At 41.3% G+C, this 144,179-nt stretch overlaps 5 protein-coding genes across 8 annotated transcripts; 1 reads left to right on the top strand and 4 right to left on the bottom strand.

Annotated features, from left to right (window-relative positions):
* Positions 1 to 27,393: 27,393 nt before the first annotated feature.
* LOC311601474 (uncharacterized protein) lies at positions 27,394 to 47,649 on the bottom strand. The gene is made up of 5 exons (XM_084788938.1): positions 47,325 to 47,649; positions 46,749 to 46,832; positions 39,760 to 39,894; positions 38,690 to 38,803; positions 27,394 to 33,368 (listed from the first exon to the last, which is right to left on the bottom strand). The coding sequence occupies exons 1-5, from the start codon at positions 47,337 to 47,339 to the stop codon at positions 33,324 to 33,326; spliced, it is 393 nt and encodes a 130-aa protein (XP_084645064.1). The 5' UTR covers positions 47,340 to 47,649; the 3' UTR covers positions 27,394 to 33,323.
* Positions 47,650 to 52,731: 5,082 nt separating this feature from the next.
* On the bottom strand, positions 52,732 to 92,034 carry LOC311601475 (uncharacterized protein). Of its 4 annotated transcripts, none has more exons than XR_014780582.1 (7): positions 79,132 to 79,239; positions 76,859 to 76,933; positions 66,519 to 66,657; positions 62,615 to 62,698; positions 60,335 to 60,473; positions 54,674 to 54,716; positions 52,732 to 53,271 (listed from the first exon to the last, which is right to left on the bottom strand). XR_014780582.1 is itself a non-coding variant. In XM_084788939.1 (5 exons), exons 1-4 carry the CDS (start codon positions 79,190 to 79,192, stop codon positions 62,656 to 62,658), a joined length of 318 nt encoding a protein of 105 aa, XP_084645065.1. In that variant the 5' UTR covers positions 79,193 to 79,239; the 3' UTR covers positions 60,483 to 61,277; positions 62,615 to 62,655. The 4 variants fall into 4 exon arrangements, 2 of the variants coding, with proteins under 2 accessions (XP_084645066.1, XP_084645065.1); XR_014780581.1 differs by lacking the exons at positions 52,732 to 53,271; positions 54,674 to 54,716; positions 60,335 to 60,473; positions 62,615 to 62,698; positions 66,519 to 66,657 and adding exons at positions 75,137 to 75,769; positions 78,126 to 78,191; positions 83,505 to 83,690; positions 86,074 to 86,238; positions 91,578 to 92,034 and having other exon boundaries at positions 79,132 to 79,286; XM_084788939.1 differs by lacking the exons at positions 52,732 to 53,271; positions 54,674 to 54,716; positions 60,335 to 60,473 and adding an exon at positions 60,483 to 61,277.
* Positions 92,035 to 112,701: 20,667 nt separating this feature from the next.
* Positions 112,702 to 135,262, bottom strand: LOC311601472 (uncharacterized protein). Its single transcript, XM_084788936.1, has 16 exons — positions 135,198 to 135,262; positions 131,425 to 131,480; positions 130,883 to 131,043; positions 129,034 to 129,119; positions 125,963 to 126,052; positions 125,443 to 125,542; positions 124,411 to 124,560; positions 123,156 to 123,286; positions 122,116 to 122,189; positions 120,343 to 120,430; positions 119,985 to 120,108; positions 117,865 to 118,043; positions 115,964 to 116,086; positions 115,784 to 115,872; positions 115,157 to 115,346; positions 112,702 to 113,254 (listed from the first exon to the last, which is right to left on the bottom strand). Exons 2-16 carry the CDS (start codon positions 131,454 to 131,456, stop codon positions 113,156 to 113,158), a joined length of 1,716 nt encoding a protein of 571 aa, XP_084645062.1. The 5' UTR covers positions 131,457 to 131,480; positions 135,198 to 135,262; the 3' UTR covers positions 112,702 to 113,155.
* On the bottom strand, positions 134,054 to 134,715 carry LOC311601786 (large ribosomal subunit protein uL13-like). The gene has a single exon (XM_084789524.1). It carries the CDS (start codon positions 134,516 to 134,518, stop codon positions 134,090 to 134,092), a length of 429 nt encoding a protein of 142 aa, XP_084645650.1. The 5' UTR covers positions 134,519 to 134,715; the 3' UTR covers positions 134,054 to 134,089.
* A 4,868-nt stretch (positions 135,263 to 140,130) lies between the features above and the next one.
* Positions 140,131 to 141,613, top strand: LOC311601724 (zinc finger CCCH domain-containing protein 8-like). The gene is given in 3 exon segments (XM_084789415.1): positions 140,131 to 140,247; positions 140,249 to 140,746; positions 140,750 to 141,613. Coding segments are annotated over 3 exon segments (903 nt in total). The 5' UTR covers positions 140,131 to 140,160; the 3' UTR covers positions 141,068 to 141,613.
* The last annotated feature ends 2,566 nt before the right edge of the window (positions 141,614 to 144,179 follow it).

Below are 144,179 nucleotides of genomic sequence, written 5' to 3'. Positions count from 1 at the left end.
ATTTATGAGTGTTAGCATTTCTACTCTTCCCAAAAGTCTTCATGGGCAGAACTACAATTATTTTTTTTCCTTTTATCCACATTTAATAAGATGCAATATGCATTGTTCAATTGTTCACAACCAACATTTATTAAACACTTTTTATCATTAAAAACTCGTACTTTTTGTCTTAACTTTGAACAACTAACTCCCGAATTCTTTTTGTCACAACATATTCAAGAGGTAGATCGGTCTTGCTTCTAAAATTTCCTCTCCTGCATGCTTTTGGGGTAGAAGGCTCTTTGGTCTCAACACTTTCTTAGTTTTTTACTTTCCAAAAATAGATGGCTCCTGAGATTAAGATAACAATGTCATGAAAAGACATGAAACTTATATTCCTAATCCTTGGGAGTCTAAGCCACTATGAGCTGAAATCCAGTCTGGCCTATGTAGCTATGTTCAGTTCATATTCAGCTACAAAGTAAGAGTCTGTCTCAAGGAACCAAGGGCAGTGGTTAGATGGAGGTTGTAGTACCTTGTATGAGAACTTTTGCCACCACCTTGGGCAAATGGGTTGTGTGATATCTACTCTCTGAATGATTGCTGCCCCAAAATGATGAGACAAAACCACTAGAAAGTGAGCTGTTGATCCAACTGGACACACTTTTAGTATTAATCTTCCTTTGAACCAATACTAAGTGGTCAGTAAAATGTCCCTGACATGTTTAAATTGTACATTGTTCGAAGTACCACATATTAAACCAATGCTATTGGAAGATTGATAGTGAAGTCAGAAGAGTTGGGTTCAAACTCATACACTTCATTTATTTGCTATGGTATCTTTCGCAAATTAGTTCATTGCTCTGTATGGTGCTTTCCCCACTAGTAAAACAATGGCAACAATGACACTTTTCTCATGGTAGAACTTGTCTCATTAAATTGACAGTCTATGTGAATTTCTTTAATAGTTCTGACACATAGTAAGTTTTAATCAATAAGTACTGTTACTATTTTTCTGAAGGCCTCCAAATACTCCTAGTCTTCATTTCCTAGTCTATTTTCTTTAGACATCTTCCAGTCCAGACTGTACAATGAGAAGACTCACTGGCCCCTTCTCTAATTTTAGAACACAGTATTATCATATTTCCTCTTGGCTCTCAATTTTATGGCTTTGCTCTTAATCTGTTTGACTCCTATTCCAGTACCTCTGACCTATGCTTGATGTATTTTAAGTAGAGGCAGCCTCAAACTTAGGAATGAGTTATGTCCAAAAGCTAACTCATAAGTCATCAGCATGGAACTCAGAGAACGTTTTCCCACTGAGATGAGGCAGTTACATTCCAAGGGTAGTTCACCCACACTTACTAAAGTCGTCAACCTTTCACTAACACTACTAAGACCCTAAAATAATTCCTTAAAGTATATTTATTGCAAAATAGATTTTATGTTTGTTCCTAATTAAGATGGTAATACGCAAAAATAAATAAAAAAATTAAAAGATGCTAATAAGCAAACTTAGATGAGATTACTTCTCCAAAAATGTAATAATAATATTCAGTGTTGAGCATGGTGGCTCAAGACTATAATCCAAGTCCTTGGGAGGCTGAGGCAAGACCTGAAATCCGGGGCCAGCCAATTTTACATAGTGAATTTCATGATAGGCATGGCAACACAGCAAGATACTGGTTTTTTAATAATGTCAGTTATACAGAGCAATGGCTTATGTAAAGTCAACTTCATACAAATATATCATGTACTTTGGCCATATTCACCCTCCACTTTCTTCTATTCCCCCCCCTCCTAATATAGCCGTACATTCTCCCAGATAATCTTGCTCCTGCTCCTCACATCCTTCATCCTGATAAGATTTAATGAGCCTGTATAAAATCTAATATACTAAAATGACAGAAAACATGTGATATTTACCTTCCTGAGTCTGATGTATTTTACTTACTATAAAAATGTCTCATTTGCAAGTGATAAAATCATCCAGTGTCATAAAGCTAGCTAAACATAGAGTCATAATGAGTATCTGTGTTTGCAGTTTCAACTGAACAGATCTTTCAAATAATCCTCATCGAGTATGCTAGGCTGCCTTGAGGGTCTGTTCCACTCCTTATACGCTCTGGTGAGCTTATACAGAAAAAAATCTCAACGTATCAGGGTGAAAGCCAGAGAACTTCTTTACAGACTAAGATAATAACTTGCTTGTGAAGTATCGGTCAGAGAAACTGAAATTTTGATACAAACCTAGGCTCCATACCAGTTTCAAAGTCAGCCTGAGTTACCAAGTAACATCTTGTCACAAAACCTCAGGAACAGTTATAGGGGAGGGGAATAAGGGGAAAATGGGAGGGAGGGAAGAATGGGAGGATACAAGGGATGGGATAACCATTGAGATGTAACAAGAATAAATTAATAAAGGAGAAAATAAATAAATAAATAAACCGGAAGACGAAAAAAAAAACACAGGCAAAATCTTCCTTCTGAGCACCAGTTACTTGCAATGGCAACTCAAAAGACTGCAGACCATTATTTCTTTTCTTTTTCTTTTATTGCTGATGTTGAAGGATTTGATGACACTATTTTTTTTTATCTGAAACTCTCTCTGCATACCATGATGGTCTTGAACTCACAGAGATCCACCTGTCTATGTCTCCTGAGTGCTTGAATTAAAAGCATGTGTCAATATGTCCAGTACAATTTGATAACTCTATATCTGAGATTATTTATGTCTTAAGATTTTGCTCAACAGCTACTGTATGTTAAGAATTCAATTATAAATAAAATATCTTGAGAGAGACAGAGAGGAGGGTGGAAATAAACCCAGGAAAATAGTCTAATACAAAGAGCCACATTTGAGAGACCAATTCTAACTGAGGCAGTTAGAAAACCTTTAATAGAAGAGATGATAGTTGTAGTAGACGCTTTGAGAGTTTTCCAGTAGACTAAAGAAGATAGTTTCAGTGATGTGTTGTAAAAAAAGTAAAAGTACAAAAAATTTATTTGGTGTTCTTCTAGATACTTCCCATCAATTCATCACAACTGTAGAAAAGGGTGTGGGGAATTACTGTGGTAATTTTAAAGTTTTGAAAAGCACCACAAGTCTCGAGACTGTTGCACTGTAGTAAGGAACTTGCATTTGTTTATTCTCTAGGTCAGCAAGCTATAACCTGAAACACCAAATCCAGCCCTTAGCATGTACAGGCCACAAGCTACAAAAGCCTTTCAAAAATTTTATTATCTCTGATCCCATTTCTTTTTTATATATACATTTATATTATTGCACATATATACAATAAGCTACCTACAGCGAGAAGAGCCACAAAACAATCAGGAATTATATAAATGTTACATTAATAGTGCTTTGGCTATTTGTATTTAGCAACCTTGAAGAAAACATCTTTTCTATCTTGGTGCATCTAAAATTCTGTATGTAAATCAATATCTCTCAACTTTGAACATCTATCTAGACCTAAAACATCTTAGCCCCTAAACACTAAGCTTAACTGTAAAACTAAACAATCTGGTCTTCAACCCCATCAGAGACTTGAGAAGGAAGAAAATTAATTATTTGAGTAGACAGGAAGTACAGGTTAGCAACTTCCAAAATGAGAAAATGACAGTGACAGTTTGCTACGTGAACAGTCACAGAAAACTCTCTATAACATTGGAGCATTGTCTTCAGCCTTCTGACCCAATATATCGGTCACACATAGTTGTGAGGCAGGAACTATTGGAGACTTGCTTACCCTGTCTTGGCAGACTTTGGCTGTCAACTCTGCCAAGCTTGCCAATTTTTAGGCAGAATTTTGTCTGTGGCAGAAGCGAGGACATTTTGGCCAGTGGCTTGTTTGCCACATTTGAAGCCATCTCCATAAGGAGGTTCTTTGATGCTCATCATCTTCTTTGAGGTAGGCTAAGTGTTGCCAGGAATTAACCTGTCTTGTTGTCAAAGAATCTTAATAATAAAAAACATCTTTAAATGCCATATTCTGTAGGTCTCTGAGGTTTTTGAAGACCTTATCTAACTATTGTACCTTTAAGCAGTAAATAAAAAGAGCCAAGAAACAGTTTATACCAATTTAATATATCTTAAAGTGTCTAAGCTATTTACTATCTGGCCTTTATAGAAAAAAAGTTAACTCCTCCTATAGGTTACCTCTAAAGGTTTGCACAAGATGATTATCATTTTTTAGAAAGATCATGTTTACAAACAAATGTGAAGAACTAGTTGAGAGTGCCTAAGGTTTGACACCTTACCCATTAGGAAGCCCGTTCCCTAATCTAACAGCACTGCTTAGCACTACAGCAGGAAGGATTTGGCAAAGACCGAACTGCAGCATTCTGGGTCTGTCCTTTCTTTCTCTCTTTCTCTCTCCTTATTTCTTTCTTCTTCTTGATTTTTTTTTTACAATGCAGTTTCACTCACATTTAACATGTAGGTTCTCAGATGCAGCATCTCTGTTACAGATATAAATATGGGCTCCAAACGATAAAAATATCTTGCACTCAACATCATTCATCTCTTTCTAACATTGAATGAACAAAGACAGCCACAGACAAGAACATATTCAAGGGCTCATTGTTGTCCTCCACTCATATACCACAGGCGCATCTCTGACCAGAATAGAATTTGGTGGTACGTGACATTGCATTTTGTTCAAATAAAATGCTTTTATTTAAAGACGCTAAGTATCCTCTGCCTTCTTGCGTGGTCTCTGAGGTTCACTGATCACCTGTCACTCCTTTCGACAGCCTTTAGATGTGTCTCATGCATCATGAATCATGCTATCATGAGACCTAACAGGAAGACTGTGAAAAACATTGCTCAGAAATATCAGTGACATCAGTTTCTATATTAGAACAAATAAAGAGCAGATAAGCGTTCGCTCAGCTCTTCCCAAAAACACCCTAGAATAATAATATCTATGTTTTGTTCAAGACACTTCATGAATGTATTCTTATTTGAGCCTCACAGAAATGTAAAGGCCACAGAAATGTAAAGATGAAAATTACAAGGATGCAGAGTCTGAAATGGTCAGCCCACAGTTTCATAGCTGGCTAGATGGTAATGAGAGGACTAAATCCTAGCTGGACCCTAAAGCTGAGAGATTTACCACTGTAATGTGTCCACTAAGAAACCAGATCCAGGTTTGCTCATCAACACCTTGCTCTTGGCTTTCACTCTCTTTCTGAGCTGTGAAGTCTGTTGCTGAGTCACTCTCAGTTTTCTGCTTGGTTTGATGTAGCGTGTATTCGCCTGAATCTTTCCCTGTCTTCTAGCTTCATGGAGAACTCTCCTAACTGACTTGACTTGAGGTGACTACAGCCTACGTGCCTATACTCTCTCAAGCACATAGCAACCCTCCTCTCTTCCTGTGTAGGAGACGGTGGCATTTGCCTTTGCCGCTTTCTCATATTACCCTGACTCAAGCAATTAGAGACATTTGTCATTTGCTCTTTGATTGTTTCTCTATTTCTAGTCTAATTTCTTTATTCTTTTTCTGTGCTCCCCATTAATTGGTTCTAAAATGGAAGATATCTATTTTTCTCATCAAAGCATTTGGCTTCATTTCTTTTCTTGAGAGCTTTCTTTAAATTATTTTTTCATCTGTACCAATACTCTCTGACAGTTTAAAATAAAAGCTGGACTTCTCCTTGCTTGACCATTTCTCATTGTTTTCAGTCTCTTCACTTATAAGAATTTGCTCATCCTCTGGTTACTTCTGCCAAATTTCCAAGCTTTTAAGAAATTAATTTCAGCTATTACCATTTCATGGCCAGAGTAAGTGCTAGCTTTAATTTTATATGCTGGGCCTCTACTGTCTCTTGCACATAAATCCTGTCAGTTCCACTGGATCACTTCTTTTTATGTAAGGATATTGCAAAGTGTCAGCAAAAGCATACAAATATTCTTCATTCTAGTGTATATTTGTGCACAGAATTTTCTAAATGTTCAGCTCTGCTGGTCACTTTCCAGTGATCTCTGCCTCTGCTCCCTTTCCTGAAATGTAATTGAAATGTCCCTTTACTCCAAGCCTACTTTTTTATGAAGAGTGTAGAACAGGCATCACATTTTATTTCACATAGCCAAGCTATTGTCTTCCCTATCCAGCATCCTTGAGTGTGTCTTCCATTTGATATCTCCTACCTTTCATGTACTGGCATGATAACATTAGTGCTCAGATTCCACCCCTCTTTTGAAGTGTCACCCACCTCTTTAGTAATAAGAACCTGAACCCCAATTACTAAATAAATGACAAGTGTTATAAGCAAGCAACATTGTCTATTGATATAGAAGAAATAGATGGAGTTCCCATTGGTAAAGAATATGTAGAATGTTTCTTTAAGATAGGTATGGTGAGGATATATTGTAAAGTACATTGCTAATTAAAGAAGTTAGACCATTGGAAGTTTTGAAAGCAAGAACAACATCACAGCTGTCTAGATCTTCACTGACAGACCGGATGAGAGGGTCAAGGATAAACCCATAAAGAGTCGTTACTATCATGGAAGGAATGAAGAAAAAGGAAGAAGGGAGGAAAAGAAAGAGGGAAGAGAGAATAATGGCTTTGGTCAAAAGCAATAGATTCAGTTTTAGATATAACCGAATATAAGGTGTGTGAAAAGCATTTTGTAGAGACTGTAGTAGAGCACAAAGGCTAAAATAGTGTTGAAGCCAAAGGAAGAGATAGTTTAAAGGATATGTCAGATAAATGGAAGACTTCAGTTTCTGAGAAGCATTTAGTTTGCTCAATAGAAACCTCCAAACAAGATGTTACAGCAAATTGTAGCCACAGAAGCTAGAGAGTAGCAAGTGAGAAAGAAAAGGCAACAGCATACACTATGTTTTAGTGAAGTTTCCTGATGACAGAGGGAAAGGCAAAGAGACGGTTCATGAATTCACCAGGACTGAGGAACAGTAGCTTTAAGGATTAAAGTCTATTCTGTGGTTGTAAGCACAGGGACAAGTAGGAAACATATATTTCCATTAGAAATGGAATGTAGTGAGGCAGGAAAGGAAAAAAGGGAATACCAGAGGGACTGGAAAGTGAGTACCAAGGAAAATTGGAAGCATGGAATGTTCTATTAAGTGAACTCCTGACAAATCAGGAAGAGGTAGCCACGCTCTTGCAGCTGTCAATTTTGGAACAAAAGAAGGGAGGTACTTCTTCCTCAGAGATAAGAAAAAGCAGAGGTCCAGATACAGAAAAGAATTACAGTTGAGAAGGAGAGAAAACAAATAAGAGAGCCTTATCCCTCTCTGATCAGAATAAATTTCCCTTATCAGGGTCTCAATTCCTCCTAATTCTGTGACTAGGGCGCCATCTGCAGGACACCTTGGTACTGCTGTCTTATGTGTTATCTCATTCCCTTCCCTTCTTGCTTTGCAGATGTTCTTTTGTTTTCTTTTCTCTTTCATTAAACACTACCTTTGCACCACAGCTGTTTCCTGTGGGTCTTACACTTTTTTCCCATCAGTCTTTTCTCCTTACCAAACAGGTATTTTTAATTCTTCCTCTCAGTACAAGCCCGTCTTTCCCACATTCTTTCTGAATCTTCACCTGCTTTTTGTACAAACTTCTCATGATTAATGGAGACTATACCCAACTATAATAAGAAATGAGAGTCAAAGAAGGGAGCGCTTCCTAGAAGGGGCAACATCTAAAGTGAATTTTGAAAGGTGAATGGAATGGTCCTGACAGTTAGGTTGTAACTGGAATTGCACGTGGACAGAAACATAGCCTGACCAGGTGTGGAGGTACCAGAGAGAGAGAGAGAGAGAGAGAGAGAGAGAGAGAGAGAGAGAGAGAGAGAGAGAGAGAGAAGTACATGCAAAATATCTCTGTTGGCTGAGTTGTGGTCTAAAGGAGTGGCGAGGAACAGCTAAGGAGGAGAGGGAGAGGGACAGTAAACAGAAAGCACACTGGGAACGGCCCTCTGTGATGCTATCTTACATACTCTGACCCTAGTAGCTAAGTTCCACGAAAGCATAGAATATATATATGCTCCGTTTATAGGTTCATCCCCAGGTTCTCTAAAGTGGTCCATAACACAGACGTAGATACCCTGACGGGAGAATAAATAAATTCCATAATGTGTTATTTGAACATCATTCTGAAAGCTAAGAAATCCCTTTAAAAGTTTCACACACAAAAAAAGTAACAAATTTAGCTAGAATCTGGGAAATGAATGCGAGAACTCAGCATTGGACATAAAAAAGATATCTCTTAGGGTTAGTACAGGAATCTAAGCTAGACAAGGTGGTGGCCAGGGGTGAGCACTTGTTTTTAATTGGGTAACTTTGGGAGATATTTGGGAAACAGAACAAATAGGGCAGTGTAATTCCATAACTTGATGAGAAAGAAAATAAAAGTAAGAAGGTCGTGTCAAAGATGGTTCCGCTAGTTTGATGACTTGAACACGGAGAAATTCTTTACTGAGATGAGAAATGCTCAAAAATGAGTAATCTGTTCTACAGAGAAGGTATATCATCAGAGGAGTTGTGCCATGGAATGAACTTGGGAAGAATATGTATGGAAAGGAATGAAAGAAAAATATTGGGGATTTTATTTATTCTTTCACAATTTCACACAGACACATGTAATTTTACTTTGTTCACTTTATCCCCCATTATTTTCTTCTACCTTTACTTCGCTCCATTGAATCCCCTTTACTTCCCATGAGGACTCCCTCTGGCTTTCACGTCTTTTTAAAAAGAAATATTAGTTCTTTTAAAAAAGAAAGAACGAAAGAAAAGAAAAGAAAACCTCGTTTCACTTGGATATTCAACAAATAGCCAGCTGGATATGCACATGAATATCAGAAGAAAATGTAGAAATTTTGATTTTCGGAGTCTGCATACAGATGGTACCTGAGAAAAACCTCTGTGCTGCTTGTTGCTTTAGTAGCTCCTCTTATAGTTATGGTTCAGTGCCCTCTGCTAGGCCACTATAGGCTGAATTCATACTGAGTTGTCTTCTTCTCCATGTTCTCTATCACATCCCAGACACCAGAAGAGAAACCTGATGAATCCCTCCAGAAACTCAGCAAAATTATCTGTATTTTATTATTACTTTGGTTTGTACTTTCATTTAAGAAAAAAAATCAACTTCTAATGGTATGAGGGTGCCATCTGGTGTCCATAGGGGGAAAATTCAGATACTCCTACACTGATAAAGATATAACCATATATGTAAAAACTCATACATATAATTGTATATGTTGCATAAAGGATGTATGCGTACATTCATATATAACTTTTAATAACCAGGCCAGTTATGTGGCAGCCTGTGATGCCATTTGTTGAATAGAAAAACAAAGCCCTGTGGTCTAAGTTCTCAGAAGCTTCATAGAGACGTGACAAGATAATTTATTAAATTCTTATTGTTGTACAAGTAACAACCTCTAAGCTATGAATGCAGTGCGTGTGTAAAATTAGAGAAACAGAGTCAGAATAGCTATGATGCCAACATCACTGAAAACCACTTTGCTTTCAAATAATGAACTATTCAAAGAGACGTGTATGCCCTGTTATTATCCAAAATTCCTACTCAAACTTTAAGACTTTTTCTCTGTAGTATTTCCTTTACTTCTGAGATTATATAAATCAGATCATGTCTTCCTTCCCTCCTTCCAAACTCTCCAACATACCCTCTGTGTTCTCTTTCAAATTCATGGCTTCTATTTTCATTAACTGTTATTACACTCATATATGTATGTGTATATCCATATATATTTCTACATATAGCCTGTTCAATCTGAATGATGTTATTCAAGTGTATGTTTTCTGAGCTGACCATTTGGATTAGACAATTAATGAATATGCTCTTCCCTGGAGGAGACTATTTGTCCCCAGTGTTTTGTTTTTGTTTTTGAGACAGGGTTTCTCTGTGTAACAGCCCTCAGACTGGCCTCAAACTCACAGATCTGCCTGCCTCTATCTCCTGAGTGCTGGGATTAAAGGCGTGCTGCACCACCCTGGCTCCCCAGTGGTTATTATTGTAGGCTTGAGGCCTCCTGGGCTTTCCCCTGGCCACGTTGGCATGTCTCCTGATGATGTCCTTATTCCACTTTAATAAAAGAACTATGTGTTTCCGTGGTCTTTGATGTTTCTGATATGATATGAACCTTGAGAAATAATTAATATTCAAGGCCATCTACCACCGTGCTTAGTGTTCATTGGTAAGCAGAGTGCAAGCAATATTTTGAGGAATACCTTCTGATGGTCTCTGCCTTCTCACAACTCAATAATACTTCAACCCATTTCGTGGAAATGGTTCTGACAAAAAAAATTCTTTCACATAAGAGAAGTCAAGATGATATTTGAAAACTTGTATTCTGTGAAATAGTAATAGAAGAAAACTTCTTTAGCTTGATAAATAGTATCATGACAACAATAACAAATATTATTATAAAAGTTGAAAGATGTGATACTTTGCTCCTAAGAGTGGGAACAAAGCAAGGCTATCCATTCTTACGATATTGGTTCAACATAATCTTACAAATTTTAGTTTTTCACCATAAGTCAAGATTTGAAAAGAAATATATATGTAATATTATAAAGAAATAAGTTAAACACAATATTTTCAGATAATATCATCGTCTACATCCTATAAGAAAACATAGGTACAGGTGGTTGCAAAAAAAATCAACATACAAAAACAAAATAAATCTTTTTATATACTTGCAAGAATGAGTGCAAGCAAAAATTGAATAATACCATAAAATTTATAATTGCTTTAAAAATGAAGGTCTTGGGCTGGTAACGTGGCTCATCTAGTAAAGGATCTTGTCACAAAACCTGAGCACCTTTGCTCAATCCCCAAACCTATATGATGTATGGAAGAAGAGCATGACACCTGCAGTTTGAGTTCATACACACACAAGCACACTTTTTGGATGTTAAAAAAAAAATTCTGGGAAGGATTTAAATATAAGCCTAACAAAATACTTAAAACTGCATAATGTTGATGACAGAAATAAAGAGCATCTAAATAAATGCAGTGACATAGGATGTTTGTGAACGTGTTAAGTGATACATCTGTAAAATTTAGAATTCCCAATAATAAAGACGTTAAACCTGCTTGAATAAATATACACATTTAATACAATGTCTATACAATAAAAACAACATATTACATAATATACACAATATTATACGGAGTATATAATATATGTGCCATATATCTGTACCACTAAATATATGTAAGATTGGTAGATTTTTTTTAAAGATATAAGTATGATATAGAAAAATTGTGCTCAGACTTTGATAGATTATTACTGAAATTTTATGTGAAAAGTCTAAGGAAATAGAAGGCCTACAAACAGTTTGGAAAAGTATAATGTGAGAAGAAGAAATCTACCTAATTTTAAGCCTTATTATGTACCTACAGTCTGGTAATCAAAAGTGTGTGATACCGGCAGAATAATAGACGTATGGATCAATAAAGCATAACAAAAAAGCAGAAATAGACACATACAAACCCACCCATTGTCTTGGGGGTGAGGGTGGGGAGGAGACGTGCAAAAACAACTTAGTGTAGAGAAATTATCATTTTCAAAAAATAAAAGAATTGGAAATTCTTAAAACAAAAAATGAACTTTGACCAATAATTGACACTTTGATACACACATGCACTCAAAGTGCATCAAAAACACGTCCATAAAATGTTATAGCTTTTAGAAAGAAACATATAAGAAAAAATATTCAGGATATAGGGTTACTCAAAGATTTTTCAGATTTACTTGATACAAAACCATTAAAAAACTGATAAATTACATTTCATCAATTAACATATTTTGCTTTGTGAAAGAGTCAACAAAAGAGTGGAAATACAGTTAGATCACAGAGGAAGAAAAATATCTGTAAGTGAGGTATCTGACCAAAACTTAGCATCTGTAATATACTTCTGTCAAAAAAAGAAAAAAGAAAAGAAAAGAAAGAAAAAGAAAAAAGAAAAAAAGATGGCCATTTTTACAATATTAATTCTTTTGAACAAGAGCTAGATGCTGAGACCCTATTGCCGAAGGCATGGCATACTTCAAATGCAGGGCACAGATAAATCAAGCTGGAACTGATCTGCATCATTTCTGTTTGCTTACACTATTCATAATAGAAGAAAGTATTACATAACCGAGAACATCAGTGTTCACACACAGCTGTAGACCCTGTGTGCTACAATTTTGAGCTGCCTGGAAACACACACCCATTGGTACAACAGAAACATGAATGTTTTGGGGTACCCAACCATAACCCATTGAATTTGAGGTGCTCGCCTTGGAAGGGAATACATGTCTGGAACCGTAGACTTGGCCGAAAGTCTATATCTACGAAAGACACAGGCCATTTACAGAACTGAAAATGGCTTATGTTCTGATAAATAAACATGTGCTCAAACCACCTTCCAAAGACTAACGCTTATGGCTATAGAACAGTGCAGCTCTCAGCCTTGGTAAGAACGGTCCCTTTAAAAAACAAAAAAGAATAAGGAAAAATGATCCTGGTGGCGGTGGTGGGGGCACACACATTTAATCCCAGCACCCAGGAGGCAGAGGTAGGTGGACCGCTGTGAGTTTTAGGCCAGCCTGGTTTACAGAGTGAGCTCTAGGACAGCCAGGGCTACACAAAGAAACCCTGTCTCAAAAAAAAAAAACAGGAAAGAAAGAAAGAAAGAAAGAAAGAAAGAAAGAAGAGAAGAGAAGAGAAGAGAAGAGAAGAGAAGAGAAGAGAAAATGTCTCTTTTGGCACTGGGAGACAGCCAAAGCAGGAGCTCATAACTACTCAAGTCGTTGGGGATATGTGACCACTGCATGCTCTGCTCTAAACAGAGGATTTGTTTTACTCTGTCTGAGTCCCAAGGAATGCAGTGGAAGATAGGGAGGAAGGACAGAGGGGATCTTGGGAAGTAACACACTGTCCTCTAGGTGCTTTAATCCAATGCCTTCATGAACACACGGCAGCTGTGACCACCTGCATAAGAAATGCACACACACAAGGAGAGAGAGAGAGAGAGAGAGAGAGAGAGAGAGAGAGAGAGAGAGAGAGAGAGAGAGAGAGAGAGATGAAGGAAGGATGGAACGAAGGGAAGGAGGCAGGAGTGGAATTAGGTTGACAGGGCACTAAGGGTGAATGAGATCACAATGTAGTGTATATGAGTATTAAATTATCCAAAATTAACAAATTAGAAAAATAACCAAGTCCACTAATTGCTCTTCAGGGCATTTATTTCAGAGAAATTAAGGTTTATTGTACCATTGATTATTTCTAATAAGTGAATAAAACTTTTTCTTCAGATAGGGCACCAATGACAGTCCAAAGAAACAATTGTCACTAAATCCAGCTCGGGGGGACCAATGAGTTACCCAAGGTTATTCGCAAGAGTGTGCTTAAGGGGCCATCTGCAAGGTTGCACCACAGAAACTTCCCCGTCATACATACAGCAACACTTAATCACTTAAACATTAAGGAAAGGGCATAGCACACATCTTGTGCTAACTGCTGAACCCCCTGTGCACCTCATGATCCCTTTTTAGGGGGGAACGTTAGTTTTCCCAATCTTGTGATGGTCTTTTGTATACAATAAGGCTGTTCTAATTTCAAGACATCGTTGACCATATCGTACCCAGAGACTAGCACTCTACAACCCTCTCTCTCCTCTCTCCAAATATTTGTAGCAACTTTATTCATATAGATAAGAACTAGGAACAACTCAAATGTCCATGAGTGGCTCAATGTAACAGGCAATGTAGTGGCTTATGAGCCATGATATACTAGGGAACATATGTAAGTAATAAAGTAAAGCAAGCTATGAATACTGTTCATTGAACCTGAATGAGTCTCCAGACAACTGTGCTGTATAAAATAACTATTGCCTAAATGTTAACATGCAATATGATTCGATGTATGTAACATTTTTTAAATTATATAAAATGGAAAACAGACTAGTGATTGGCAGCGGTTAAAGTGACGTGGAGAACCAGAGCCTGGTGGTGTATTCCTTAATACCAGCACAATTTTTACAGACCTTGAAAGAACAATTCTAATTTTCATATGGAAAAAAACAGAATAGCTAAAACTATCCTACACAATAAAGGAACTTCTGGAGTTATCTCCACCCCTGACTTCAAGCTATACTACAGAGCAATAGCAATAAAATTGATCAATGGAATCAAATAGAAGATGCAGAAATAAATCCACATACCTACCGACACTTGGTTACTAAGAAAGGAGCCAAATCCATACAATTAAAAGAGACACGATCTTCAACAAATGGTGCTGGTCTAATTGGATGGCTACTTGCAGAAAATGTACATAGATCCATATTTATCACCCTGCACAAAACTAAAGTACAAGTGGATCACAGACTTCAACATAACACCAGATACACTAAATCTATTAGAAGAGAGGGTAGTGAAGAGCTTTGAACTAGTTGGCACAGGAGACACTTCCTGAACAGAATATCAGGCTCTAAGATCAACAATTAATGAATAGCACCTCATGAAACGGAAAAGCTTCTGTAAGGCAAAGGAGACTGTCAACAGTACAAAATGGCAGCCTCCAGATTGGGAAAAGGTCTTCACCTACAGCTGACAAAGCGCTAATTCCAAAATATGTAAACAACTCAAATCATTAAACACCAACAAACAAAATAGCCTCTTGGGGGGATAGGGACAGTCCCTGGGCATCTTGGGAAGAAGTAGAAGATCCCAGCGCTCCTTGGTTAGATAGGGAATGCCTTAGGCACCCTTGAATATGTGGGGAAATTACCAATCCACATTGGTCTGGTAAGAGTTAGCAGAAAATGGAGCAGGCACTGTTTCATCTTGGAAATTTACACTGGCGTCCCCAGAACTGTGTTTTGAAGGTGTTGTGGGGACTCTGGTGCTCACCTGGTGAAAGTCCATGGGTTCTTCAAACACAATAGGCATAGGCCAGCTTCTTTTCACCCTCTCAGGTACGGGCACAAAAAAAATGAGTCCACTTTTTTCTTTTTCCGGTGGCAGGCCCTAAGGCAGATGGCCTGGTTTCCCTGCAGTCCAGAACCTTGAAAGGAAGTGGAACATTCATTTCCTTGATCTTTTTCAGTTCCTTCATGGGGTCTGGAGCCTTCTTACTGGCTGCAGTCTTTATAGGAGCTTTGAGTCTTCACAGGGTGTCTGCAGTAAGAGTCAGACCTTTGGAATCTCTGGTCTTCATAGGGCTTTGAGCACCTGAACTTGGGCCAAGTCAGTGTAAGGAACCCTGGAGGTGCTGGTCAAGTACTTCCTCCATTAAAGTGGAGTGCCAGACTCTGGTTGGGGGACCCTGAAGAGAGAGTCCCAGGCTGTGGAGGCTGGAAATACTGTGGTCTAAGGTCAGAGGGTAACATCCAGTCTAAGGCTCGCTGGCCTCTCTCTACACATCAGGCCATTTATTCAATAAAGTAATTGAGCAAGAAATAGGATAATGGCCTCCTACCCCTCACAAGGAGCAGGCAATGTACTTGCCAATAGTGACTCTCAGCAAGCAGTAGGGAAATGGGCTAGTACCCTTTTCCAGGGGCAGCGAATGCATTTGCCAATAGTGACACACAGCAAGCAAGCAGCAGTTAAGCTGTAGTAGCTGAGAGCAGCTCTCCTTCAGGAGATCAATGGACACTTCCAGAGGACAAAGTGTACAGAACTGGAGTGATGGTTGGCCTCAGGAATCAAGCAAAGCTCAAGAAGGGAAGTTGGCATGGTTGTCCTTGGTTCTGCATGGGCCAGTCCCAAACTGCCTCATCTGGTGGTTCTGTATGCAGTAGCTGGGCAAACATCCAAGCTTTCTGAATGAGGAGAGGTGTTGAGGTTGAGGACGCACTTCTTTAGGGTCAAGAGTGCTAGCTATTCTGACTCCCACTCTCAGAGACCACCACAAGGGCTTGAAGGAGCACCATGACTGGGAATGACAGGGGTTGCTTAGGAAACTGCTCTCAAGTCCTTCTTGCACCAGGTCAGGACCCACTGTCACGAGGCCGTCATCAGTGTTGCAGTGATGACTGCTGGTGGAGCCTCTATTTTTTCTTTTTTAAAAATATTTTTATTAATTTATTCTTGTTACATCTCAATGGTTATCCCATCCCTTGTATCCTCCCATTCCTCCCTCCCTCCCATTTTCCCCTTACTCCCCTCCCCTATGACTGTTCCTGAGGGGGATTACCTCCCCCTGTATATGCTCATAGGGTATCAAGTCTCTTCTTGGTAACCTGCTGTCCTTCCTCTGAGTGTCACCAGGTCTCCCCATCCAGGGGACATGGTCAGATATGGGGCTCAGAACTAAACAGAGAATTCTCAACAGAGGAATATCAAATGGCTGAGAAACACTTAAAGAAATGCTCAACCTCCTTAATCATCAGGGAAATGCAAATCAAAACAACTCTGAGATTCCATCTTACACCCATCAGAATGGCTAAGATCAAAAATTCAAGCGACACCACATGCTGGCGAGGATGTGGGGAGAGAGGAACACTCCTTCATGGCTGGTGGGAATGCAAACTAGTACAGCCACTTTGGAAATCTGTGTGGCGCTATCTCAGAAAATTGGGAATAGGGCTTCCTCAAGACCCAGCTATTCCACTCCTTGGAATATACCCAGAAAATGCTCCAGCACACAACAAGAACATTTGCTCAACCATGTTCATAGCAGCCTTATTCATAACAGCCAGAACCTGGAAACAGCCTAAGTGTCCCTCAGTAGAAGAATGGATAAAGAAACTGTGGTACATTTACACTATGGAATACTACTCAGCTATTAAAAACAAGGAATTCCCGAAATTTGTGTTGGAGCCTCTTAACTGAATGAGAAAGGTTGATTGAGACCTGCAATTCTTGGGCAATCCTTGCTTATTGTGCTAGGGAAAGAATAAGTAGTAGTGTTTGAATAGAGCATAGAATGCATAGGATTTATATTATAAATATTATTCTATCTTCTACAGATGACCTAGAATTTCCTCCGTAAGTTTGTGACAACTTCTGTGAATGGCTTACATCTTCCTGAATGATGAAAGACATCTTTAGATTACTTAATAGTACTTACTGCAATCTTATCATCATGTAAATACTTATTATATGTATTGTTCAGAAAGTAAAAACAAAAATCTCCTTATAGTACAGATGCAAGTTGTTTTTCAAGTACTTTTATCTGCATTTGGTTAAGTTCACAGATTGAGAACACAGACATGGTTGACTCCTGAATGGTGATCTTATGGCCTTAAACAGTTGCTTTGTCTACCATGGTTTACATGTTAGGTCCCTATAGCATTTACATATTTGGATTGCTTTTAGATGGTCATATAATTCTCCTGAAGGCACAATATGGCTAATAGCTCATATTACTGGCTCTGCATGGGCCATTTACTTTCATTCCAAATGACACAGCTGTAGCATAGTTGTACAGAATGATTTTTGAAACCCTTAGTCAAGTTGATTCTTTGAAAGGTCATGTTTATAGAGCAGTTGATAAACCAAGAAAGTGTAAAATTGAGGATACGAATGAAGATGTTATCTTACTGACAGAGAAACTTGGTTCACTTGTTGAACACTTTGCTAGTTTTCTGTGAGCTGTTTTAGTTCTCGCTGGGAAAAAAAGGTGTTTGTTTGTTTGTTTCGGTGCTATATTAAGTTTCTGTTCCGGATTTCTGTTTGCTTTGGCTACACAGACCATAAAACCTTGCATCATTCAGAGCCATAGGGGTACTTTTCTTTCGCTTAGTTATTTTCCTGTGCCATTGCCTTAGTAATTGAGCACATACTCTTTCTCCTTGGAGTTCCTGAATTCTTCATCAACCCCTTTCTTTGTTTAACCCCAGTTTATCCCACTAATTTCCATGTTAAAGGTATCTGCCTCTAGGAAACCAAGTCTTTCCCTACAACCTGGGAGAAATTATCGTCTTCGCTAATTTTATAGATCACTATGCTTACCCCCATACTAACACATATTGTAACTCCCATATACCCTTCGGCTTAGTCATCGGAATTTCCTGTCTGTCTTTAGAGATCCTTGAAAAACATTGGATCTACACACCAAAATAATTCTGCTAAGTCTGAAGAACTTACTGTAAGCCCAAATGAACAAAAGATCATGAATATCAGTTAGATAATATACACCTTTTGAAAATTAGCTTGGCAATTCTAATGAGAACAGAATAGCTTTCTCAATTTTGGTTACAATTAATATGTTTATCTCAGATAATCTATTAAAGGCAAATTGAGTAGCAGTTTGTATATACACAAACGACTGCTTTAAACATTGTAATATTTAAAAGAATTTTCAATTTTTCACTTTAACATTAAATGTCTGAATATAATTACTTGATATATGATTAGCTAAGATATCTGTATGCTCTTCTACATGCTTAAGAATATTTCATAAATAATATCTACATTATAAAGTTGTTAAAATATAATATTTTTATGAATAGTAAATTTTATAATGAAAATAACTGAATAGTATACTTTTGTAGCATTTAACTAAGTAATTCATATTATTTTCTCTACATTTTAAAATTTATTCATTTTCGTGCTCACTTCAGCAGCACATATACTAAAATTGGACCGATACAGAGAAGATTAGCATGGCCCCTGGGCAAGGATGACACGCAAATTCATGAAGCGTTCCATATTTTTTTATACATTTGAAGCAGGGGTAGCTGTGATTTTTTTCCAGGAAGATGTAATAGAAACGTGATTAAGAGACAAGCACAGCTAGGTCTAGAGGAATTCAATTCTGTACAGATTAGGTGAAAGAGAGTTACATTTGAGTAGATGGAGGAGAATCTTGAGTGCCTGGCATGGGGAATATTGACCATCTTGCCTGATGATGCCCCCAATAAACACCATATAAGTTACATTTAACAGTGATGGCTGTAGAGGACAATATAGATTCATCTTAGTAGATAATGCATGTTCATATGTGTGTTGTGCCAAATATTAAAGAATGTCATATATCCAAGTTGTTAAGAAAAAAAATAAACTTCCAACCTACAAGAGGTACTAAGTGAAGTGATTATTTCACAACAGAAAGTGGAATGTATTTTAGCTAATTGCTCTTATGTTTTTCCACTAAATAACTACTGGACAATGTGAGAATTTAGTTTCCCGATTGAAGATTGCTTAAAAAACCAATAATGCAGCAATGTTCAAAAATGTCCTACACTTGTTTTCTTTATTACACATGTTGCTTTTTGTTTCAGTTTATAGTATTTCTTATTTGAGATAAAGATGTCAGTGTAGAATGTTCTTCAACACAGTTGAGTGGAGAGTGGGGTATGACTTTCACACGAACTCTGGTGCCTCATATTTGACCATGTCCCCTGGAGGGGGAGACTTGGTGGCACTCAGAGGAAGGACAGTAGGTTACCAAAAAGAGACTTGATACCCTATGAGCATATACAGGGGGATGAAATCCCCCTTAGGAACAGTCATAGGGGAGGGAAATAAAGGGAAAATGGGAGGGAGGGAAGAATGGGAGGATACAAGGGATGGGATAACCATTGAGATGTAACAAGAATAAATTAATAAAAAATTTTTAAAAATTATTCATTTTCTTTCTCAGAGTACAAAGAAATGAGTTTTATTACAACATTTTCATACATATGCTTTTATTATTGTGTGTGTGTGTGTGTGTGTGTGTGTGTGTGTGTGTGTGTGTGTGTGTGTATAATTAGAGTGACCATTGTTGTTGTGGCTCTGCATGGGTCACTTACTTTTATGATTGCTAAGTTCATTCCAGGACATGAACAAACAACTGGATGACTGGGAAAGACAGAAGATCAAGCTTCATATAAAACAAATTATTAACTTTATACATTCAGGATAGGATAAGCTTGAGACTGGAAGTCAGTTAAACAGATACTTAATAGGGCTCAAGAGGCCTTTCCTTTCCAGTATTGGTGCTTACCCATGTGCCTTCCTGCTGTTTTTCCTGGCGTTCTTCTGGGAACAAGAAGCCACTATCTCAGGGAGACTGCCTTAGTTTTTCCTTCCTACTTATGTTCCTCTAACCCTACCTCATGTATGTGTGTGTGTGTTTGTGTGTGTGTGTGTGTGTGTGTGTGTGTGTGTGTAGTGTGTTCTCGCACACATAGGTGCACATATGTATGGGTATATGTGCATCTGTGTCATGTAGAGACCACATGTTGATACTGGTGTCTTTGGTGACTCACACTTTATTGCAGGGTTAGGCTTGTCTTAACTAGGCAGCTTGTCCTTGTAGATCCCCAGTCTCCAACTCTCCAGAGAATAGGTGGGCAGCCACACTCACTCACCATTTATTTGGGTAGATGAGAGCTGAACTCTTGTCCTCACATTTGAACTATCCCCCAGCCCCTATTATTTTGTAAATTTTATAAGCAATTGGTTTTTATTTTCACTATTTCTTTCTCAGCAAGTTCATTGTTGGCATATAGAAAAGCTACTGAGTTTTAAATGTTGATTTTGTATCTTCCTGCTTTGCTGAAAGTGGTTACATATGAGTTTTCTGCTGAAGACTTTTAAGTACAGGATTACAGTTTCTGCAAATAGGGATAATTTGACTTCGTTCTTTCCTATTTGCATCCTTGATGGAATATAAAGTGGTGCACCGTTTGTAAATTGGTGTATATGGTTTTTTTTTATACATAGCTGGTGAGGTTTTTATTTATTTATTTTTTTGTTTTGTTTTGTTTTGTTTTCATTTCCCCTTTTTTATTTTTTATTTTTTTATTTTTTCTTTTTTTTTTCATTTTTTTTCTCCTTTATTAATTTATCCTTGTTACATCTCAATGGTTATCCCATCCCTTGTATCCTCCCATTCTTCCCTCCCTCCCATTTTCCCCTTATTCCCCTCCCCTATGACTGTTCCTGAGGGGGATTACCTCCCCCTCTATATGATCATAGGGTATCAAGTCTCTTCTTGGTAACCTGCTGTCCTTCCGCTGAGTGCCACCAGGTCACCCCCTCCAGGGGACATGGTCAAAGGTGAGGCACCAGAGTATGTGAGAAAGTCATATCCCACTCTCCACTCTACTGTGGAGAGTGTTCTGTCCATTGGCTAGATCTGGGTAGGGGTTTAAGGTTTACCGCCTGTATTGTCCTTGGCTGGTGCCTTAGTTTGAGCGGGACCCCTGTGCCCAAATCTGCCTATCATAATGTTCTACTTGTAGGCTTCTAGGACCCTCTGGATCCTTCTACTTTGCCTTTCTCCCATGCTTCTCTCATCTAAAGTCCCACTAGAATGTCCTCTCCTCTGTCGCAGTTTCCTGGTAAGTGAAGGTTTTCGTGGGACATGCCCCTTGGGCTAATATGCAGATATAAGTGAGTATATACCATTTGAGTCTTTCTGCTTCTGGGTTAACTCACTCATTATGATCATTTCTAGCTCAATCCATTTATCCACAAATTTCAGGAATTCCTTGTTTTTAATAGCTGAATAGTATTTCATAGTGTATATGTACCACAGTTTCTTTATCCATTCTTCTATTGAGGGACACTTAGGCTGTTTCCATGTTCTGGCTATTATGAATAAGGCTGCTATGAACATGGTTGAGCAAATTTTCTTGTTTTGTGCTGGAGCATCTTCTGGGTATATTCCAAGGAGTGGAATAGCTGGGTCTTGAGGAAGCCCTATTCCCGTTTTTCTGAGATAGCACCAGATAGATTTCCAAAGTGGTTGTACTAGTTTGCATTCCCACCAGCCATGAAGGAGTGTTCCTCTCTCCCCACATCCTCGCCAGCATGTGGTGTCGCTTGAATTTTTGATCTTAGCCATTCTGATGGGTGTAAGATGGAATCTCAGAGTTGTTTTGATTTGCATTTCCCTGATGATTAAGGAGGTTGAGCATTTCTTTAAGTGTTTCTCAGCCATTTGATATTCCTCTGTTGAGAATTCTCTGTTTAGTTCCAAGCCCCATTTCTCAATTGGGTTATTTGGTTTGGTGGTGTTTAATTTCTTGAGTTCTTTATATATTTTGGATATTAGACCTTTGTCAGATGTGGGGTTGGTGAAGATCTTTTCCCAGTCTGTAGGCTGTCGCTTTGTTCTCTTGACAGTGTCTCCTGCCTTACAGAAGCTTCTCAGCCTCATGAGGTCCCATTTATTAATTGTTGACATTAATGCCTGGGCTGTTGGTGTTCTGTTCAGGAAGTTGTCTCCGGTGCCAATATGTTCCAGGCTCTTTCCCATTTTTTCTTCTAAGTGACTTAGTGTCTCTGGTTTTATGTTGAGGTCTTTAATCCACTTGGATTTGAGTTTTGTACAAGGTGACAAATATGGGTCCAGTTGCATTTTTTTACACATAGACATCCAGTTAGACCAGCAATTGGTGTATATGTTATCCAAAAAGTAGAATAATTGTAGGACCTAGCTATTATACTCTTGGACAAATGTTCAATGGACCCTAATTACTACTACAGACATAACTGCACATACATGTTTATGGCTACAATATCCCGATAGATAAGAAATGGAACCATTTTTCCATTATGAGCTGAACAAATAAAATATAGTATGTAAACACAATGGAATTTTGTGCAAGTCAAAAGATAGCTGAAATCATGGCATTTGGAGGAAAATGGACAAAACTGGAGATTGTTATGCTTGATGACGTAACACAGATTTAGAAAGGGAGAATTAACATAGATTTTTCTCTCATATGTGAAATTGAGATTTAATTTTTATATATTTGCATGCATACTTTTCTCTTCAGGGGAAAAGCTAGAAAATCATAATAGACTATATATGACCTAAAAACATAAAGAGGGCTCCATTCTAACGAGGCCTGTGTTGGGCCCAGCAACATTCAGCCTTTTCCACTACTGACTCCATCTGCATGACCCACAGGGACACAGACAGCAGAGAGCCAGAAGAGCCAGCATAGGTGAGCTGTTTGCAGGACCCAAAACCTATCATCCTCCATCCCGAGGAGGCTTGTGGCAGGCCCCAGCAACATTCAGCTTAGAGCCCTCTCCACTGCCAGTTTAAAAAATGGTATACAGAGCTAAACAGAGAACTCTCAACTGGGGACACTCAAATGGCCAAGAAGCACTTAAAGAAATGCTCCAAGTCCTTGTCATCAGGGAAATACAAAATGAAAGGACACTGAGATTCCATCTTACACCTGTAAGAATGGCTAAGATCAAAAATTCAAGTGACAACGCATGCTGGCAAGGATGTGGAGTAAGGGGAACACGTTTCCATTGCTGGTGGGAGTGCAAACTTGTACAGCCACTTTGGATATCAGTCTGGCACTTTCTTAGAAAATTGAGAATAGTGCTACCCCCTGGTGTGGTGGCACACGCTTTTAATCCCAGCACTTGGGAGACAGAGGCAGGTGGATCTCTGTGAGTTTGAGGCCAGCTTGGTCTACAGAGTCCAGGATAGCCAGGGCTCTGTATAACATAGAAACCCAGTCTTAAAAAAAAAAAAGACACATATTCCACCTGGGCATATACCGGAAAGATGCCCCACCATACAACAAGGACATTTGCTCAACTATGTTCATATAAGGTTTATTGATGATAGCCAGAATCTGGAAACAACCTAGATGTCCCTCAACAGAAGAATGGATAAAGAAGCTGTGGTACATTTACACAATGGAATACTACTCAGCTAATAAAAACAATGAAATCTTGAAAATTTCAGGCAAATGGATGGAACAAGAAAAGATCATCCTGAGTGAGGTAACCTACACCCAGAAAGACATGCATGGTATATATTCACTCATAAGTAGATATTAGCCATATAATACAGGATAACCATGCTACAGTACAGAGACTGATGTACCAACCAAGGACCATGTATGATGTGGACCTAGATACTCTTCTCAGATGTAGGAGATAGGCAGCACAGTCTCCTTGTGGGTCCCATAATATGTGGAGTAGGGACTATTTCTGACATGTACTCTTCCACCCTCGCCCCCCACCACGTTGATCACTTCTCCCTGGCAGGGAGGCCTTGCCAGACCACAGAGGAAGAGGATACAGGCAGTCCAGGTGAGACTGGATAGGCTGAGGTCAAATGTTAGGGGAGGAGGGCTCCCCTTTCTGAGGACTAGGGAGGGAGGGAGCGGAGATGAGGGAGGAAGGGTGGGATCAGGAGGCAATGAGGAAGAGGGCTACAATCTGGATGTGAAGAATTCAAACTGCAGAAGAAGCAGGTAACTTACTATGTCTAATCCCATGACATAGGAATAGCTCTGAGACTGGCTGAGACATGAATGTCTATGCATAGACAAGGCTTCTTATTGGTTACAGAATCTCTGTAACGTATTATTAGATGCCATTCTTCGTATGACACGAATGAAGATTTACAGATGTCTTTCTTCTGCTCATACAAAGGGCAGAGAACCAGCCTTAAATTTTCTGTGCATCCCCCACACCTCATACAATTATAATTTTAGGACTGTATAATGTTTGTGAGAAATTATGTGTTTTCAGAACAAAACAACTGACACTGGATCAGACCTGACAGGATTCACTCCTCTCAGCATGCTGGACACTGACATCTGCATCCTTCATGTTCCAATACCAAGTGCTTCACTGGCTGTTCCTCATCAGAACAGGACAGCTCCCAAGACAGCCTCAAAGAAAACTTCCAATCCCAATTGGTGCAGCATTTCAGATTGTCCCACACAGGACTCTAATTAAACATGGAATTTCTCAACATTTAGAAACTGGACTGCAAATGCTATTCCTAGCTTGTTTAACCATTTTCCCCAATTTTATTTGGGCCCCTACAAAGGCATTATTTGTTCCAAATCAGCCTGAAGAAACCTTAAGAGAATGAAACCCCATTTCTTTAAGAGGTTCCAGTAGTTTATGGTTGCTTTCTTGGGCTACAGATGCTTATATTCACTGGGAGTTAGTTACAGGTTATTATTGGTCTTATTCAAAGAAAAAATGAGGTTGGACTCAGCAATGTCTCTCTTTTCCTTTATGTTTCATTTTTAGGTATGGAGATAGTGGTTGAAAAGAAAGAAGGGGGAATATAGAAGTATATGGGGATGATAGGACAAAAAGTAGATTATTGAATATACTCCTCAACTTAAGGCCTTAATTATTACTTACAAATAAGATTATTTTTAATTCATTAGTAATTTTGATACATTGGTATAGAGTTCAAATTTAAGATTATGCTTCACACACATTATATATATTTCTACTTTAATATGAGGTATTGTACCCATACAACTCAATTAAAATACAAGGTTTACTTCCAATAATTTGAAAGTGCTATTGCAGGCTGTTTAGGATAATTAAGTAATACAAGTTAACTGTTAATTGATCAACTTATGGTCATGTCAGTTACTAATTCATATATCCTAGGTCTTACAGATAGATATGATTTATAGATAGGTAAGATAAAATAGATAAGGTCTTCAAAATTTCAGAAACCTACAGAATGTGACATTTAAAGATGTTCTTATTATTTTAAAAATTCTTTGACAATAAGACAGGTTAACTCCTGGCAACACCCAGCCTACCTCAAAGAAGATGAGGAGCATCAAACAATCTCTTTATGGAGATGGCTTCAAATGTGGCAAACAAGCCACTGGGCAAATGTCCTCACTTCTGCCACAGACAGAATTCTGCCTAAAAATGTGTAAGGCTTTGATGCAGGCAGAGTTGATGGCCAAACTCTACCAAGACAGGGTAAGCAAGTCCTCAATAGTTCCTGCCTCATAAATATGTCTGTCAGATATACTGGACCAGAAGGCTGCAGATGATGCTCCAATGTAATAGAGAGTTTTGAGTGACTGTTCAGGCAGCAAACTGTCTATGACATTTTTTAAAAATTCATTTTGTAAGCTGCTAACTTGTACTTCCTGTCTACTCAGGTAATTAATTTTCTTCCTTCTCAAATCTCATGTGGTTGAAGACCAGATAGTTTAGTTTTACAATTAAGCTTAGTTGTTTAGGGGTTAAGATGTTTTAGGTCTAGATAGATGTTCTAAGTTGACAGAGATGAGATATGATAGATATTGATTTACATTCAGAATTTTAGACTCCCCAAGATAGGAAAGATATTTTCTTCAATGTTGCCAAATACAAATACAAAACACTATTAATGTAACATTTATATAATTCCGGATTGTTCCATGGTTCTTCTTGTGGTATGTAGTTTATTGTGTATGTATAGTAATATAAATGTACATGTAAAAAAAAGAAAAATTAAAAATAAAAAAATCTTCATTTAAAGAAGAAGCTAAATAACAAGGAGGACCCTCTAGAGGATTCTTAATTCTCATTCAGAAGGGCAAATAGAACAGACACAGGAAGCAGTTGAAGAGAAGGAACAGGAAGGGAACCTGTCATATGGGTCCTTTGAAAAGACTCCACCCAGCAGGGCATCAAAGCAGATGCTGAGACTGAGAGCCAATCTTTGGGGTGGAACAAAGGGAGTGGGGATGTAGGGGGACCTGGAGGGATGTAGGGTGTCCACAAGACACCAATGGAGCCAACAAATCTGGGCCTGAGGAGTGAGAGGGTGTGGGTGTTGGGAGACTGCAGAGACTGATGCACCAATCAAGGACCATGCATGGTGAGGGCCTAAGCCTCCTGTTCAGATATTGTCGATAAGCAGCACAGTCTCCTTGTGGGACCCATAATATGGGCAGTAGGGGCTACCTCTGACGTAGACTCTGGTGCCCACTTGTTGATAACTTTCCCCTGGTGGGACGGCTATGCTAGCCCACAGAAGAAGGTGCGGGCTATCCTAGTGAGAGTTGATATGCACTGTTAGATGACAGGAGAGGAGGGCTTCCGTTTTCTGAGAGCAGGTAGGGAGTATGAGGGAGGGAGGGTGAGGTTGCTAGGAGACAAGTGAGAGGCTAAAATTGAAATGTAAAGTGAATAAATTTTTAAAAACCCTCAAGTGACACCACATGCAGGTAGGAGTTCAAACTTGTACAACCAACATGGAAATCAATCTGGAGGTTTCTGAGAAAACTGGAAATAGACATACCTTAGGATCCAGCTTTTTTGGGGGAGGAAGAGGACATGGAGAATTTAATGACAACTTTATTTTCTTGGGAGTTATAGGTCTATTTAAATTATTCACCTGATCTTGATTTAACTTTGGTACATGGTATAAAAACGTTGTCCATTTATTTTAGATTTCTGTCCATCCATCTGTCTGCCCATCCTTCCGTCCCACCCTGCCTCTCTGTCTCTTTCTTGCAGTCTGTCATCATGCGGAGCTGATTTCATAAATTCCTTGTGCCTAGTGTTGTTATATGTCTGGTTGATATTGTGTGGCTTGCTCTTTTCTGGGGAAAAGATGAAGGGGGTGGGTGGTGGGGCAGTGGCAGACTAGGAGGAATGAAGAGAGAGGAAACTGTGGTTGGGTACGATGTATGAAAGAAGAATTTTTTAAAACTCTAGATTTGAGTTAGCAACAGACTACTTCATCTGAGCGTTGCTAATTCCAGAGCTAGCAAATGTACTACATTGATTTTGCAGCAGCCCTGTGCATTGTACTCAGAAGACATGAACAAATCAAAATGTAGTAATCAAACCAAAGCCCTCTCCAGTCCTTGTTCCAAGAGCCCCAGAACACCTGCGCTGGAATTTAACAGGATTCCTCTGGGATGGTTCATAGGATTAAAACTGCAGATCCCACCACACAACTTCCTGAGCCACATGCAACAGCCTGTCCACTCTAGGTACCTCACTTTCTAGGTCTGAATCAAGAAAACACACACCAGTCCAGGTCTCTCATGAAGTTTTGGGAGAAGTCAAGAAAGCCCTGGCAAGAAGTTCCTGGTAGTTCCTCCTCTATTGCTAGGAATCATGGGAAAGTAGCTTAATGATGCCAGTAGTTTTGAAGTTCTTTCCGCATGATGGTAGTAATGTTCAAAAAGATGTGTACATTGTGAGCATTTGTCTCCAGCTTTTCATATCTGAGAAATTTATTTGTATATTAGCTACTGGTGCTGAGAGACAAGAAGTAAAGGCAAAAGAGGAGTTGATGGGGAGGGGGACTGGAGAGATGGCTTTAGTGGTTCAGAGCACGGCTATTCTTCTAGGGGATTTGATTCCCAGCACCCATATGGTAGTTCACAGCTGTGTGTAACTCTAGTCTGAAAGGATCTGCTACCTTCTTCCAGTGTCTACAAGCATCAGACCTACACACAGAGAAAACACACACACACATAAAAATGTAAATAAATAAAGTTTAACTTTGAAAAAGGTGTCAGAGAGGGAAGGAAAATTGGAGATCTCCGAGCAGAGGAAAGATTCTGTCCCAGCAGGATCAGCCATGCGTTTCCATTACAGCCCAGCATTACAAGCCCAGGCAGAGTACCAGAAGCCAGAACGAGAGAAAATGTGGAAAATGAAAATATTCCATCAAAGTCCATTAGAATCAGGGCTGGAGAGACGGCTCAGTATTTAAGAGCACTGTCTGCTTTTCCAAAGAACCGGGTTCAATTCCCAGCAACCACATGGCAGCTCACAACTGCAGTTCCAGGTGATCTGACACCCTCACACCAATGCACATAAAATTAAATTATTTTTTAAAGTTCATTAGAATCACTCTGTAGGCTCACAACAACTTCCGTCCTATGGCTCCACAGGTCCCCCCAACTCTTATTCTCCAAGACTGACGAGCCTAGTATCTGCTATCAGATACTTGGATAGCTGTTGGGATAGCTCAGATTTTGCTGAGGTCACCCTCAGCTGGCTTCTAGAGTGAGAAGATATTTAACTAGCACACGTACTTTAGGTTAGAACAGTGGGTCTTTCTGTCTTAATTAGTTTCCCATGGAGGTACTACACTGTTGAATGTCCTAAGGTTTTAAGCATTAAAAATCATTAGTCAGAAATGGTTTTCTAAAACACCTCACATAGATATATGTTAAAATTTATAATGTTTAACTATTGATTATACTTTCTTGCTGCTTTAAGACTATGAAGGTGGCTAAAACTATTTTTCTGTCAAGGTCAGTTGATATTTGGTCCTGGGGGTCATTTGAGTTTGGGAAGACCCTGATTCCTTTAGCCTTTTTTCCTTTCTTTTCCCCTCTTTATAAGCTGTGCCATCTGTTGCGAATGAATCACAAGACATTGTTGACAACATTCTCTTGAAACACTTAAGGCATTTGTAGAACATACAAATGCTAATGTACATTAGAGTCTGCCCTGTGTGGGGCATAGCTTCTCTGATTAGGAAGACAGGTGACTTGCTAGAGCTGTAGGACCTTTAAGGCCAAGGGCCATAATAAATCACATTTAATCCTTCTGACAACATTAGTAGGCCTCTAAGTGTGGTTATTAAATACCCAGAAGGTCAGTTCACCAATCTGACATCTTTAACTCTGTGTAACATTTGGATGAAGTTTGCCAAAAATCAAACATTATTCAATTCATCTTTATTAAACAGTTTTGATTCTTCAAGTGAGCATTACCTTGAAAACATTACCAAAAGCAGATCTTTAACTTAAGAGAATGCCTTGATTCAAATAGGCTTAACTGGACTTTGATATTAGAAATCTTAATCTTACATATATCATACTTTCCCATACTTTACTCAGACCTTTGGTGATTTCTTCAGGCTTTCCAGCTGTGTCTTTTCTCTTTTCCATTTTAGAAACATCCAAGCTTTTTTTTTTTTTTTTTTTTTTTTTTTTTGGTTTTTCAAGACAGAGTTTCTCAGTGTGTCCTTGGCTGCCCTGGACTCACATTGTAGACCAAGCTGGCCTTGAACTAACAGTGATCCACCTACCTCTGCCTCCTTGGGACAGTTTCTATATCCTAATATTTCTTAGGTCATACTTATGAGTTCCTTTTTATTTTTTTCTTTACGATTGCAGTAACAATAACACCTTATTTAATGATAAATAAATCTAAGATATATGCATCACATAAGGTAATAAATTAAGATTACCTGCATGCATACTGGTAACAATAAGGCTTTGTAAATTCCCAGGCAAACCTCATTAAAAAAACACAAGATAGCCAAAGATCTTTTTATATTCCATATGGTCCAGAGAAAGATCTACCATACCTGTACCTTTGGTTTTCTATGAGTACGAGCACCATACAGAAAAAGGCAACAGGTAAGAAACCATCCTCAAATCCTGCAGAAATGAACTGAAGAAGCCCTGCCCAGAAGTCCTCTATATGGACTTCTGTGGTAACTGTATTCATTACAGGCGACCTCCTGTTAGAGAACTAGCAATAGAAACCTCTGTTGGAAATAAATTTACCCTGAGCTGCTCCTAAGGGCACAGTGCCTTTCTTCTTGGGCAGTTTTCCCTGAAGCAGGGGTCTAGACTAACCCAGGACAGGAGATTTAGGAGCACACTTTAGAGCATTCTTGGGTGTCAAGTAGGAAGGCCAAGCCCCATTTCCTGAGCCATCTTCTTGGTGAACCCAAACAGCACAAGATGGTATACCAATACAATGTGTACACAAAAGCCATTTGCTCCCCTGGAAAACCGAAGAAGCCAGGTATCAGAGAAGGAATCCAACGGTGTATGATGGACAAAAGACCTGCTGTTGAGGCCAGTGATGACAGGCTGAATCCAGAGCACCTGTCCTCATAACCAGTACAGATTCGTCTGTTGAGTCATGCTTTGGGAATGGGGATTGACATGAGATTAAAACATTTTTTTCCTTTAGAATGATTATTAGAGAGAGAACACCTGGTTTTGAAGGGTCACTCTCTGGTATCTTTAATTTTTATAAGTGTGCGGCAGCCCACACCCATGATCACACCAACATAAGTATATGTCTCTAGCCTTTCTAACTTGAGATCCTCCCTGGAAGAGTCTGGAGTGAGGAACCACTTGAAAGCCTATACCCACCATCAGCGTCTGCCACTGGATGCACACAGACTGAAATACTTAACTTCAGGACCCCATGCCTTCTCCTCCACGTCCTAAGAGAGGCCTAAGGGCCAGTTAGTTGTACCTTGGTGTGGAAAATCAAGTGTGCAGAGTCTGAATAGGGGGCCTTGGTTGCGCTTACTTTAAGGGTGACAAAAGCCTATGGAAAGACAAATTCAGGCTCAGGTGGGCAATTCTTTCCTGCCCTGCCCCCTGGAGCATGAGTTAGCAGGCTTTTAACTAATATGTCCTTGCTAAGCCAAATGGCTAAGTTACTGCAAGAATGTAGAAACAGCAAGCACAGGTGAGTTCCAGAAGTCAAGCAGAAGGAGAAGACGTGTTTGCAAAGGTGATGGGTGTGCACACGTGTCTGGAGAGTTTAGTAGGAACTGTGATTCTTCTAGTCACAGGCATGTGGAGAAGCTCCTCGTAGATAAACAGCATTCAGCCAGAGAGGGTGGAGGAAGAATACTAGTATCCAACAGTAACCAAAGGAACACTTGAATTTGTGAGGGTTTTTTGTTTTTTTGGGTTTTTTGTTGTTGTTGTTGTTGTTTTGTTTTTGGCTAGGATGTCTTGAAACATTTGACAAACTCCCTCAAGGCAGAGGCTGAGGCACTGCTCCTCTGGAATACACAGCCAGATCTTGGCTCTCAAAACAAAAAATGGAAAACAAAGGTGTTCTCTGGGCTTCAAGCACTTTCTTCTTGCTCTGTCTTTATTCACCAAGTCAATCTATGATGGAGACAACATGATACTCTAGCAAATTAGATGATATAACACTGACAAAAGCGAATGCCAACAACAAGGCCAAAGGGACTGGCAAATGTATGCCCTGGCTTCCTTTTCTCTGGGAAAGGTGGGGAAGAGTAAGATGCTGGTTCAGGGATGATGTAACCCATTCTGAGGATGGAGGAAGTACCTGTTAAAATACCAGGTTCTTTTCCATGGTCCAGCTGAAGGGGAAAGACTGGCCTTTAAGGTGGTGGAAGTTGATTAGGCTCTAAGCTGGGCCAACATGTCACGGTCAAAGGATTTAGGAGACACTAGAGAGGCTTCAGTTCTCAACTGGTTCTCAACTTGTGGGTTCGACCTCTTCGGCAAACCTCTCTTTCTGAAAGTATTTACATTAAAGTTCATAACAGTAGCAAAACTACAGTTATGAAGTAGCAACGAAAATAACTTTATGGTTGGGGGGTCACCACAACATAAGGAACTGAAGCAAAGGGTCACAGCATTAGGAAGGTTGAGAACCGCTGGTCTAGAACCTGAAGGAGGAACAAGAATAGATTACCTCTCTCAAAGACAGTGAATGGTACAGGAAGGCATTAGGTAGGACCACAAAGCGGGATCCTCACGTTTGGAAGTCACACAGAGCCCCTCTAAGACATAACTAGATGGTCTTGGGGCCTTTGTCCACTAGGCAGTTCCCTTGAAGCAGTAGTTTGCGAGCTTTCCCGTGGAATTACTATGTCCTTGGAGCTTTGTGGCCCTCATAGCTTCTTCTGTCCTGCTAAATCAGCCAGTCATTTCCAATGGAAATTGAGTGGTCATGGATGAGCTTGCTAAGACACTCTTCAGAATTTTTATTGAGACTCCATGCTGGGGCTGGGGACTGGGCTCTGCTTTATTTATGTGCTGCTCTTGTGGAGGGCCTGAGATTATTCCTAACAACCAACACAGGTAGCAGGCACTTAATTACCTTACACAGACATGTACACATAAGTAAAACAGCAAAAACAGTAATCAGTACAAAATATATAATTTTTTAATTAAAAAAACTTGAAGCTACACACACACATACATACACACACACTTCTTCCTGTGCACTAGATTCTGGTAACTTTTCCACTAGTACATGGCTCCAAGCTATTCAGAGGAACATACTGTAATATTTAACATGGTCTGAGACCATTTAACCTTTCACAGGCCCAGCTATCCTAGGGACTTCTAGGACTTTAAAGAAGAACTTATCTGTACGTCAGAGGTTTGTCAAAGTCCCTGCAAGATGGCAGCATTGGACCATAACCATCAAGGAGCCTGTTCTGCTACTGTGCTTCTAATTTGTATGTAGTGGCACAAGACTGTAATCCCAGCACTTGGGAGGCAGAGGGCAGCCTGGTCTACAAAGAGAGTCCAGGACAGCCAAGTCTACACAGAGAAACCATAACTCAACAAAACGATAAATAAATTAATTAATTAAAAACATATATATTGCCAGAAGAGAACCAGTCTTCAGCCATTTTTACTCAATCTGAACAGTAAGCCTATATAAGAGCATACATAGGAGATTCTGGTTTCCCTCTGCTATCAATAGCAGATATATTGGGAAGGGTTGGAATTTCATCCAGCACCAAAAATAAGCAAAAAGAAAGAAATAGAAGTGAGTTCTAAAGCACCCACTGTCATCTACTATGAGTAATCTTTTGGAAGAAGTCAGTATCCGTGTGACCAAGTCCTCTGATTCCTCCCTCTCTTTTCCCAGGAGCTTTCTCTCTCCAGTGCTTCTATATGGGATCAGATTTTCTGGAAGTCCTGGTGGCAAAGCTGCAGGATCCAGACCTAGAGGGAAAAAAGAAAATGCTTAAGCATCAGGACTAGAGAAGAGCAAGTCTTGGTTCACATCGAGATTCACCTCCAAGTGTTCGCCATATTGTGACCTAGGCACTGGGCCTTTTGTGCATTTTATCTCTAACAAGTTCAACTTTCTGGGCAGTTTTTGAGATTTTTAAATAACAGAAGGTCTGGAATGTAGAAACTAAAACATTCATATGTTGATGTACAAACCACAGGTTTCATCTTAAAGGGGATACGGGATAGTTTATTCTGGAGCTATTTGAATGACCAAGGCCTGGGAATACATGTTTAAGTTACCCCAAATTCCATGTGCCAACATGGAAACAGTTTCATGGGTTTTTTATAGCTTTACACAACAAATAAAATCATAAATCAAAACACTTTTAAAATACAGAAAGGTGGGTGTAACGAGATGGGTAAGTTAGTCTGTAGGCCCAAGATGCTACCCGCTGCTAGTCATAGCTCTTGGGTTGGTGGAAGCTAGTGTTCTGCTAAATTCATAGCGTTTTAGAGGTTTTTATTCATTGCCATGAGGTGCTAGTTCAGGCATGAGTGCGGCAAGGAATGGCTGTTCCAGAAGGTAAAACTAGCCAAAAATAAAGGAATTGGCCTCTGAACTTGCAAAATTCCAATGCCTCCATAGTAGGGAGACTACAGCAGCCTCTGCAGTCACAGAGTCCTTCTAGGAGTTTTGGTTCACAACCAGATACAGGGTCTTTTTAGGAATTTTTGTTTATAAGTATTTTTAATTAGATTTATTCAGTTTTACTTTTTGAGTGTTTTACCAGTATGTATGTATGTATAAATACCACTTGTGTGCTTGGTGCTCTCAATGGTTAAAAAGGGGCACTGGATCCCTGGAAACTGTTCTTACGAGCAGTAGTAAAGCACTATGTCGGTGCTGGGAATTGAACCAGGGTTCTTGTGTAGGAGCAACCAGAGCTCTTAACTGCTGAGCCCTCTCTCTAGCACCTGAGAAAAGTCTTCTTTTAGCTTACTTATGAGAAAATGTTAAGGGATTTTTATTCATAGTTATTTAACTACATACATATATACTTAAATGCATTTCATTCATAATACATATCAAATTCATTTATATTAGGGAAACTCAAGATTATTTCACTACAAGTGAATTTTTGTTCGTTTTGTTCTTTGATCTCTACGTAGTCTTTGTTGTTTAATGCTTAACTCTTTATACATCTATAATGCCAGACTGATAGAGAATTGCCCCAAATAGAAAAAGCAAACCATATCCTCAAAAACCATTAAAAAAAAAAAAAAAACTTCAACTCTGACATCGCCAATTCAGTCCCCAAGCTGTGTGCTGTGAGCACCTTCAGAGCACCTATCTGTTCCATCCGCATACACTCAGGCTTTCATTAACATTTACAAAATAGATATGAATGCTGCCCAGACATACAATCAAGCAAATAATCTTTGACCAGACATCATGAAGGCAGCTTTACCCAAAGTTTTTGGCATCACTTTAAACTGTGGTTATATGTCCCTATTAACATGTACACTGAATATATGGACTTCTGTATTTTACTTGAAAATACATTTAAGAGATGATAAAAAAAAAAAAAGTACAGGGCTTACCACACTCTTATATGAAATTCAGTACTGTATCAATTACTAGTTTTCAAATTCCAATTAAGTTTAGGATTAGCTATTCTATTCCTTTCTTTCTTTTTTGTTTTTGTTTCTGTTTTTGTTTTTCAAGACAGGGTCTCTCTATGCAACCTTGGCTGTCCTGGACTCACTTTGTAGACCAGGCTGGCCTCAAACTCACAGAGATCTGCCTGCCTCTGACTCCCTAATGCTGGGATTAAAAGTGTGCGCCACCACGCCCGGCCTATTTCTGTTTGTTTGTTTGTTTATTCTATTTATGTTTATTGGGATTGTAGGGGTCATACCGAATCTATAGTCTCTGTCTGTCTGTCTGTCTGTCTGTCTCTCTCCCTCCCTCCCTCCCACTTATGTTTGATTCCACACTTTCTTATATGAAACTCACTGTATCAGTTTCCCACTTAAGTTTGCTCTCCTAGATAGAAGCATAATTCTTTGCCCTGTGTTTTGGGTCCTCCAATCCTTTAGAGAATTGGGTACACCTCAGGCATTTTCTAACTACCCTCTGCCACCTGGAACTGGCTTGCCCTTGCTGGTCTTACACTGCTGCAATCTAGACTTCACCAGGTATAGTACAATTGTAGTAAGTAATGGTACATGTCTTTCCGCTTACAGTAGGAGCAAGAGCAATGAACATACACACATACATACAACCCTTCCTATACTGCATGCCCCTACCCCACAAGACTGAATTTAAAGCGTTTTTCCATTCTTAACTTCTTTGACACAAAGTCTTGCTCTCTAGCCCAGTCTGACAGCACTCCCTTCTTCCCATAGGCATCCTGGGATTACAAACAAGAGCCATCTTGACTTCAGAGAGTCTTTGAGTTGTTTCCTGTTCTCAAGTCGAAACTGGCAACAACACAGTTTCGGTATCCCAGACAGCTAGTGGACGACTTCCGGCCTCTGAGGAGTTACACTGGCTTCCAGGATACACCTGCTTTCTGGTGTCTCTCCAGTGTCTTGGAAGACAGAGAGCTTCAGTTCCTAGGCAGGTCCTCTCCCTTGCTGGGGGCTTATGGGAAAGCAGCTGTGCCTGTGCGCCATCTGTTGAAACTAATTCCTCTTGGGGGCAGTAGTGCTCTAGATAGTGTCAGCAGCGCCATCTTAGCCCCTCTTCTCCCGCCCATTTGGTATGAAAAAAACAATTTAAAAGCCTGCTTTCCATTTTGTGAAGTTAAGGAACCAGTTTGTAAGGCAGCCATTTTACTTCTGTTTTCACAATACAAGACAATGATCGAAAACTACCCTCCTTCTTCAGAACCCTTGTCTTTTGCCTAAATTCTCTCTGAACTGTGTGCATTCGGGCATGATTTACTCAGTGGTGCTTGTCCAGTAGGTGAAGGGGAAGTAGAAGGAAAGCGCTTGAAGCTTTGGGGAAATCTGTAGTAAATCACAAATCCATTTGCTTGTCACTCATTTGTTTATGTATACATTTAAGCACAGGGGCCTCCAGTCGCTGTGCCCCCCCCCCCCCACCACACTACAACTCTTTTATGGTGCTGGGGCTGCATGTACACCTAGGGACCTATATTCCATCTCCTGGGCCCTCTTTGAAGAGTCCTAAAGAGCATGGGAAGGAAACTGTAAAGGTTACATGGCTGTTGAAACTATGTCCTCATGGGGGGCAGTCGTGCTCTAAGAGTCTCCACTGTGTCACCCTCCTCTCCCGCCCATCTTGTCTGAAAAAAAAAAAAATCATTTCCTATGTATAAAGAGGTCAAGAAGTAAGCCTGCCTTCCATTTTGTCTGGAATTGGAGCCAGTGCGTAAGATGGCCATTTTGTTTTATTCAAGGCAAACAGATGCATATAACTACACTCCATCCGCACTCTTGACCTTTCTCTTTTGGATCTGATGATGGTAATTGTCCAATTAGTTGCTGTTATATCATCATACCTCCTTAATGGGGTGGCTTGGATGAAGGCAGAAAGGGGAAATTGCTTGAAGCCTAAGAAACACTTTCTCAAGCAAATAATTAATAGAATTTGGGGTCATGTACTTCAAGTTAGTTCATGACCTACTCACCTACCAAATTTTTATCTTCTGAATACCATTAACTCCTGACTGGAAAGTTATTTTCCTAGGAAGCCATTCTGAAGGACACACATCCATATAGAATCATCTCTAAAATTTCAAGCAAAACAACTGAGTGTCTACTTTTCTAAAGCACTGTTTTACAGTATATTAAATTTTACCTTTACTTGTGGTAGAGGCCTAAAATGTGACAAACACAAGGTTTAAGAGTCTTAATACTCAGCCGGGCAGTGGTGGCGCACGGCTTTAATCCCAGCACTTGGGAGGCAGAGGCAGGCGGATCGCTGTGAGTTCGAGGCCAGCCTGGTCTACAAAGTGAGTCTAGGACAGCCAAGGCTACACAGAGAGACCCTGTCTCGAAAAAGAGTCTTAATACTCACTGCTGAGACAAAAACAAAACTTTTGCCTCCTACGATTAGAGATACTCGATTCTAGAGCAAAATATAAATGGCCATGACTTAGGAAAACATATCTAGGTTTCCCCAACTTCCATGTTCCAATGAGGCACCACTTCAATGAACTGTTTATAGTAACAGAACAAAGAAAGTCACACTATAGGTCCAAGGCCTGTATTGTAAAGCCAGGTTTGGAGACACAAGACCTCTAATACAAGCACTTCTGAGACTGCCAAGTGGGATTATCTCAAATTCAGCACAGTAAGGGCTGCATAACGAGACTATCTAAAAAATAATAATAATTAGCAGGACATGGTGGCACATGCCTGTAATCCCAGCACTCTGAGAGGCCAAGGCTACACAGAGAAACACTATCTCAAAAAAGCAAACAAACAAACAACAACAACAAAAATATATAGATTAAATGAAAAATCTAAACTACAGGTATTATTAAGATTGGCCTAATCTTGACAAAATAGTAAATTTTCACTTTTTAAACATCTAGGCCAAATGTGTTCTCTCATAGTGTTAATCCTTCAATAAAGAAGGAAAGACAGGGCCTGCATGGTGGCACACACCTTTAATCCCAGCACTTGGGAGGCAGAGGCAGACTGATCGCTGTGAATTCCAGGCCAGCCTGGCCCACAAAGTTAGTCCAGGACAGTCAAGGCTACACAGAGAAACTCTGTCTCAAAAAAACCAGACAAAGAAGAAGAAGAAGAAGAAGAAGAAGAAGAAGAGGAGGAGGAGGAGGAGGAGGAGGAGGAGGAGGAGGAGGAGGAGGAGGAGGAGGAGGAGGAGGAGGAGGAGGCAGCACAGGATAGCCAAGAGTTTAAGATAAGCCTGGACTACTACATTATGTGCTGCTGATGGAAGGAAAAAAAAATTAAGCTGCATTATGGAATAAATGTGAACTGTGTATTCTGATACAATATATACTTTTAAAATGTTAAAGTGGGTTTTTAAATTCTCTCTTTTTATTTTATGTGTAGTTATGTGTGCAAGTGAATGTGTACTATGTGTGTGCAGTTATCCAGAGGCCAAATGGGTGTGTCAGATCTCCTGGAGCTAGAGCTATCAGGCAGCTATGAGTCTACTGACTTGGGTGCCCAAACCAAAGTCAGGTGCTTCTGGAAGAGCAGGAAATGCTCTTAATGAGCCATTTCTGCAGTCCTTCCTCTCATGTTCTTGTCCTAAATTCTGACCATAAAATTTGATATTTCGTGCTGTGCATGCAGCAGCTTACCTGTGGTCCCCACAGTAGAGATATTAAGGCAGGAGGATCAAGGGTGGCTGACCTGAAGGGACACAGCAAATTGACAGCCAATGTATGACACATGATACATGGAGACACCATGAGCTATGGCAGGAAAGAATAAAATACAAAACCATCACGTCCTGATACTGTAGCACAGTCAGTGAATAAACATCATATATTAAAAATAATCTTACAACTTAATTATGTATACTATAAAGTTTATAAGCCAAACTCAAGTTGAAGCTATAGGTACATATACTATTTTATTACTCTCTAACACATGACTGCAATATATGAGATTGTGGTACCAATTATTAGATGCAGGCTTCTGAGTTCTTCCCAGAGTCCCTACAATTGTAGAATCTGATGTAGGAAGTAATATCACATCACTGAATATTTTATTTTTAGATGAATTCACTTGGTCTCCAGAATAGAAAACATACAGTTAAAAAATATTTTTTATGTGATTACAATAAAATGTCAATCTCACATTTCTGTAAAGTAAATATTTTATGAATGAATACAAACAACTCATCTCGGGTCAGCAAAAGTCGGTATGTCCTGGAAAGGTTACTTAAAGTAAAGGAACAGAAAAAAAAAGTGCCACATAAACTAGGCTTTAACTCAGAAGGAGCACATGATGAAGACAGGACCATGGGACATGTTTTGGTTAGATGCATAAAAATTTGGGACTGAAGAAAAGCTAAGAAACTTTCCATTTTCTAATTGAAGTCACCTGACTATCCATATATATTTAAAAAATAAGGACCTTATTTTCAATGTTCAATTAACTAAATACAGATTATTAATTCCATGAGGTCACTAACACATTTTGAAGCAATTTTTTGTATGTTTTAGTAAACACAGATTCTCAAATTAAGGATATTTTTGGCCAGGCGACAGAGGTACCTTTAATCCAAGCATGTGGGAGACAGAGACAAGTAGATCTCTGGGTTTGAGGCCAGCCTGGTCTACAGAGTGAGTTTCAGGACAGCCTGGGCTACACAGAGAACCTTGTCTCAAGAAGAAGAAAAAAAAAAGTTTATCATAGAACTCACTGTGTATGTAGGCCAAATTGTCCTAGGTCTCACAGCTAGTCTCATCCTCCAGCCTTGAGAGTACTGGGATTGCAGATGTGAGTCAATAAAAGCCCCGACAACCAGCTTCTTGACTTGTCTTTTCCATATACATATCTACAAAGAAGAAATATAAACTTTACTGTAGTATCAGTACCCAAAACCCTCTTAGCTTCTAATATGAATGAAATAAGATTGTTCACAAGAGCTAACGCTTTTGAACTAAATATAGGCTAGTCAATGCAGTACTGTATTTGTACCTTGAGTTGTACACACAAAGGGAGAGGAAGAGAGAGGGAGAATAGGGAAGAGTAGCAGGGAAGAAGATAAGGAGAGGGAGGAGGAAGTGGAAACTAAGGGCGAGAAGAGAGAAGGAGAAAGTTCCATTAACATCATTAATTCTTTTCTACAATTCCATCCTGATCATAAGTAAGACTTATTGTTATGGATATTTTTCAAAAAAGAATTAGGACTCAGTAATACCCTGTAGCATAAACCATGTATGAGAAAGAGTCTCCATTCCAGTCCTGGGGAAGAAACCCAGGATCTAGGGTGTGTTAGGCAAGGGTTGATACCCCTTAGCAATACCCACTGCCCGGCATGGGTAAACAAAACCTTCTAAATATCTTTGTTAAGTGAAAATTATAACAAATAAATTCTACAAGACTTTTAAGGACATCATTATATAGTTGAAAGCTGGGAAAAGGAACAGTCATAAAGGAAATGGAAAATGTCCTACATAAGAGAAGGACAAGAAGCTCATGACATTGGCTATAGTTAGGACTCAGACTGGCTTCACACAGAAAAGAAGACAAAATGAAAATACTTTTGAAAGTACTCAGACCAGAGAAAAACACAGGGCAGCCATCTTCCTTGCTGCCTTGGGCTCTGGGTAGCGTTTTTTTCAGACAGGAAGGGCGGGAGACAAATGCGCACAAGCTCATCGCTGGAGCTCTACTGCCATCAAGCGGATGGATTTTCAAAAGACACAGCGCATGGAGCTTCCTTCCCATGATTCTCAGCAATGGCGGAAGGTGGACAGTACAGACAACTAGGAACAACTGCTGGTGCCCAGTTGGGCTTCCTAGAGTTCTCCTCAGTCCCCAACAGAAAAGCAGACTGCAGTGCTTTCTCATGAGAACCTGGAGAGGGCTCCTGCCCTAGGACACCAGCTGGTACAGTAACACTGCAAGCTGAGCAGGGGGAAATCCCGCCCCTCTGCTTCCTGTTCCTGGACCTCAGGACAGCTCTGAGCTTGCAGCATTTAACAGGGAGCATTCTTGTCAGAATGTGGATAATGAAGCACCCAGAGTGGATGAACAGCTGCCTGTACATACTAACACCAGAAGTTAAAGAAGAGCCTTCAGCCTGGACAGAACCAGATGAACCAAGTCACACAGGAATGCAGGTGTTGGAGCCCGGAGTCTTGTTGCACCCTGAAACAAGAGTTCGCAGGCTTTCCTTTGCCAGCACTTCACTTTGAGTCCTTAGTGGCTTCAGTTGTAGCATAATGTGTACTCCTATCCCAAAGAAATGCTTCAGAGAAAGGGGAACTTATTAAACAGCGAAGTCCTGCTAAAGAAAATCAACAAGGGAGAAGGGCTTGGGCCTTAGTCACAGTCTTGTCATAGATATTTTATGAAGTTTTTACTCTTGATTCTGTTGCTGACTTTCACATGGTTGGAGGTGGCTGTGAAATAATGTTGTTTGCCTTTTTTCTTCTTTTTACAAATTTTTAATGAAAAGAATCTTCCTGTGACCTAACCCTATATACTGTATATACTAACCTATATACTGTGCTTGAGACTACCATGAATGCTAAAAGCAGCGGCTAGCAGTAGCATCTCTGCCAACAATCTTACCTTTGGGGCTTTGTCAAGATTATTCTATGTTCTCTATCACAACAGATATGTTTGCAAATGATCTTTTTTTCTAGATTCAATAATCCTTACACATCAACAGAACCCTTCAATATCATTAAAGTATTTTCTATCTCTTCATTAAGAGGTTTTTTTGGGGGAAGGGGCTGGAGAGACGGCTCAACAGTTAAGAGCAGTGACTGTTCTTCCAGAGGTCCTGATTTCAACTCCCAGCAACCATATAGTGGCTCACAACCATCTATACCTTCTAAAGCCCTCTTCCGGCAGGCAAGTGTACATGCAGATAGAGCAGTCATATACATAAAATAAATAAAAATCTTTCTTTAAACAAAGGAGTTTTTTTGGGGGGTGGAGGAGGGAAACTCTCATCCCAGGTAGCCTAGCATGACCTTAAACTTCTGATGTTCCTATCTGCACCTTCTAGTTCTGGCACTGCAGGCTGGCTCCACTGTCTAGAGTGGGTAGGATCAAATGCAAGGCCTCAAGATTTCACTTTTATTATTTGTTGAACTGTGTTGCCTCTTTTTAAAATGACGTTTGTCCATAGATTCATAAAATAGGTGATTTTTATTGGAAGGAACACTAAAATTAAAGGATCATATGAAAGTAGCCACTCGCTCTCGTTATATGTACTTCTAATTCTTGTGATGTAGTCATGGCCAAGCATAAGATTCTTATAGAAAACAGCACCAGACTATTCCATCAGGATATACAACTGCTTCGGTAATTATAACATGTAGGGAACACTACCATGCAGGAAAGCACAGAATCCCAGCAGGAGCCCCAGGCCTTGTCAAAGTCTGTATGATTTACCCTAAGAAGGGGAGGGAAGGTGGAAGGGCAGCATCAGGGACTTTATTTATTATAGCTCAATAACTTCATTACTTCTTAGACATTCTTAAGGATTTTTCATAGATATTCTCTGACTTGGTGGCTGAGGGTTTGGTAGTACAGCACAAAGCCATTTGTGGTGTGTTAGTAGGAAAGCACTCTACCAACCAAGCTATTAAACAAGAACGAACAAATGCAAATTTAGTTTTAAGTTTTATAATGATCAGTGCTTTGCCTCTAGGAATGCACATGGACCACAGGAGTGATTTTATTCCAAGAAGCCAAGAGAAGGAATCCAATTCCCTAGACCTGGACATTAAGACAGGTGTGAGTCACCCTGTAAATGCTGGCTCTTGATTCTGGTCCTCTACAAGAGTAACAAGTGCTCTCAACCACTGTGCCATCTAACTAGACCCTCAAAGCTGTTTTTTCAAACACATCCCTTTTGTGGTATTTCTCAAATGCTTTCTGTTTCTGCAGTATATCTCTGGGCACTCCAACAACTTCTTGTGAGGTTTGCAGTGATGGACAGTTCTCACAGTATTTGAACTTAGAGAGCTCCCAGTTGCATAATGCTGCACTTGAGTTAACTTTCCACCTAAAATACCAGGGATCAAGCCCAGGGACTGGGGCATGCCACCAGAGCATTGTACCCCACAGCTATAGTCATTGCCCTGCTCCTAAATCTCATATTAAATGTAACCTGTTTATTAAATATAAAATTACAAGTAATAAATAGTACCAAAAATTTTAAAAACACTACCAAGGAGGACAAAGTGTAAAAAGAATAAATATAAATACCCTGAAAAAAAGACAGAAGAATCCTAAGACTTCCGCTAAACTCAGGCATAACTTGGTTAAATGTGTAAAAGATGACTGAAAAATAAAACACCACTGAAATACTCCAAGATGGGCAAAACACAGGGCAGCCATCTTCTCTGGTGCCTTGGTCTCTGCGTGGCGTTTTTTCAGACAGGAAGGGCGGGAGACAAATGCTCACAAACTCATCTCTGGAGCTCTACTGCCATCAAGCGGATGGACTTCCAAAAGGCACAGCGCCATTGAGCTTCCTTCCCATGATTTTCAGCAATGGCGGAAAGTGGAGAGCACAGACACTAAAGACAACTACTGCTGCCTACTTGGGCTTCCTTGGCTTCTCTGTCAGGCCCTAAACAGAAACAGGGACTGCAGAGCTTTCTCCTGAGGCCCTTGAGAAGGCTGAGCCTTCCCGTCCTAGGAATCAGGTAGTACAAGAATACAGCCTTCTGAGTGGAGTGAAGCCCCGCCCCTCAGCTTCCTGTTCCTGGACCTCAGGACAGCTCTGAACTTGCTACAGTGTCACAGTCAACAGAGTCTACTTTTATACACTGAGAGGTGCCTCCTTCCAATCTACCTAGAGGGCAGGAAAGAAAAGACAAGGAAAGGATTACAAAGACAAGTCTGTCAAATTAAGAGTCCTTTTAACTCTCATGTGTTTCAAAAATGGCTAGAAGCAGCACTGAGAGAGCAGCAGGAAGGTCTGTTCCAGCCTAGTTAGGAAAGAAAAGGGGGTAGGGGTACAAACATGGAAACATAATAACACAGCAGAGCACAGCCTTCCTCCACCATGGGGGTAAATATGGAGGAGGTTCCGCATGATGGCAGTGCTGCTCTAAGGAAGAGACAATGCTCAGCCTGCAGCTGCCTGCCCCCGACTTTCTGATGAGAAAAAAACCCAGTGCAGTTGGAGAGGCCAGTCCTGCTGGCAGCCTTGCCTCCCTCCTTCACAGTGAGGGAGAGAGACCCACTGCTCCAGTCTCCTTCCATTTTCACTGTAGAGCAAAGCCCCTGCAGTGGGTCCTGTCCTGGGTGGGAACTCCAAACACAAACACCCTGAGTTCCAATAAAGCAAGGAGGAAAGCAGCATCTGAGGCACCCACCTCCTCATCCATGTCCTTGATGAAGTCAGCATCCAGTCAGGGAGGGAATCCTGCATCCCTTCCCTTCTGCACCCAGCAGCCTTCAACCTCCAATGCTTCCTCATGGTACCTGACTGCCTTGAGGCCTCAGGATGTTGCTCTACAAAGAGAAAGGATGGAGGCACCTCAGTGACTGCAGTAGAGCAAATCAAGAGAACAGAAGACCTGATCCCACCATATTTACTTGTTCCTAGGGTTGAGGCCTGGGCCTTTTGGGTAGCATAACTATAGCCATTTTTGTTCCAGGCCTACCAGCCACATCATCTGATGCTGATACAGGGAAAAGCTCTCTGTGCAAGGTCAGGTTGACCAAAATGTTTGTGTTCACCATACTCTATGGCCTTGATATTTCTACAAATTCCCCAACATAAGTGCAGCTGCCTCTAACTATACTTGGGACCATTCCAATGAAAGGTGAGCTAGACCCTCTTTCTCTTCCATTACACAAACACAAATACAAACACACAGGAAAAGAATCATAAGATAATGCTAGAAACAAAAACATATGAGCAGAAGAGCAGTAAGTTGTAAAATATTCCCAAAGAAAGTGAGATGTGACTAACTAAAATAGCTACAAAAACAGCACTGTGATTGTTTTGGGGTGGCAATTGCCTGTTAGGTATGAGGCCTATCCTTACATGTGGTTTATATAAGCACTGAGAAGCCACTGCAGAACCCAAACACCCCTTGGCCAGTAGCTGTCAGCTGAAGCTAGTTCCTAGGCTAGGGATGGAGGTGTGTGCCCACTTTCCACTGTCTGCATGGGGTTCAAGTCTAGCTTCAGCCTGTGGGTCCCTACATATGTGGCACCCAGTCTCTGTGACTTCCAGTATGTGTCAGTCTTGCTGTGTCTGGAAGACACTGCCTTCTTGGCCACACCCACTGCCTCTGGATCTTACATTCTTCTTTCTTCCTCTTCCTCATACCTCCAGGGGCCCTGGGGGAGGCATATGAAGAGGACATTGCAATTCAGATTGAGCATTCAAAGTCTATAGCTCTCAGCACATTGTCCAGTAGTGAGTCTCCATGTTATAGCTGGCATCTGTAGCCACAGGTAGATTAGAAAGGAGTTTTCAATGTCTTTGATTCACTGGGCGGGGGGACTGAGAAGGGCGGAGGGCTATGTACCTGTGTGTGTGTTTGCGTATGTGTGTGTGTGTCTGAGTGCTTGTGTGCTCACCCCCCCCAAGGCACCCCAACCCCACCCCCGTTTTCTGCACCTTTAGAAAAGAATTTGTCTTTGGTATCAGCACTCCAACAGCTTCTTATAAGTAAGGCTTGCTGTGATGGACAGTTCTCACAATATCTGAAGTTTGAGAGCGCCCAGTTGCATAACCCTGCACATGAGATCGCTTCCCACCCACAATAGTGGGGATCAAACCCAGGGCCGGGGGCATGTACCAGAAAACTTTACCCCACAGCTATACTCATCGCCCTGCATGTCTGAACTCCATATTTATTTGTTCCTATACCGCATATTAAATGTAACATCCTTATTAAATGTAAAATTACAAGAAATAAATAGTACCAAAACTATAAAGAACGCTACCCAGGATTACAAAGTGTAAAAAGAATAAATATAAATACCCCGCAAAATAGACAGAAGAATCCTAAGACTTCCGATTAACTCAGCCTAACTTGGCTAAATGTGGAAAAGAAGACTGAAAAATAAAACACCACTGAAACTACTCCAAGATGGGCAAAACACAGGGCAGCCATCTTCCTTGGTGTCTTTGTCTTTAGGTGGCGTTTTTTCAGACAGGAAGGGCGGGAGACAAATGCTCACAAGCTCATCTATGGAGCTCTACTGCCATCAAGCGGATCGACTTTCAAAAGGCACAGCGCATGGAGCTTCCTTCCCATGATTCTCAGCAATGGCTGAAGACCGAGAGGACAGACACTGAAGACAACTACCAGCGCCCACTTGCCCTTCCTTGGCTCTCTGTTCAGGCCCTAAACAGAAACAGGGACTATAGAGCTTTCTCCTGAGACCCTTGAGAGAGTTGCGCCTTCCTGTCCTAGGACATCAGGTAGTACATGAATACTGCCTTCTGAGTGGAGTCAAGCCCCGCCCCTCTGCTTCTTCTTCCTGGATTACAGGAGCTGTGCATAGTTGCTATGGTCTCAGGTACCAGGGGCTACATTAATACACTGGGAGGCGCCCTCATTATAATAGACATATATAGGGAAAAATACATAATTAAAAATAGGAGGCGGAGCATGGCCACTGAAGAATTCCCTGACTCTCATATGCTTCAAAATGGCAAGAAGCAGCATTGAGGAAGTGGGTGGGTGCTGGTACCTTATGGATGAAACATTTTAGCAGGTGTGTCCCCAGAGCAGTCAAAGTACCCAGAGTGCAGTTCTCTGTTCCAGCCTTTCCACTCTGGAAAAAAAATACAAATACAAAAATGACATACTGTAGTTTAAGCTACAAGGAGAGACAAGGGATTGAGAGACCTAAGGCACCCACCTGCCACAAGCATCATCTTTTCCCAACAAGCCTGTGGCCAGTCAATGATCAAGACCTTAGAGCCTTATTCTCCCTGTAGCATCCTATAGGTGGTGCTCACTCCTGGCATGTTATTGTCTTGTGGTGCTGAGGATGAATCTCAGCATAAAATTTCTAGATAAAAAAGGAAAACGCTTCCAACTCAGGGACTGGAGAATATCAAATTACTGTAGGCCAGCCTGGTCTACAAACAGAGTCCAGGACAGCCAGGACTCCTCAGAGAAAAAGTGTATTCAAAGACAAACAAACAAACATGCGCTTTGACCAGTGGAATCTAACTGGAGACACAGACAATAATCCACACACCAACAGAAACCTGTCTTTTTACCAAAAAAAAAAAAAAAAAAAAAAGGAAGAAATACACACTGGGAAAGACAGCATCTTCAGCCCATGAATCTGGCCAAATCTGTAAGGCTCCAAGCAGAAGAATGCAAAGACCTCTATACGTCTCACCCTCTGTAAAACACAATTCCAAGTGGATCAAAAACCTCAGAGTAGCTCAAATACACTGAGAGAAGACAACACGGGGAATTATCTTCAACCCATTGACTAACTGAACACAACTCCCACAGCTCAGATTCTAAGATCAACACTTATTAAGTGGGACCTCATGAAACAAAAGCTTCTGCAAGCCAAGGACACCATCATTTGAGACGGAACCCATACCCAATCCTGCCTGGGGAGCCAAGAACCTCAGAGTGAGTAGACCAGGGATGGAAGGGAAAACCAAGTACTATGATATGCTAAAGGAACCCAACAATAACAGGACTCCTGTCAAGGCCTTGATCAGCCACCATCAGAGACACTTCCTCCTGCACCAGATAGGAACAAATCCAGAGTTCCACTGCCAGAAAATATGTACAAAGTGAGAAACCTTGATATACTAAACCATTTAAGAAAGGATGGAAGGAAGAAAAGAAAAGTGTCATTGAAATCCCTCCCTGCAGGGCCCAGGGAACTCTCAGAAGAGGAGGCTGAAGGAGTGTAAGTGCCAGAGAGAAATGGAGGACACCAAGAAGTTAAGGCCTTCTAAACACAAAGGCAGCAGCACAAATGACCTCCAGGAGACTGAGGCAACATGCACAAGGCCTGCATGTGTCTGCCTTACAAGGAATCCTCTGGCTGAAAGAAGTGGACACACAACCCCACAACTAAGCCAACCACCATTTCCCATTTGACAGTCACTTGTAAATGAAAGATTTCTTGTCTTAAAGGGAGACCTACCTGGGAAGCAAACCACTCTCAAGGCCAGGCCCCAAGCCCAGCACTAAAACAAAAACACAAAACAAATTCAGTGGCAAAAGGGGCATTAAATAAAAAAACAAGACCTTACAAGTCCTTTTCATACAATATGGCTTCTGATTTGGGGTTTCTATGGGTCCTGGGTATGCATTAATATATGTGTCTATTTCCTTCGTTTCCTTTTGGTTTGTTTTGGTTTGTTTGCTTTTTTGGGGTTTTTGAGACAGGGTTTCTCTGTGTAACATTGTCCTGGACTCACTTTTTAGAACAGGCTGGCCTCAAACTCATAGAGATCTAAGTGCCTCTGCCTCCCAAGTGCTGGGATTAAGGGCATCCACACACAGGCAGGCCTATGCATCTCTGTTTCTATCTTTTTATCTTTTTTATTTTTCCATTTTTTTTGGTTTTTCAAGAAACTGTCTTTCCGTATAGCCTTGGCTGTCCCGGACTTGTTTTGTAGACCAGGCTGGCCTCGAACTTACAGCAATCCACCTGCCTCTGCCTCCCAAGTGCTGGGATTAAAGGCGTGCACCACCACACCCAGCTTGTCTATTTTTAAGATTTATCTATTTATTGTGTATCAAATGTTTTGCATGCAAAAACACCTGCAAGCGAGAACAGGGCACCAGATCTCATTATAGATGGTTGTGAGGCACCTTGTGGTTGCTGGGAAGTGAACTTAGGACCTTTGGAAGAGTAGGCAGTGCTCTTTACTGTGGAGCCATCTCTCCAGCTGCAGTCTCTGTCTCTATATGTATCTCTTGTGCTTTTTCTTTGGCTCCTTTTCTCGTTTGGCTGCTTTTCCATATTCCAATTTCTTTAGTTTTTAATTTATATGATTACTATATTTCCCTAGATGTCTGTTTTCTAACAAGATTCTGTAGTTTATAAACTAACCTTAGGTGGGAATCCCGGGAGGATGTGTGGTTTTACTGCTCTTTAACATGTGAATGCAACATGGAACCTTTAGTACAGGAATTTCAAGCACCATTTAACAATGGTATTTATTTTCTTAGAAATTCAGGATCTTAAATATGCAGGGAACATAAGATCACTAAAATAGGACTTTATGAGGATAGGTAATATTTTTAGATTCAAGAATGGATTTCCAAACAGAGAAAACATTAAGAAAAATAAATGAAAAATTAGACAGAAAAACAATAGACATCACTATGGACATTAATTATTTTATACAATTCCATCCTCAAAGGTAAGACCAACTGTCATGGGAGCTTCTCACAACATGAGGAACTGGGGAGTTCCCAGGAGCACTAACTTAGCTACCCATACCTAGCACTAGTGACTCAAACTCAGGGCCTATGGTACTCTATGCAAGCAATGTAGCCCTCAGTAGTGTCCACTGTACTGCAAGGGCTGACACAGTCCTTGGCTTCTGAATCTCCCAGCATAGCCTCCAAAACACGAATGGTGCCATAATTTAAGAATAGCACTAAGTATCTTAAAAGAGTGAAAATGAACAGTTAAGAAAAGGAAATAGGAAGGACAAAAATCCCTTGGCCTTGGAGACACTTAGGACTCATTGGCTTCACATATAAAATAGGATAAAGTATAAAATACTTTTGAAAGTACTCAGACCAGAGAAAAACTCAGGGCAGCCATCTTCCTTGGTGCATTTTTGTCTCGGTGGCGTTTTTTCAGACAGGAAGGGCGGGGGACAAATGCGCACAGCTCATCTCTGGAGCTCTACTGCCATCAAGCGGATGGACTTTCAAAAGATACAGCGCCATGGAGCTTCCTTCCCATGATTCTTAGCAATGGCGGAAGGTGGACAGTACAGACAACTAGGAACAACTGCTGGTGCCCAGTTGGGCTTCCTAGAGTTCTCCTCAGTCCCCAACAGAAAAGCAGACTGCAGTGCTTTCTCATGAGAACCTGGAGAGGGCTGCTGCCCTAGGACAACAGCTGGTACAGTAACACTGCAAGCTGAGCAGGGGGAAACCCCGCCCCTCTGCTTCCTGTTCCTGGACCTCAGGACAGCTCTGAGCTTGCTATAGTCTCTCAGTCAACAGGGTCTACATCAATACACTGAGAGGCGCCCTCATTCCAATCTACCTAGAGGGCAGAAAAGAAACGAAAAGGAAAGGATTAGGAGACCAAGGTTCTCAATTTAAATCCCTTGACTCTCATGTGTTTCAAAATGGCAAGAAGCAGCACTGAGAGAGCAGCAGGAAGGTCTGTTCCAGCCCAGTTAGGAAAGAAAACGGGGGGGGGAGGAGTCCAAACATGGAAACTTAATAACCCAGCAGAGCACAGCTTTCCTCAACCTTCTTTCTCCAACATGGAGGAAGAGCCCTGTGTTCAGGTAAATATGGAAGAGGTTCTGCATGATGGCAGTGCTGCTCTAAGGAAGAGACAATGCTCAGCCTGCAGCTGCCTGCCCCCGCCTTTCTGATGAGAAAAAAACCCAGTGCAGTTGGAGAGGCCAGTCCTGCTGGCAGCCTTGCCTCCCTCCTTCACAGTGAGGGAGAGAGACCCACTGCTCCAGTCTCCTTCCATTTTCACTGTAGAGCAAAGCCCCTGCAGTGGGTCCTGTCCTGGGTGGGAACTCCAAACACAAACACCCTGAGTTCCAATAAAGCAAGGAGGGAAGCAGCATCTGAGGCACCCACCTCCTCATGCACATCCTTGATGAAGTCAGCATCCAGTCAGGGAGGGAATCCTGCATCCCTTCCCTTCAGCACCAGCAGCCTTCAACCTCCAATGCTTCCCCATGGTACCTGACTGCCTTGAGGCCTCAGGATGCTGCTCTACAAAGAGAAAGGAGGGAGGCACCTCAGTGACTGCAGTAGAGCAGCAAATCGGGAGACCAGAAGACCTGATCCCATCATATTCACTTGTTCCTTGGGTTGAGGCCTGGTCCTTTTGGGTAGCATAACTATAGCCATTTTTGTTCCAAGCCTACCAGCCACATCATCTGTTGCTAATACAGGGAAAACATCTCTGCACAAGGTCAGGGTGACCAAAATGTTTGTGTTCAGCATACTCTATAGCCTTGCTATTTCTACAAATTCCCCAACAGTAAGTGCAGCTGCCCCTAACTATACTTGGATCCATTCTAATTAAAGGTGAGTGAGCTAATTGGCTTTCTCTTCCATTACACAAGCACAAACAGAAAGAGAGGGGGAAAGAATCATAAAACAAAGCTAGAAACAAAAACATTGGAGCAGAAGAGCAGTAAGTTGTAAAAAATTTCCAAAAAAAAAGTGAGATGTGACTAATGAAAATAGCTACAAAAACAGCACTGTGATTGTTTTGAGGTGGCAATTGCCTGTTAGGTATGAGGCCTACCCTTACATGTGGTTTATATAAGCACTGAGAAGCCACTGCAGAACCCAAACTCTCCTTGGCCAGTAGCTGTCAGCTGAAGCTAGTTCCTAGGCTAGGGATGGAGGTGTGTGCCCACTTTCCACTGTCTGCACTGGGTTGAAGTCTAGCTTCAGCCTGTGAGTCCCTACATATGTGGCACCCAGTCTCTGTACTTACTGTACGTGTAAGCCTTGCTGTGTCTGGAAGACAGTGCCTTCTTGGTCACACCCACTGCCTCTGGCTCTTATAATCTTGTTTCTTCCTCTTCCTCTTACCTCCATGGGCCCTGAGGGGAGGCACATGAAGAGAACATTGCAATTCAGATTGAGCATTCAAAGTCTATAGCTCTCTGCACGTTGTTCAGTAGTGAGTCTCCATGTTATAGCTGGCATCTGTAGCCACAGGTAGATTCGAAAGCATTTTCCAATGTCTTTGATTGACTGGGCAGGGGGACTGAGAAGGGCGGAGGGCTATGTGCCTCTGTGTGTGTGTGTGTGTGTGTGTGTGTGTGTGTGTGTGTGTGTGTCTGTGTGTGTGTGTGCTTGTGTGCTCACTCCCCTCACCCCCATTCCCCGCATCTTTAGAAAAGAATTTGTCTTTGGTATCAGCACTCCAACAGCTTCTTATAAGTAAGGCTTGCTGTGATGGACAGTTCTCACAATATCTGAAGTTTGAGAGCGCCCAGTTGCATAATCCTGTACATGAGATAGCTTCCCACCCACAATAATGGGGATCAAACCCAGGGCCTGGGGCATGTACCAGAAAATTTTACCCCACAGCTATACTCATCTCCCTGCATGTCTGAACTCCATATTTATTTGATCCTACACAGCATATTACATGTAACATCTTTATTACATGTAAAATTTCAAGAAATGAATAGAACCAAAAATATAAAGAACGCTACCCAGGATGAAAAAGTGTAAAAAGAATAAATATAAATACCCTGCAAAACAGACAGAAGAATGCTAGACTTCCGATTAACTCAGTCTAACTTGGTTAAATGTGGAAAAGAAGACTGAAAAATAAAACACCACTGAAACTACTCCAAGATGGGCAAAACACAGGGCAGCCATCTTCCCTGGTGTCTTTGTCTTTAGGTGGCGTTTTTTCAGACAGGAAGGGCGGGAGACAAATGCTCACAAGCTCATCTATGGAGCTCTACTGCCATCAAGCGGATGGACTTTCAAAAGGCACAGCACATGGAGCTTCCTTCCCATGATTCTCAGCAATGGCTGAAGACCGAGAGGACAGACACTGAAGACAACTACCAGCGCCCACTTGCCCTTCCTTGGCTTCTCTGTTCAGGCCCTAAACAGAAACAGGGACTGTAGAGCTTTCTCCTGAGACCCTTGAGAGAGTTGCGCCTTCCTGTCCTAGGACATCAGGTAGTACATGAATACTGACTTCTGAGTGGAGTCAAGCCCCACCCCTCTGCTTCCTCTTCCTGGATTACAGGAGCTGTGCATAGTTGCTATGGTCTCAGGTACCAGGGTCTACATTAATACACTGGGAGGCGCCCTCATTACAATAGACATATATAGGGAAAAATACATAATTAAAAATAGGAGGCGGAGCATGGCCAGTTAAGAATTCCCTGACTCTCATATGCTTCAAAATGGCAAGAAGCAGCATTGAGGAAGTGGGTGGGTGCTGGTACCTTATGGATGAAACATTTTAGCAGGTGTGGCCCCAGAGCAGTCAAAGTACCCAGAGTGCAGTTCTCTGTTCCAGTCTTTCCACTCTGGAAAAAAAAAACAAAACAAATACAAAAATGACATACTGTAGTTTAAGCTACAAGGAGAGACAAGGGATTGAGAGACCTAAGGCACCCACCTGCCACAAGCATCATCTTTTCCCAACAAGCCTGTGGCCAGTCAATGATCAAGACCTTAGAGCCTTATTCTCCCTGTAGCATCCTACAGGTGGTGCTCACTCCTGGCATGTTATTGTCTTGTGGTGCTGAGGATGAATCTCAGCATAAAATTTCTAGATAGAAAAGGAAAACGCTGCCAACTCAGGGACTGGAGAATATCAAATCACTGTAGGCCAGCCTGGTCTACAAAAAGAGTCCAGGACAGCCAGGACTCCTCAGAGAAACAGTGTATTCAAAAAAAAAACAAACAAACATGCGCTTTGACCAGGGGAACGTAACTGGAGACACAGACAATAATCCACACACGGACAGAAACCTGTCTTTTTACAAAAAAAAAAAAAAAAAAAGGAAGAAATACACACTGGGAAAGACAGCATCTTCAGCCCATGAATCTGGCCAAATCTGTAAGACTTCAAATAGAGGAATACAAAGACATCCATACTTCTCAACTTCTGAAAAGCACAATTCCAAGTGGATCAAATACCTCAGAGTAGCACAAATACACTGAGAGAAGACAATACGGGGAATTATCTTGAACCCACTGACTAACTGAACACAACTCCAACTGCTCAGGCTCTAAGATCAACACATATTAAATGAGATCTCATGAAACAAAAGCTTCTGAAAGCCGTAGGACACCATCATTTGAGATGGAACCCATACCCAATCCTGCTTGGGGAGACAAATACATGAGACTACATGGGCCCTGGATGGAAGGGAAAACCAAGTACTCTGTTCTGCTAAAGGAACACAACAATAAAAGGACTCCTGTCAAGGCCTTGATCTGCCTCCATCAGAAACACTTCCTCCTGCAGCAGATGGGAACAAATCCAGAGACCCACAGCCAGACAAAATGTACAAAGTGAGAAAACTTGATATACCAAACCATTCAAGAAAGAAAGGAAGGATGAAAGGAAGGAAGGAAAGAAGGAAAGGAAGAAAGAAAGGATGGAAGGAAGAAAAGGAAAGTCTCATTGAAATCCCTCCCTGCAGGGCCCAGGGAACTCTCAGAAGAGAAGGCTAAAGGAGTGTAAGTGCCAGAGAGAAATGGAGGACACCAAGAAGTTAAGGCCTTCTAAACACAAAGGCAGCAGCACAAATGACCTCCAGGAGACTGAGGCAACATGCAAAAGGCCTGCATGTGTCTGCTTTACAAGGAATCCTCTGGCTGAAAGAAGTGGACACACAACCCCACAACTAAGCCAAGAAACATTTCCCAAGTGACAGTCACTTGAAAATGAAAGATTTCTTGTTTTGAAGGGAGACCTACCTGGGAAACAAACCACTCTCACGGCCAGGCCCCATGCCCAGTACTAGAAGAAAGGCAGAAAACAAATTTAGTGGCAATAGGTGTATTACATAACATAACAAGGCTTTACATGTCCTTTTCATACAATATGGCTTCTGATTTGGGGTTTCTTTTGGTCCTGGGTATGCAATAATATGTCTCTGTTCCTTCCCCCCTCTTTTTGAGAAGGGGGCAAATTGGAGAAAGGCAAATTGGTACCCCTGGCTCTCCTGGACTCACTTTGTAGACCAGGTTGGCCTCAAACTCAGAGATCTGCTGCCTCTGCTTCCATGAGAGCTGGGATAAAGGGAATGCGCCACCATGCAGGCCTATGTGCCTCTGTTTCTATATGTGCCTTTAGTGCTTTTCCTTTGGCTCCTTTTTACATTGGGCTGCTTGTCCATATTCCTATTTCTTTAGTTTTTACTTTATTTTATTATTATTTTCCCTTAGATGTCTGTTTTCTAACAAGATTCTGTAGTTTATAAACTAACCTTAGGTGGGAATCCCGGGAGGATGTGTGGTTTTGCTGCTATTTAACATATGAATGCAACATGGAACCTTTAGTACAGGAATTTCAAGCACCATTGAACAATGGTATTTATTTTCTTATAAATTCAGGATCTTAAATACGCAGGGAACATAATATCACTAAAATAAGACTTTATATTGATAGGTAATATGTTTAGATTCAAGAATGAATTTCCAAACAGAGAAAACATTCAGAAAAATAAATGAAAAATTAGGCAGAAAAACAATAGACATCACTATGGACATTAATTATTTTGTACAATTCCATCCTCAAAGGTAAGACCAACTGTCATGGGTGCTTCTCACAACATGAAGAACTGGGGAGTTCCCAGGAGCACTGTGTATACCTTAGCTCCCCATCCCTAGCAGTAGTGACTCAAACTCAGGACCTACGGTACTCTATGCAAGCAATGTAGCCCTCAGTAGTGTCCACTGAGCTGCAAGGGCTGACACAGTCCTTGGCTTCTGAATCTCCCAGCATAGCCTCCAAAACACGAATGGTGCCATAATTTAAGAACAGCACTAAGTATCTTAAAAGAGTAAAAATGAACAGTTGAGAAAAGGAAATAGAAGGGATAGCATCTTCAACAAATTGTGCTGGACTAACTGGATGTCTATGTGTAAAAAAATGCAACTGGACCCATATTTGTCACCTTGTACAAAACTCAAATCCAAGTGGATTAAAGACCTCAACATAAAACCAGAGACACTAAGTCACTTAGAAGAAAAAATGGGAAAGAGCCTGGAACATATTGGCACAGGAGACAACTTCCTGAACAGAACACCAACAGCCCAGGCATTAATGTCAACAATTAATAAATGGGACCTCATGAGGCTGAGAAGCTTCTGTAAGGCAGGAGACACTGTCAAGAGAACAAAGCGACAGCCTACAGACTGGGAAAAGATCTTCACCAACCCCACATCTGACAAAGGTCTAATATCCAAAATATATAAAGAACTCAAGAAATTAAACACCACCAAACCAAATAACCCAATTGAGAAATGGGGCTTGGAACTAAACAGAGAATTCTCAACAGAGGAATATCAAATGGCTGAGAAACACTTAAAGAAATGCTCAACCTCCTTAGTCATCAGAGAAATGCAAATCAAAACAACTCTGAGATTCCATCTTACACCCATCAGAATGGCTAAGATCAAAAATTCAAGTGAAACCACATGCTGGCAAGGATGTGGGGAGAGAGGAACACTCCTTCATTGCTGGTGGGAATGCAAACTAGTACAACCACTTTGGAAATCTATCTGGTGCTATCTCAGAAAAATGGGAATAGGGCTTCCTCAAGACCCAGCTATTCCACTCCTTGGAATATACCCAGAAGATGCTCCAGCACACAACAAGAACCATGTTCATAGGAGCCTTATTCATAATAGCCAGAACATGGAAACAGCCTAAGTGTCCCTCAATAGAAGAATGGATAAAGAAACTGTGGTACATTTACACTATGGAATACTACTCAGCTATTAAAAACAAGGAATTCCCGAAATTTGTGGATAAATGGATTGAGCTAGAAATGATCATAATGAATGAGTTAACCCAGAAGCAGAAAGACTCAAATGGTATATACTCACTTATATCTGCACATTAGCCCAAGAAGCATGTCCCACCAAAGCCTTCACTTACCAGGAAACTGCGACAGAGGGGAGGACATTCTAGTGGGACTCTAGATGAGAGAAGCATGGGAGAATGGTAAAGTAGAAGGATCCAGAGGGTCCTAGAAACCTACAAATAGAACATTATGATAGGCAGATTTGGGCCCAGGGGTCCCGCTCAAACTAAGGCACCAGCCAAGGACAATACAGGCGGTAAACCTTAAACCCCTACCCAGATCTAGCCAATGGACAGAACACTCTCCACAGTAGAGTGGAGAGTGGGATATGACTTTCTCACATACTCTGGTGCCTCACCTTTGACCATGTCCCCTGGAGGGGGAGACCTGGTGACACTCAGAGGAAGGACAGCAGGTTACCAAGAAGAGACTTGATACCCTATGAACATATACAGGGGGAGGTAATCCCCCTCAGGAACAGTCATAGGGGAGGGGAATAAGGGGAAAATGGGAGGGAGGGAAGAATGGGAGGATACAAGGGATAGGATAACCATTGAGATGTAACAAGAATAAATTAATAAGGAGAAAAAAATAAATAAAAAATTAAAAAAAAAAAAAAAAAGAAAAACCAAGAAAGAAAGAAAGAAAGAAAGAAAGAAAAAAAAAGATAATCCTTCCTACTCATGGTCAGAAGCTTGTCTCTTAGGTGATTCTAATTAAGCACTACATAGACTAGTTCATATCTGAGTTTTTAAAAATTAATTCAATTTAATGTCTTTTTCTGAACAACCAGAATATATCTATGGGCATGGGTACTAGCATATGATGTCGATATTTTATTTTATTTTATTTTATTTTCATATTATAGCCTTAATAAAGAATTTTTAAAATTGAAAAAAAAAAGAAAGAAAAGAAGGAAGGATGTAAGGAAGGAAGGAAAGAAGGAAAGGAAGAAAGAAAGGATGGAAGGAAGAAATGTCTCATTGAAATCCCTCCCTGCAGGGCCCAGGGAACTCTCATAAGAGAAGGCTGAAAGAGTCTAAGTGCCAGAGAGAAATGGAGAACACCAAGAAATTAAGGCCTTCTAAACACAAGGGCAGCAGCACAAATGACCTCCAGGAGACTGAGGCAACATGCACAAGGTCTACATGTATCTGATTTACAAGAAATCCTCAGGCTGAAAGAAGTGGACACACAACCCCACAATTAAACCAACAACCATTTCCCATTGACAGTCACTTGACAATAAAAAATTTATTGACTTAAAGGGAGACCTACCTGGGAAGCAAACCACTCTCAAGGCCAGGCCCCATCCCCAGTACTAGAAGAAAAAAAAGAATTCAAATTCAGTGGCAATAGGGGCATTAAAATAACAAAACAAGATGTTACAGTTCCTTTTCATACAATATGGCTTCTGATTTGAGGTTTCTATGGGCCCTGGGTATACATTAATATATGTCTATGTTTCTTCCTAAGTTTTTGCGGGGGGTGGGGGGAGTAGGGGGACAGATTGGAGACAGGGTTTCTCTGTGTAGCCTTGGCTCTCCTGGACTCACTTTGTAGACCAGGCTGGCCTCAAACTCACAGATATCTGCTGCCTCTGCCTCCCAAGTGCTGGGGTAAAGGGAACACCCCACCATGCACACCTATGTGCCTCTGTTTCTATATGTGCCTGTTGCTTTTACTTAGTCTCCTTTTTACATTTGGCTGCTTGTCCATATTCCTATTTCTTTAGTTTTTACTTTATTTTATTATTATTTTTCCTTAGATGTCTGTTTTCTAACAAGATCCTGTAGTTTATAGACTAACCTCAGGCGGGGATTCTGGGGGGATGTGTGGACTTACTGGTATTTAACATGTGAATGCAACATGGAACCTTTAGTACAGGAATTTCAAGCACCATCAAACAATGGGAATAATTTTCTTATAAATTCAGGATCTGAAGTATGCAGGGAACATAAGATCACTAAAATAAAACCTTATGATGATAGGTAATATTTTTAGCTTCAAGAATGGATTTGCAAACAGAGAAAACATTCAGAAAAATAAATAAAAAAATTATTGGAGAAAAATAATAGACATCACTATGGACATTAATTATTTTATGCAATTCCATCCTCACAAGTAAGACCAACTTTCATGGGTGCTTCTCACAACATGAGGAACTGGGGAGTTCCAAGGAGCACTAACTGTGTATACCTTAGCTCCCCATCCCTAGCAGTAGTGACTCAAACTCGGGGCCTAGGGCACGCTATGCAAGCGATGTAGCCCTCAGAAATGTCCACTGTGCTACAAGGGCTGACACAAACCTTGGCCTCTGAATCTCCCAGCATAGCCTACAAAATATGAATGGGGCCATAATTTAAGAATAGTACTGAGCATCTTAAGAGAGTAAAAATGAACACTTAAGAAGAAGGAAATAGGTAGGACAAAATCCCTTGGCCTTGGCTACACTAAGGACACACTGTCATCACATAGAAAACAAGAGAAAATATAAAATATTTTAAAAGTACTCAGACCACAGAAAAACTCATGGTAGCCATCTTCCTTGGTGCCTTTTCTCTGGATGTCGTTTTTTCAGACAGGAAGGGCGGGAGACAAATGCTCACAAGCTCATCTATGGAGCTCTACTGCCATCAAGCGGATGGACTTTCAAAAGGCACAGCGCATGGAGCTTCCTTCCCATGATTCTTAGCAATGGCGGAAGGTGGACAGTACAGACAACTAGGAACAACTGCTGGTGCCCAGTTGGGCTTCCTAGAGTTCTCCTCAGTCCCCAACAGAAAAGCAGACTGCAGTGCTTTCTCATGAGAACCTGGAGAAGGCTCCTGCCCTAGGACACCAGCTGGTACAGTAACACTACAAGCTGAGCAGGGGGAAACCCCCGCTCCTCTGCTTCCTGTTCCTGGACCTCAGGACAGCTCTGAGCTTGCTATAATCTCTCAGTCAACAGGGTCTACATCAATACACTGAGAGGCGCCCTCATTCCAATTACCTGGAGGGCAAAAAGAAACCAAAAGGAAAGGATTAGGAGACCTAAGTTCTCAATTTAAATCCCTTGACTCTCATGTGTTTCAAAATGGCGAGAAGCAGCACTGAGAGAGCAGCAGGAAGGTCAGTTCCAGTGCAGTTAGGAATGGAAAGGGGGGAGGAGTCCAAACATGGAAACTTAATAACCCAGCAGAGCACAGCTTTCCTCAACCTTCTTTCTCCAACATGGAGGAAGAGCCCTGTGTTCAGGTAAATATGGAAGAGGTTCCGCAAGATGGCAGTGCTGCTCTAAGGAAGAGACAATGCTCAGCCTGCAGCTGCCTGCCCCCGCCTTTCTGATGAGAAAAAAACCCAGTGCAGTTGGAGAGGCCAGTCCTGCTGGCAGCCTTGCCTCCCTCCTTCACAGTGAGGGAGAGAGACCCACTGCTCCAGTCTCCTTCCATTTTCACTGTAGAGCAAAGCCCCTGCAGTGGGTCCTGTCCTGGGTGGGAACTCCAAACACAAACACCCTGAGTTCCAATAAAGCAAGGAGGAAAGCAGCATCTGAGGCACCCACCTCCTCATGCATGTCCTTGATGAAGTCAGCATCCAGTCAGGGAGGGAATCCTGCATCCCTTCCCTTCTGCGCCCAGCAGCCTTCAACCTCCAATGCTTCCTCATGGTATCTGACTGCCTTGAGGCCTCAGGATGCTGCTCTACAAAGAGAAAGGAGGGAGGCACCTCAGTGACTGCAGTAGAGCAAATCAGGAGACCAAAAGACCTGATCCCACCATATTCACTTGTTCCTTGGGTTGAGGCCTGGGCCTTTTGTGTAGCATTATTAGTGCGGTTTTTATTCCAGGCCTACCAGACCCATCATCTGTTGCTGATGAAGGGGAACCTCTCTGTGCATGATATGGTTTACCAAAATGTTTGTTTGTGTTCAGCATATTCTATGGCCTTGCTATTTCTACAAATTCCTCAACAGTAAGTGCAGCTGCCCCTAACTATACTTGGGACCATTACACAAACACAAGTACAAACACACAGGAAAAGAATCATAAGACAGAGCCAGAAATGAAAACAAATAAGCAAAAGACTAGTAAGTTGTCAAATATCCCCAAAGAAAGTGAGATGTAACTAATGAAAATAGCTAAAAAAAACAGCACTGTGATTGTTTTGAGGTGGCAATTGCCTGTTAGGTATGAAGCCTACCCTTATATGTGGTTTATATAAGCGCTGAGAAGCCACTGCAGAACCCAAACTCTCCTTGGCCAGTAGCTGTCAGCTGAAGCTAGTTCCTAGGCTAGGGATGGAGGTGTGTGCCCACTTTCCACTGTCTGCATGGGGTTCAAGTCTAGCTTCAGCCTGTGGGTCCCTACTTATGTGGCACCCAGTCTCTGTGACTTCCAGTATGTGTCAATCTTGCTGTGTCTGGGAGACACTGCCTTCTTGGCCACACCCACTGCCTCTGGCTCTTACAATCTTGTTTCTTCCTCTTCCTCTTACCTCCTTGGGCCCTGAGGGGAGGCACATGAAGAGGACATTGGTATTCAGATTGAGCATTCAAAGTCTATAGCTCTCTGCACATTGTTCAGTAGTGAGTCTCCATGTTATAGCTGGCATCTGTAGCCACAGGTAGATTAGAAAGGAGTTTCCAATGTCTTTGACTCACTGGGCGGGGGGACTGAGATGGGCAGAGGGCTATATACCTGTGTGTGTGTCTGTGTGTGTGTGTGCTTGGGTGCTCACCCCCCCACCCCCGTTCCCCGCATCTTTAGAAAGAATTTGTCTTTGGTATCAGCACTCCAACAGCTTCTTATAAGTAAGGCTTGCTGTGATGGACAGTTCTCACAATATCTGAAGTTTGAGAGCGCCCAGTTGCATAACCCTGCACATGAGATAGCTTCCCACCCACAATAGTGGGGATCAAACCCAGGGCCGGGGGCATGTACCAGAAAATTTTACCCCACAGCTATACTCATCGCCCTGCATGTCTGAACTCCATATTTATTTGATCCTACACCGCATATTAAACGTAACATCCTTATTAAATGTAAACTTACAAGAAATAAATACTACCAAAAATATAAAGAACGCTACCCAGGATTACAAAGTGTAAAGAGAATAAATATAAATACCCTGCAAAACAGACAGAAAAATCCTAAGACTTCTGATTAACTCAGCCTAACTTGGCTAAATATGGAAAAGATGACTGAAAAATAAAACACCACTGAAACTACTCCAAGATGGGCAAAACAAAGGGCAGCCATCTTCCTTGGTGTCTTTGTCTTTAGGTGGCGTTTTTTCAGACAGGAAGGGCGGGAGACAAATGCTCACAAGCTCATCTATGGAGCTCTACTGCCATCAAGCGGATGGACTTTCAAAAGGCACAGCGCATGGAGCTTCCTTCCCATGATTCTCAGCAATGGCGGAAGACCGAGAGGACAGACACTGAAGACAACTACCAGCGCCCACTTGCCCTTCCTTGCCTTCTCTGTTCAGGCCCTAAACAGAAACAGGGACTGTAGAACTTTCTCCTGAGACCCTTGAGAGAGTTGCGCCTTCCTGTCCTAGGACATCAGGTAGTACATGAATACTGCCTTCTGAGTGGAGTCAAGCCCCGCCCCTCTGCTTCCTCTTCCTGGATTACAGGAGCTGTGCATAGTTGCTATGGTCTCAGGTACCAGGGTCTACATTAATACACTGGGAGGTGCCCTCATTTCAATAGACATATATAGGGAAAAATACATAATTAAAAATAGGAGGCGGAGCATGGCCAGTTAAGAATTCCCTGACTCTCATATGCTTCAAAATGGCAAGAAGCAGCATTGAGGAAGTGGGTGGGTGCTGGTACCTTATGGATGAAACATTTTAGCAGGTGTGTCCCCAGAGCAGTCAAAGTACCCAGAGTGCAGTTCTCTGTTCCAGTCTTTCCACTCTGGAAAAAAAAAAAAACAAATACAAAAATGACATACTGTAGTTTAAGCTACAAGGAGAGACAAGGGATTGAGAGACCTAAGGCACCGACCTGCCACAAGCATCATCTTTTCCCAACAAGCCTGTGGCCAGTCAATGATCAAGACCTTAGAGCCTTATTCTCCCTGTAGCATCCTATAGGTGGTGCTCACTCCTGGCATGTTATTGTCTTGTGGTGCTGAGGATGAATCTCAGCATAAAATTTCTAGATAGAAAAGGAAAACGCTGCCAACTCAGGGACTGGAGAATATCAAATTACTGTAGGCCAGCCTGGTCTACAAACAGAGTCCAGGACAGCCAGGACTCCTCAGAGAAAAAGTGTATTCAAAGACAAACAAACAAACATGCGCTTTGACCAGTGGAATCTAACTGGAGACACAGACAATAATCCACACACCGACAGAAACCTGTCTTTTTACCAAAAAAACCAAAAAACAAAAAACAAAAAAAGGAAGAAATACACACTGGGAAAGACAGCATCTTCAGCCCATGAATCTGGCCAAATCTGTAAGGCTACAAGCAGAAGAATGCAAAGACATCTATATGTCTCACCCTCTGTAAAACACAATTCCAAGTAGATCAAAAACCTCAGAGTAGCTCAAATACACTGAGAGAAGACAACACGGGGAATTATCTTGAACCCACTGACTAACTGAGCACAACTCCCACAGCTCAGATTCTAAGATCAACACTTATTAAGTGGGACCTCATGAAACAAAAGCTTCTGCAAGCCAAGGACACCATCATTTGAGACGAAACCCATACCCAATCCTGCTTGGGGAGCCAAGAACCTCAGAGTGAGTAGACCAGGGATGGAAGGGAAAACCAAGTACTACATTATGCTAAAGGAACACAACAATAAAAGGACTCCTGTCAAGGCCTTGATCAGCCACCATCAGAGACACTTCCTCCTGCACCAGATAGGAACAAATCCAGAGTTCCACAGCCAGAAAATATGTACAAAGTGAGAAACCTTGATATACTAAACCGTTTAAGAAAGGATGGAAGGAAGAAAAGAAAAGTTTCATTGAAATCCCTCCCTGCAGGGCCCAGGGAACTCTCAGAAGAGGAGGCTGAAGGAGTGTAAGTGCCAGAGAGAAATGGAGGACACCAAGAAGTTAAGGCCTTCTAAACACAAAGGCAGCAGCACAAATGACCTCCAGGAGACTGAGGCAACATGCACAAGGCCTGCATGTGTCTGCCTTACAAGGAATCCTCTGGCTGAAAGAAGTGGACACACAACCCCACAACTAAGCCAACAACCATTTCCCATTTGGCAGTCACTTGTAAATGAAAGATTTCTTGTCTTAAAGGGAGACCACTCCCTTTAGCAAACCACTCCCAAGGCCAGGCCCCATGCCTAGCACTAAAACAAAAGCAGAACACAAATTCAGTGGCAAAAGGGGCATTAAAATAATAAAACAAGACCTTATAGGTCCTTTTCATACAATATGGCTTTTGATTTGGGGTTTCTATGGGTCCTGGGTATGCATTAATATATGTGTCTATTTCTTTTGTTTCCTTTTGTTTTGTTTTGTTTGCTTTTTTGGGTTTTTGACACAGGGTTTCTCTGTGTAACCTTGTCCTGGACTCACTTTTTAGAACAGGCTGGCCTGGAACTCATAGAGATATAAGTGCCTCTGCCTCCCAAGTGCTGGGATTAAGGGCATGCACACACAGGCAGGCCTATGCATCTCCGTTTCTATCTTTTAGTCTTTCTATTTTTAAGATTTATCTATTTATTGTGTATCAAATGTTTTGCATGCAAATACACCTGCAAGCAAGAACAGGGCATCAGATCTCATTATAGATGGTTTTGAGCCACCTTGGGTTGCTGGGAATTGAACTTGGGACCTTTGGAAGAACAGGCAGTGCTCTTAACTGCTGAGCCACCTCTCTAGCCCCAGTCTCTGTTTCTGTATATATATCTTGTGCTTTTTCTTTGGTTCCTTTTCTCATTTGGTTGCTTTTCCATATTCTAATTTCTTTAGTTTTTAATTTATATTATTACTATTTTTCCATAGATGTCTTTTTTTTTTCAATCCTGTAGTTTATAACCTAACCTCAGGTTGGAATATGGGGAGCATGTGTGATTTTACTAGTATTTGAAATGTGAATGCAAGAAGGAGCATTTAGCACAAGTACATCAAACAGTATTGAACAATGTTGTTCATTTTCATATAAATTCTGGATCTGAAGTAAGCAAGGAACATCAAATCACTAAGAAAAGATTGATGATAATAGGTAATAAATTTAGCATCAAGAATAGATTTGCAAACAGGGAAACATTCAGGAAATTAAAGAAAAAATTATTGCAGAAAAATAACAGATATCACTATGGACCTTAATTATTTTATACAATTCATCCCTCACAAGTAAGATCGACCTTCATGGATGCTTCTCACAACATGAGGAACTGGGGAGTTCCCAGGAGCACTAACTGTGTATACCTTAGCTCCCCATCCCTAGCACTAGTGATTCTAACTGGGGTCCTAGGGCACGATATGCAAGCTATGTAGCCCTCAGCAGTGTCTACTGTGCTGCAATGGCTGACACAGTCCTTGGCTTCTGAATCTCCCAGCATAGCCTCCAAAACATGGATGGTGCCATAATTTAAGAACAGCACTAAGTATCTTAAAAGAGTAAAAATGAACAGTTAAGAAAAGGAAATAGGAAGGACAAAAATCCCTTGGCCTTGGAGACACTTAGGACAAAGTATAAAATACTTTTAAAAGTACTCAGACCAGAGAAAAACTCAGGGCAGCCATCTTCCTTGGTGCATTTTTGTCTCTCGGTGGCGTTTTTTCAGACAGGAAGGGCGGGGGACAAATGCGCACAAACTCATCTCTGGAGCTCTACTGCCATCAAGCGGATGGACTTTCAAAAGATACAGCGCATCTCCTGGAGCTTCTTTCCCATGATTCTTAGCAATGGCGGAAGGTGGACAGTACAGACAACTAGGAACAACTGCTGGTGCCCAGTTGGGCTTCCTAGAGTTCTCCTCAGTTCCCAACAGAAAAGCAGACTGCAGTGCTTTCTCATGAGAACCTGGAGAGGGCTCCTGCCCTAGGACACCAGCTGGTACAGTAACACTGCAAGCTGAGCAGGGGGAAACCCCGCCCCTCTGCTTCCTGTTCCTGGACCTCAGGACAGCTCTGAGCTTGCTACAGTCTCTCAGTCAACAGGGTCTACATCAATACACTGAGAGGCGCCCTCATTCCTCTACCTGGAGGGCAGAAATGAAACCAAAAGGGAAGGATTAGGAGACCAAGGTTCTTAATTTGAATCCCTTGACTCTCATGTGCTTCAAAACGGCAAGAAGCAGCACTGAGAGAGCAGCAGGAAGGTCTGTTCCAGCCCAGTTAGGAAAGAAAACGGGGGAGGAGTCCAAACATGGAAACTTAATAACCCAGCAGAGCACAGCTTTCCTCAAACCTTCTATTCCTCCAGCATGGAGGAAGAGCCCTGTGTTCAGGTAAATATGGAAGAGGTTCCTCAGGATGGCAGTGCTGCTCTAAGGCAGAGACAATGCTCAGCCTGCAGCTGCCTGCCCCCGCCTTTCTGATGAGAAAAAAACCCAGTGCAGTTGGAGAGGCCAGTCCTGCTGGCAGCCTTGCCTCCCTCCTTCACAGTGAGGGAGAGAGACCCACTGCTCCAGTCTCCTTCCATTTTCACTGTAGAGCAAAGCCCCTGCAGTGGGTCCTGTCCTGGGTGGGAACTCCAAACACAAACACCCTGAGTTCCAATAAAGCAAGGAGGAAAGCAGCATCTGAGGCACCCACCTCCTCATGCATGTCCTTGATGAAGTCAGCATCCAGTCAGGGAGGGAATCCTGCATCCCTTCCCTTCTGCACCCAGCAGCATTCAACCTCCAATGCTTCCCCATGGTACCTGACTGCCTTGAGGCCTCAGGATGCTGCTCTACAAAGAGAAAGGAGGGAGGCACCTCAGTGACTGCAGTAGAGCAGCAAATCAGGAGACCAGAAGACCTGATCCCACCATATTCACTTGTTCCTTGGGTTGAGGCCTGGGCCTTTTGTGTAGCATTATTAGTGCGGTTTTTATTCCAGGCCTACCAGACCCATCATCTTTTGCTGATGAAGGGGAAACCTCTCTGTGCATGTTAGGGTTGACCAAAATCTTTGTGTTTGTTCAGCATACTCTATGGCCTTGCTATTTCTACAAATTCCTCAACAGTAAGTGCAGCTGCCCCTAACTATACTTGGGACCATTACACAAACACAAGTACAAACACACAGGAAAAGAATCATAAGACAGAGTCAGAAATGAAAACAAATAAGCAAAAGACTAGTAAGTTGTCAAATATCCCCAAAGAAAGTGAGATGTAACTAATGAAAATAGCTAAAAAAAAAAAAAAAACAGCACTGTGATTGTTTTGAGGTGGCAATTGCCTGTTAGGTATGAAGCCTACCCTTACATGTGGTTTATATAAGCATTGAGAAGCCACTGCAGAACCCAAACTCTCCTTGGCCAGTAGCTGTCAGCTGAAGCTAGTTCCTAGGCTAGGGATGGAGGTGTGTGCCCACTTTCCACTGTCTGCACTGGGTTGAAGTCTAGCTTCAGCCTGTGGGTCCCTACATATGTGGCACCCAGTCTCTGTACTTACTGTACGTGTAAGCCTTGCTGTGTCTGGAAGACAGTGTCTTCTTGGCCACACCCACTGCCTCTGGCTCTTATAATCTTGTTTCTTTCTCTTCCTCATACCTCTAGGGGCCCTGAGGGGAGGCACATGAAGAGGACATTGCAATTCACATTGAACATTCAAAGTCTATAGCTCTCTGCACTTTGTCCAGTAGTGAGTCTCCAGGTTATAGCTCACATCTGTAGCCACAGGTAGATTAGAAAGGAGTTTCCAATGTCTTTGATTCACTGGGCGGGGGGACTGAGAAGGGCAGAGGGCTATGTACCTGTGTGTGTGTTTGTGTGTGTGTGTGTGCTTGTGTGCTCACCCCCTTCACCCCCTTTCCCCGCATCTTTAGAAAAGAATTTGTCTTTGGTATCAGCACTCCAACAGCTTCTTATAAGTAAGGCTTGCTGTGATGGACAGTTCTCACAATATCTGAAGTTTGAGAGCGCCCAGTTGCATAACCCTGCACATGAGATAGCTTCCCACCCACAATAGTGGGGATCAAACCCAGGGCCTGGGTCATGTACCAGAAAACTTTACCCCACAGCTATACTCATCGCCCTGCATGTCTGAACTCCATATTTACTTGTTCCTACATCGCATATTAAATGTAACCTCTTTATTAAATGTAAAATTACAAGAAATAAATAGTACCAAAAATGTAAAGAACGCTACCCAGGAGTACAAAGTGTAAAAAGAATAAATATAAACACCCTGCAAAACAGACAGAAGAATCCTAAGACCTCCGATTAACTCAGCCTAACTTGGATAAATGTGGAAAAGAAGACTGAAGAATAAAACACCACTGAAACTACTCCAAGATGGGCAAAACACAGGGCAGCCATCTTCCTTGGTGTCTTTGTCTTTAGGTGGCGTTTTTTCAGACAGGAAGGGCGGGAGACGAACGCTCACAAGCTCATCTATGGAGCTCTACTGCCATCAAGCGGATGGAGTTTCAAAAGGCACAGCGCATGGAGCTTCCTTTCCATGATTCTCAGCAATGGCGGAAGACTGAGAGGACAGACACTGAAGACAACTACCAGCACCCACTTGAGCTTCCTTGGCTTCTCTGTTCAGGCCCTAAACAGAAACAGGGACTGTAGAACTTTCTCCTGAGACCCTTGAGAGAGTTGCGCCTTCCTGTCCTAGGACATCAGGTAGTACATGAATACTGCCTTCTGAGTGGAGTCAAGCCCCGCCCCTCTGCTTCCTCTTCCTGGATTACAGGAGCTGTGCATAGTTGCTATGGTCTCAGGTACCAGGGGCTACATTAATACACTGGGAGGCTCCCTCATTATAATAGACATATATAGGGAAAAATACATAATTAAAAATAGGAGGCGGAGCATGGCCAGTTAAGAATTCCCTGACTCTCATATGCTTCAAAATGGCAAGAAGCAGCATTGAGGAAGTGGGTGGGTGCTGGTACCTTATGGATGAAACATTTTAGCAGGTGTGTCCCCAGAGCAGTCAAAGTACCCAGAGTGCAGTTCTCTGTTCCAGCCTTTCCACACTCTGAAAAAAAAAAACAAAACAAATACAAAAATGACATACTGTAGTTTATTCTACAAGGAGAGATAAGGGATTGAGAGACCTAAGGCACCCACCTGCCACAAGCATCATCTTTTCCCAACAAGCCTGTGGCCAGTCAATGATCAAGACCTTAGAGCCTTATTCTCCCTGTAGCATCCTATAGGTGGTGCTCACTCCTGGCATGTTATTGTCTTGTGGTGCTGAGGGTGAATCTCAGCATAAAATTTCTAGATAGAAAAGGAAAACGCTGCCAACTCAGGGACTGGAGAATATCAAATCACTGTAGGCCAGCGTGGTCTACAGAGTCCAGGACAGCCAGGACTCCTCAGAGAAAAAGTGTATTCAAAGACTAACAAACAAACATGCGCTTTGACTAGTGGAATCTAACTGGAGACACAGACAATAATCCACACACGGACAGAAACCTGTCTTTTTACCAAAAAAAACAAAACAAAACAAAACAAAAAAAAAGGAAGAAATACACACTGGGAAAGACAGCATCTTCAGCCCATGAATCTGGCCAAATCTGTAAGGCTGCAAGCAGAAGAATGCAAAGACATCTATACGTCTCACCCTCTGTAAAACACAATTCCAAGTGGATCAAAAACCTCAGAGTAGCTCAAATACACTGAGAGAAGACAACACGGGAATTATCTTGAACCCATTGACTAACTGAACACAACTCCCACAGCTCACATTCTAAGATCAACACTTATTAAGTGGGACCTCATGAAACAAAAGCTTCTGCAAGCCAAGGACACCATCATTTGAGACGGAACCCATACCCAATCCTGCTTGGGGAGCCAAGAACCTCAGAGTGAGTAGACCAGGGATGGAAGGGAAAACCAAGTACTACGATATGCTAAAGGAACCCAACAATAACAGGACTCCTGTCAAGGCCTTGATCAGCCACCATCAGAGACACTTCCTCCTGCACCAGATAGGAACAAATCCAGAGTTCCACTGCCAGAAAATATGTACAAAGTGAGAAACCTTGATATACTAAACCATTTAAGAAAGGATGGAAGGAAGGAAAGAAAAGTCTCATTGAAATCCCTCCCTGCAGGGCCCAGGGAACTCTCAGAAGAGGAGGCTGAAGGAGTGTAAGTGCCAGAGAGAAATGGAGGACACTAAGAAGTTAAGGCCTTCTAAACACAAAGGCAGCAGCACAAACGACCTCCAGGAGACTGAGGCAACATGCAAAAGGCCTGCATGTGTTTGCCTTACAAGGAATCCTCTGGCTGAAAGAAGTGGACACACAACCCCACAACTAAGCCAACCACCATTTCCCATTTGACAGTCACTTGTAAATGAAAGATTTCTTGTCTTAAAGGGAGACCTACCTGGGAAGCAAACCACTCTCAAGGCCAGGCCCCAAGCCCAGCACTAAAACAAAAACAGAAAACAAATTCAGTGGCAAAAGGGGCATTAAATAAAAAAACAAGACCTTACAAGTCCTTTTCATACAATATGGCTTCTGATTTGGGGTTTCTATGGGTCCTGGGTATGCATTAATATATGTGTCTATTTCCTTCGTTTCCTTTTGGTTTGTTTTGGTTTGTTTGCTTTTTGGGGGTTTTTGAGACAGGGTTTCTCTGTGTAACATTGTCCTGGACTCACTTTTTAGAACAGGCTGGCCTCAAACTCATAGAGATCTAAGTGTCTCTGCCTCCCAAGTGCTGGGATTAAGGGCATCCACACACAGGCAGGCCTATACATCTCTCTTTCTATCTTTTTATCTTCTTTATTTTTCCTTTTTTTTTTGGTTTTTCAAGACAGTGTCTTTCCGTATAGCCTTGGCTGTCCCGGACTTGCTTTGTAGACCAGGCTGGCCTCGAACTTACAGCAATCCACCTGCCTCTGCCTCCCAAGTGCTGGGATTAAAGGCGTGCACCACCACACCCAGCTTGTCTATTTTTAAGATTTATCTATTTATTTTGTATCAAATGTTTTGCATGCAAAAACACCTGCAAGCAAGAACAGGGCACCAGATCTCATTATAGATGGTTGTGAGGCACCTTGTGGTTGCTGGGAAGTGAACTTGGGACCTTTGGAAGAGTAGGCAGTGGTCTTTACTGTGGAGCCATCTCTCCAGCTGCAGTCTCTGTCTCTATATGTATCTCTTGTGCTTTTTCTTTGGCTCCTTTTCTCGTTTGGCTGCTTTTCCATATTCCAATTTCTTTAGTTTTTAATTTATATGATTACTATATTTCTCGAGATGTCTGTTCTCTAGCAAGATTCTGTAGTTTATAAACTAACCTTAGGTGGGAATCCCGGGAGGATGTGTGGTTTTACTGCTCTTTAACATGTGAATGCAACATGGAATCTTTAGTACAGGAATTTCAAGCACCATTTAACAATGGTATTTATTTTCTTAGAAATTCAGGATCTTAAATATGCAGGGAACATAAGATCACTAAAATAGGACTTTATGAGGATAGGGAATATTTTTAGATTCAAGAATGGATTTCCAAACAGAGAAAACATTCAGAAAAATAAATAAAAAATTAGACAGGAAAACAATAGACATCACTATGGACATTAATTATTTTATACAATTCCATCCTCAAAGGTAAGACCAACTGTCATGGGAGCTTCTCACAACATGAGGAACTGGGTAGTTCCCAGGAGCACTAACTTAGCTACCCATACCTAGCACTAGTGACTCAAACACAGGGCCTATGGTACTCTATGCAAGCAATGTAGCCCTCAGTAGTGTCCACTGTACTGCAAGGGCTGACACAGTCCTTGGCTTCTGAATCTCCCAGCATAGCCTCCAAAACACGAATGGTGCCATAATTTAAGAATAGCACTAAGTATCTTAAAAGAGTAAAAATGAACAGTTAAGAAAAGGAAATAGGAAGGACAAAAATCCCTTGGCCTTGGAGACACTTAGGACTCATTGGCTTCACATATAAAATAGGACAAAGTATAAAATACTTTTGAAAGTACTCAGACCAGAGAAAAACTCAGGGCAGCCATATTCCTTGGTGCATTTTTGTCTCTGGGTGCCGTTTTTTCAGACAGGAAGGGCGGGGGACAAATGCGCACAGCTCATCTCTGGAGCTCTACTGCCATCAAGCGGATGGACTTTCAAAAGATACAGCGCCATGGAGCTTCCTTCCCATGATTCTTAGCAATGGCGGAAGGTGGACAGTACAGACAACTAGGAACAACTGCTGGTGCCCAGTTGGGCTTCCTAGAGTTCTCCTCAGTCCCCAACAGAAAAGCAGACTGCAGTGCTTTCTCATGAGAACCTGGAGAGGGCTCCTGCCCTAGGACACCAGCTGGTACAGTAACACTGCAAGCTGAGCACGGGGAAACCCCGCCCCTCTGCTTCCTGTTCCTGGACCTCAGGACAGCTCTGAGCTTGCTACAGTCTCTCAGTCAACAGGGTCTACATCAATACACTGAGAGGCACCCTCATTCCAATCTCCCTAGAGGGCAGAAAAGAAACGAAAAGGAAAGGATTAGGAGACCAAGGTTCTCAATTTAAATCCCTTGACTCTCATGTGTTTCAAAATGGCAAGAAGCGGCACTGAGAGAGCAGCAGGAAGGTCTGTTCCAGCCCAGTTAGGAAAGAAAACGGGGGAGGAGTCCAAACATGGAAACTTAATAACCCAGCAGAGCACAGCTTTCCTCAACCTTCTTTCTCCAACATGGAGGAAGAGCCCTGTGTTCAGGTAAATATGGAAGAGGTTCCACATGATGGCAGTGCTGCTCTAAGGAAGAGACAATGCTCAGCCTGCAGCTGCCTGCCCCCGCCTTTCTGATGAGAAAAAAACCCAGTGCAGTTGGAGAGGCCAGTCCTGCTGGCAGCCTTGCCTCCCTCCTTCACAGTGAGGGAGAGAGACCCACTGCTCCAGTCTCCTTCCATTTTCACTGTAGAGCAAAGCCCCTGCAGTGGGTCCTGTCCTGGGTGGGAACTCCAAACACAAACACCCTGAGTTCCAATAAAGCAAGGAGGGAAGCAGCATCTGAGGCACCCACCTCCTCATGCATGTCCTTGATGAAGTCAGCATCCAGTCAGGGAGGGAATCCTGCATCCCTTCCCTTCTGCACCCAGCAGCCTTCAACCTCCAATGCTTCCTCATGGTACTTGACCGCCTTGAGGCCCCAAGATGCTGCTCTACAAAGAGAAAGGAGGGAGGCACCTCAGTGACTGCAGTAGAGCAGCAAATCAGGAGACCAGAAGACCTGATCCCATCATATTCACTTGTTCCTTGGGTTGAGGCCTGGTCCTTTTGGGTAGCATAACTATAGCCATTTTTGTTCCAAGCCTACCAGCCACATCATCTGTTGCTAATACAGGGAAAACATCTCTGCACAAGGTCAGGGTGACCAAAATGTTTGTGTTCAGCATACTCTATGGCCTTGCTATTTCTACAAATTCCCCAACAGTAAGTGCAGCTGCCCCTAACTATACTTGGATCCATTCTAATTAAAGGTGAGTGAGCTAATTGGCTTTCTCTTCCATTACACAAGCACAAACAGAAAGAGGGGGGGAAAGAATCATAAAACAAAGCTAGAAACAAAAACATTGGAGCAGAAGAGCAGTAAGTTGTAAAAAATTTCCAAAAAAAAAGTGAGATGTGACTAATGAAAATAGCTACAAAAACAGCACTGAGTTTCTTTTGAGGTGGCAATTGCCTGTTAGGTATGAGGCCTACCCTTACATGTGGTTTATATAAGCACTGAGAAGCCACTGCAGAACCCAAACACCCCTTGGCCAGTAGCTGTCAGCTGAAGCTAGTTCCTAGGCTAGGGATGGAGGTGTGTGCCCACTTTCCACTGTCTGCATGGGGTTCAAGTCTAGCTTCAGCCTGTGGGTCCCTACATATGTGGCACCCAGTCTCTGTGACTTCCAGTATGTGTCAGTCTTGCTGTGTCTGGGAGACACTGCCTTCTTGGCCACACCCACTGCCTCTGGATCTTACAATCTTGTTTCTTCCTCTTCCTCATACGTCCATGGGCCCTAAGGGGAGGCATATGAAGAGGACATTGCAATTCAGATTGAACATTCAAAGTCTATAGCTCTCTGCACATTGTCCAGTGGTGAGTCTATATGTTATAGCTGGCATCTATAGCCACAGGTAGATTCGAAAGCATTTTCCAATGTCTTTGATTGACTGGGGATGGGGGAGGGGGAGGGCTATGTACCTCTGTGTGTGTGCGCGTGTGTTTGTGTGTGTGTGTGTGTCTGTGCAGGTGCCCTCAGGCAGTCCCCCTCCGGGGGGTATTTAGAAAAGAATTTGTCTTTGGTATCAGCATCCAACAGCTTCTTGTAAGTAAGGCTTGCTGTGATGCACAGTTCTCCCAATATTTGAACTTAGAGAGCTCCTAGTTGCATAACCCTGCACATGCAATAGGCTCCCACCCACAATAACAGATTTCCACCCCAAGGGCTGGGGCATGTCACCAGAGCATTGTACCCCACAGCTATAGTCATTGCCCTGCCACTAAACCTCATATTAATATAACCTCTTTATTAAATATAGAATTACAAGAAATAAATAGTACCAATAATTTAAAAACACTACCCAGGAGGACAGAGTGTAAACAAAATAAATATGAGTACCCTGCAAAAAAGACAGAAGAATCCTAAAACCTCCGCTAAATTCAGGCCTAACTTGGTTAAATGTGGCCAAGAAGACTGAAAAATAAAACACCACTGACACTACTCCAAGATGGGCAAAACACAGGACAGCCATCTTCCTTGGTGCCTTTTGTCTCTGGGTGGCGTTTTTTCAGACAGGAAGGGCGGGAGACAAATGCGCACAAACTCATCTATGGAGCTCTACTGCCATCAAGCGGATGGACTTTCAAAAGACACAGCGCCATTGAGCTTCCTTCCCATGATTCTCAGCAATGGCCGAAGGTGGAGAGGACAGACACTGAAGATAATTACTGGTGCCTACTTGGGCTTCCTTGGCTTCTCTGTTCAGAAACAGAAAGAAGAATTGTAGAGCTTTCTCCTGAGACACTTAAGAGGGCCGAGCCTTCTTGTCCTAGGACATCCGGTAATATAGGAATACTGCCTTCTGCGTGAAGTGAAGCCCCGCCCCTCAGACAGCTCTGAGCTTGCTATAGTCTCTCAGTCAACAGGGTCTACATCAATACACTGAGAGGCGCCCTCATTTCAGTCTACCTAGAGGGTAGAAAGGAAACGAAACAAAACGAAAAGGAAAGGATTACGAGACCACGGTTCTCAATTTGAATCCTTTGACTCTCATGTGTTTCAAAATGGCGAGAAGCAGCACTGAGAGAGCAGCAGGAAGGTCTGTTCCTGACCAGTTAGGAAAGAAATCGGGGGAGGAGTCCAAACATGGAAACTTAATAACCCAGCAGAGCACAGCCTTCCTCAAACCTTGTCTTCCTCCAGCATGGAGGAAGAGCCCTGTGTTCAGGTAAATATGGAAGAGGTTCCACATGATGGCAGTGCTGCTCTAAGGAAGAAACAATGCTCAGCCTGCAGCTGCCTGCCCCCGCCTTTCTGATGAGAAAAAAACCCAGTGCAGTTGGAGAGGCCAGTCCTGCTGGCAGCCTTGCCTCCCTCTTTCACAGTGAGGGAGAGAGACCCACTGCTCCAGTCTCCTTCCATTTTCACTGTAGAGCAAAGCCACTGCAGTGGGTCCTGTCCTGGGTGGGAACTCCAAACACAAACACCCTGAGTTCCAATAAAGCAAGGAGGGAAGCAGCATCTGAGGCACCCACCTCCTCATGCATGTCCTTGATGAAGTCAGCATCCAGTCAGGGAGGGAATCCTGCATCCCTTCCCTTCTGCACCAGCAGCATTCAACCTCCAATGCTTCCCCATGGTATCTGACTGCCTTGAGGCCTCAGGATGCTGCTCTACAAAGAGAAAGGATGGAGGCACCTCAGTGACTGCAGTAGAGCAAATCAGGAGACCAAAAGACCTGCTCTCAGCCATATTCACTTGTTCCTTGGGTACCACACATGAGGTCTTGATGGATGTTATAGGCCTTCTGTATGTAGTGGTTGGTTAACTACCATCCTCTAAGTAGATTAGAAGCAGTAATCAATTCTGAATGGTAATAATCCAAGAGTGACAAATGTATTGAATTGACTACACATTCTACTCTGTTACTGTTCTATTGCTGTGAAGAGCCACAGGGGTGGCATGTCATTGGGGGCTTGCTAACAGTTCCCAATGCTAAATCTATGTCCACCATGACAGGAAACCTGGCATCAGGGAGGCAGGCATGTTGCTGGAACACACTAGCTGAGAGTAAGGATTGTAGCAATTACTTTCACTGAATGCCCTCAAACTTACACTTCTGTTTCTTGTTGAACTGATGATTTTAAATATGTTTGTGCATGGATTCAGAGAAAAAAATGTAAGTCATTTTTAAAAGAGCCAATACGGATATTAAGGGAACATATTAATATAAGCAATTTCAAGACATCCGTTAATTGATCTGCTACCTCGTAACTCTAATGCCGTGGCTGTTATGAGTCATAATGTAAGTGTCCAATATGCAGGATATCTAAAATGTGACCCACAGGTTGAGAACCGCAACTGTAAGGACAATGCGGGAAGCAGGAATGGTGCTGTCTGTGTTGAGACTGTCTCCTTCTGGTGGTAATACTGTTCTACATACTTAGGAAAGCATCATTTGAGAGGCTTTCTGCCCTTATTGTATGAAAAAAAAAAAACAAGAAAAAAAACACATCAAGAAATATGGCTGCAAGCAACAATACTAAAGTGCTAAAAGTGCTATGCTCTTGGTCTTGTGTACTTTGTAAAACCAAACTGTGGCCTCAACCTTTGTTAGTATTTTCAGTTAAATCACCTCCCTCATGTAGTAAGTGACCGTGTTTCCTTTCTATCACCCAACATTTCATATCACATTGAATTCTCTGATTGGCCAGGCCAGGCAGACCTTGTCTGAAATGAAGAGCTACCAACTAAGAAGATACCTGGCTGCTGTCTGCGCAGGTCACCCTGTAGCTTGCTTCCAGTTTTTCTCCTGTCTGTTGAATGGTTGGCAAGACCTAAGAAGGGGCAGAGACAGCTCACATCAGACACTGGTTTGTGACCTGTGGTTCCTACAGAGAGTGTCAATTCCCACTAGGAGAGAGAGAGAGAGAGACCTTGTTTATCCTTCAGGCCTCTACTTAAAATGGAATGACTACACTTTCCTTTGCTATGATGTATACTCTATCCTTTTTAATTGAAAATAATTTTTATACACTATATTCTGATCATGCTTTCCCGTCCTCATCTCTTCCCAGATCCCAGCCAGTAACCTGCAGGCCTTCTTTCTCTTTCTCTTTAGAAAGCAAATAGGAGCTGAGCTGTAGGGTGACGCAGGCCTTTAATCCCAGCACCAGGACACAGAGCAGGCAGATCTTTGTGAGTTCTGGGTCAGTCAGTACTAGAGAGATCCTATCTTTAAATAAAAAGTCAAATGCACACAAAGAAACCAGAATTTTACAAAAAATAAGAAAATGCACAAGTATTACACACAGATACACACACACACACAGGCAAAAACAAAATCCATAAAAACACAAACTCAGATAATTCCTGATTGTTTCATGGGTCTTGCTGCTGTAGGTAGTTCACTGCATATATGTGTAATAATATAAATCTATATGTATAAAGAAAAATAATAAAAAAATAACAAAAGAAAAATAAATAAAATAAATCACCAGAAGGCAGTAAAACACACACACAGACACACACACACACACGGACACACAAAATCAGAAACTATAACATACAAATGACCAGTAAGATAAAGGAAAAAAAAAAGATATCTCCAAAAGAAAGGTCTACCCATAAGTGTGATTTATATATCCAATAAAGAGTCCATTAGAGAAACCTAAAATTTCCTCTGCAAGTGGCTGTCAGTTGACAATAGCTCCTTGGTAAGGAATGGGAGTTCATCTCCACATGCCAGTCTCAGTGCTGTGACCATGTCTAGCTTCAACCTGTGTAGACCCCATGCATGCTGCCAGTCTGTGAGTTCTACTGTGAGTTAGTTCTGTTTTTTTCTGAAAGACACTGTAACCCAAGCATTGTACCCCTCAGGTACAGTGAGCACATGTGGTAACTTCGTGTTACTTTATTTCTAAATACTATAGCACATTCTATTGTATAAAAATTACAAGAAAAAGAGGTACCAATTTTTTTTTAAATAAAACTAGGTACCCGGCCAATATGAAAACAAATAGCAAATACCTTCTATATCAGAAGGAAAAGAATCCCATGACCTCCACTAAAATTTAGGCCTCAGTTTGGCTTCATCTGAAAAACGAGACAAAAAATAAAAATAGCATTAAAACTATTCCAAGATGGGCAAAACTCAGGGCAGCCCCTTTTCTTGTCTTTTTGTTTTGGGTGGTGTATTTTTCCAGAAAGGTGCGACAAGAGACAAGCATGCACAAACTCCTTTCTTGAGATCTAATGCCATCAGGAGGATGGAGTTTCAAAACTCATAGCGCTGTGGAGCTTCTTTCCCAAGATTCTTAGAAACGGCAGAAGATGGCGACCACAGACTAGAACAGCCGTGGGTCCCTAGTTGGGTTTCCTTGACTTCTCAGGCCCCAAAGAAATGCAGAATGTAGTCATTTCTCATCAGAATCAGGAAAGTGAGGCACAATACTGCCCAAGTACACAAATTCTTAGATTAATACTGCAAGCTGAGCGCCGTGAAACCCCGCCCCTCTGCTTCCCGTTCCTGGACCTCTGGACAGGACAGCTATGTACTTTTACAGTCTCTCGGTCAACAGGGTCTACATTAATATGCTAAAACTTGTCATGATTCTAGTTTGCCTACAGAGAAAAATATAGGAGGAGGCCAACTTTGGGCCATTAAAAAAAAAAATCCCCCTTCTTCAAGATGGCGGAAAACAAGACTGAGGAAACTGTGTGTGGCGGGATACAGGAAACATTTTCCGCTGGATGGCAGTGTTGCTCCAGAGCAGAGCGGACTCTGTGCTTGCAGTTTTCTACTCCCGCCTTTCCAGCCTTAAAAAAATACTTCACTACAGATGCAGAGTCCAGGAACTGCTTGGGCTTGCCCTCTTTGTTCATTTGGAAGCATGTTCGTTTCTACTTTTATGTAATGGAGCTGGACCTGTGCTGGAACTCTAGCACCCACAGAAAGATTAGTAAATAAATAATCGGATTTAAAATACATCATAACAAGGCAAGCAAGAAGGAAAATGAGATCTGAGGCACCTACTTTCCTCATTCATCTTCTCTTTTTTAGAAGTCACTGTGCAGTTAATGATCAAATCTTGCATTTCTCACTGTCCCCACCCAGCAGCAGTCAACCTCCACTGTTTTTCTCGTGTCTGACTGTCTTCTGCTCTTGAGCAGCAAATCTCAAATCTCCAGCTGTAGGTAGGAAAAGAAAATGCTGCCAGCTCAGTGCCTGAAGCAAAGCAAACCTTGGCATCAGGACCTGGTTGCTACCTAGATTCACACTGCAAGTTCCCTGGGTATTAGGCTCCACTCCGTAGGTGATCTTGACAACAGGCCTCCGGTGTCCAGTGGGAGGCTAACTTTAGTGGCACTGTAAGGCAGGACCAGATAGCTGTCAAGATGGAGTGCTTTACAAATCCCTACTTGGAGAAACACGTGTATTAACATGACTGTGATTTCCAAATGGATAGGACACTGATTTTCTCTCAGGGTTTTATTTCACACTGGAGCATGGGCATAGGCAGTTTCCTGTATTAGTGGCCTAACTGTTTCCCATAGCTTAACTGCATCCATGTAATACTGTTTTTACAATTTATTATTGGACTTTCGATCTTACACTTTGACTTGACAACAAAAACATGGAACTGAGAGGAACTTGGGCTACATTATGCATTCCAGAGTAGCTTGGGCCAGATTGTGAAATGCTGCATCTCAGCCAGACTTAAAACCCTGCCACCTCATGCTACAAGGACCAGGCAACAGGCATCACCAACAAGAGCCTGCATTTTCTTTCTGTGGTTTCTACTTGTCACATCCCAATGAGAAGGAACCAAAGCACCACCCAGCAACTTCCTGTGTCTGTTTGTCCTGGCCCCTGCAGGCCTTCTGTTGGCCCTTCACTCTTCATTTTCAGCTCCCAGGTAGTACTGGTGTCCAGATTTCTCTTCCTGCCTCAGGGGAAAGGCACCAGGCCCCAAAAATGCAACCCCAGCATATGTTACCGGGAATTCTTTCCCCATTGCTAAGACTCATGGGAATAAGCCTAATGGTGCTGTATGTATCGTAACTACGCCCACACAATGGCAGTAGTGCTCCACATACCGCCACAAGGGCCATCCCTGACTGGATTTTTCCCACCCTCCAAGCCTAAAAAAGAAAAATAATAACAACCACCTCTACCTAGAGACCAAGGCCCAGGGACTTGAATGTCTAGCTTTTTTCTTTCCCAAGAAAGGGTGTCTCTATGTAGCCTTGGCTATCCTAGACTTACTTTGTAGACCAGGCTAGCCTCTTACAGCCTGCCTCTGACTCCCAAGTGCTGGGATTATAGGCAGGCACCACCCTGCCTGGCGAATATCTAGCATAAGTAATTTTCCACTGAATCTTGTCCATTCAGACCTGTTTTATTTCCCTTGGAGTGAGTTGTGCCTAAGGGGTAAATGTGGTGGATGAACGCAGAGAAAGGAGGAAGTTGTGAACCCTGGACATCTTCTTTAGGATAGGAGTAACAACTGCCATGTGTTCCTTTGTGATGTTATTGGACACAAGTTTAGCCAAACTACTTACTCCTGGTAGCTAGCTGGGCATGGCGGCATATACCTGGAAGTTCTAGAACTCCCAGGGGTCAGAGACAGGCATCTCACAGAAAGTTCCAGGCCAGCCTGGTCTATATAGTTCAATGCAACCAGGGCCTCATAGGAGATCTTGTCTCAAATAAAAAAGAACATTCTTCCCCCCAAACTCCATTTCTATCCAAATCTTACTGCACCGAAAGTAATTAAGCCCTTCATGAAATCAGAGCCCTCCTGATCCAATCACCGCCTCTATGCCTCGTCTCCACACACATACTTTGGGTGATTGTTTCCAACACGAGAATTCTGGGATACAAGTAATTAAGCCACAGCCTGGTTAAACAAACAAAGCATCTCCCAGGCCTGATTGGTTGCTCACCATCAGTAAGAATCCCAAGAAGGAAGTGCAGTGCAAATTTGCAAGCCAGCCAGGACTCAGATCAAAAGCACCTCGTGGAATCTCCCTTTGTTGCTAAAGGAACTTTTAGAGTGTATTTTGAACTTTTGCTTTTATACTTTAGACCACAGTTTTAATAAGCAAGATTGACAACTTTCACGTAAACTCATTTTCCTCATTTTTGTTAAATACAAACCTATCTAATCCAAACCATATTGTACCTAGGCCATCAAATTTTAATATAGATTTAGTTATTGTGTAGGATAAAAAATAGAGATACATATGCATATATGTACATATAAAATGAAGTGTACATAGATAAGCAAAAAGGCTGTTACTTGCTCTTGTACTTTATTTACAACCAGCATCAACATATCATTTTTGGAGTACTATGAAAGCTCATTCCTTTTTGTTTGGTTGGTTTTTGGTTTTTTGGGGGTTTTGGGGGGGGGGATGTTAAGACAAGGTTTCTCAGTGTAACAGCGCTGACTGTCCTAGACTTGCTTTGTAGACCAGGCTGGCCTCGAACTCACAGGGATCCACCTTCCTCAGCCTCCCTGAGTGCTGGGATTAAAGGCGTGCGCCACCACGCCCAGCTGAAAGCATTCTTCTTAAACTTAGTAATGAGAGATCATATAAGGTACTCTACCAAAGATTTAGTTGGCAGTCCCACACATGCACCGGCCTCCCATAAAAAGCACAGTCAAGTGGTGGAACTTAATTCATGGCACGGGAAAAATACTGAATTCTCATGGGAGGAAATGAGATAGAACTCAGTGTAATCTCTAATGGAAAGCGACAAGTACACAGGACAGCAGTCTAGAATATGACTGACATGTGGGATAGCTGTCATGCTTCTCTTAGGGCTCAGGCCAAACATTTTAATGCATTCCAATCCAAAACTAGAAAGAACTTCCGGCTTCGCTAAGAGAGTAGCCAGGCTAGTGACCATTTGGGTTGGCTATGAGGGAACAGACTCCTAATCTCAGGAAGAGCCTAAATAGGCAGGAACCCTAGGCTTGGAAGCTGGAGACTAGCCTGGGCCACAAAGTTAAGACCTTGACTGAGATAGCAGGGAAAAGAAAAAGGAAGACGGGGTATCCATGGTGGAAAAGATTTTTAATTCCACCTACTCCTGAGGCTAAGGATTTTACATTGGAGTAGCCTGGTCAACATAGGAAATTCCTGGCCAGCCTAAGCAACACTTGGAGGCTATGCTTAGAAAGAAAATGCCCTGCCTGTGTGGCGCTGTGGTAGAGTACTTACTTGTCCACCTTGCCTGAGGTCCCAAGTTCAATCTTCAATACAAATAAAATTTTATCTATAATTACATTTTATATATTATATAACTGCATATGTAAATATTTAATATACACATGCATATATATGATTTTACAGGTCTAAGGTTATAGGAAGTGAGCTTGCCTCGTGTGCTCATGGCTCTGGGTTCAATACACAGAACCTTAAAAATGTATCTAAAAGGAAACTTGACTGTGCATTGGTTGGTTGTAAGCAATTTCTTTTTTTTTTGACTTTGTCCACTACACTCACAGCACTAAAGAGGCAATGGCCACTGTACTGAACAAGTACCAGTAAGGGAAAGAAGTCACACTTTAGTGAACAAAACCCAATGAAAATATTCCTAGGGAGGAGAAAAGTTCCAAAGAAATAAAGTGGCTTTATTCCTTAACTTGGCTTGAGAAGGAAAGCAAAAGTAAAATGGCTGCTCTACTAACAGGATCCACAGGTTTTCACAAAATGGAGGGCAGCCTTTTTTTTTTTTTTTTTTTTTTTTTTTTTTTGGTCTTAGCGGTGGTTTGCTTTTTTTTGGATGAAGAAGGGCGGGAGGAAAGGCTGCAAAGATGGCGGTTCTAGCGCTACATGGAGCTCTACTGCCATCAAGCGGCCAGACTTTCGAAGAATGCAGCACAAGTACCAGCTTCTTTCCCGTGAATCTTAGCAGTATGCAAATTGGAAAAGCAATACAAAGCGAACTGGAAAAGGCCTAGGCTCTGAGCTTAGCATACTTCCTTAGGCGTGAACATTTCCAGGGACTAAGTATGATCTGAACCTAAGAACTATTTTTATGTAGAACTTGGAGCATGAGAGGCCTTGTGGTCACAGACCTGCAGCTTCCAGGACATAGAGACCCAGGAAGTCATGGAGGCAGACATTCAGTTCTCAGACCTGTGAACCTTTGAGAGACAAAGGCAGGTACATGTTGGAGATTCTCTACATCCTGTCTCTTGGTCCAAGAATGGTCTTTCATGCAGTAATACTGGGCTTTGATGTCCTTGTGATTTTTGTCAGCATCATGCACTGGACTGTTTCAAAACATCTGGCATGTATTTGATATGTGAATTTCCTAAGCCAGCCAAAGGTGGAGTGCTCTTCAAGAAAAAAAAAAAGTCTGATCCCGAGCAGTACCATAGAAAGCCTTACCTTCCTATGGCACTCACACTTTGTAGGTAGACTTCAGAACGAATCTGGGAAGAGTGGAGATCCTGCCCCTTGATTTCCTGTGTCAGAGTCTTCTGACCACTGCTGGTCCTCAGGGAGAATGTGTCATTGTCAAGATCCATCTTCAGAAAGAGGGCAACCCCCCAAAAGCAGGAATAGTTGTTGGAACTGTTGTGTTCATAGGAAAGGCATAGTTACGATTCTATTCTTTCTTGAGACAGAGACTCACTGTGCAGACCCAAACAGCCTGGAACTTGCTATGTGGAACAAGCCACCCTTGAACTCACCCAAATCTGCCAGACTCAGCTTCCCAATGGCTGAGATTAAATAATATTGTTATTAGGGAGGTGCACCGCCACACCAGGGGCCATGTCTTGTTTTTTTGTTGTTGTTGTTTGGTTTTTTTTTTTAAGAAGCTAACTCCGCAAGATGGCAGTAGAGTTCCAGATATGCGTACAAATGCCCTACTCCGCCCCCGCCCTTCCGATCTCAAAAAAATAAAATAAAGTAAAATGCTAATCACAGGCAAAGGCAGCAGGAAACGTGGCGGCTGCTCTATATTTGCCTTGCTGGGACAAGCTTACACAGTAAACTTCTAATTTCTGTCTGAAACCAAACTGAGTACTATTACTATTGTCACCACCATTCTCAGCAAGATTGATTTCTCAGGATTATGCACTACCCTGCTTTGCTTTGTTTCATACCTTTGGCAACCCAAATGAACTACCGCCCTGCTAAACTTTAAGTTTTATCTCTGTCCTTGGTGAGATTTCTCTTATGTATGTGCCTTCAATTACTAGAAATTATAAAGTCGTCATGATACTCATTAAAGAGATTATGCCCTTTAAAACTCAGATTTGAGACCCCTATTTTTATCATTCACTTTAGGGGTGTGTGTGTGTGCACATGCACTTTTCTGTTTCCTGGATCATTTAATAATGATCATTTTACAAGTTTTACCCTATGTGTGTTCATGGGTGATATTCATTTCTTTCTTTTTCTTTTTTTCTTTTTTTTTCCCTTTGGTTATTTTACCACCTCTGTCTTGTGGATTGAACCCAAGCACCTTGAGTGTCCTAGGCAAGCATTCTACCACCAAGCTTACATCCTTGCCTATTATCACAAATAAATAAAGGGGTTTTTTGCCAGGTGGTGGTGGCTAATGCCTTAATGCCTTTAATCCCAGCACTCGGGGAGACAGAGGCAGGTGGAGACCAGGCCAGCCTGGTCTACAAAGTGAATCCAGGACAACCAGGGCTGTTTGTTACACAGAGTAACCTTGTCTCTAAAAGAAAAAAAAAAGTTTTTTTTTAAGCCAGTAATTTTATTAATGTTTTCCTTTTAATACTAGAAATTATAACTTTTTTTTTAAAGCACAGCCTAAATAGTTAATTTGAGTATATCCCTTACACAGGGAGCTGCTGGTGGTAGCTGGTATCGCTTTCAATTATGCTGTAAGGCTGCTTCAGGAAAAGCGGCTCAAGGCCTCAGGAAAAGCGGCTCAAGTCCCGCCCCACAAGTATGGTTTAGCGAACTTCCGGAAAGGCAGCTCCTGCATTCTTCGGGGCTAATAAAATGTTTTCAGGTCAACATCAGGCTTTTGCCCAGAACTCCTGGACTAATTTAGACAAAAAGGGGGCAACCAGTTTGATGTTAGGGCCAGCTGGGCTTCCTTACAGACCGCACTTGTATAAACCATAAGTAAACTCCTCTTGAGAACTCAACAGTAATTCAAATCAACATGATTTGAAAGTACATTCTCACGATGGCAGTAATGCTCCATATAGGCTAACAATTCTCACTGCAAGCTTTCCTGCCTCTGCCCTTAGCAAGCAAACAAATAAACAAACCAAAAAACAAAAACAAAACTCCTCCTCACCAAAGAAAGTTCCAGGCATGGTGGCACAGGCCTTTAACCCCAGTACTCAGGAGGCAGAGGCAGGTGGATTGCTGTGAGCTCTAGGCCAGCCTGGTCAGTACAGGATGGCCAAGGCTAACACAGAGAGACCATGTCTTGAAAAACAAAAATAAAAAATAAAAAATAAAAATTCCAGGAAGTACAACCAATAGAATCATTTAGAAAAGAAAAAAATCCAGCCAGGCGTGGTAGCACATTCCTTTAATCCCAGCACTCAGGAGGCAGAGGCAGGCAGGTCTCTGTATACAAAGAGAGTTCAAGGCCAGCCTGGTCTACAAAGCAAGTCCAGGACAGCCAAGGCTACACTGAGAAAACCTGTCTTGAAAAGCCAAAAAGAAAAAAAGAAATCCTCCTTGTCTGTTTTTTCTGAACCTAATACCAAACAGAAGCTGAAAATCATTCTCATCATGCATTAAAAAAAGGGGAAAAAAAGTAATTTTAGGTTGGGCTTCATGGTGCAGGCCCTTATAATCTCAGCACTTGGGAGGCAGAGGCAGGTAGGTCTCTGTGAGTTCTAGGCCAGCTAGATCTATCTACAATGTGAGTTCTAGTACAGGCAGGGCTACGTTGAGAAATCCTGTCTCAAGTTAATTAATAAATAATTTAATTCCTCCAACTTTGGTACATAATTACCTGTAGTCTCAGCTGATACAGGAAAATAGCCTTAAGCTAAGAATTCCAGGCCAGTCTCCGGAAAGAACAAGAAATAATGCAATGGAACAAACTTCTCCCAGCTCCGCTTTTCTTCGCTCAGCAGCACATCCCTAGTATTTTTCCATGTTATGAACTCGTTAGCTTCTGGGGAAAAATAAAGGATCCAAGGATAAGAAAAGTATAAATTAAATTTTAAAAAAAAAGATGAAGAAAGAAAACCATGGGAACTCAAGACCAGGAAGTACCTCTCTAGGTAGCACATCATATGACTTTTTTTGGGGGGGGGGGATGTTCATCCTCACATCTCCATTTTCTGAAAAGACCCAGGCCACAGACTGTGTGTGTTGAATTGTTGGCAGCTTTTTGGCCAAGACTGTAAGGAGTGCGCAGAGTTCTCATCATTATGTGCAACATGTGGCAGGATTCCTGTGTGTGTGTGTGTGTGTGTTGTATAATAGTAAAAGATTACTCAAGTATATTCTTAGGCTTTTATGAACTAATTAAAGGTTTTAGAAGGAAGGACAGAAGCTGCTCCTGTGTTAAAGATTCTACAAGGTCAATAGACTGAACTGTAAGGTTGTATAGGTTGCGCAAGGCAGAGCTGAACACTCCTGGGCTATTTTTAATATTTCTGAAAGCCGTTACCAACTGATGCCTGGCCTAACATCCTTTTGACTATCAAAACCTTAAAATGTCTTCTTAGCAGACTACTGGCTTTCTCCAGTCCAAAAGGTTATCTATTTTGAAATCTACATCAGAATTCTTCCCTTGGCTGCTTAACTCACATACCTGTGACCCCTACCAATATATTTGAAAGATCCTTTGATTTATGACTTTGTTTGGTAACTAATAAAATACCTATCATGTAAGTACTTTGACTGTGGAACATAGCATTCTCTTACTCCCTTTGAAGAGAAACCTGTGCTTCTGCAGGATGCTTTTATTTACCATTTGAAAACACTTCCTATAACTGCTTTGGGCATTTAAGCACTATCGTTTGTGTTCTAGAGAAAAGTTTTAAAACTATGTCCTCACTAGATTTTACTACATAGTGCAAGTCAAGGATTCAGATAATAACCATGTGTTAAAAAGGAATACTCCCAAGCCGGGCGTGGTGGCGCACACCTTTAATCCCAGCACTTGGGAGGCGGAGGCAAGTGGATCAATGTGAGTTCGAGGCCAGCCTGGTCTAAAAAGCGAGTCCAGGACAGCCAAGGCTACACAGAGAGACCCTGTCTCGAAAAATCAAAAAAAAAAAAAAAAAAAAAAGGAATACTCCCACAAAGCCTATTAAGACCACTGATAGATAACCTACTGGATTATTTCCTTTAGACCATTTCAATATAGAGTCCAAAATTTACTTTCAGATATGACAATAAATTTGTATTATAATAGATGTTTTTACATCTATTGCACAGAAATGTCCACTCCTTGAGCCAAGTGCGGTGACACAGCTCAGTAATCCTAGTGCTCTGCAGGCTGAGGCAAGAGGAACACCACAGAGAGCTAACACAGAGGGCCAGACTACGCTAAAGTGTCACCAGGAGAAGCTAAGCTAATGTGTGGCCTTGCCTAAAAAACGGGAAAGAAAGAAAGAAAGAAAGAAAGAAAGAAAGAAAGAAAGAAAGAAAGAAAGAAAGAAAGAAAGGGGGAGGAGTTAAGAAACCAAATAATGAACAGATTTCACTCTTTGTTTCTAAGCCGTCTGACAAAATTACACATAAAATTTTCAAGTTCTTATTTTTAGTAAGTCATTATAAGATGCTTATTTCATTTAGCGTATTTATCCATGTGCTATATATTATGAACATATGTATATAAATGCAGTTCTGCCACCTTAATGACAATCTGAGTCACACTTGAGTAAAGTTTTCTCTACAGTCTTCTGAACCAAAGATATACCCATATATACCAACTATATCCATATTAATATATTTTTCCCTAGATGGAAATCCTTTCACACTTCTTGGAAGTAGATCCTCTTCCAAACTACAAACAATGGCCCTTTTGCTGGCAATTTGTTCTCAGTTTGAGAATTACAAAACCAAAGGCGGTGGGGAGGGGGGGCAGGCACCTTAATCAAAATTAGAAGAAACAACTTCATTATTTTCCCTCTCCACATACCACACACATCCCACACATGCATGTACGCACGCATGAACACATGCTTGTTTTAACCTAAAACCCTAGTTATTTTGTACCTGAAGTGTTCAGATAGGCTTTCCCCATCACTTTTTTTTACAGTTTGAGGTTGTACAATCATGCTAACTATTCTTTGGAAGATGTACTTTTCTTCTTGAGAGAAGTTCTCACTGTGTAGTCCAGGCTGGCCTTGAACGCAAATACATCCATCCACCTGCCTCTGCCGCCTCAGTGCTGGGATTAAAGTTAGTGCTACCATCCCTAGCCCTGGAATATCTAATATTTTAAATGTTTCCCCTTAACTTCGGTGGTTTTAGAACTAAACATTTCTAAGAATTACAAAGTAGTCATGGATAAGAAGTGCACAAGTCACCAGCATAATTTTTTTGGTGGGGAGAGGTATCTCATAGTATTTCCTCTTTTAAAAAATTTTTTCTTTGGTTTTTTTTTTTTTTTTGAGATAGGGGTTTTTTTTGTGCGTAGCTTTGGCTGGCCTGGACTCACGTTGTAGGCTAGGCTGGCCTTGATCTCACAGCAATCTGTCTGCCTCTGCCTCCCTGGGGGCCTCCATAGTGGTGTGAGCCACTATGCCCAGCTGGAGCGTGCATTTTTAAACTCCATTGGCTATGAGCCACACTGCTTTCTATTACTGACCTACAGGGCAGGCAGCTGTCTACAGCCCTGCAACACTTCTGCCAGATTCCCCATGAGTTTCTTCCCATGGGTCCCACCCCATCTTTGTCTCAAGCTCCAACTTTGAGGCTGAAGGTGGTCTGCCCAGTGCCTATGCCCACTTAACGATCCCAAAGAACCAACCTTTCTTAACTGCTAGACATGCTCACACCACAGGGTACTGGGAAACAACTTCCTCTGGAAAACCTGATTAGCCCTGCCCTGTCTATTCCCACTCGTTGGCTTAAACAAACAAACAAACAAACAAACAAAACAGAAACCAAAGACAAAAGATAACTGTTAGAGGAAGGATACAGGAAAGAAAGCTGCCTTGTAGCACCCAGTTTCATTAACTCTGCTTTGTTTTCAAGAAAGCCATTTCCACTCTAGCAAGGCTTGACAAACCTGCCCTTCATCCGTTTGGCAAAGGTTTCCGAACCTACTCTTACCAAAGAACCATCCCTCAACAGTCCAAAGCTAAGAAAACAAAGAGAACTCTGGAATTTAGCTACCAAAGAAATGCAAATCTAGGCACCAAGTCAGGTGACTTGGGTCTTGGGGATCAGATTCCCAAGGAATCCTCCATTTTCTCCCCAGGATCTTTGGCCTTTTGTGTTCAGTAGAAAGCACTGTGGCTGGCAATCTAAATGGAGGATACACGAAGTGCCACAGCCCAACTCCATATTATTATATCTCTTCTGGAGTGAATTTAAAAATTCTAGTCAAAAGGGACATGAGTTTGTCTTATAGGTTCATTTGGCACTGGAGCACCGTTAATGCTTCCTATGTCTTTCTTATATGTTCATTACGGCTTACAAGAGGTTTTTTTCCTAAGTACAATGCTTGCAAAGAATTTAGAAACTCACTCTATCTTGATCAGAAATAAAAGGAATGTCATAAACTCTTGGATTAAACACTGATAATTCTTTGCAAATTTACTCCCATTTTCTTTTTGGTATACACATATAGTTGTGCATTTATGGTCAGTTGATAAACTGCAACAGATTTATAACAAAATTAGATCTACACACAAATCTCATTTTAAATTCCAAACCTGTATTTCTGATTCTGGTTAGATTAAAATATCCTGAACTATTTCAAAGGCCTGGATTTTGGATAAATAAGAGATTTCCAAAGAGTTTCTTCATTGACCCTATTCATTAAAGAATATTAGTTTCTCCCTTAATATTAAAAAAATCTATATAGCACATAAAGTAGCTATAATATTACCATTCAAGGAATTTATCAAGACCTTCCTTACCTAACCTGCTATGTGAAAACAAAACAGGGACTACACATTAAAGGCTACTCTGTCTCGAACCCACCCCCACCCCCGGAAAAAAAAAAGAAACTTAGGAATTCAGCCAGGAGGTGGTGGCAGTGGCGCACACCTTTAATCCCAGCACTCCAAGGCGGAGGCAGATGAATCTGAGTTCGAGGCCAGCCTGGTCTACAAGAGCTAGTTCCAGGACAGCCAAGGCTACACAGAGAGAGAGGGGGGGGAGGGGGAGGGGGAGGGGGAGGGAGAGAGAGAGAGAGAGAGAGAGAGAGAGAGAGAGGGAGGGAGAGGGAGAGAGAGAGGGAGAGGGAGAGGGAGAGGGAGAGGGAGAGGGAGAGATCTTTAAAAATTGTAAAACAGAATTTACCAAGCTAAGTTCACCACTGGCATACCTCTTAATATTTTCAACAAATAAATTTCAAGCACTCTCACAGGTAGCTTGTGGTATTTAGCTTATTGTTTCAGAAAAAATAATCGTGTTGTATACCCTTAATCATTTTTTCAGCGAAGGCAGAAATTAAGAAGTTGCCATATTTGCTCAAGTATAGGCTCTAGATGGTTAAGGAACAGAATATTCGGTAGCTGTTTTGATCTTAAAGGCAAGTTTCTTTTTTAAAAACAGAAGGAACAGATTTTTGCAAAATTCAGTCACACAGACGTATATTCTACGAAAACTAGACATGAGATGCATTCACACCCTTTGGACTTCAGTTATGTCTTTGATAAAAATACAAATACAATATAGATACGAACGCACAACATTGGCTGATATACTCAAATTCACTAGCACAGTAATGCCTGCTTTAATACTGGCCAGGATTGAAAGTATAAACCTTCAAACAATGTCTACTAAAAAAAAAAATGGTTGTATATAACTTCGTACTTAGGCTTGCTTTTCCTTAAACACAGTCGGATGCATGCTGGGTATGGCTTTGCAGAAAGTGCTCAGTGCTACATAAACCATTTGTTCCCCCCCCCTGCAAATCACTGTAGAGTTCTAAGTGCTTGGAATAGCCATTACTATTTGTAGTTTACGCCAGAAGCCCTTCTATCCCCAGAATCTGTACAAGTTTACCCGCTGCTGGCAAAGTAGTACAAATTTGAGACATTACAAGGTAAAAAATGAATCGTGCCTTAATCACAGAAGCAAAAAAAAAAAAAAAAAAAAAAAAGACCTTGCCACACATTCTCATAAAATTTCACTTCACACGTGCTTTTTAAAAATGGGTAAATTCCCCCTGGACTTTGGGCATTAAATCACTAGCTTTCCTCTTTTGGAGCGTTAAAGCTTTAAAAATGTTAGTAAATCTTTAGAATATTTGCTGCTTTACAAATTTCTCCCCGCTTTTTCTGTTTTCTAGAAACCACCAGGCTCAGGCTTTCAACATACCGTCAGCTGTGTTTGTAAAAGCGAGGCAAAGTCACACCACCTCTAGCAGACGAGTTTTTTTTTTTTTTTCCTTGCTTCACCTTCAGTCCTCCCGTCGTCTTTTTGGTTTCCATCTAGCTGGCGTGGTCGACTTTCTCACAGAAGTCTGACTTCTCTGGGCTCGGCAGGGGTTTTCCACTCCTCTCCAAATCTCTAAAACAAAGCGGATGTGTGCACCTGAGATTTTTCAGCAAGCACACCAAGGCCTACTCTCAGCCACCTGATATGGTCCTGAGCTCTCCGCAGAACGACTCGGCTACCTAAGAGGGACCCTACAGCTCGGAGATGGCACGTGTTAGTCTCCTTCATGCCCTGAGGGGAAAGGGAGGACAGACGGACGGCTAGAAGCCCGGGCTTGCTCGCAGAAGGCCTCTCTAGTCCCGCCTAATCTCGGGAGAGCATCAACAGCTTCCCAGGACCGCCCCTGCCTGGACTTCCCCGATAGGCCAGCTCCCTACACGTGAGCCCCTGAGGGCGGGCTTGGGAACGGAAGCCGAGAGCAATCCACGGCTAGAGTGTGGATCCAAGTCTGATGAGGAAAATTTCGGAGAATTTCCCAGAAACACCCTCAAGGTGGCGGAGTCAGGCCAAGAACTGTATCAAATGGGGCGGGAGGAAGGGGGTGAAGGGGCGGGGAGAGGGGCGAGGGGAGGGACGACACAGATGTGACCTAGAAAGTATGGCTGCCTTGTCCTGGCCCAGTTTGAGAAGACTTGGCTTGCATCATGAGTTCCCGCTTCGTTTTCATCTAAAAGCAAACAGAGGCCTACCTAGTTCAAGAATTCAGTTTCGCCGGGCGGTGGTGGCGCACATCTTTAATGCCAGGACTCGGGACAGGTGGATCGCTGTGAGTTTGAGGCTAGCCTGGTCTACAAAGTGAGTTCTAGGACAGCCAAGGCTACACAGAGAAACCCTGTCTTGAAAAACAAAACAAAACAAAAAAGGAATTCCGTTTCTACCTGACCTGTCTCCACAAATCTTTTCCCCCTTAAAGCAACATTTTCTCATGAAACCAAATTGCCTTGGAGTATAGGGATAAACTCCAGGGACCTGCCCGAATCTCCTATGGAGAAGAAAATGTTTCGAGCTAAGGGGGGGTGGGAATGGAGAACAGCCACTCCAGGTGCCTACCAGTGCCTTTTCACTAGCTGTCTTCCCACATTCCCTAGGGATTCTGCACATATTCTGGCCAGAGTATCAAATCTGTATGTTGGGGGAAGAAACTGCTATTTGTCCACAACTCCAAACAATCAGTCTAGTTGACTAGGAGCACATATAATACAGCATGCTCTGTACTTAAGGAGAAAGGATTTTGTGGTGGGCTTTTGGTTTGATTCGTTGGGTTTTTTGTTTTGTTTTGTTTTGTTTTCTTGGTTGTTTTGTTTTGGGGTTGTTTGGTTTTGTTTGTTTCTGTTTGTTTTATTTTTTGAGACAGGCTTTTCTCTGTGTGGCCTTGGCTGTCCTGGAACTCACTCTGTAGACCAGACTAGCCTCGAACTCAGAGACCCACCTGCCTCTGCCTCTTGAGTGCTGAGATTAAAGGTGTGCATCATCACCGACTAACTGAGAAAGGTTTTTTTTTAATAATTATTTTACTCATTAAAATTAGAAGACAAAGTCCACATGTACAGTGCCACTTAGAATGATATACATACTCAAATACAGGCAAATTCCAGATGTGAAAAACATCGCCTTGTAGTTTCATTACAAGAGGCACTTGTTTCTCATGGCTTTATTATGGCTGTCAATGACTTCCCTGTGTTTCTATACTTCACTGAGGAACTAGTCTTCAGTATTTTCTTATAAGTAATATGGCATGGTATTTACTAAGAACTCAGAAAATTACTATGTGCTGCTGACTGAGCGGAAACCACTGTCAGAAACAGTTCATGGTGGAAACCACTGAGAAACATTCACATGATGCTTCAACACACGCATACAAACTCAGCTTCAATGTATTGAGCATGTACTTCATCAATACACAGCCGAGCCTTTATAATAAGCTTCCTATATGTTTATGTCTAACTTGGATATATTTTTGTTTCATATTTTTACCTATTTCCAGGACAGCTGATCATTATCGTGAATGGTTTACATAAGCTACACTTTTTTTTTCATAAAATGAGACACTGACAAAATAAAATCAGATTTTGCTGTTGCTGTTGTTTGAGACAAACATCACATGGTAGCCCAGGCTAGCTTGGGACTCATTATAGCTCGGGCTGGCCTCAAGCTCAGCATTCTACCTGCCTCAGCTTCTAGAGTGGGTGTGGGGTTGTTGCACATGGGTTCGACTACACCTGGAATACACAACTTTCTTTTTATGAAAGTATCCATTTTATTTTTACTTACATGTGCATATGAGTGTGTTTCTGGGTCTGGGTAGAGGCATGTAAGTGTGAGTGTGGGATGAGGCAGAGGCACCGGATCCTTTGCAGCTGGAGTTATAGGCAGTTGTGAACTGCAATATGTAGATGCTGGGAACTGATCTCAGGTCCTTTGCAAGAGCAATATGCACTATTAATTACTGAACCATCTCTCCAGCCTCCCTCTCCCCCCCAAACGACTTCTTGACTGGCATATTGACTAAAAAGGACTAACGTCTCTGGGAACGAATGTTCAGTTTATTTCCAGCATTCACAGAGTGGTTCACAAACATCTGGAACTCCAGTTCCAGAGGACCAGATGCCCTCTTCTGACCAGAAATGCATACGGCACACATACATCCAGGCGAGCAAAACACTCAGGTGCATAACATAAAAATGTAAATATAGGTACAAAAATAGAACTTATTTCAATTGGGAATGATGGCACACACGTTTAATCTCAGAACTGCAGAGGCAAAGGCAAGTGGTGACTTTGAGGCCAGCAGGAGTGTGACGGTTTGAATAAGAATGGCCCCACCCATACACACATCTGTTTAAATCCTTGGCCCTTAGAGAGTGGCACTATTAGGAGACGTGGCCTTATTGAAGTACATGTGGCCTTGTTGGAGGAAGTGTGTCACAGTGGGGGTGAGCTTTGAAGTCTCACGCTATTCCCAGTGTGGACAAGGTCTCCTTCTACTGCCTACAGATCAAGATGTAGAACTTTCCAGCCCCTTCTCCAGCACTACGTCTGCCTGTATGATGCCATACCCTCTACCAGAGCATCACAGTACAGCACCACCTATGACTATGACTTCATCAGGGTTTTTAAAAATATATATTTTACTTCCAAAAGATCAAGTCATGCATCTAACCATGACGATAAAGGACCAAACCTCTGCAACTGTAAGCCAGCCCCAATTATGTGTTTTCTTTTATAAGAGTTTCCACAGCCATGATGTCCCTTTACAGCAATAAAAGCATAACTAAAACAAGGAGGTACCCTGTCTTGAGAAAGCAAAACCTCAAATAGCAACTAGAAATTTAATTCTTTGGATGCCACTCACAAATATGACTTGAAGACTTGGGTTTCTAATCATCACCACGCTAACATGTACAGTATAATAACATGTACAAAATACTGAATTAGAACTGTACATGTATGCCACTATTAGCCCAAGGGGCATGTCCCACGAAAGCCTTCACTTACCAGGAAACTGAGACAGAGGGGAGGACATTCTAGTGGGACTCTAGATGAGAGAATCATGGGAGAATGGCAAAGTAGAAGGATCCAGAGCATCCTAGAAGCATACAAGTAGAACATTATGATAGGCAGATTTGGGCCCAGGGGTCCCACTCAAACAAAGGCACCAGCCAAGGACAATACAGGCGGTAAACCTTAAACCCCTACCCAGATCTAGCCAATGGACAGAACACTCTCCACAGTAGAGTGGAGAGTGGGATATTACTTTCTCACATACTCTGGTGCCTCACCTTTGACCATGTCCCCTGGAGGGGGAGACCTGGTGGCACTCAGAGGAAGGATAGCAGGTTACCAAGAAGAGACTTGATACCCTATGAGCATATACAGGGGGAGGTAATCCCCCTCAGGAACAGTCATAGGTGAGGGGAATAAGGGGAAAATGGGAGGGAGGGAAGAGTGGGAGGATACAAGGGATGGGATAACTATTGAGATGTAACAAGAATAAATTAATAAAGGAAAAAATGTAGATAAAAAAAGAAATAGATTAAACCATAAAAAAGAAAAGAACTGTACATATATGCCACACAAGGTGGAGGATCTCTTCTCTCCTCCTCAAAATGATTTGTTGATGAATTTTAGAACTATTTAACTAAGGTCTCGCCATGTAGCCAAGGCTGGCATGGAAATTGATTCAGTAAGGTAGGCAAGACTGGCCTCAACCTGACACTCTCTTGCCTTAGCTTGCTCAGTGCTGGAGTTGCAGGTATATGCAACCATGCCTAAACTTCAAACCTTTTTTGTTTATTTAAGTAATTTACTCAGATTACATCTCCATTGTTGTCCCCTCACTTGTATCTTCCCCCCTCCCCCTCCCTCCTGCTTTCACCCTACTTTCCTCCCCTATGCCTGTGACAGAAGGGGACCTCCTCCCCCACCATATGATCACAGCCTATCAGGTCTCATCCTGGTAGCCTGCTTACCCCTTTCTCTGAGTGCCACCAGGCCTCCCCACCAAGGGGATGTGATCAAATATGGGGCACCAGAGTTCATGTCCAAGGCAGTCCCTGCCCTCCCCACAACCATGGAGAACGAGCTGTCCATTGGTTAGATGTGAGTAGGGCTTCAATGTTTACTGCATGCATTGTCCTTGGTTGGTGCAGCAGCTTGAGCAGACCACCCCCTCCCCCTCCCCGCCACTCCGCCCCCTCCCCCCCGCCCCGCCGCCCCCGTCCAGATCCACTTTTACACATGATCTTAACCAAAAGGCTGAGAAGTGATTAAACTTCAAACTTTTATTCTGTGCTTTCCATATATTTCTTTTTCTTAGTATAAAAATGACTTCAAACATTGTTTTTGTTGACCCTCTTCCTCCACTTGCCCCCCCAAACCCCTGTTCCTCCTTTTTGCTAGGCCCCCTTTCCCCCAACTAGACTGTCTTCCCTATTCCAGTCACACCGCTCTGTCACTCTCCTTCCCTCCCTTTATTTCCCCTCTGTAGCCGCTCCCCTACCTTAAGACCTCATTTGTATCTCATTATCCCCTATATAGTTTTGTGAATTAGATCTCCTTACAAACACACATAATATATACACATATATAGGAACTAAGATGCAAGATCCACTCCTGAGAGAAATCAAACAGCCCATATCAAACCTATGTTTTAAAAAGGAAGTATGAATGTGACCAAAGTATACTGTATTCAGGCACAAAAAGATCATAATGAAGTCCATTATTTTATACAGTTAATTGTGCTGATGAGACTAAAGAATAAAATGAAATGTTGCAAGCGTAAAATCTGTTTTTGAGACAGGGCCTCACTATTTAATCCAGACTACCTCAACCCCTGAGTGCTGGGATCTTAGGCTTATGCCACCAATACTGATCTCACAAAGGTTTTAGACGATGTTTTAGTCTATAACTTAATCTTGTCATTTCATTATTTGGAATATCACAGGAGACAGTGCTTCTATATAAGTGAAGCTTGTGCCTTGTGTGCGTCTGTGTAACAGTGAGCCAGGCATACCCTCTTCCAGAGCATCACAGTACAGCACCACCTATGTCTATGACTTCGTCAAGGATTTTAAACATATATATATATATATATATATATATATATATATATATATATATATATATATATTTTACTTCCAAAAGATCAAGTCTTGCACATTTTTCATAATGATGACTGCCCATGAAGTAGAATTGAAAAGATCACCTCTACTCTCACAAATGAATCAATCTGACTTAATGTATTGTATACAAAGCTAAATATCAAGTTTTGAATATTTGTGCATATATACATGCACACACATATGTATGTACACACAAACTAACCTACATGTATATGTAAAAAAAAAGAGCTTAAAACTTAATTGCTTCATTATTAAAATATTTGTTATGGTTAATATTGCACAATTTTGGACCAAAATGCTTGCCTAGCATGTGGGACTCCTGGATTCAATTTCCAGTACTGAAAAATTATATGTAGTTTTGAGCATATTTGTTAATGTATAAGTTTGCTCCTCTTAAAATGTAATTGAATTAACATTCACGATAATTTTGAGCCTGGTGTGGTGGCACATGCCTTTATTCCTAGCACTTGGGAGGCAAAGGCAGGTGGATCTCTTGGAGTCCAAGGCCAGCCTGATCTACAGAGTGAGTTCCAGGACAGCCAGGGCTGTTACACAGAGAAAACATGTCTCAAAACAAACAAACAAACAAAAAAGCCGGTTGTGCTGGTGCAGGCCTGTAATCCCAGCACTCAGGAGGCAGAGATAGGTGGAGCTCTGTGAGTTTGAGGCCAGCCTGGTCTACTACAGGAGAACACACACAGAAGCCCTGTCACAAAAAAAAAAAAAAAAAGAAAAGAAAAGATAATTTTGAATAAAGTCATTATTATATAGTTTATATTTCTGACATACACATATGTACTTAAAGAAACCTAATTTTGTTCTTTTTAAATAGACTTTAATTCTTTCAGAATGTATTTTTTGTTGTTTTGTTTTTAGAGACAGGGTTTCTCTGTGTAACAGCCTTGCCTATCCTAGAATTTGCTTTGAAGAGCAGGCTGGCCTCCCAAGTGCTGGGACTAAAGGTGTGCACCACCACGCCCAGCTTAATTCTTTGAAAATTTCCTACATTGTGTTTTGATCTCCTATTCATCCCCTACTTCCCCCCTTAATTTGGCCCAGATCCACCTGCCTCCCAATCAGTTGCTTCCAATTTGTGCGGTTCATATACACCTGGGTGTGGAGTCATCCACTAGAGCATGGTTGGCCTACCAGGAACCATGCCATTAAAGGAAACTTACCCTTCCCCCTCCAGAAGCCGTCAACTCCCAATAGCTATTTAGCTGGGGATAGGAAATCAGGAGCCCTTATGGAATTCATGTTAGACTATTGGCTTGTTTGATCTGTGAGCTCCTCAGTACAGTGGTCCTGTCATGTCATCTCCAGTCCTCCTGAACCTCTGACTTTCCACCTGTTCTTCTGTCGTGGTCCCTGAGCTTTAGGGAGGCGGCGGGATAGTGATATGTCTATATAACTATCTGACGTCTCTTTATTCTAATCTAGAAAGACTGCCATTATTTAAGAAATTTAAAACAATACCTACTGCAAACTTCAAATTTGGAGAAAGACTAAAGCCAAAATCTAATGATGGTTCAATCATATGAAAAACATAGATTCTTTAAAGTGTTTTTTTAAAGTGTTTAAAGAGATTTTTTAAAATTCTCATTCCTTATTTATGTATCATAATTTTAAAAATTTATTATCCGGTCATCTGTTGATGATCACCTACCTGATTTCATTTTCTTGATATTTGAAATAGAGAAACGGTAACCATAAGTGGGGAAGAGTTATCTCTGTGATAGGATTTACTCCTTTGGGTATACGTCTAGGAATGTTATAGATAACTGGTTCATGTAGTACTATCTTTAGTTTGTGAAGAAAATCTTCCTCTGATTTCTATAATGGACCCACCAGCTACAAAACCACCAATGGTGAATAAGGATTGTTCCCCTACACACATCCTCCTGAGCCTTTACAGCATCCATTTATTAAAGAAGGACCATAAAGGGGCTGGAGAGATGGCTTAGAGGGTAAGAGTACTGACTGGTCTTCCAGAGATCTTCCTGAGTTCAATTCCTAGCAACTGCATGATGGCTCACAACCATCTAGAATGTGATGCCTTCTTCTGGCCTGCAGGTGTACATGCAGGCAGAGCACCGTGTACATGATGAGGAAATTAAAAAGGACCATAAAATCATAAAGAATGCTATCAGAAACTTTCAGATTGTAAGATATGCTTGCATCTTCAAAGTTCCTATTTTGTATACTCAAAAATATAGATACTTAGGCCTCTAGCATACAGGGGAGCACAATAATTACTTCTGCACATATTTGTTCTAGATTTGTTATTGAATCACACATATAAGTATGGTTTTTAAATTACATGTATTATCAGTAGCCCCGGCTAGTAATCACTTAAGACACAGACACTTGTTATATTTTAAAATAGCCTTAGTTAACTTGGGGCACAGCAGATATCAATCCTCTAAACTACCTCCCATAGTAGGGCAGGCATGAGATCTCTGTCTCAATCCCATGCCATCTGCTTTTAATAACTTTTATCAAGCTACCTCCCATCCATAATCTCAAATATTTGTTAATGTTCTTCATCTGGGCTGGATTCTTCATCCACGGCAACCATGTGCTCTTCTTTTATCTAACCCATGGTGGCCTTCCTCTCTTCACTTTAGGTCTCTCTTTTTCTCCTCCCAGCAGTCCTTTCTTCTTCCCAGAATTTCTTTTTCTCCTATCCCCACCTATCTCCTGCCCTGCCCAGGTGGGATGGCTTTTTATTAAGCAAAAGGTTGGTCACACAGACAGCAAGCAATAATTAGCATCAAAATATATCAGATCATCCCCCCACATCTCCTTTTTTTTTGTCTAAATAAAAAGGCCATTTTTATATACAGTAAGTACAATTATGAAAAATTATAAAAACCAATAGGTAAGACTTACACACATAATTTTTAAACAAAATGTATTTGGCAACCTTTTAGAAAATATTATCTAGTCTATCTTGGTAAATCTAAAGTTTTGAACCTAAGTCAACATCTATTAAAACTCAAATTTATCAACCTAAAAGTATCTATCTAGACTTAAAAGTATCTTTTTAACTCGTAAAACAACTAATATTAATTTTAAAATTAACTATCTGGTTTTCAACCCTATCAGAGGCTTGAGAAGGAATAAATTAACTACCTGAGTAAAAGTGAAATGCAGGTTAGCAGCTTCCAAAATGAAAAAATAACAGAGACAGTTTACTGTCTGAACAGACACCCAACACTCATTATAACATTGGAGCATCATCTTCAGCCTTCTGGGCCAGTATATCTGACAGTCATATTTGTGAAGCAGTAACTATTGAGGACTTGTTTGCCCTGTCTTGGCAGAATCTGGCCATCAACTCTGCCTGCATCCAACCTCACCCATTTGAGGCAGAATTTTGTCTGTGGGAGAAACAGATATTTTTGTCCAGTGGCTGTTTTGCCACACTCAATGCCATCTCCACAAGGAGGTTCTTTAATGTTCATCATCTTCTTTATGTTAGGCTGGGTACTGCCAGGAGTTAACCTGTCTTATTATCAAAGAATCCTTAAAATAATAAAAATATTTTAAAATGCCATATTCTGTAGGTCTCTGAGGTTTTTGAAGACCTTATCTATTTTACTATATCTATCTATAGAATCATATCTGTTAAACCTAGCATGTATATTCTTATACTTGACAGGACTATGAATTAATGAACAGTTGACTTGTATTACCTAATTATCCTAAACAGCATACAATAACACTATCAGACTATTGGAAGTAAATTATGTATTAATTGAGCTGTATATGTATAATACCTCATACTAAAGTAGAAATATAATGTGTGAAGAACAATACCAAATTTGAATCCCATTTCAATGTATCAAAATTAAACCTACTTTGTATCAATATACAAAATTCTATCTCAATGAATCAAAATTAACCATATTTGTGAGTAACAAGTTGAGGAGTAGATTCAATAATCTACTTTTTGTCCTATCATCATCCATACATATCTCTATATTCCCTTCTTTCTTTACAACCCCTATCTCTGTGGGGGAGCCAAGACCATAACCAACAAGCATCTCGGACCTTGGCATAATATATTGAGTGGACCTGGGGCAGGCTGCCTTGTGACCTCTTTCCCTCCTTGCCTCAGGGTACATTCCAGAAGGCTGCCTTGCGACCTCTTCCCCTCCCTCAAGGCACTCTCCAGCTGTTCTCCTTATTCCCGGAATTACAGAGGCCTTCAGAGGACGAGCGAAACAAAGTCTGTAGATAACATCTTGTGGTTTCAGATGCCTAACAATTCCACCCAGCCCCAGAACCACAGGGGCCAAACTTCCTGACTTCCCAATATCTTGAGAAAACCACCCACCCGGATCACCCCACTCAGCCTCCTGCTTCAATGGTATATAATTGCCTGTGAAAAAAATAAAATTTGGTCAGCTTGATCAGACTCCTTGACTTGCTGTCCATTCTTTGCGTCTCTTGTCCCCCATTCTCTCCTCTAGGGGTCCAAGGGTCCCAGTTGATTGTCCGGCGGGTCCGGACACTATACCTTTTAATGCCAATATATGTATCTATAGCCCAAGAAAGCAACCAAAAACTTACCCAACCCCCCTTAAGGGAAATGGGACATCTTTCTGTTAAAGTTTTTTAAGCTGATGTGGGGAGGAGAATACCTGTAGGGGGCCCGAATTTTAAAAAATGATTAAACAAGCTGGGAACAGTATTCATGGTCCAGTCTCTAAATGTTGAGAAATTCTAGGCTTATATTAGTCCTGTGTGGGACAGTCTGAAATGCTGGACCAATTTGGATCAGGAGTCTTTTTTGAAGCTGTCCTCCTCTGATGAGGAACAGCAACCAAAGCACTTGGGGCTGGAACATGAAGGATGCAGGACTTCAGCATCTCAGCATGCTGGAGGAATGAATCCTGTCAGGTCTGATCCAGTGTTAATATCCGGTTCTTTTACTTTGAAAACATATAATGTTTTACAAGCATTATATAGTCTTAAAACTATGAAAATATTAGGTGTGCAGGATGCACATGTTTCAGCCAGTCTCAGAGCTATTTCCATGTAGTGGAATTAGCAAGATAAGTTAACTGTTCTGTAGTTTAAATTCATATAGACATAGACTCATTTACGTTAGCAGCCTCTCTTTTATTTTGGTCTGTTTTATTTTGATCTTTTTAAAAGATGAAATATAACATCACCATTAACAATGAACATACAATTATCATCATATTGGAATCAAAGCAAGATTGTATGGTTTTAAATGTCCTTTTTTTAGGCTCTGTGGTGCTTGATGTATAAGCTAGGCTGCAACCTATTTTTTGAGAAAATGTTTTTTGTTTTAGAAACAAGCCCCGAGCAGGGGAAAAAAAAAGGCATTAAGATTTAAATGAACATCAGATAGATTCTCATTTTATCTTAGGGTTTATGTATACAGTAGATATCTTGTACCTATGTAGGCAGCTTGTATGTTTGTTTGTTTTTAAACTTAGGTCTTTATCTTGACCAACAAAATATATTTCTTAGGCCTGGTATCTTGTACCTGGCTTTTTACATTTGTTGTGGGTGGTTTCGCCTCATCCCTTCTCTATGAGGGAGCCCTGTAGTTTCATGTCTTTCTCTCTGTTTAACCTGTCTTTATCCTGACCAACAAAACATATTTAAAGCATTTTATTACCTTTTTTAAAATACATAAACCTCAGATTGATGTGTATCTATCCTTTAGATCAATAAGTATATATGATCCATTGTTAAGAAAAAGGAACATACTAAAAAATGTTACTTTAAATCCTAAGCAGTCTCTTGTAAACATCTCATCTTATCAGTAGGGGGTCAAGCCTGTGGAGGCCAGGTTGGAATTCAGGAGTTCCGCCTGGCATTTGTCTCTATTGTGTTGGGATTAAGGGCTGGTGCCACCACTGCCCTCTTTAACTATTTCATCTCAATTTGTGAAAATTCCTGTAGAATACACAAGTCTGTAAAAGCAATATGGAAGCACTTTATCTAAAGTCAGCCTATCCCAGGGGAGAGACTATTGGCAGTTTAATGGGTACATGTGTTCAAATGTTGTAAACACAATGGACAGCTACGCATGAGAACTGACATTGTTTAACTAAATGAATCACCAGCAAATCAATAAACTCTCTTGACTCACAAGATGCCTGAAGCACCGTATATGAACACATCATTATTTTCTTGAGTTACAACCCAGTTAAAATGTTAGTGTTTTCTGCCATTGTTTATTTTTCTAGCATTGGGAAATGGATACACTCTAACAGCATGAATATTTAGCAGTTTGTTTTTTATTTTATTTTACGACATTTTATAATTTCAGGGTCTCTCTTTGTAGTGCAGGCTGTCCTTCAACTCAAGATTCTGTTGCTCAGGCTCCCTAGTCCCAACATTATAAGTGGACCACCATGCCTAGCCTGCGGCTTGTTTCACACCTTCTAAAATTCATTTGTTTACCAAGGAGGTATAAATGTAAGCCAAAAACAAGAGGTAGGGCCTTTGGAGACTTGCGATGGTTTTGGCTGTTCATCACTCCACTTCAAGATGCTTCTAGAGAGACCCGCTTGAGGGAAGGCTTTGGGGACTCTGTGCTCCTCCATTTGAGGCTCTGGGTTCTGGTTGCTCCAGGATCCAGCAGAAGAAATCCTGCTGATTACACCAGGAGAAATGTTCCTTGGAATTCATCTTCTTACGGTTTCATTATTGTATTCTTTAATCTTCTTTTCCGATTGTTTAGTTTAGTCAGGTTATAAGTGAAGTACTCCCAGTTAAGAAGTTCGTAATAAAATATATTTGCTAAGAAAACTGAGCCTACAGGTGGCATCCAACATGCTCTGAGCATCCTGGGTAACTTAACTTCTAATGTTGTGGGGGGAAGATAAGGGTTTCCAGGAGATAGTAACGCTTTTTCAGGGTGTTGTCAGAATCACAGCTGCTGTTACAAAGTCCTTTTCTGCCTTACGCTCATACAGAATATTTTGTTTTTTCTTGGTCTTTTTACTGTATAACATATTTAAAAAGATTAGAAGAAAGACTGATAAGATGCAAAAACCTGAAGGATCAGTAAATTCCATCCATCCTTCTGGAAAAGATGGTAGAGTTGGCAGTACAACTAGAAAATCTGAAGGTAGAGGTTGAAGCAAATAGAAAACAAATTGCGCCATTGACAAAGGAGAAAAACCTGGTAACTGAGCGCGCGAGTGTTTCCCACAATTGCCTCCCCACAATGCTCCATGGGCCAGGTGGTCAGAACACCAATGTGTAGAAGGGGGCAGAGAGAAACTGGAAGCTGGAAAGGCTGTTTAAAAAAAACTACAGGAATGAGAGAGCAGAAAAACAAAAGGGTCTTCAGAGAAAAATGGTTCCACAGAGGGATCCCACCCCCTAGAGTCACACCATCAGCTTTTCCAGTTACTCTAAGACACATGCCTGCTCAAAATGGCGCTGAGGGCTATGATGAGATGGCATGGAGTCCACTAGATATGTTAGATTAAAAACAGTTTAAGGAATCTGTCGTCAGGTATGATGACTACATTCCGCTTTCATCAAAGAAATGTTGAACAACCGGGCCACACAGCATAGACTTGTCCAGCAAGATTGGAAAAGTTTGGTTTCAGTGGTATATGAGGTGGTGCAACAACTGCAATGGTTGTCATGGTGGTGAAGGGAGGCAGAGAGAATAGAACAATAGGAGGAGGGGGATTAATGTTAGTACAGAGCAATTACTTGGTGAAGACTTGGTGAAGACTTAAGACAAGTCCAATATGATGATACAGTGATTGAACGATGTCATGCTGCAGCCTTAAGAGCTTGGCACATTGTGGAGGAACCTGGTAAGATAACCGTTCACTTTACAAAGATATTTCAAGGGCCTGGGGAAGCCTTCACAGAAGTTTTGCAGAGATTGGGATCAGTGCTAGATAGAGCAATAGCAGATGCTGACACCAAACAGCCATTGAAACTCACTATGGCATACGAGAATGCTAACACAAATGTAAGAGGGCGATTAGACCCTTAAAGGAAAGAGGAGCTCCACTAGATCAATGGGTAAGAGAAACAGTTAATATTAGCTTTCCAGAACATCAAATCAATATAGTAGGTCATGCTCTGGCCTGAGGTCCAAGATATCATAGTACGCAGTGCTTTAAGTTTGACAGACTTGATCATGTACAAGGAAACTGTAAGGTTGAAAGTGTTAGACCTCAAAATAACAGGTGCACTCAATTTGGAGTAAATGATACTTGTAAGGCAGAACAAGGAGCATCTGGCCATGATAATTATGAAGTGCCAAGACTTCCAGGGTATTGTAGCCAATGTGAGAAAGGAAAACATTGGGCTAGAGATTGTCAATCCAAAGGAGATGTGCAAGGTAATATCTTACTGGTGGGAAATGGCAGGAGGGGCCCATGAGCTCGGGGCCCTACCACCAACAATACAAGTCAAATTCCTCGAGCCAGTCCAGAAGTAATGGACTTACAGGAAAATGGGAATTTGGTATTAGTGATCTAATACATGCTACTGAAGGCAGCACAGCCTTGGATCTGGCCTCAGATATAGCTATTACATTATCTCTACAGGTTGACTGTTACAAACTGATTACTGGTGTTTACTGCCCCTTGCCTTTAAGGACAATAGGAATGGTTCTGGGAAGAAGTGGATTAACTTCTCAATGTCTTATTGTGCATCCTGGTATTATAGATGGGGAGTGTAAAGAGGAAATAAAAATCATGGCATGTGTAAATAAAGAAGATGTGAATTAATGCAGGGGTTAGAATTGCTTAGCCATTACTGTTTCTCTACATTAAGGGCAAAACCACTCCAGTAGAATGAACAGGTGCGTTCAGAAGTACAAACAATGGTTATTGATCAGAGACCTAAATTAATAATACAAATGAATGGTATTGAATTACAAGGTTTGGTGGATACTGGCGTGGACATCACACTTATTTCAAACAAGTGTTGGAATCCAATTTGGCCACTTCAGAAGGTTTATACAGAAATTATAGGGATTGGTAAATTATCTCAAATACAGCAAAGCATACGGTGGTTTAAGTGTGTGGGACCAGAATGGCAGACAGGGAAGCTGTGACCCTATGTGACTGACATACACATAAATCCATGGGGGAAGGGATCTCATACAACAATGGGGCACTCAGATTAATACTCATGCAATTACAGAGATAAACAATGATGAAGCTAGTGGTGAAATGGCGCATGCTTCTGGGGAAGGTATTAAAATGAATAATCAGGAACAACTGCAAGCTATGCCCATTTGTCACTCCTCCAGTGGAGTATGTGTGACAAATACCACATGGCCTGAGGCAACAACCCCCCAAAAGGGGAGAGTCTCTTGGACTGGGGCTGATGTTTCTGCCAGGAGAAATTGAATTGCAGTTCTTTTCCCTCATTGTGCTGGAATCTATTCTTTTTTCTTAACTCTACTTCACTCCCAAACCAAGACTTTTCAGGCATGAACGCTGCTATGAGACGACCCTAACTTGGGACTGCAGCCAGGGACCGTCCAGGCCCAGAGGAGTTCTGCTTCACTTCCACTTATTAAAAGAAACATGACTGAAAATTAATCATTAGCTAATAAGTTATATTATGGCTTACAAAGAAATAGAGTATTTCAAAAAACTTCAGATAGTGGTGCTCAGACATCAGAAAAGGGAACTAAAAGAAAAAAAACTGTCCTGGCACACAGATGCTGGGCATAAGTTTCATTAGAGAGAGAACATTGACCCTGGACAAAGGCATCACATGCATATCGATACCAAATCAATAAATTAGAAGTGATGACATCTTTGCTGTGTGCCCTGTATTGTTTCATTTAAAGTTGTAATTCAAAATATGACAACACAATAACTTTGCTCTCTGTACCTGCACTGTGTATGCTTGATTGCTCACTGATTTCCACAAATCTACTCTGTGGGATAATGTAACCAAAACCCCCACCCCTGCTTTTGAAATGAATGTTTAAAAACTTTGACTGCTTGGCTGAAAAATACACTCAGATGTAGACTCAAGCTTGAGTTTTGTCTCTGTTTGTCACTGCCTTATCTCTGTCCACCAATGCTTCGAGAACTCCCAATCCCAAGGACCTGGATAATTCTTATTTTGTTGTATATAGTTTATTTTATTTAATAGAAAGGGGGAGGTGAAGGAGAGATAAACATGTTTTTGTTTAGATCACAAGTCGGGGATGAGAAAAAGACTTGTGAGAGAGCAGATGATGTTTATCCCCTTAGAAGTCGAACCACCATGTGGGGGAGATTGGTTATTAACCAGCTGAAAAACACGCTTGAACAAATTCCGAGAGGAGGTATATATGTGAGCCAAAAACAAGAGGCGGATCCTTTGGAGACTTGGGGATAGTTTTGGCTGTTCATCCCTGTGCCTCAAGATGCTCCTAGAGAGAACTGCTGGAGGGAAGGCTTTGGGGCTCTGGGCTCCATTTGAGGCTCTGGGTTCTGGTTGCTCCATATTCCTGCAGAAGAACTTCTGCTGATTATGCCAGGAGAATCGTTCCTCAGAACTGATATCCTTACGGTTTCATTATTGTATTCTTTAATCTCCTTTTCCTATTGTTTAGGTTAGTCGGGTTATCAGTGAGGTACTCTCTGTTAATAAGTTTGTAATAAAATATATTTGCTAAGAAAATTGAGCCTACAGGGAAGAGTCAGGCAGATAACTTGGTGACTGAGAGAAGAACATACAGTGACTAGAGGAGGGAACCAAGGGAGAAGACCCAATTGGACCAGGAAAATAGAAGGAAAGGTGCAACCAATTAGGAGGGTCTGGTCTCCCAGCATGCTCATCCTTACACAGGATCAGTGCTTGCTCTGTGCCTTCAAAGGAGCACGGGGAAGGGGGGGTAGGGGAGGAGCTGAAGTTTGACTTAGAGATGACTAACATGTGTTTCTTCACCTGTTCCTTGTTTTTAGGATCCTGGAGAGCTTCAGAGAACAGATGAAGTCCCTACTGTCAGCCAACTGTCTTAACCTTACCTTGTAAACCTGGGAGTCAACATAGGGATTCATAGATGGTCCAGGTAAAAAGTCAAAGTGTTGTCTTGGTTCTCCACCCTAAATCCCAGATGGACATGGCTGGACACTGGCCATTGGCAGGTGACACATGTGGAATAAAAAATCAGCCCTAAACCAGAAAACCACACCACCTTTCTCAAGGAATTTACTGAGCACGAGTACCCTACACAGGCTTGCCTAGCAGATGGCATACCCAGTGCCTCAGGTTTAAACCATCCCATGATACCAGCCCTCTCTGAAAACCTAGAGGCTATTTCCTTGCTGAAATCCTACCCCACTCCCAGTCAGGTGAATTTCCAGCTCCTCTTCCACCTACCTTCCCCACAGGCTGGAACTTGGATTACACAAACACTTGAATTCGCTATTCTAAATACTGCAATTTGCCTGTCCCGTCTGCTGACCTCTGCCTCTCTGTATTTGATATGTTTTGATTCTGTAGGGTTGTGGGTTTTGTTTCATCACCAAGGTGACTATGAGGTTAATTACCCTTTGACTTTTGGGGTCAGGGTCTCCATCTGGGCAGGAAACATCAATGACTCCAGAAGTTTCACCCATTCACCACCCCCAATGTCTTGTGTGTGCCATGGAGGAATGTCCAGAGGCTAACTGGAGCCACCAAATTGTTGGTAGTGTATTGAGCTGTCTCATCCACCAAGTTTCATTAGCTCCCCGGTTTCATCAGACTTCAGCTAAGCCAGGGGCCAGATCTCTACTCATAGGAGGGCCTCACTCCAAGGACAAAACCTAAACCTGTTTACTGGTTAACGTTCACAAGCTTAGGATGAGTTTACACTTGAGCCAGAAAGACTGAGCAGAAGTGGAATTATGTCTTGCCTGATCCTCTCAGCTTCTGTGCAGGGCTACCAGGCAGTCTTTATTTCCCACATGCTCATGTCTCAAGCAACTGGTTTTCTTCGGGCAACATTTTCCTAGTGCCGACTAAGCACCAGGGTCACAAGCCATTCCCCTTGAGTATTTGTGGAAAGCTGATTGAGTTGTGTAAGGCCCTCAGTTCTGGGAGTTCTGGGAACATCTAAGACCTGAGCCAACCTCTACCCATCATGGGAACAGTTTAAAAGAGCACTGATGCACGTATGGCAGGTGCTGAATGAAGTCAAGAATGTTCTAGGAGAACCAGGGGCCCTTCGCACATGGGGCCCTTCCCACCTGGGGCTCTTTCCACCTGGGGCTCTTCCCACTTGGAGCCCTTCCCACGTGGAGCCCTTTGCACTTGCATTGTGGGCAAAGATGCAGAGACAAAAGGGAAGGACTTTGTGCTGCTTATGATATTGGCGATGCACGAGGGTAGAAAGTTGCAGAACCTTTGTATCATACCCAATGGTTCACCAAAGCTGAAGGCAGAGTACATGCTGAGAGGAGAAAAACAACTACAGAGGGAAGGAAAAGATAGGACCAATAAGGAGAACTGGGACTGCACTGCATAACAATAGATGATCATGCAGCAGAGCCTTGCTTACTGTTCCTGCTGAAAAGCCTAATCATTTAACATCCCCTGTGGCATAGTTAATCCAAACCTAGCTCTGAATCTGAGAGTTGAGTTTTAATTTGGTGTTTGAGAATGAATAAAATGTATTTTGATCAATCTGTCCTTCTCCCTCCCCTCTAACTCCACACATTACTTTTCCCACCACCACTCTCTGCTCACTGGATCTCTTCAGTGCAGCCAGTATGTGCATGAGTGTGGAGTCATTCACCGGGACACAGACAGCCTATGAGAGAGTCTAAGTTGCCAGAAAAATCAACCCTCTCTCTCCTTCTCCCAGAATCCATCTGTTGTCATTGGTGAATAGTGCTTGAGGTTAAAGTCTTGGGGCCACTCTGTGGTGATGTGTAATTTGGGTGGCAAGAGTAGTTCTAGGTCAGTTAGTGCAAGGTGAGGCTTCTGGCCACACACATTAATCCTTCATCAGGCGAGCAGGCTCTTGCTTCAGTTAGTCAGAAGTCAAGTGCCAGAGAGCCTGAAGTGAAGGTTATCAGTGGGATCTATCAGACTGTCCTCTGACAGAGTTAGGATCCCAGCAGGAGCTGGGAGTGCAACAGGGGCTCAGGAGCAAGGCTTCAGGTGGCTTGAGATCACAGTGAGTGGGACAGTTATTAACAGGAACATGTCTCCAGCCCAGTCATGGTGAACAATACCCACAGGCTACAACATGTCAAGGCTACTTTCCCCTTCATTGTCCTCAAGATACACTTCAAAACATTGCTCAATACATAGCCCTGGCTATTAGCTGCTACTGTGGCATGAAAAGATGTGGAGGAAGGGTGTGGACTGAAGCTGATAGTCTTAATAATGCTCTTCCTTTTTTATTATAAAATGCATTTAAGACTAAGAATCTTTATAAATGTTTGATGCCACAGAAAACTCATGAATATGCAGCTGTAAATCTGTGTATATATAATATTCCATTATATATAAGCCAAGCCTTGCCCTTTCTATGTGGAAATGAGCAAGTGTAGAAGTTAAAGTGAACGGGGCTGGGCGTGGTGGCACACACCTTTAATCCCAGTACTTGGGAGGCAGAGGCGGGCAGATCACTGTGAGTTCGAGGCCAGCCTGGTCTACAAAGTGAGTCCAGGACAGCCAAGGTTATACAGAGAGACTCTGTCTCGAAAAACCAAAAAAAAAAAAAAAAAAAAAAAAAAAAAAAAAAAGTTAAAGTGAACATGTCTGGAAGCTCTTGTGAATTTCATCATTTCCCCTCCATGAGCCACACTGAGATGTAACTCCCGAGCTCTCCTTGGTAGGTGAATTGAATTTGGCCTCATGTTGAAAAGGTAAACAAATTCAAACTGACTCTACCACCCCATGTCTCCTCACTGGGTTATAGTGAGGTGCTTTCAGCTTGTGGCCACTTTATTGACATTGTTGCTGGAGTGGAGAAACACATGAGAGGGTACAAAGCCACCTGCTTTGAATGTTAGAGCTAATGACTACTGTGTTGAGGATGGAGAAGGAAGGATAGGTCCCAGGGCTTCCTTTCCAGGCTCTTCAATCTAGAAGGTGTTGCAGCTGTTCTGTGGTGTGGAAGAGGACAGAGCTCCTGGGCTGCAGCTGTTGACTCCTGTGCTCACAATCTCTGGAGAACTTCCCTGTGCCTCTACTTACCCTGAGCTGGTAGGAGTTGAGCATTTGCAGGAGGGGAAACAACTAAAGCAGGAAACTCTGGTGAGTGCCAGCATTTGACCTGACAAAGTGAGTGTAACTGTGCTCAGCCATTGCAGGGCTGCTCAAGGAGGTTATCTCCAAGAACAGCCACATTCTAAGCAGTGGGCGGAAGCAGTCATGCCCACAGGTGGCCTCAGGCCTCCTGGAATTCCCATGCCTTCCTAAGAAGTGCTCAAGCTTACCACTGTCCTCAGCAGTCCTGTGCAAGGAAAATGTTCTGCTCCCCAATGGCATATTCTCCAGCTGAAGACCAGATTGCTAAAACAACTTTGCAAATACAGAGCTTAAGCTGTGGTTCTGAGAACTATGGATGCTGCCCAGGAAATTACAGTGAACTCCAAAGTCACACTGGGACCAGGGTGGTTGAGTAGCTATCAAAAGCCCACGTGCCACCACCATCCTTCTGTTGCCCTCAGGGCCATACCTCTTTAAGACCTCATCTCCGAATTTCACATTAGAGGCTAAGGCTTCCGGTGAGTTTGGGGAGTATGCAAACACTTCTTTTATAACACTATGTTCTAAACCATATGTCCGGAGGCATGTCAGAGTACTCTGGGTTGTTTCCTTTGCTTTCTTCCATTAGTAGTTCATTGCCCTTCCCAAAGACATGGGGTGATTTCTGGTAGAGCTATCCACGCCCCTGACCCCTCCCACTCCTCCCACTCTTCATACAGAGGGGAAATGCTCTTCTTGGTACAGGACCAACAAGCAAAATCACCTTTGTGGCCACCATGCTGGGGAGATGATCCCTGAACTGTACTGGTCAGCCAGTCTAGCCTAATTGTATGCTCCAGGTACAGTGATAGACACTGTCTTTAAAAGTAAGATGAGGATAACACAAAGACAAATCAACCAACCAAAAAGGTTGTAGGTGGGAAAAGGGTGCCTATATTCATAGCCACAGAGGAGGGTACCAGCCATTGGAGTCTGTAAGTGTAGAAAACAGGCCAATGTGCTAGGAACAGGTATTGCATGAAATGTTTCTGCCTAGAACATAGTCTCTTCATCAGGACTTAAATATGGGTCTACCAAGTCAGTAATATTCCTAGGATCACAGAGTCAGCCTCACAGACCCAAGACTTGTAGTACAATACAGTATTTATTAAGCAAAGACGTACCTTTTTTTGAACAGATATTACTTCTCAAATTGGTTGTCTGGAATATAGGTTACAAAGTGGCATAGGACCACAGACGAGATATATGAATAAATCAAGATTAAGGCCCGAGATTTAGGGGAAAGAGCATGATGGAACAATATTTGTCTGCATTTCAAACCTCTGTGGCATTTCTTATTTTGGCAGAAACATTAGTACCCTAGAATTCTTCCCATTGAAGGCAGCTTGCCCCAGCAAAAGCACAGATGTATATACGTTTACTTGAAAAAGTGTGGGGCAAGCAGATGGAAATGAATAGTGGTTATCACACACTAATCTGGATGTAACCATTTGCTTTTGCAGCTTACTTTCCATTAACTCATTATGCTTAAGAAACAACTAAAAACTAAATTTGTGAGTAAAGAAAATAACCCACCCACCCTCTCCCATCAAGGGACTCTTGTATGTCCCTTTCCCATATAGACCATGGACTTAGGTCTTCTGCCTCATCTTCCCCTTAGGGGTGAGGATTGATGGTGTTCTCTTCAGTCAGAAAATATGCAGAATTGTCTTGACCAGGCTGTCTGTTCTCTCTCAGGTAATCAGAAAAGGCATGCTGCAAAGAAAAAAAAAGCAGGGAGAGTGGTAAACTGAAATGTTCTGTGGTGATAGGAGTATTCCTTTATTTCAAGCCAGTGAGCCACTGACAAGTATCTTTGCATTATTGGTTTACAAGGTACTAGCAGAGGAGGGAGGGAGGGAGGGAGGGAGAGGGAGGGAGGGAGGGAGAGAGAGAGAGAGAGAGAGAGAGAGAGAGACAGACAGACAGACAGACAGACAGACAGACAGACAGACAGACAGACAGAGACAGACAGAGACAGACAGAGACAGACAGAGACAGACAGAGACAGACAGACACCGACACCGACATAGACACAGACACAGACACAGACACAGAGAGAGCTTGGAAAGCTAGGATTCCTGTACTATTCTTTCTTCCAGATGCCTCTTGGCTTAATGGCAGTCCTGAGAACTCAAAACTTCCTTTTAGTCTGCAGCATCTGTGTCTGGCCCTCCACTCCCCAGCTTTTGTGAAGTCAGGCCTAGCCAAAGTCTCACCTGTAGCCTTGGATTTAAGTCATTTCCGCATTTACACAGTGGAAGTAAAGGTGTCAGCTCCCACCAGGAAGTGGAGGAGGACAAGCACAAAGGCAGTGTTACAGGCATCAGTTGTAGAACTCTTTTTTGACTCTATTTTGAAGTGATACAGGACCCAGTAAGTGGAACCAAATGGGGTGAATGAGGAAAATAGATTCAGGAGGAATTGGGCTTCAAACAGCTGAAGATCAGGGCAGGAGTGAGCAGAAAGGAAGGGGCCCAGTCAGAGTCTTATGTCCTCAGGATGAAACTCTTGCCCTTCCTACTCTACCTCTTTCCCAATGAGCTATCTGAAACCCTACGTTCACTGCCTGGACTATCAGATCAATTTTGTGACAACTCTGATTCTTAGAGTCCCATTCAAGGATGCCATTGTCTTGGTAATGGGCACGAAAAGGACTACCTTTGGAGTCTACTTTGCTAGTGAGCCGGTCAGACCATTTGCCCATTTTGATCTCGGTATGAGATTATAGGGATCCAATTTCTGGTGACACAGATGGTTCACTTCGTCAAGGCATGTATATGAAAATGTTACACATTTAGTTATCTAGAATTTCTAAACATTTAAAATGAAAATACTTTTGATGTGTTTCTTCTTTGCGAGATTGAATGTTTTTGCTCCTCATAAGGCTAGCTCGGACTTTACATGAAGAGCTAAATCTGCTGGGTTATTTTTATCAGGGCCGGTTTTTATTCTGTAAGTGTAGCCCTTAAAGATGGTCCCCAAGGTGTGTCTGCCCTGTCTAACATAATGCAACTCCATAGATAAATGCCAAGCACACTCATTCAGCAAAGGGAATTTTAAGGAACTTTTTCAATATGATGAGACATATCCAAGGTAGGTTCTAGACTGTATTGCAGTATTGCAAAATGTATAATCTCAGTAAGGAATCTGGATTCAGTGTTGAGCTTGGCACTAAAGTGAGGTGTGGCTGGGGAAGACTGAAAGTCAGACTGTATTTAGGAATCATTTATGCAGCTCAGTCATACAAGGATCCTTGTAGCTGTTACTACTGCAATAAAACCCAATGGTTTTACTCAGCAGTGAGTTCTACCATCACATGTGTGACTTCCTTCAAATTGATAATGCTTTCAACTCTGCATATCAAATAGAGAACATATAGCTGGGGAATTCTCCTTATGAAGAAGAGTCCCAGATCAAAAGAAAAAAGCTATAGGGCATTTCAACTCTATCATACAGATTCCCTCTTAGACTGTAGAGCCACAAGTTCACCTATACTAAACAACGTTGGTCTGTAATGTGGCCCATGGCATTATTTCATAATTGCATGAAATTTCCTGAGTCCCCCAGGCTAGTTATTTTTGATTTATGACCTTCAGATGATTGAGAAGCACCTACATGTGACCATATTGGTGGGTCCTGTGGCCTTATCGATGAGTACTGTGATTCCGCTGGTGGGTAACCTGCTGTTACCAATGGGCGACATGGCACTATCAATGGCTGATGTGGCACTGTCATTGTTTGACATGAACTTGCTGATAGGTGAGGCAGAAGTGGAGAAGTACAATCAACAGGATCCTCCGAAAGTCTGTAAGAAATTTGGAGCTGTTACACAGGTCAAAGAATGATGTGGAGTTCTCCATGTTACCTGTAAAAGCTCATCCAGGTTTATGTTATTGGCTGCTCACAGCAAGTAGCAAACATCTTACATCTACTTCCCTGGTTTTCATGTCCCATGCCTTCTTTCCAGAGAAGGTGAAGAATGGACATGAAACTCAGGAGTTAGTTATGGTCAATAAACACTTCTCTACAAATACCCCGTGCAAAGAGTCTGAACTTGAGGAATAAAGCCAATGATTTCAAGGGTTGGATGGGAAATCTCTGCATTTGAGGCTGTCTTGTCTAAGCCTTCTGTGTGGAAGATCTTCCATTTTATTAATAGATGCTGAGATAGGCACTATACAGGCAGGAACAAGGAAAAAAACAGTGGCCTCCACTCTTCTCCCCAGTCAATCTGTCTCTTACCTATTTGTCTGATTTTGTGGATATTCGGAATTGTCATTTCCATAAGAATTAATGGGGCCACTCCTCAGGTCATTAATAGCAGTCACCATCTACACAAAGCCAACAGCATTATTATAAAAAATAATACAGGGGTACCATACATGAACTTATTGACATCTTAGGCTCTGGCTGCTCCTGTACCTGCTCTTGTAGCCGACATGCCCAATTCGCTTGTCCTTGTCCGGTTTGTGGCGGGTCATACCAGCCGCGAAGCATCTCATTACGCTGGGCCAACTCATATATACATTGTTCTCGTTCTCTGTCCTGCAGATATTGACGTGTCAAAAACGAACATGATAGCAACTTTTTATAGACAACTCAAAGACTTTAATCCAGCCGACTGGGACTTGAGTGTAGCACAAAGAATTGAAAGCGAGGAGCTTTTAAAGGCAGAAAAGAAAAACAAAAACAAACAAACGGAAAACACACCCAACAGCTGCAAGGGGGAGCTAAGATAAGCAGTTAGCTGAAGTTGAAGGTTGCATAAGCAGGCAGTTTAACAGAAGCCAAGATAAGTTAGTTGGGGCATCTTGACTTTAGGTTCCTAGAGTAAGATTGGGTAATTTAGAGACTTGATACCCTATGAGCATATAAGGGGGGAGGAAGTCCCCCTTAGGCACAGTCATAGGGGAGGGGAATAAGGGGAAAAAGGGAGGGAGGGAGGAATGGGAGGATACAAGGGATGGGATAACCATTGAGGTGTAACAAGAATAAATTAATAGAAAAAAAGATTGGGTAATTTATAAAAGTATCTTGATGTCTGGAAAAGAACCCCCCCCCCCAGAAATGAAATGTACATTTAAATGAATCCCAAACTAATGGAAGTCTGGTCTCTATATGCATACAGGGCTATGGGGACTACTGACTGCTTTGGTAGCACACTAGTCACAGACATGCCTCTGAGTCACAGATTCTGAACATCCAAAACACCTGCACAAGCAAGTGTATAGCATTGAACCTGTATAGAGGTCTACCTAGCATAGATATGTTTAATTCTCTGGAGCAACTCAACTGTAGCCTATGGGGTAGGCTGAGCTTGAATAAACAAAACCAATCAGACTTCTTATACAAATGAAATGTCCTTTCAGTTATAAACTTAAATTTTCCATGCCTCTTTTTCATCAAAGATTCTGGTTATGGTCAAATCATAGACTCGTGTCCTTATTTGTGGGGTATCGAGTAGGGCAACCCTTTGCCACAAAAGTGGATGCTGGAATTGAAAAGATCTCATTGGTTGCATTTGTAAGGACACAAAATTACTTGCTGTTAGTTCATGCCGTTCCTTAATACACATGTGAACATGGAAAAGGAGCGCTCAACAAGCCCACAGGGAACCTTAGATATCTAGAAGCTAAGATCTTGCTGGGTTCTCCTCAGCTCCTCTACACAGGCAGATTGAAGACCTGCTATTGATTGTTTTAAGAATTTAAGACTGTATCTACACTGAGAGTTTCATTATTCATATAAATTCTCCTAAATAGTTCAAGGAAACTTCACAGTACTCCAAAAATCCATGTAAGGCAAGAAGGCCTTTCAAAAACACATCCTTGTATATTTAACAAGATGAGAACAAAAGGGGTGTGATTTGCCTTAGAGAACATCCAACCCGCCTGTTTTTAAGGGTTCAATAGAATTTCTTGTGTGTCTGAAAAGCTAGGACATTAGAAACAGTGATATATGTTTTTGAAAAATAAAGATCATGCTTTCTATAAAGCAAACTTGAGCAAACAGAGTGAATTTAAGCTTAACATTGTTAGAGGTAAAAAAAAAATCAAACAATGCACTTGAAAGACTTTGAGATGTACCTCAGTTACTCCAGAGGTTGACTGATCTATGTACACTGCCTCTGGGCGCACATGCTCAGTTTATGTGTTTAGGAAAATTGGGGATATCTCTGGTGCCTTTTGATATCCTTGTCCTTGGTCCATAATGATTTCTAGGGTCTTATCACTTTTCTTGTGTTCAGTGTCTTCTGTTATTTCACAGCATTTTTCATATAATGAAGAATTAGAAATTACAGTAATTTCATCAATAATATGTACCTTAGAATTGGAGGTCTTTGCCTCTTCCAATGATTTATTCTCATTCTCATCACTGCCTTCTCCTTTTCGGGAGCCTTCTTCCTGGTTATCATTTAAAAGGATCTCAGCAGTTACTTCTAATTTTATATTCCTAGGCTCTAGCATGTTCCTTGAAAATGTCATAGACTCCTGTCCAGAATCTGAGGAAGGAAGAAGCATAGAGGAGATTGTGACTAAAACAATAAAATGTGCCATCATTGAATAACAGGACATTGTGGTTTAATCTCATGTTTAAGGATGAGATATGCTTGGAGAGATGGCTCAGAAGATAAGAGCACTGTCTGCTCCTTCAGAGGTCCTGAGTTCAATTCCCAGCAACCACATAGTCGCTCAAACCCATCTGTACTGTAATCTGATGCCCTCTTCTGGGATGCAGGCATACATGCAGATAGAGCACTCATACATAAAATAAACAAATACAAATCTTAAAAAAGGAGGTGTGCCAGGCACTAGGAATCATTTACAGAACAGTATTTTTAAAATTCATTCATATTTGAAACTTAAGGACAAGTATATCTGAATTTCTCTCTGCCCACCTCCCATTTTATACTGGTGCTTAAATCCAGCCCAGTTAATAGTAACCTTTCATGGCAACATACTTTGGGCTCTACCTCATGATGTTGGCTGCCCTCCAAATACTAAAGCTGAAATAATTTACAAAATATAAGCATCAGGATCAGGCAGAGTGACCCACCAGATACCTCCCAATTCCTCCATGCAGTTTCAGGATGCACACTTCACCACAATGCTATGGATACAAGCAAAACTGCACTTCAATCGTTCAGTAAGTTTTAGATTTTCCATTTTAGTCATATTGGAAAATTCTAGTTTCCTGACAGTTTCAGTGCTAAGAGTTCTTCTGTCAATCACTTCTAAATCACTTTTGTATCTTAATAGTATATTTTCAAGTTTCTGGTTCCAAATGAAAAAATACATATCACTAAGCTGTAGCAACCACTCCAGATGCTGCTAAATTTCAACGTTTGTTGCTGTTTATCTGGCTTTGCTCCTCTGACTGGAAAGGCTAGCTGTGGGATCTTATAAGGATTGCTCCACAGCTGGTTTAACAATAATGAATATAATTCCACAGAACAATCCTACAAGGTAACTTCAGATAAGTAGGTTAAGTGCAATCACTCTTCATGTAAATGTTAGAAATGGTCACACACACACACACACACACACACACACACACACACACACACACACACACACCTTTGTGCTGTTTTCAAAGAACAACTTGGAATAGAGATCTGAAACTTACAGAAATAATGGAAGTGGTGCTACTAAAACTATTTGAAAGTTAAACCTACATTTGAAACTGAGGAGAAAAGAAAGATTAACCATAATAAGTAAAAATGTCACAATATAAGTTATCTGCAATGAGTTCCATGTCTCAGGTGTTCCAGGTTTTATACAATGGTATAATTAGGACTTTGTTATAGAAACACATAAAAGAAGCAGCAGTATTTTGGAGGGATTAACCACCTTCACTGCTACTTCCATTACATTTTCCTGGCAATGCACATGCCTATAATTCTGTCATCCCTGCACTCAGGTGTGGAGGTAAAAAACCAACTCTGACTTCTAGGACAGGGTGGCCTATACATCAAGAATCTGCCTCAAAACATTAACAAAAGTAACAACAAAAACACATTGTTGCAGTAAGATACACTGCGTGGACATAAACAATAAAATGTTATTTATTCAAAGACAGATCTAGCACAATGTTTGCAGTATTAAAATCAAAAGCAAGTGAATAATACAAATTCAACAGAAAAGGGGAGAGTCTGCACATTTCTAACTGGGATTTCTAAAATGTGTAAGACCAGTGATTGTTTGAATCTGTGAGAAGATATTTACTTGTATTTCTCTGAATCATCATATCAAATGATTTTCCATAAATGAGCAAAGTTGGACATGACACCTGTGATTTCACAGTGTTATAAACAGAACACTATTTTAAACCTCCTAACCACCTTGAAGGTCATCTGATTTATTTCATCCACTTCCAAATAGCTCGTTGTACCTACTCGATGTCAGGGGTGTAAAACCTGTGGAAGAAAGGCTTGTCCTCGTACCTGTGCTCTTGCTTGTAGTGGCACTTATGTTTCTGCTTGTGCTCAGCGGAGATGATGTTCTGGTCTGAACTGTTTTTCCAAGTGACCTTTGCCGAGTGGGTGGTCGAATATCCATAATCTCAATCTGAGATTCCAAAAAAAGATAATACATTTCACTAGTGAGATAGAGTAAGACACAAATAATAGGAAACACAGGCAGAACCCCAAACAGTATACATAATTCATACCATACTTCAAGAAATTGAAAAGCCAAAACTTATATACATGTATATATATGTTTGCAACAAACATTAAGTAAATAACAACGTTAGAGGGATAAAGGTTCATAGTTCTACTCAATGGCTGTCAGTGCACATACTTCTGAGTCTGAATCAATATGTTCCGTATTCAAAGCTTCATGCTGGCAACTTTTTTTCAATTCATTCTTCTGGCGTCGTTTTCCAAGCCTTAATAAAACCATAAAGAAATAATTATCAAAATGTGTGTTGTGTACTGGCCAGGAATCTTGCTCTTTGTTGGATAGCTTTCATTGCACTAGACAGGGTTATGTAAGCTGATGGAGGGAAAAAAAAGTCAGTGACAATTTTGCCAGCTGTGAACACTGTTATCAACAATAATGACTGGCATGGCAAAATATGCCCACGTTTGCAATAGTTGCATCAATGTTATATGGCAACCAACCAATTCCTGAATGGATTGATGGCCACAACAACAGGAGGAAACATATGTCTGGTACTATAAATCTGATCAAGAACACAAAGCTGGGGAGTTCACCTGCCCCAAGGGTGAATCTACTTGCCATTACCTTGCTAAATGGATATAGTGTCAACGTGCTCTCTAAATTAATGTCTTTATGCAATTCTTCTTTATGCCCATAGATTAGTGCAGTTCTCAGATCTCATCAGAGAAACTCATTTATGCAGTATTCAGTGGTTAAAATTGAAACTCACAACTAGTCAAACTGTAGAGAATTAAGCGTTATTGGAGTATTTAGATATACGTGGTACATCTGTAACAGCCCCTTCCACACAAGGCTTAGGGAGTATTGCAGAAGATAGGGCAGGAAGCCTGTAGGAATCAGAGATCAGGGAGGAAACAGAGTCTTGTGGACCATGACAGGAACACTGCACTCAGGAGCTCATAATAGTGAAGTGGCCGCATGAAACCCATAGAAGCCCTACCTCCTGTAATACTGCTCCAAAGAGTGTTTGTTCTAATTGACCTCTTTAGAACAATATAGAAATATGATCCAATGAGAAACCACTGTTAGAACCCAATCTCTGCTCTGAACACAGTAAAGACATTCACAAACAGAAAGAATTCTAGCTCAAGGACTAGAACTAGCCATTCAGGTGTTTGTTTTGATAAATCTCTGGATATTGTGTTTATTGTCATACTCCATTAACTTTACATTTTAATATATTATCTATTCTTGTCTTTATGGATTAAACCTAACATCCAAATGGTATACTAAGACCACTTTTTTACACAATGAGAAAGACCAAGGACAACCTTTTTTAAGTAAAGCAAATGGTTTCAGAAGGCCTACTCAGGTTACATATGCTCATAGTAAGGTTTTGTCAACTAGTTCATATTTTATTTGCTTTCTCAGTGTCTCTACTTGTAAAGACAGGGTTGACAGAGGATAACTGTGAACTATTGATTCTCCTTACTCCATATCTCAAATGCTACCATGTGTGCTTTCAATACTCCTGATTTTTAAAATATGTATTTCTTTATTCAGTGTGTGTGTGTGTGTGTGTGTGTGTGTGTGTGTGTGTGTGTGTGTGTGTGTGTGTGTTCATGTATGTCACTTGTGTGGAGGACAAAGGAAAACATTCAGGAATCTGTCCTCTCTTTCTACTATGTGGGTTCTAAGAGTTGGGCTCACAATCTCAGATGTACTGTGTATATTTTTTTCTTGGTCCATTATTGGACCAATCTAGAAAATAAGGCAACAGACACCAGTTACGTGGTTCCTTCCATACATGAAAATATACAGATTTGGAAACCAGCAAATTGATCATCTTAGATTCATTTGAAATCCTTAGTTGATCATCTATTGTATGCAATTTCTTTAGTAAAAAATGTGTTTCAGCTCTGCATTACTTACAGTCATGATACCTCTTACCTGCGGTGCTCTACGGTACTGTCATCATCCGAATCAATAACTATAACATTGGATTGGATTTCAGTGGGGTGTTCCTGCAGAAAGATTAGCATATCCATTTCTATTGTTGCCATCATCATGTTGGCATCTTTGAGAGTCAAGCCCACAGTCAAGCCCCAGCCTAATATCCACTCAAATGTATCTGCATACTAAAATATACTTGACATTTATAGCATCCATTACATATTCTAGTTACAACTGATCCACAGGTCACTGTGAGGAAGACACCAGGTTCACAGGTATAAAAACAAAGTATACACAAAATGATTTATCCCAAGCCTAGTAGATCCAGAAGAGGAATTCCATTTTCACTCAACTTCACCACTCACTATTTTATGCCATCATACTGTAAAGACTCTTCTGACTGCTGTCCTTCTGTTCTCTTATTTTATAAAATACCCACCAGTATAGGGACAATGTCCTAGAGGCCTAGAGAGAAAAACTGGAGTAAATCACAAGTAGACGTCCTGGTGCCTCGATGAAGGCTAGTGGAATATGGATCGGCCAAGTAAGATTTGTTTTCTCTTTCTCATAAGAGGAAGTGGGTCTTGAGACTGAGTCCTACGTCTTTGAAGTCTACATTCTCATGGCAGATGATGGACAACTTCCTTCAGTTTTCGCCTCTACACAACATTCATCACTGTTTTCAGTATGGAGAGGCGGTTTATTCTAAAACTGAATGTGGGAGTGATGGATCTGCTACACCACCACAAGAGGATCATGTACCACAGGCCAGAGGTCTTCATCTAGGCTGCTAACACTGCCCTGTCCACGGTGTTCTACTTATGCCTGTATCTGCTGGTAGTGCCCCCATTCGTGCCAAATCCTCGAGATTCCGTCCATGTCACTGTAATCAGTCCAGATTCCTGCCATTCACCTCCTAACAAAATATACAACTGCTCTTTCCTCACTGAATACTGAGTCTTTCTGCACTGATGTCCAGCTGCTGAAAGCAAAAATGATGTGCCCTTCAAAGTGGGAGAGATATACAGCATACTCACTGATTCGGGTTGTTTACGAAGGACAGTAACGGTTCCCACGAGAAAGTAGTACTGCTCCCCTAACAGCCTTGGAGCGGATGACCGAATGTTTCTGGTGTTAGGACCATATTTCCCAAAAGGTATAAATGACTCTAAAGATGACATAATGACAATTAAATTAAAAGGTATACTGGATAAACAAGGAGGCAGATAACTGCCACATCACAATGCTGTTTGTCACCCCAATGACATTTTTCAAGAGTCTGAGCTATGGCATTTTTCTTGTATTTTTTCCTTTACAGCCAAGTTCCACAGATTCCCCAGATGGTCATCACCAAAATATGAAAACCAAATGTAAACTTGTGCTGAGGTCAGTCTTTTGCTGTTGCTCAATTGATTGTTGTGGAAGTCTCTAAAAGAACTGTGCGTGTGTGTGTGTGTGTGTGTGTGTGTGTGTGTGTGTGTGTGTGTTTGTGAATGTACATGCATCAGTACAAATGTTTTAAAGATATTTCACCTTTAATTTCCAAGAAACTTGAAAAATATTTTAATTAGCATTTGGGTTCATGAAGCATAAGGTATACCTTACCTCTGATTTCCTTGGATATTTTATGGCTCTGAAGCAGTTAACTTTTTTATATGTCAATTTTTCTCCTTGCATGTCCTTAAACCTCAAAAATTAAACTTCAGGCCCCATAGCATACATGACATAAATGTGGAAATAGCATAGCGTTTATCTATTGAAAATGTTAGAGATGACTTCTTTCCCCAGGTCAGTGTACAGAAAGAACTCTAATGTCTATATTTTATATATTGGCTCTTGAAAGGATGCTATAATTCTAGACTCCAAGTATATATATTTTATATATTGGTCCTTGATAGGATGCTAGAATTCTAGACCCCACCCCGCCCCACCAGCTAATTCAATCTGTGGTATGATTTACAAACTACAAAATTTATTTGAAACTTTGTGTGTTCATGGAGTTGCCTTTAAGCTTGGCGGTGCATTAAACTTTTTTTGATTAAGCTTTAAAAATATTTTGTTTTCTAAGATGAGACAGCCATCATTTACCAATGTAATCTACCATATTTCTATATGGGACCACCTTATAAAAGTCATTATTATTTTTAATGTCTAATAGGCATAGCCATAAATTGTGAGTATATGGATATCAGGTGTTTTGTAAATACCAATAATACAAGAGCATGTATGTTAGCAATCAGGGAACACATCACACATGATCATCATGTAGATATCATGGGATGGATTACTTACCATCATAAGAATTCTGTATATACAAGGAGAATTTCACATAGTCATATATTTCTTTTTCTTTATATCTGCCTCTGCCAGCATGTCTTTGCTGGGCATTCTGATATGCATGTCCTTTTCTTACCCAACAGCAAAATTCAACAAGATTTCCAACTAAGGAGAGCAAGAAGCAAAGTTATGTCGTCTGTGGGATTATTTCAGACAATGAAATTCTCCCTTAGTTAAAAGAACATTTTAAAGAACAGAACTTTCTTCCCATGAACACTGATACTCACTGAGCTATCATTGTTGTATCTGTAGACTAGTATAACCGTATTTGTGTAGCACTACTAAAATTATAGAATACTGCTGTAAATAGGGCTTAGGATAAAGAACAAGACAGGGTGGAGGATGATTTTTCCATAAAACAATTTTCTTGGTTCTTTGATAATTTCATATATGCATGTCATATATTTTGATCAAGTTTATGTCCTACTCCTCCCAGATCTATTTTCACATCTACTCATAACCCTTCGGGGGACAAATGACCTTTTCATGGAGTCACCTAAGACCATTGAAAAGTACAGATATTTACATTGGGATTTACAGCAGTAGAAAAATTAGTTATGAAGTACTGGTGAAAATAATGTTATGGTTGAAGGTCACCACTGCATCAGGAACTGTATTAAAGGGTCACAGTATTAGGAAGATTGAGAACCACTGGGTTAGAGCATGCTCAGCCAGCCAGGGACCACGTCACTGAAGAAAACCCACTCACCTTCCCCCAGTATCCATTAAATGTCACTAGCTCCTTGGCTGAGAGTGAGGGCCCATGACCTACTACTCCCCACTCCTCCAGAGGAGATAGTTTTTTAATGTAAGAAATGTTGTGAATGAAATTATAGGCTATGAAATTAAATGAATATATGATCATCAGCTACATTACCTGACAAAAATTGCTAAGGGGTAAGAAAGAAAGAAATTATTCAACTGAGTGTTACTGGTCACTCAAAACCCAAAGTCAAATTGAAACAAAACAAAGCCATGTATACATACCTGCATTTGCCAAAGGAAGATGAAGAATGATCTTCTGAGATATTTCGTCCTTTTGTTTATCAAGAATAATATCTAATAAAGTCTTTCCCACAATATCTTCCTGGAGAGAGTGAGAGAGAACAGCCTTTGCTTCCTATACTAATACTATTAGTCTGCCCTGTGAACCTAGCTCTGCCCTTGCCCACCTATGGCTATAGGTAGGTGCTGCACTTTAACCCACTTGCATTGCCCTCTAGTAACTGCTCCATGCTACAGCCCATTCTGGCCAGGGTTTTCCTGTGCATTATCTACCTCAAACAGTTGAAGCCTTTCCTATCCATCTCGGAGACCACCAAAACTGTAATCACCACCATGTACTGTTTCCAGAATTTGTTTTTATTGACTTAACACGGAAACCAGTGGAGAAGATGATGAAATATGGGCATAGTTGGATACCAGTGAGTTATATGAGGCTAAAAGGAAATAACCCGTAAAGAAGAAACCATAATGACCCGCTTCTCCAGAATCTGGAAGAACTTACTGGACGGTGGCCAAGAAGAGGTAACACATTCTGTGATATAAAAACGACTTTTCCACCTATGTCCACGACAATTGAAATGTTTTCCAATGACTAATAAAGACAGAATAATAACATAATTCAATAGTGGACCAATAATAAAATGATAGCTTTATTTCTAAGTGCATAAATAATTATAATAGAACATTGAAAATGTTTTCCATTTCTCATATATCGTTAAGGTAGGACCATACCTAATTAAATTCTTCCTCCTACACAACAGAATCTACTTAACCTTAGGCATGAGATATTTATCAAATGATGTGTCACTTAAACAAATTTCAGTGTGCACCCAATTAACACTAAACGTGGGAATTTTTAGACATGAAAAGTGCACTTAACATACGAACATAGATAACATGGGTTTTTTGAAGTTTGATGTGATCTGAGAAGTGAAATGTAAGCAAAAGGTCTCCAAACAAAATTATCATAGAAATATCAATTTGGGGGCTGAGGCTATAGCTCAGTGGTAGGACATTTCCCTAGTATTTGTGAGGACCTGGGTTCCATCTTTAGCATAAAAGGAAAAGAAAACATCAACTTATAAGTTAAAATACATGGTAAAACACAGCCAGAGAGTTTTGTATGTGTTTATGTTGGTAGAGTGCTTGCCAGGTGCAAAAGGACCTGGATTATAATCCCAGTAACAGAAAAAAAAAAACCAAATAAACAATGACAACAACAACAAAATGACCACCCAAATCAACAACAACAACAAAACTAAAGTAAGCATAAAGCAAGGACCTGATAGGACTCTGACTGCAAGTTTTAGGAAGATTTTCAGGGAATGTCACTGAAAGGTTAAAATGAAGAAACTGTGGGGAACTATATGACCAGTCCTCAAATATTAGAGGATACCATAGACTCTAATGGTTCTTCTTCTGGATATACGTGAAGAAAAAAGCAGAGCCTCAAATTACTGTGTTTATTCATATTCTTGGCAGCATTATTCACAATAGCAAAAAGGTGGAGACAATCTACTATGGTTTGGATATGGCCAGTCCTCCAAGCACTCATGCCTTGAAAGCTTGGCCCCCATTGCACACTGTGAGAGGTTGTAGGGTCTGTAAGAGGAGAAGCCTAGTGGGAGGTCACTAGGGATGCTGCTTACCACTCTTTGGCTTTCAGTATGGTTGTTCTCTCACTTGCTACCTCCACTGTAAATCCAGCTCCACCATGAAGCCATCTCACAAGTGATACAACCAAGTGGCCATCCACGAAGGACGCAGAATTTTGAACTTGCACTAAATAAACCTCATTTCTTAGAAGGCAGCTATGCTCACCACTATACCACCAATGCCACATCAAGCTTTTTGTCTTTATAGAGTAACCAAACTTAGCAGTTTTATTTACCACAGAGAAGGCTTAACATATACTCCAAGCAACTGACAGATAAAAGGTTCTGAAAAATGTAGCATAACAAGTAGGTAAATCCTATTTAGCCTTTACAGGGAATTCTGTCACCAAATATTTTAGTGAGTGAAATAAGCCACTCCAGAAAAGAAGCATGTTTCATTTTATGACATCTTAAAATAATTAAATTGTAAGGAGAAAGAAAGAAGTGAAAAGCAAAACATAAAAATAATAAAACTTTTTAAAAAGAAAATAAAAATCAGTTCTTTGAAAAGAGAAATACTGGTGATAAGCCCCCAAGAAAGTGAATTGCATGATGAAAACCACAATCTTAAAAAAACAAGTTTATTTTGTGTGTATGAGTGGGTTTTTTTCCCCTGCATACATGTCTGTCCGACCCTCTGGGACAAGAGTTACAGAGAATTGTGAGCTGTAGCATGAGTGCTGGGAATTAAGCTCAGATCCTCTGCAAGAGCATCAGTGCTCCTTTTTTTCCTCTTTTCGGAGACAGGGTCTCTCCGTGTAGCCTTGGCTGTCCTGGACTCGCTTTGTAGACCATGCTGGCCTTGAACTCACAGTGATCCACCTGCCTCTGCTTCCCTAGTGCTGGGTTTAAAGGCGTGCGCCACCACACCCAGCTAGCAGCCAGTGCTCTTAACTGATGATCAACAATTTTAAGAACAAAAGGTAGACATCATTACAGAATCTTCAGCCATAATAAATATGACTCGAGAACATTATCATCAATTTTATGTAAGTAAAATTGAAATTGATTGGATAAATAAGTTCTTAGGAAATAGTTTACCAAAGATAACTCATGAAAGTAGAAAATTTGGATCATACCTTAATCACTATAGAATGGAACCATTACTTTCACATATCCACTTATTACCTGCTGTGGTTTCAAACTGGTTTGAGTGTATCCTCACTCAAAGGTTCACACACATGGAGATACTTGTAGCACAGAAATAGCAACTGACCAGCTCCCAGAATCATTATGTATTAATCAAAAAAATTATGCTGCTTTTCTTGGTGTCAGGGTATTAAATCCAGAATTCCTCACATGCTAGGCAAGTGCTATGACTGAGCTATACCCCCAGCCTCAACTGAAATTAAAAACAAAAATAAAAAACACTTCACCTTCTTTTCATGAGTCAAAATAATGACCCAAGCTGTACCTTGTTCCAGAGGCCTTATTTTTTTTCTTCTTAAAGTCAGCTGTGCTCATACTTACAGAATGTTTGTGGCATGAAAATCTTCTCTAAGAGAAGGTTTTCCAGGGAAGTTACTCACACATGACAGAAGCTAAAAGGTGGCAGAGGAGGCATCTTCCCTTGCACGTGTGCCTATAACCATCCCTGTAGTGTATAGTCACCTTCTAGAACGGTTCAAATATGCACTGGGTTTTATAACACTTATTGAAAGACTTCAAATGATACATTTTGAGGCTTCTACACAACACAAATTTCAGTATATAATACCAATTTTTTAAAAAATAAAAGTGCATAAAAGGATGAAAGATGTCCCTGCGTGGCTTAGGTTTTCATCTAAGAATGTGTATTGTTGTAATACTTGTATTACTTGAAGGTCTATAGTCTTCCAACTATGCTTTGAGATGTGCTGTAGTGCATCTTGTATTATATACGATCTACATGTAAAGTATGCAACAAAAGCACCCTCACCATAAGAGCCGTCATACGGTACTCTTCATATGTAGCGAAGACAGGAATTCTGTTTTCTTCAAAATTGGTTCTTATATTTGTCATTCCTTTTCAGAAAAAAAGATGTTATATTAAGAAAATGAGCAGTCAAATATGGGGCACCAGAGTTCCTGTGAAAGTCAGTCCCCACTCTCCACTCAACTGTGGAGAATGTCCTGTCCATTGGGTAGATCTGGGTAGGGGTTTGAAGTTTACTGCATGTATTGTCCTTGGCTGGTGTCATAGTTTGAGCCAGACCCCTGGGCCCAGATCTTCCCATCATAATGTTCTTCTTGTAGGTTTCTAGGACCCTCTGGATCCTTCTATTTTGCCATTCTCCCATGCTTCTCTCACATAGAGTCTCAATAAGAGACTTGATACCCTATGGGCATAGACAGGGGGAGGAAGTCCCCCTCAGTCACAGTCATAGGGGAGGGGAGTAAGAGGAAAATGGGAAAGAGGGAGGAATGGGAGGATACAAGGGATGGGATAACCATTGAGATGTAATATAAATAAATTAATAAAATATGAAAAAAGAAAATGAGCAGTTGACATTAGAGTTCTCAAAGTTATAATTTAGAACAAAAATTATTAGTTTCTGAATGAAAGTGAGGTTTTGTGTATACCATAGCTTATAGTGGAAGTCAGAAGAGAACTTTGGGGAGTTGGTTCTCTACTTTCAATTTTATGTGGGTTCTGAGGATTGAACTCAGGTCATCAGGCTTGCGTGCCATGTGCATTTAACCACTGAGCTATCTTACCAAGGCAGAGTTATAATTAGTGTCATAGAAAAGACTTAAACTGTGGAATACAATTCTGATTAAAAATGATGGCATTGAAAAGTCACCCAACAATGTGCAATTTTCCATCTGGTTCTATGAAAACTCAGGATCCACAATATGCCAGAAAAGGTTAACAACTCTACATAGATCCCTACTACCCATCCCTAACTAAAAGCTGGAATTCTACTCTTCATTTCTGGACAAAGGCCTTTCACTGGGGGATCTTCAGGCCATTCCCAGGTCTGCTCCGTGAACACCACACCTCATCTTGTCCTCTGTTCCTCTTCACAGCCATACTACCCCTCCTCCTTGACCTGAGTCAGTAAAGAAATTCAGTAACACAGCCTCCCATCTCAATGTTTTATGTCAATAATACTTAGCTCCCCTTCTCACAAGAAAAAGAGTCAGGGTGTACAACCTTTGTGCTGGGGGATTCTGACTCTAGGTCAAGAGTCTCACAACATACCCTCAGAGTGCATTCAAGTGCCTTCACTAACAAGGCAATGAGAACAGGCTGTGTAGCATTGGTGCCGTAGGATGGAGAGTGTAGCAGCTATAGCCTGGCTCATGATGACAGAAGAAGAAATGCAATGTGATGGAGTGGACACAGGGCCTAGAAAATATTTTATGATATTTAGCCACAAAGAGGGCATAGGGAAAGTTCTAGAGGAATAATGTAGTCAAGAAAATAATTGTTTCATCTAAGGTTAGGAGAGTGTGATTATATGTTTATGGACATAAATCCATCACATGTCTTTAGCTACATGTGTCCTATGATATAAGCATTGTCTTACAGGTCCACATAAATGGACATTATGAGTGTCCATTTATACTTCTAGTAAGTTCCACTCTTACACAAGCTTTCAGGGAAATTTTATGCTTTGAACATACTCCACCCCCAAAAAGCCTTGTAAGTGGAGAGAAACAAATAGTATGACCAAAGTCTCCTCCAATTAATAATCCCTCCTCCAAGCCACTCAAAGCATGGTAAAGGTTGTGATGCTCTCAAGTCAGCAATGGTACAAGGAAGAAGTGGGCCTAAGTCAAACCTTGATCAGCAGGTGCAGAGGTGTTAGCTGCATGACGTTTTAAAGGCCTTGCCCTGGCTCTAGGGGGTCCACCTGCAAGCTTGCCCATCATGTTTTGAACTCTGTTCAGCAAATGGAGAAGTTCTTTCCGTATTGGCCCCTGGTATGGATTAACGGCACCCCTAATTAACAGAGAAGTAAAAAGTGAGCTTTAGAATAGTAGGTATGAGGCTAATTATTCATATGTGACCCAATAGGATAACTAAGATGAGAGAAAGACAGCATTTTTCATTAATTAAACATCCAGTGCCTTCACTATGCACAATAACTACTGTGGCAGGATATGTCAGAAAATGGCCTTAATCCCAACACTCAGGTGGGAAGGCAGAAGGACTGTGGGTTTGAGGCAAGTCAGGCTAAATACCATGAACTAGTCTCGAAAATAAATAATAAATAAACCAACAAGCAAATAAATTCTATTTCTATTAAAACAATGAAATGGAAGCCAATGCTATAATCTGTTGACTATGAGACTCTTTGCCAAGTGCATTAAGAATTCCTACCTCCTCGTCTTTCCTTGCTGGTTTCTCTGCATTTTTCAATCATGTAAAAGTTGAATCTAAAACCAAAGAAGATCAGTATTTTACTAGGCAACCATCTTTCTGCAGTCTGTAGCATCTACCTGTGCTGTATTTATCATCTATCTACTTCCTACCTTTGATTTATCCTGTCGTCTCTCATCTACAATCTATCTTCTATATGTCATCTCTCCACCATCTGCCATGCATCTTCCCATCATCTATTGTCTATCGTTTATTTTCTACACGTCGTTATCTGTATTCTATCATCTACTGTATCTCTAGCTTAAATCTTCTTTCTCCTATTATCTACTTGTCTATTTCTAAACTCTATCTACATGTATCCATCCTCTATTTTTATCAGCTACCTATGTACTCATCATGCATATAGCTATAATTTACCTATATAATACCTACTTTCTACCTATCATCTATCAAGCATGTACTACTGTATTTTCTATCAACAATCTATGCCATCATCAGCTAACCTATATTTACATTTCAGCTATTATCAACTATCTACAATCTATCAACTATCAGTCCTGTGTTCACATTTTATGTATCATTTATACCCCTGCTATCCTGTGCCTGATTTACACCTATCTATGATTGATGATCTACCTATACTGTATCCCTCTCAGGTCTATTATTTCATGTATCATCAAAATTCTACCTCTTCTAAGTCTACATTCCATCTAGTATCTTCCATTTACCTATTGTTTATATTCTATTGATCTTGTATCTGTCATCCATCTGTCTATCACCTACCATCTATATACCCTGTGTCTATCTTCCAAATTTCTATACATTATCATCTATCCATCCTGTGTTTATACTGAATCTATCTATCATGTATCCTGTAGCTGTCCTGTGTCAATCTATCTACCTATACACTGTGTACCTACCCTGTGTTTGTATTTGAATCTAGCCTGTAGTCATCGTGTGTCTATGGTCCATCAATGGATCCTATACTACAACCATTCTGATTCTATCTTCCATGTATGGATCATCTATCCTATAGCTAGCCTGTGGCCTTGTTCCATCTATCAAAATCATCTATCAGTCTTCTATCCTCTATATACCCTGTGTCTACTTATATCCTATTTCCTCTACCTATAATGTGTCTGTATAATATTCCTGTGTTATTTATCATCTTACTGTCCTGTATCTCTCTATCCATACATCACAATCCTCTAACCATCCCATGCCTGTCTTCCATCTGTCCTTTAAGCTATCCCGTGCATGTATACCATCCAAGTATCATTTATCATTAGCTACCTTTTATCTCTCATCCACCTATCTCTCATGTATCTAACTTCCATCAAATTATCACCTCTCCTTTACCTATCCTTTGATTATCTTCTATCATCTGTCTTCTATCCTCTAGTTAGCCTGTGTCTGTTAACCATTCATGTATCCGTATCCCATAACTACCCTGAATTTCTCTTCTACGTCACATCTAATTTGTAGCTATTGTATATCTATTTTCCATCTTTTTATTATATTTCATTTGCTTAGCTACTGTCTGTCTTCCATATATGAATTCTATCCTCTAGCTAGTCTGTGTTTGTCTTCAACCTGTCTATCCTTTATCCTCTAGGTATCTTGTGCCTACCATCCATCCATCTGTCTATCATCCAGCTATCCTGTGCCTGTTACCCATCTATTTATCCATCATCTATCTTCTAGCTGTCCTGTGTCTCTATACTATTGATGTATCATTTGTCTTCTACATACCTTAAATATCTGTGATCTATCTATCTGTCTATCTATCTATCTATCTATCTATCTATCTATCTATCTATCATTGATCCTCTAGCTTTCCTATAGGATAGCTTTCATCACCTATTATCATCTATTCTCTACATATTGTATATCCACCTTCCATTGCTCTCTCTTTCTTTCTCTCTCCTATCCTCTACCTGTTCTGTGTCTATTATCTAATCTCTTTAGATTTATTTATCTTTTTTTTTTATTAATTTATTCTTGTTACATCTCAATGGTTATCCCATCCCTTCTATCCTCCCATTCTTCCCTCCCTCCCATTTTCCCCTTATTCCCCTCCCCTATGACTGTTCCTGAGGGGGATTACCTCCCCCTCTATATGATCATAGGGTATCAAGTCTCTTCTTGGTAACCTGCTGTCCTTCCTCTGAGTGCCATCAGGTCTCCCCGTCCAGGGGATATGGTCAGAGGTGAGGCACCAGAGTGTGTGAGAAAGTAATATCCCACTCTCCACTCTACGAAAGCCTTCACTTACCAGGAAACAGAGACAGAAGAGAGGACATAGTAGTGGGACTCTAGATGTGAGATTCATGGGAGAAAGGCAAAGTAGTAGGACCCAGAGGGTCCTAGAAGCCTACAAATAGAACATTATGATAGGCAGATTTGGGCACAGGGGTCCCACTCAAACTAGGCACCAGACAAGGACAATACAGGCGGTAAACCTTAAACCCCTACCCAGATCTAGACAATGGACAGAACACTCTCCACAGTAGATTTATTTATCTTATATAACTCCTCTATCATATATCTAGATAACTTTCATTTATCTTCTTTCTTTTAGACCTCCCTTGTTAAATGTATTATATATTCTTTTATCTAGTTCTTCATCTTTTTTTTTTTTTTGAGCAAACAGTCTTTATTGGGCTCACAGCAGGAGTCCGTTGACCTTGAGGACATCTGTGAACTTGCTGATTTTGCTCTCCACATTCTTCTCTGTCTGTTTCCGTAGCCTCAAGAGCTGCTTCTTCTTCCGATAGTGGATCTTGGCCTTTTCCTTCCGTTTCTCTTCCAGAGTGGCGGTCACTGCTTGGTACTTCCACCCGACCTCATGAGCCAGTCGACCCAGGTAAGCAAACTTTCTGGTAGGCTTCAGCCGCACAACCTTGAGGGCAGCAGGGACCACCATCCGCTTTTTCTTGTCATAGGGTGGAGGGATCCCATCCAACACCTTGAGGCGCTCCAGGGCAGCCTGGCCTCTCTTGGTCTTGTGGGGCAGCATGCCTCGCACAGTGCGCCAGAAAATGCAGCTCGGGGCTCGGAAGTGGTAGGGGCCTCGAGAGGGGTTGGTGTTCATCTGCTTTCGGAGGAAGGCCAAATACTTTAACTTGTTTCGGTAGAAATTCCCAGAAATGTTGATGCCCTCACAGCGTACAACCACCACCTTGCGGCCCAGCAGCACCTACTTGGCCACGATGGCCGCCAGGCGGCCCAGAAGATGGCCTCGGCCATCCAGCACCAAAACCTGCCCCTCCGCCATCTTCGGCAGCCGCCTGGGACTAGTTCTTCATCTTCTATGTCATATACTTTACCATCTATTGTTTATAACATATCATACTTCTAATAGTAATGAGCTATAATTTATCACATAGCATTCACCATCCTTCACGTATTTTTTTGTACTGTGTAACTCTTGTGATAAAACTTGTTGATATTTTAAAATACAGCCAATCTGGCCCTTTTTGCCAGTGTATTCCATGAGATCGTTAACTGTGGTATAAATAGTATTACTCAAGAACAGGAAAGACATTTCAATAAGCACCAAGTTAGACAATTAAGCTTACATAACGTATATATTTAACTACATAACTTTAGACTAGACTAAAAACTTATATAACTGAAATATGAAATTAGGAAATCCAAAGTTTACAGTTGGTGAGTTCCCCATCCCTATATCAATGATTGGTACAAGATTAGACAAAAAAATAACTCAGTATTTTGCCCTTACAACAGAGCTCCAACTGAGTCAACTTTACCTTATCACCCACTTGAAGTAAAGTGGTCTTGTGCCTACTGTATCTAGGCAACTCTAGAATGCACACTGATTAGGAGATTGGCTGAGAACATAAAAGCCACTGACTATGATTGGTCCTAAGAGGCAAGGCTGTGATTGGTCAAAACACAAGTTTAAATGACTGTGGTTACCGTTAAGAGCAAGGCTGTGATTGGTCTAAAACACAAACTTCAATGACTATGATTGGTTCTGAGAGTCAGTGTTGTCAGTTGTTCAAACATAATCCTTAGTGAATGTGATTGGTGGTTAGTGGTGAGGCTGTGATAGGTCTAAAATGTAAGCCCCAGTGACAGTGGCTGGTTCTACAAGGCAAACCAGTTAGACTCGATGAGTCTATAGGGAGATATTCAGCAGTTGCTGTTTTCCTGATTTGATCTTTTAAATCTATCTATATCTCTATATGTTATATTTTGATTACTTTTATTTTATTAAATGTTTTCCTTGAATGTATGTATACCATGTGTATGTCTGACACCTATAGAGATCAGAAGACTGTGTTGTATCTCGGCTTGTGGGGTGCTGCTGGAGAGGTCAAGGTCTGGCATATCTGGATATCCAACTGAGTTCAGTCTATTATGCCGGACTCCATTTCTCAGTGGGGGTTCTCCCTTCCCCTGATTTGGGCCCCACAGACCCTCTAAGGAGTATCATGTAGCCCTCAGGGAGATTACAACCCCAACCGTTTCCTGGTAAGAAACTGTTCAGCAAGCCCCTGGAGATTACCCCACCCTACGCTAAGGAGATCCTAGCCTCCAGCAAATGACCTTTAATATTAACCTGGAAGTTCTTCCCCCATCCATAGGATAATTATGTACTGTATTCTCCTTCTTATGATAAGACCCCATGCTACTGCATGTAAATGAGATGATACTGTATCACTGCATGTAAATCAAGTGTCCTGGCACATAGTGAATCCGACACATTCACCCTCAAACCTCTCCCTCACTGTCCAAGGTTTCCCCCCCCCCAAGGTTTATAAATAAAAGTCAGCTGGCTGGCTGGTTGGCTGGCTCTCTTGTGCTCACACCGTTTCTCTACCATGACCTTCTGACACTCCATTTATTCTGGGGAAGAATGCCTGGGGCTTGACTGTTGATCAAGGCAGGCACAGAGATGGCAGAGCTGCTACATTGCTGATAGCTGGGTGCTGACCACTGCTGAAGCACACTGTAGCCTGCCATCCACAAGCCAGGGAGAAAGATCTCAAGAGAGAACCAACCCTGCCAACGTCTGGAACTTCAACCTCCACCTTTAAAAACTGAAAAAGCAATATATTTTTCTGTTCAAATCACTGTACTTCGAGGCTTTTCTCTGATGTCCCAAAGTCATGTATCCTGTATTGTTCCATGATGTTATATTTCAGGTACACTTCCAGGACCTACAAATAGAGATGACACTGAGCCAAGCACAGAAGGTTTCCTCTGTGTCCGTCTGTCTCTGGTCTCTTCAAAGTGCTACTTGCCACACGCCAATACCACATGCCACACTCACTCTGAGTTCCCATTTCTATCTTCAGAGTCCTAGACCACACCCCTCTCCGTGCTGCACAAGGAAGGCTTTATCAGCTGGCAAAAGCCCCATCCCTGCATGAGACAATTAACAGCTGCGGACAAACTAAAGCTCAAACAGAAATTCCAAACTTGGGATTAAAAAAAAAATTATTTACATAACACAACTGAGTTGACAAAGAAACCAAAACTTCCGTTACAGTCACTCCATTGAGAAAACTGCCTTTCCCTCTCCAATCAGCTGTCTATCACAAACAGCTACTTGCCTAGGTATTGGATTTTGGCCTTCTCCTCCTCCTCCTTCATGCTGGGATTTTTCTGACTTGCGCTCATGCGGATCTTGTGTATGCTGTCTCGATTTCTGCCAGGCCATGTGTGCATCAGCCCTGATGGGTCTGGAAAATGATGTTTCTTTGGGGTCATCCTCCAGAGATTCAGGTTACTTCAGTCAGTGCCATGATGGAGGGGGATTTTCAGTGATGCAGCTGCTTTGGAATCATCCCTGTTCGTGTAAATAACTCCTTAGCCACGCTTTGATCTGTGGTACTTCCCCAGGAAAGGTGTCACACAATGCCATCATGATGGAAAGGCACTGTGCTCTTAATGGTGGCCACAGCATGTGATAGAGACTCCTCCTGTGGCAATGGACAGGATGCAAAGCATACAGTTCTGAATTAGCGTTAAGTATAAGCTTGAACCTTTATACTCATGATCTTCCTGCCATTCTCCACCAAGTCCCAACACAGTGCCACCTGCTGGAGACTAAATGTTCAAACATAACAGTCTGTAGGAGATGTTGAACCCCACCAGCCACCCAAGTACACTAATAGGAACTGAGAGCAGCACCTATTCCCAGCAGACAGCACTTACTAAAGGAGCAGGCATGTTTAGTAGAACACCCCAAATATTCCTATTTCAGTAGTGGAGAAAAATTACTCTCATACACTCGATGTGGTGGTTTTGGTTTCACCTAGAAATCCATCGATCTCTTTCCTAGTATCTAGATGGCATCACAGTAAAGAACAAGAAAAGGTCAAAAGTATTTGTAGAAATAAAAACATATAGCCCATATCCGATAAGATAAAAGTCATACTATCTGATATCCAATGAAAAGTTTTCACACATTCAAAGACAAAGTCAAAATACACCCCATAATGAGGGGGAAGTTAACTGACCCTGCTGTGAATCTTGCACAGTTGCTTTAGAAAGTAGAAATGCATGCTTCAGAAGAAAGAGGAAATTAAAACTAACTATAAATGTATTTTCGAAAAGGTAGCAACATGGAAGATATTAAATGAGACTGAATAAACTTCCTGGTATAGTGATAAAAATTATGATATGAAAAAGAAAAGACACGACAAAAGAATCATGAACCTGAAGACCTAGGTAAAAACGATCAAAATGAAACATACAGGGGAGAACAATATCAACAATTAAAATGCCAGTGAGCTCCGAGACATGGACAGTTAGCATCCCTTTCAAGGGGGAAATCTTTGAATGAAAATGTCTCTGAAAATTCATATCTGATGAAAGTTACAAACTCACAATTCAAGTAGCATGAACTTCACACACAGGAACATGAAGGAAACCTAACTAAAGCATATGACAACGAGATGTAAAAATAAAACATAGAAGTAGCCAGTGGGGGAAGCAACATGAGAAGAAAAAGATAAGGATGGTACTGAGTCTCTCAGTGGAGCCATGGAGAACAAGTGGACAGTACAGCAAGATCTATAACTGGCAAAGGGAGCGTATCTACCAACCTAGAATGGCTAAGGATGCTCTGCAGGGGCCAGGTGAATGGATCTAGAGGGAAACAGCTCCATAGAAAGGCACACATAGCACCCAAATTAACCATGTGGTTTAGCTGTGTTAGGTTTTCCTGTTGCTTATTTACTCTTTAAAATAGTTGCTTAAAGATGTGTGTATATTATTGAGTATATATCATAGGTAGAAGCAGCATGTCTGGATGAAGTTGAGAATTCTCCTCTCAAGGTCTAAAAAGAATTGTGTTAGCATTTTGATGGGAATTGCACTGAATCTGCAGATTGTTTTTGGTAAGATGGTCATTTTTTTCAGAAAAATATTTTTCACTTAACATTCGGATTATATTCATATCCACCTCCCTCCTCTCCTCCTGGTCCCACCCTCTCTCCCTCATCCCCCTATACCCCTCCCCTACTCTACAGAAAAGGGGAGCCCTCCCCTACCAACCCGCCCTAGCATATCAAGTCTCATCAGGACTGAGTGCATTCTCTTCCACTGAGGCAAAGCAAGGCAGGCCAGGGGTAGGGGAGATTGGGGGGTTGGGAGAAGTAGGGTGGTGAGGGATAGTAGGGTGGGGAGGTGGGGTGGGGGGTGGAGTGGGGGAGATAGAGAGTAATGTGTGTGTGTGTGTGTGTGTGTGTGTGTGTGTGTGTGTGTCCTGACCTGAAAGCAGACAACAGAGTCCGTTGTCAGAGACAACTTCTGTTCCCCTTAGCAGGGTGGTGGGGGTGGGAGGGACTCACATGAAGCCTGAGTTGCCCATTGGCTACATCTGTGTAGGGGCCAAGGAGTAGTAGGATGATACATGTGCATGTGCGTGTGTGTGTTTTATTACTTGTTAAAATTTTTTGTTTACTTATTCTGATTGCAGTCCCCCTCCTCTCCTCCCTGCATCCCTCACACACCCTTTCCCCCATCCTCCCCTCTCCTTTTTCCACAGAGAAGGGGGAGGTCCTCTATGGGTACCAACCCGCCCTGACACATTACGTTGTTGCAAAACTAGGCACATAAAGATGGCCATTTTTTACTATGTTTATCCTATTGATCTACAAACATGAGAGATCTTTCCATCTTCTGGCATCTTCTCTAATTTATTTCTTCAAAAAACTTGAAGTGCTTGGTTAGAGTTACCCTAAGATATTTGATACTATTTGAGGCTATTATGGAAGGCGTTGTTTCCTTGATTTCTTTTTCAGTCCATTTGTCATTTGTTTGATAGCTTTGTGGGGTGTGTGTGTGTGTGTGTGTGTGTGTGTGTGTGCGCGCGCGCTCACGCGCTCGCGTATATATTCTAAACATAATTCTTCTGTCAGATTTCCTCCCATTCTGTGATCTGCCTTTTAACTTCACTGCCAGTTCCCTTCACTACATAGGAATATTTTCATTTCATGAGATCTGTTTGTCAGCTGTTGGTCTTAATGTACTGTGAAAATCCTATTCAGACAGCCGACATACATGTTTAGAAGTTGAAGCACACCCTGTACTTTATTCTCTAGAAGTTTCAGAGCATTAGCTCTTATGTTAGGGTCCTTGACACACTTAGACTTGAATTTTGTGCAAGGTGAGAGATAAGGATCCAGTTTCATTTTTCTGCACATTGAAATCCAGGCTTTAAGTAGCTGCTCGCCGTGGAGAGGGACGATCAGAGTTATGGATTTTGAAAATCTTTTCTCAAAACCCCCCAATCCGGCCCTCGGCAAAAAACCGGCTGCCAACCCTGAGGAAAGAACTGTAGATGGGTACTGAAGTTGAAGAAACACAGACAGTCAAATGGGAAGTAAAGCGAGTCTGTGGAAAAGTTCCCAAGAAATTTAAGCGCCCTGGAAGCTCTACAGCATCACCGAAGAGCTTGCCCTGTAGAAAGTCACGAAGTAAGGACTACGAGCCATACAGCGATGGGGAGACACGCAGTCAGGGATCAGAAGATAATTTTGACAAAGAGCTTCAGCGGTACATACAAGCTAAAGAGATGGCCAGTGCTGCTCAACCCTCACTACTCCCCGAAGAATCTGTGAAGAAAGAGGGAGCAGGAGGTACCCAGCAGACTGTCAAACAAAAAAATAAAAAATCTAAAGCTGGTCACAAGAAAGTTAAAGAGAAGAAAATGAAGCAAAAGTGGCCTGGCACTGGGAACAATGGGTCAAGTGCCTTACTGAAGAACAGTGGCTCCCAAGACAAGGCTGATGAGCCTGAAGAGAAGCAGCCACGTGTGAGGATGAGTCAAGGCTTCATCAATTAGCACACGGTGGAGCGTAAAGGGAAGCAAGTTTGCAAATACTTCCTTGAAAGGAAATGTATTAAGGGAGACCAGTGTAACTTCGATCATGATGCAGAGTTAGAGAAGAAAAAGCAAATGTGTAAGTATTACGTACAAGGATACTGTACCAGAGGAGAGAACTGCCTGTATTTGCATAATGAATATCCATGCAAGTTTTATCACACAGGAGCCAGGTGTTACCAGGGTGATCACTGTAATTTTTCTCATGCCCCGCTGACTGCTGAAACACAAGAGCTGTTGGCTAAAGTTTTGGGTACTGAAAAGAAGTCATGTAAGTAGACTGAAAAGCTTGTGTAGAGGGCAGAGCTATTCCTGCTCAAGACTTTTGAAGACTGGTGACTTGGAATAGTTCATAAGGTTCCTCGGTTAATGCGCCTTCCTGTGTCGTGCTCACGTGCAGCTCCCTCTGGACACGGAGTGGTGGGTCCAGTGCTCAGCTGGAGGGTGCTTCCTGGGGCAGGAGAGGGGCACGTGCATGCTGGCTGGCGGCAAATGCTGTGGTGTGCTAGGTTGCCGAAGTCTCTTCCAATCGAGATTTCCAAGTACAAGTTTTTACAAGCACAAAATAGACAAAGAGAAGTTAAGTGAGGATGGGAGAAATAATAGAAAGGATGATGACAGAACTGTTAGGGGGCATGGGGCAAAAAAGAGCTACACCCCTATGTGCCATTAGATACTTTGCATAGTGTTTTTAACAATTCAAAGTTCCACTTTATGGTTTAGCATAGAATGTGGTTCTGCCATCTTTTTTAAACCAATTTCCTGTTGGATATTTGTTTCTTATTACTACTGTTTAAATAAAGTGGTTGCTTTATAAAAAAAAAAAAAGAAATCCAGGCTTTAAAATGTGCATCTTGGGCACTATAGAATAAAATCAGGCATATATGTATAATATTTTAAAATAAAAATATTAAAAAACTAAAGGCATAAATACCCTATATAAAATAAAGGATTATCATGTTGGATAAAGAATCAAATCCAATTTCAAGTATTAAAAACAGAAACTGTTTAAGAATAAAGGAATGAAAAACGATACAACATTTAAACACCAATCAGAAGAAAGTTTGAAAAGCTTCATTAATCTCAAATTATATTTATCTTGGATTCAAAATTATTTTGTGATATTGAAATAACTAACTCATTAAGAGCATAGAATCCAAAATGTTTTCTCATCAGATCTTCAAAAAAACATTTACTAAAAAGTTAGGAATTTCAGTACCATGCTGTCTTAAGAAGTCTCTAATTTACTAAAGACTTTTAGGACGTGAGCAGCACAATGCACTTGAAGTAACAGACATTTATAGAACAGCCTGTCTGACATAGCAAGAACACTTACTCTTGTCAAGTACCCAGATGACAGCCAAGATAGTCATATCTGGGGCCTTCTGACAGCTCTCAAGTAGTTTGAGTATTCTTGTTATATAAAGAATGTTTTTTGAACACGGAAATTCCATTAGTGACATGTCTCCAGCATCCAGCAATAGGAAAAAGAAAAGAAAACAAACAAACAAACATGTACTTTGAGACAAAAATGTTGTGTTTTGAAGTGACACAGATGCCAAAGTCGAAACCAAAAGGGCAAATATTCTCAATAGGATCAGAATAAAACCACAAATTAAAGTCAAGGCAAGCAGGTAGAAGGAAATAATAGAAAAGTTGGAATTTAGAAAAGCATTGAGAAAAGAGCAGAAAAACCATACAGAAAGGCTAGAGCTGAAAGCAAAAGTTATTCTTTACAAAAATCTTCTTAAACCTCTAATGAGAAACTTAAGGAAAGTAGAGAAAAAGAAAACACGTTTCCAGTGAAATGGGAATGACAAAGACAGATTCTCTGTGTACTAAGAGATTATCTGGGGTAATTATTATATACCAGTATAGTTAAAGTTGAATGACGTGAATAAATCCCTTGAAAGATACATACACTGAAAGTTCTCTCAAGGTCTTAGAACCTGCATAACCTTTGACATTGTAATTTAAGTATATCCCAACAATGACTCCAGGCCCAATAACTTCACTGCTGCATCTTGGTAAACATTGAAGAAATAGAAGGTTTAAATTCCATTCAAGTGCTTCCCAAAATGTCAGAAGAGACCCTTTCCTATTTGTTCTATGTTGGTGACATCGCCTTCCTGTAAGAACAAAATGTATAAGGAATATATGGAATATTTCTTATATATTATATAAAATATATTTTGTATTTGTATATTATATATAAATATTATATAAATATATTCTTATAATATATTCCTTATATATTCCATATAAAGAATCACAAGAAAAAAATTAAAAAATTTCTCCTAGACATTGGTGAAAAATTGATTTTGTTTAGAAAATTGTTGCAATAGAAAAGGAAGAAGTAAACCTACTATTATTTATAGAGATGGTGTAGACATACTGGTAAAATATATCCAAAAGTGAAATTAATATGCAACCATTTAGTGAGATCATATGAAACAAAACCAACATGCTAAACCTATTTTATTTCTATATTCTAGCAACAATTGAAATATGAATAGAAGACTATAATTTACAGCAATAGCAAAATGCACAAAATGCTTATGCATGAATTTAATGAATTCTGTGCAAGCCCAGAAAAGTATAATACACCTCTCATAAAAACTGAAGACTGAAAGAGATGGAGAGCTATACTATCTTCATGAAAGAGCCTGCAGGGCCCGAAATGCAGGTCCCTTGCACAGAACTTGCCAGGAATCAAGAGGCCCTGCATCAACAAAATGCAAAGCAAACCTTCTGTCTTTCACAATTAAGTATGATGATACTGTGAGGGTTTTCAGAGTGTCCCTTGTGAATTAATGAGAGTTTTGATTTTGAGAGCAGATGACAAGTTTTGACAAATGTTTTTCCTATGGGGGGGGGGGCGGAAACCCCATATGTCTAATTTATCCTATTAATGTGGCCAATTATATTAGCTCCTTTTCCACTGTTGAATCAAGTTTCAGGTCTCTGAGGTGGCTAACTCTGATCCAGTTGACGATAATGTATTACAGACATCTGGTATTCTAAGAGCAGAGATATATATTGACCTATAAAACGAAAAGGACCATGTTAACTATGTGAGAGGAAAGAGAATATTTAGCTTAATCATGATAACTATTATACAGTGTGTATAAATATCAAAGCAAAATTTTGTGTATCTCAAATATATACAATTCTTGTTTCCCAATTATGCCCCAATAAACCCAAGAAAATGCTGTTATTCTTTTATCCCAGGTATTAATTCTATTTGATTTTTATATATTATCTTAAGGCTTTAGAGCAGTGGTTCTCAACCTATGGGGTGTGACGCTCTTGACAAACCTCTATTTTAAAAAATATTTATATTACAAGTCATGACTGTAGAAAACTTGCAATTACGAGGTAGCAATGAAAC

This window comes from Acomys minous (genome assembly GCF_964271855.1).
Source record: "Acomys minous genome assembly, chromosome: 7".
NCBI lineage: Eukaryota > Metazoa > Chordata > Mammalia > Rodentia > Muridae > Acomys > Acomys minous.
Note: the sequence above shows the minus strand (reverse complement) of the source record. Positions and strands in the feature narration are given on the sequence as shown.

Coding starts and splice junctions, on each gene's coding strand:
- LOC311601474 (XM_084788938.1), bottom strand. Junction 39,895..46,748: donor TAAAATGTTTCATCCATAAG/GTACCAGCACCC, acceptor TCTTCTTTGTAG/ATATGTATATGGAAAAGACA. Junction 33,369..38,689: donor CTCTACTGTGGGGACCACAG/GTAAGCTGCTGC, acceptor TTTTCCCTCTAG/GTCTGGATCCTGCAGCTTTG.
- LOC311601472 (XM_084788936.1), bottom strand. CDS start 131,456: ATGCAGAGAAACCAGCAAGGAAAGACGAGGAG. Junction 125,543..125,962: donor CTCTTCTTGGCCACCGTCCA/GTAAGTTCTTCC, acceptor CACTCTCTCCAG/GAAGATATTGTGGGAAAGAC. Junction 124,561..125,442: donor TCTTCCTTTGGCAAATGCAG/GTATGTATACAT, acceptor TGCTCTCCTTAG/TTGGAAATCTTGTTGAATTT.
- LOC311601786 (XM_084789524.1), bottom strand. CDS start 134,518: ATGAACACCAACCCCTCTCGAGGCCCCTACCACTTCCGAGCCCCGAGC.
- LOC311601475 (XM_084788940.1), bottom strand. CDS start 79,192: ATGCAAGATTTGATCATTAACTGCACAGTGACTTCTAAAAAAGAGAAG. Junction 76,934..79,131: donor AGAGAAGATGAATGAGGAAA/GTAGGTGCCTCA, acceptor GCCCCTTCTTAG/GTCTTGCCAACCATTCAACA. Junction 60,474..76,858: donor CCTGCGCAGACAGCAGCCAG/GTATCTTCTTAG, acceptor TTCTCTTTGTAG/AGCAGCATCCTGAGGCCTCA.